Below are 144,179 nucleotides of genomic sequence, written 5' to 3'. Positions count from 1 at the left end.
ATACTCCCAAATCAAAACTTTAAATGTTATTTAAGCAATTTATATATTGATTATAAATTGGCGATTTTTCTTCAAATCTGGCAAGAATCAGATAAACGTTTCCCTTTGCCCGAAATAGCTGGTCTTTTTTCGGACGTGATAGTTGTTAGTGTTTTGTATGTTTAAATGTGTTTTTAAAAATTCCACAGATTGATAACAGAGATATATTTTATACTTATTTATTGTACAGACATAATTGAACAAAATCTACAAGGGACATATTTTGAGTTGTATTGTATTCGTGTCCTGAATTGTATGTAAGAATAATAATACTATAACATTTAAAACAATCCTACTAAACACTGCTATGGCATAATATCATCCTAGTTACCGCGCTGTTTTGTTTTAACCCTACACTAAATGGATGTGATGTATTATACATGACTTGGGCTTGTAAAGTAATTCAATCTCATGACTTAAAATCTTTGAATGACTTTTGTACATAAATAAATGAATAAGTGAATTTATAAGCCTGTGTGTGTGAACCCCAATAAAGACTTTCTGCACAGAAACACCAGTTAACATTGCAGTAATACATTTCTCATGCTCTACTACCTGTTATCCAATTATTGTTTGAACCAAGAAACACATCAGTTCCACATTTCAACCATTAGCCTACACATTCAAACAGACACTTTGGTTTGGGGTTGTCCCAAATGGCACCCTATTCCCAATGAGCCCTGGTCAAAAGTAGCGCACTAGGTAACAGGGTGCTATTTGGGATGCTATCCTAGCAGCATTATTGGAGAAGTTAATGGGGTCTGCAGGTTGAAATTACTATCAGCAAGGGGCAATGCTTGGCTCCAGCCCCGTTGGTTCTCATGTGCTGGTTCCTTTGTGTGTGTGTGAGCACAGCGTAAAGGGTGTGGCTCCCAGGCCCATTATAAATCATTGTGGAATGCTGAGCTATGCTCACATGCTGAGAGAGAGAGAGAGAGAGCGCTAGAGAGGACTAGTTAAGTGGAGGCCTCCAGCTCTGGACCTCAGTAACCCTCTAAAACTGTAAAACACAAGGCTGGTGCTCTGTTGGCTTACATAAAGGAAACAACCAGACGCTCTATTCAATCCGTTGCGCTGAAGATCTGCTTTATAGTGCGATTGACAATTATAAGGCCATTTTCCCGCGGTGGCGGAGACTGCATTAAAGGTAAATGCTGCTTATGTCCACTCAATGGGAACCAACCTTTACATTTTAACGTGGATCTTCTTTAACGAGCTATATTCCATGATAGGGACTGAATCCAGCCCAAGTATTATATCAGAACAAAACAAACAAAGTTTTGGTTATAGCAGGTTAATGCTGAACTGATTGAATCCAGCCTAAGTATTATATCAGAACAATACAAACAGAACATTTCTTGGTTATAGCAGGTTAATGCTGAACTGATTGAATCTAGGCTTAACACCATTATTTCCAGTCCACCTGCGTTTAGACATGCCAGACGGGATATACAGAACATGACAATACAAATCCCAACACAGTTGAAGTCTGTAGGGACAGGCAGATAGTCATGTAGAGTCCACCACGTTATGGGGCTGAGTCTGTAGGGACAGGCAGATAGTCATGTAGAGTCCACCACGTTATGGGGCTATGAGTCTGTAGGGACAGGCAGAATCATGTTGAGTCCACCACGTTATGGGGCTATGAGTCTGTAGGGACAGGCAGTCATGTAGTCCACCACGTTATGGCGCTATCTGCCTGTCCCTACAGACTGATAGCCCAATAACACAGTGGACTCAACTTGAGTCTGTAGGGACAGGCAGATAGCCCCATAACGCAGTGGACTCAACATTTGTTGCTCCTTCCAAGACTAATTTGTTCACCCCCCCCTTCAGGGATTTGTCAGACAGCCACGCCAGAATAAGAAGTGTGAGAAATGGAAAGATGGGGAGGAAAATAGGTAAATAGTAAAAGAGAATGAGCAGAGGGAATGTCTCCGTTCACACATATTACTCCCCCAAAAAGCAACCCATTAACTTAACAGGACAAAGAAAATCATTTGATTCTGTCATTTATTGAAAATCCATGTACAACGTGACCACTGCAATTGTATGCTACAAGTCAATACTGAACTCAACTGTATTATTGAAGGTGAATACAAGAAATCAACAATCAAAAATAATCACGTGTGTGCGTCCCAAATAGAACTCATTACCTGTGTAGTGCAGTACTAAATCAGTGGTTTTGGCACAGGTAGGAAGGTAGGAGTTTGTGCTCAAATCATTTCCTGTATTACTTATGTTTTATTGGAATAACGAAATACAATGCCTCTAAATGTACTGGAAAACAATGACAAAAAGTAATATTGAAGCACTGGTTGGATTCATAAATTGTTTCAAAATAAAAAATGTCACATTGTAAAAGAGACAAGTCATCGACAAGCCATATAAACATGTTGACCTTCACTCAGTGACAGGTGTGTAAAATAAACCAGAAACCTCAAAGCTACACTTTAACATCTGCTCTGAGGTCAGTCATTGACCCTGACTTTAATAGGTTTGAAAGAGTACACAGTGCCACAAAACTGTCTTGTGCTGAGTCACCGTTGAACCTCTCTCCAAGTCCCTTCCCCTAGCCTCTTACCACTTCAGTGTCTGCAGATCTGTAGCAGCTCCATAAAGCCTGATTGAAAGGCTAGGTAGTAGTCAGACACATTTTTCTTCTGCCCATTGGCCTCAGATCTGCAAATACTAAAGTAAAAGAAGCTAGGTGGTGCTGCTGGTCTAGGTGATTGTTCTGCCAATCCCATCTCTCTCTCCATCATCAGCCAATCACAGTTCAACCTTGTCTTTACTCGCTCTGTTGCCGTCCAGGTCGGGTTTCTTGCCCTCCGACTTCTTCTTGCCCTTCTTTTTGGTGTTCACTTCATTCTGCTGCTTGGCGCTGTCATCTTTCTTGGCGGCCTTCCCGGGGAACACCTGGCCTTCCACGGTGACCTCGGCGCAGCGCTCCTGGGCCACCAGGAAGTCCTTGACCTCCCACGCGAAGCTGCCATCTCGCAGCATGAAGATGACCCGGTTGGAGCCCACCACGAACCTACAGTACAAGGGGAGAGGAGGGACAACATGGGACATTAGTCAAAGTCTAAAGTCTGGGAATAAAGAAACCTGCAAAAACAACATTTATTTTTTACAATAATGAACTAATCTACTGTCAACATTTTGTTTGGTTACATAGAGTATTAGTGTACTATGTTCAGGGTTGCAAAGGGTTGGAAACTTTACTGGGAATATCCATGGGAAGTTTGCTTAAATTCATCACAAAAGTTAGCTTATAACAGTGAACCTTTTTTGTGGGATACATAAGGCAATTCTAGGTTTTGTAGCATATTTTGGTTAAACTATCCTCAATTCAATGGAATTACAACCCTCTGCATACACAGTGCATTCTCCCATCACATGTACAGCTGATTCTCAAGATCTTGCAAACTAATGACATGCTATTATGCCCACACTACTAGACTGTCTGACCCAAGGACTACAGTTGAAATCTGATGTTTACATTCACCTTAGTTTAATGTACACTGCTCAAAAAAATAATGGGAGCACTAAAATAACACATCCTAGATCTGAATGAATGAAATATTCTTAATAAATACTTTTTTTTTTACATAGTTGAATGTGCTGACAACAAAATCACACAAAAATGATCAATGGAAATCAAATTTATCAACCCATGGAGGTCTGGATTTGGAATCACACTCAAAATTAAAGTGGAAAACCACACTACAGGCTGATCCAACATTGATGTAATGTCCTTAAAACAAGTCAAAATGAGGCTCAGTAGTGTGTGTGGCCTCCCACGTGCCTGTATGAACTCCCTACAATGCCTGGGCATGCTCCTGATGAGGTGGCGGATGGTCTCCTTAGGGATCTCCTCCCAGACCTGGACTAAAGCATCCGCCAACTCCTGGACAGTCTGTGGTGCAACGTGGCGTTGGTGGATGGAGCGAGACATGATGTCTCAGATGTGCTCAATTGGATTCAGGTCTGGGGACCGGGCGGGCCAGTCCATAGCATCAATGCCTTCCTCTTGCAGGAACTGCTGACACACTCCAGCCACATGAGGTCTAGCATTGTCTTGCATTAGGAGGAACCCAGGGCCAACCGCACCAGCATATGGTCTCACAAGGGGTCTGAGGATCTCATCTCGGTACCTAATGGCAGTCAGGCTACCTCTGGTGAGCAAAGTGAGCAAAGAAATGCCACCCCACACCATGACTGACCCACCGCCAAACCGGTCATGCTGGAGGATGTTGCAGGCAGCAGAACGTTCTCCACGGCGTCTCCAGACTGTCACGTGCTCAGTGTGAACCTGCTTTCATCTGTGAAGAGCACAGGGCGCCAGTGGCGAATTTGCCAATCTTGGTGTTCTCTGGCAAATGAAAAACGTCCTGCACGGTGTTGGGCTGTAAGCACAACCCCCACCTGTAGACGTCGGGCCCTCATTACCACCTTCATGGAGTCTGTTTCTGACCGTTTGAGCAGACACATGCACATTTGTGGCCTGCTGGAGGTCATTTTGAAGGGCTCTGGATGTGCTCCTCCTGCTCCTCCTTGCACAAAGGTGGAGGTAGCAGTCCTGCTGCTGGGTTGTTGCCCTCCTACGGCCTCCTCCACGTCTCCTGATGTACTGGCCTGTCTCCTGGTAGCGCCTCCATGCTCTGGACACTACGCTGACAGACACAGCAAACCTTCTTGCCACAGCTCGCAGTGACGTGCCATCCTGGATGAGCTGCACTACCTGAGCCACTTGTGTGGGTTGTAGACTCCGTCTCATGCTACCACTAGAGTGAAAGCACCACCAGCATTCAAAAAAGTGACCAAAACATCAGCCAGGAAGCATAGGAACTGAGAAGTGGTCTGTGGTCCCCACCTGCAGAACCACTCCTTTATTGGGGGTGTCTTGCTAATTGCCTATAATTTCCACCTGTTGTCTATTCCATTTGCACAACAGCATGTGACATTTATTGTCAATCAGTGTTGCTTCCTAAGTGGACAGTTTGATTTCACAGAAGTGTGATTGACTTGGAGTTACATTGTGCTGTTTAAGTGTTCCCTTTATTTTGAGCAGTGTATTTGGCTCAGTTTTTCACAATTCCTGACATTTAATCCAAGTAAGAATTCCCTGTCTTAAGTCAGTTAGGATCACCACTTTATTTTAAGAATATGAAATGTCTGAATAATAGTAGCGAATTATTTAGTTCAGCTTTTATTTCTTTCATCACATTCCCAGTGGGTCAGAAGTTTACATACACTCAATTAGTATTTGGTAGCATTGCCTTTAAATAGTTTAACTTGGGTCAAACGTTTTGGGTAGCCTTCCACAATAATTTGGGTGAATTTTGGCCCATTCCTCCTGATAGAGCTGGTGTAACTGAGTCAGGTTTGTAGGCCTCCTTGCTCGCACACGCTTTTTCTATAGGATTGAGGTCAGGGCTTTGTGATGGCCACTCCAATACCTTGACTTTGATGTCCTTAAGCCATTTTGTAACAACTTTGGAAGTATGCTTGGGGTCATAGTCCATTTGGAAGACCCATTTGCGACCAAGCTTTAACTTCCTGACTGACGTCTTGAGATGTTGCTTCAATATATCCACATTATATTCCGTGATGCCATCTATTTTGTGAAGTGCAATAGTCACTCCTGCAGCAAAGCACCCCCACAACATGATGCTGCCACCCCTGTGCTTCACGTTTGGGATGGTGTTCTTTGGCTTGCAAGCCTCCCCTCTTTTTCTCCAAACATAAATGGCCAAACAGTTCTATTTTTGTTTCATCAGACAAGAGGACATTTCTCCAAAAAGTACGATCTTTGTCCCCATGTGAAGTTGCAAACCGTAGTCTGGCTTTTTTAAGATGGTTTTGGAGCAGTGGCTTCTTCCTCGCTGTGTGGCCTTTCAGGTTATGCCGATATAGGACTCATTTTTACTGTGGATATAGATACGTTTGTACCTGTTTCGTCCAACATCTTCACAAGGTCCTTTGCGGTTGTTCTGGGATTGATTTGCACTTTTCGCACCAAAGTACGTTCATCTCTAGAAGACAGACATCTCTGAGCGGTATGATGGCTGCGTAGTCCCATGGTGTTTATACTTGTTTATCTGTACAAACAATAGTACGCGTGGTACCTTCAGGCATTTGGAAATTGCTCCCAAGGATGAACCAGACTTGTGGAGGTCTACAATTTTTTTCTGAGGTCTTGGCTGATTTCTATTGATTTCCCCATGATGTCAAGCAAAGAGGCACCGAGTTTGAAGGTAGGCCTTGAAACACATCCACAGGTACACCTCCAGTCAAATTATGTCAATTAGCCTATCAGAAACTTCTAAAGCCATGACATTATGGAATTTTCCAAGCTGTTTTAAGGCACAGTCAACTTAGTGTATGTAAACTTCTGACCCACTGGAATTGTGATACAGTGAATTATAAATTATCTGTCTGTAAACAATTGTTGGAAAAATTACTTGTGTCATGCACAAAGCAGATTGCCAAAACTATAGTTTGTTAACAAGAAATGTGTGGAGTGGTTCATAAATTAGTTTTAATGACTCCAACCTAAGTGTATGGAAACTTCTGACTTCAACTGTACATGCTTTCTGGTAAGTTGATTACATTGCTGGGTGTGGTGAATATATTTTATATGACATACATTAGTTTTTGTTAACTTGTAAATAGTAGCCTACAGAAAAGTGTTTAAATCATTTCCAACTTGTTAACAATTTCTGCTAGTTCATTTTTGCCACCATGTGGGTTTTAGCTTGCTTGAGCCTGCTAACTGAGGAGTGTTAATTCACCAGTTTCCATACATTTCATTTTAAAACATTTATCTTACAAAAGGAGTTGTTTAATCTAACTGCTTAACTATTTATCTGTACATGGAATTGTATTTGTTTATTTTTTTCCTCTTTTTTTCCTAATATTTACAGGAAAATGCCACGGGCACTATCTGATGTGTGGAGACATTTCACTGCAGCTCCTGATTAAACTAATCAATTGATTGATTAGTTTAAATCAGGTGTGATGGCACTAAAATGGGACGAAACTAGCAGTCAATGATGGCAGTCTCTCCAGGAGCAGAACTAAGGCTCACTGCTTTTTAACATTAGAGCCTACCTCTGGATGTCAAAGTGGACTATTTGGTTGTAAACTAGCACACCTGATTTAATTAGTCGTCACTGGCTTGGTGATTAGTTGACCAAATTAGTTTTAATGACTCCAACCTAAGTGTATGGAAACTTCTGACTTCAACTGTACATGCTTTCTGGTAAGTTGATTACATTGCTGGGTGTGGTGAATATATTTTATATGACATACATTAGTTTTTGTTAACTTGTAAATAGTAGCCTACAGAAAAGTGTTTAAATCATTTCCAACTTGTTAACAATTTCTGCTAGTTCATTTTTGCCACCATGTGGGTTTTAGCTTGCTTGAGCCTGCTAACTGAGGAGTGTTAATTCACCAGTTTCCATACATTTCATTTTAAAACATTTATCTTACAAAAGGAGTTGTTTAATCTAACTGCTTAACTATTTATCTGTACATGGAATTGTATTTGTTTATTTTTTTCCTCTTTTTTTCCTAATATTTACAGGAAAATGCCACGGGCACTATCTGATGTGTGGAGACATTTCACTGCAGCTCCTGATTAAACTAATCAATCAATTGATTAGTTTAAATCAGGTGTGATGGCACTAAAATGGGACGAAACTAGCAGTCAATGATGGCAGTCTCTCCAGGAGCAGAACTAAGGCTCACTGCTTTTTAACATTAGAGCCTACCTCTGGATGTCAAAGTGGACTATTTGGTTGTAAACTAGCACACCTGATTTAATTAGTCGTCACTGGCTTGGTGATTAGTTGACCATTAGAATCAGGTGTGCTAGCTCTAGAATATACCAAATACATGCCAGGGGCCTAGAGGTGGAAAGGAGGGCACCAGGCATATCAGTATGGCCTCTCCCACTGTGGAAGGGAGAAGAAGAAGCAGCAGCTTCATGAACTGCTATGAAGCACAGCCAGGTGAGAGGATTAGCCTTCCACACATGGTGACTTGATGGAACCAACCGGAGCGACGCGCAGTGATGGCAGCGAGTGTTGAGGATGCAGCGATGAAGGAAATGGAGAGAAGGTTGGAGAAGCTACAGATGCACTAGAATGTGATCAATATGGGTGATCATTCTGATGATATGGAGCGGGAGGATGAGGTTCAAGGACCTGAATGGTCTGTAGTGGAAAGTAATAGGAAAAAGAGACCATGCTACTGCAGTGCAGAGAGCATGAAGAGGGTGAAGGTAGGGAACAAGAGTAATGATGTGTCGAAGTGGAAAGTTGTGGTGGTGTTTGATGTGACACCCTATCCCATTAACCAATGCCGTAAAGAAAGAGGTGAAGTCAAACTAGTCCGATTCATTGGAAATGATAGACTGCTAACATTCTATGCAAGCCATGCTTAGCAGGGGAACACTCTGATAATGGAAACTCTACATTGGAAGTTTCCATGGCTGAGCAGCCACACACAATTCCAAGCGTTAGCTGGAGTGGTGTAAAGCTTGTTGTCATTGGACTCTGGAGCAGTGGACACGTGTTCTCTGGAGTGATGAATCACGCTTCACCATCTGGCAGTCCGACAGACGAATCTGGGTTTGGCGGATGCCAGGAGAACGCTACCTGACCGAATGCATAGTGCCAACTGTAAAGTTTGGTGGATAAAGAATGGTCTGGGGCTGTTTTTCATGGTTCAGACTAGGCCCCTTAGTTCCAGGGAACTCTTAACGCTATAGCATACAATGACATTCTAGACAATTCTGTGCTTCCAACTTTGTGGCAACAGTTTGGGGAAGGCCCTTTGCTGTTTCAGCATGACAATACCCCCATGCATAAAGCGAGGTCCATATAGAAATGGTTTGTCGAAATCAGTGTGGATCATATATATATATATATATATATATTGTAAAAATAAATAGAGATAGGGCTGGACAATATGGCCTAAAAATCCTACTGTGCTGTGTCAAAGGACACTGATAGTAAATCAAGCTGACTTCATAGCATTCATTGGAAAAGTTGTCAACCCCAACTCAGATTGTGGAAAGCAGAAATGCCAGGTTGAAGATTATTGTGGATATGACAACAGAGCTAACGTGGGTAACAGACGTTAGTCAACATGATTTTTGAAATGCTAAATAATCTTAAAGATGGATTATCTCAGCATGACAGAGAAAGTTTGAAGAGCTTGGGAGGGTTTGTTATAAGTTAGTAGGGATTTATTTGTTTATATATAAAAATGTTCTTAGTAGTACAGACTTAGGCCAACTGTGAAATAGCGCCCACTCCAGCACAGCAGGTTTGCAGGCCATTATACAATAGGAAAGGTTTGAGAAATGCTGCATTAGACTAAAGTATAGGCCTACCTCTGAATGTCAAAATTGGCATTGAAGAGGCTGCTCTGCCACAGACTGGTCACCTCCTCAGTTTCCTTCTCCGTAGGCTCTCCCTCCACCGTGGCAAACACCATCAGAGTTTTTCCCTTCTTCGACATCTTCAGCAGCTCCTCAGGCTTGGAAGCATCCACCTTGGAAAAGTCGATAGGCGGGGGGGACCGTCTGTGCTCAGGGAGGTCGCCCTCCTCGATGTCATCGTCTTTCTGAAAGAAGTGGGGAGAAAGAGATATGACTGAGTTCTAGCTATTACACAATGAATGATATCATTGACTACAAGTACTTCAGTAATGCAACAGCAAAGCTATTCATTCAAATAGGAACAGAATAGTAAATTGGCTATCCTAATTAGCTAGTTAGCTAGATAGACAAAGAAAGTTTGGTGTGGAGAGCATTGCTTGCTGTTTGGGGTTTTAGGCTGGGTTTCTGTATAGCACTGTGACATCTGCTGATACATTTGATGGATAAATACCCAGCTGCAAATAATATATCACGTGAAACAGGATGAGTTCCTGGTTAGCTAGCTAGTTCACTCATTAGCTAACTTAGCAGGTCAAGGTTAGCTAGTTACGTTATATAATACAATGGACTATAGCTATGATGCTGCATGACAGCTATACCTTATCAGGAAGGAGCAATAGTTTGGGGCTAGTAGCTATCTAGCAAGCTACGAAGATCATTGTGATCATACGGGGATTATGTTGGGCACGTTAGTTAGCTAGCTTTCTGATTAGCCATTTAGTTAGCCGAGTTGCTAGCCAGCTGTCTGAGTAACTGAAAAGCAGCTATTAACCGAATTAAAAACGTGTTGTTTACCTCCCATTCTTCCAAAAGCCGTGCCATATCAGCATCATTGTAATCCCGGATATCTTTCTTCTTCTTGGGCTTGTTATTTTGACCGTCCGTTGCTAAAATACATATCAAATACGTACAGAGCAAAAGCACAGCACATCCCCACCTGAAGTCCGCCGCCATGCTTACAGATGGTGAACGGTGATTGGCTGAGAGTCTTTCTTCGGAGGACGTGACGAAGGAAAGGGGAATTGGTTACAATAAAATCACGTAAATAAACCCTGGATTGCTACTGCTATAGAGGGGTTGGTTGTTTAGCAACAAAACCGACGTGTGCTCAGCTATGGGGCAAAATAGACGGGATTGGCTTAGATTGTTGAAACATGTAATCTATATTTAGTCAATGTTTATTGAAAACATAAATGCATTTGCACAATGATCACTTGTTGTCTCAGTAGCTATGCGTGGGTAAAATCACTGGGAAAGCCAAGCCAGATATAAAAAAAAAAAACGTATTACAACCTATGTTGTGATAATTGTGTTGTTTACTCTATAAATCCTGTTAGTTCATATGCCTTGCCGCTGTGATATATAAGCCTAAGGCCGAGACAATAACAACGGACAACGGCAGAATAAATTCAACTACACCTTTGTTTCGTCACACAACCGGAGAGCAACCTCTGTCCTGTGAAGTCCACAAACATATTGCATCTAACAAACTAACATGATTTACAGCATGGTCAAGCAAGTTACAGTTTCCAACATTTTCGGACTACTAAACAACTACTGATTTAGAACCACAGAGAGTTATTGCAAGTCGCAAAGAAAAAAGGAGCTGCCTCCACTATTCCAGCAACATTTCAACTTCAACATTTCAACATCATCAAATCACCTCTGTAATCTAATACAGTGACAACTAAAAGATACCAAAAACAATGTAGTCCAATCAACGTAATCTGAATATGATGTGGCTGTCCATGGTTCTGGTGTTTGTGTGTGTGTGTGTGTGTGTGTGTTCGTGCAAGTAGAAAAAACATGTTGATTTACCCTACTTGTAGAGAAACGGCAATACCATCCTCCTCTCTTTTATGTTGATGAAACGGTCTATGACTGTCATATACACACTTGTAGTTTTTGTTGTCCTAGGCTTCCTGGCTGAAATGCTTTCTCACCTAACTTGCTTCAATGGACAATGATGAGCCAGCTAGTTAACATTAGCCTACTACATCTAGCTACATATTGAACTTCCATCCTCTCAGGCCAGGGGCACAATGTATGCATTTATGGTTGGATCAGAATCGGCATTATAATCATTGGCCAGTATGGAGAATTAAGTAAAACCACAAGTCCAAATCGATATCTCCATCCATTGCTAATTTAGGAAAGGGACAATTTTAGCTAGATAGCTAGCCACCAGAGGACAACAACACAATGAGATTCAACAATTCAAATGATTTCAGTCAAGGATGTTTTGCTCTTGATGTGTTGTGATTGGTGTGAAGCCAAATCCAAACTGTCTTCCCTTTTTTTGGTGCGCCAGGACCATTCACAGTTGAGCTCACTCAGTTTATCTCAATGCTGATTGGCTATTATTTAATAATTTTTTTATCAAGGGAGGCCAAATGCTCGCTGGCTTCTCTTGCATTCAATTCTACGGGCAGCAACAATGTCATACTCTTTTTGACTAGACAGCCTCAGATAGATGGGCTACACATACAGAGACGGAGAGGCGCTGTTTCGCTCACTCAGATGCTTTCTCTGGTGAGATAAATTGTGCCTCTTGCAAATTGAAGGAGAATTATATATTTTTTATTGGTAATTTTTGGGGGGAAGCCTGGCTTCCCTTGTAATCCATTAATATATGCCACTGTTGTCTATCAAATACATCGGTTCAGTTGTTGATTAGCTAGCCTGCACATTTTTGCCATATTAGCATTGGCATGAAATTAGTCAATGCTAATATGGCAACACCTCACAAGACATGATATAAAGAACAAGATCAAACTAGCTTAAACAAGTCACTTCCGATTCCCAACATGGCAGTTTCTTGTCATTGTTGGTAGCTATCTGGACATGCAGAATCACAACAAATCATGGACTTCTGCCCAATTGAAGCATGAGCATGGTTTTTGTGACGTTGTCAGCTAATCCATCTATACATTGGCCATTGAGAGGCTTCGAAGCCGCTGGTCGGCCATATTGGCACTCCTCAGTAAAAGCAGTCCTCCATAGGAATGAATGGAATGCCACAGTATTTCAATGAAATGTTTCAAGAACAAAATTACATGTATTTATGTATTTTTTTGGGGGGGGGGGGGCTTAATTTACTTATTTAAATTAAATATTTACATTTAAAAAGTATATATTTACAGTGACAACAGTGCCCTGTGCTGTTTTCTCAGTCCAACTTGCACACAAAATATCAAGACACAGCCATAAGTATTGAAAATATCAACAAAAGTCAAACCAAATATAATTCAATTTCTATGGGTCCAACCCACTATTGTTAATGCTTGGGCACCCCATGATTGTGTCATTGTATGATTCGAACCCTTCAGCTTACAACTTCACTCTTCACTGGATGGATGCCTGTTCTTTTAAATGTTCCTGTAGTGTGCAGGCTATAAAGGAAAGGAAAGGGGGAGACCTAGTCAGTTGTACAACTGAATGCATTCAACTGAAATGTCTTCCGCATTTAACCACACCCCTCTATAGCACAGTACATGGGGTCAGTAGTGCTTCAGCAGAGATCTGGCCAGTCCACATAAACTGAAACATTTCCTCTCCGGCCTACTCCACCCAATGGCACCGTGCCCTGTGCAGCTGTGTGTGAGAGAGACTGACAATGCACAACCTGTGGCCTTAGCAGCAGAAGCTAGGTTGTCTGCTTCCAAGACACACAATACACACACACAGTCACACACACGTACACAGACACAGTGTCACACACGTGCATAAACACACGCACACAGGCACACACACACACGTACATGGACAGTCTCACACGCACGCACAAACACACACACACACAGCTCTGCTCAGATGGGCTGGGGGTTGAGTGGGATACCGTTAGTGACTTGAATACTGTATTTCCTTATTTAGCCTCCCTGTAGTAAAGTAAACTACCTCCTCAGTCAAAAAGGGCCACACTTATTGTCTGATAGTGAGACCATAGTGTAGCATAGAATTAAATATTGATATATGCGTTTAAAGATTTCATGTTGAATTATGATTAGTATACACAGAAAACTATAGGACTCTGGGGAAGAGTGAATCACACACATGTATTGTATTCCTTGTTTGTTATCTGACTCTAGGACTCTGGAAAGTATGCTGTGAATAGAATAGAATACGACTTGCTGAGTCATACCGTACTCCATGGTTTTGGTTCTTTTGAATCATTCACAATCATACTAGAGCTAATATATCCAACACTATGTTTACAAACAGTACAGATATTCTACTTCTCTGTGACTCACAGCTCTTGTAACTGCAGTGAACAGACAGTACACAACCATTCAAGTCTACTGGTTAGAGTTCGTTAGGTATTAGTCCCTCTCTCCATTCTCCTATTGGTTCCCTCACATCCCAGCTTTCCCCTCTATGTCTTCTGTGAGTGGACAATGTCAGTGATGTCACTACCATTAACAGAGAGAAGAGTCAGATTTCACTGACCATAGTAAATACTGTGGCTCTTGGACTATTCAGAGCACAGCATAAGGCAGCAGTAGGGTTTATATATTTTTTAAATCCATTAGCACAATGTGCATAGTAAATAACATTAAACCTATATATGTACTATCATGTATTTCTACAATGCACGAAACCAGCGTGATGAGATATCAGCTATATCAAGAATGACAACAACAAGAAAACATTCAATTCATATTGTTTTTACATCAAAAAAATATAGAATAGTCATAGCCTTCAGCGTGATAAACATATTATATTAATTCCCAAATGTAGGTCTGTAAATAATAAGATTGACGTGACAAAAATATCTAACTTTCCTTCAGTTAATTTCAGTTAATTGTCTCATTGAAGTATATAGAAATATATTTCTCAGGAGATGCTGCGATGCCAACCCTGCTCAAACTGTACTGGATACTATTTCATAGTTTTCAAGGAATAAAGAACTTTGTCAAGTATTCAAAGGCCCAAAATGTTCTGGAGATATGATGACGAGATTTGTAAGAGTGGTGCCATTTGGGTTGTATCACAAATGGTACCTTATTCTGGATATAGTGCGCTATAGGCCCTGGTCAAAAGTAGATCAATATATAGGGAATAGTGTGTCATTTGGGACACCTGGGCCATTTGGCCCTAAGAAAGGTGGTCGGTAAAACAATTTTTTAAACTCAAATTAAATAGGCCAACAAACTCTTCAAAAAGTGCAATAATCCATGGCTATGATATGCTTCTGTTATGGTACAGAACATGAGTTCTGCATTCTCTTTCTCTTATTTCCAGATAGTCTCAATACAATTTAATACATTTTTATAGTACATTCTCTCAGAATTGTCAAAGACTCCAGCCACCCTAGTCATAGACTGTTCTCCCTACTACCGCACGGCAAGCGGTACCGGAGCGCCAAGTCTAGAACCAAAAGGCTCCTCAACAGCTTCTACCCCCAAGCCATAAGGGGCGGCAGGTAGCCTAGTGGTTAGAGCATTGGGCCAATAACCGAAAGGTTGCTAGATTGCTAGATTGAATCCCTGAGGTGACAAGGTAAAAATCAGTCGTTCTTCCCCTGAACAAGTCAGTTAACCCACTGTTCTTAGGCATTCATTGTAAATAAGAATGTGTTCTTAACTGACTTGCCTAGTTAAATAAAGGTTAAATAAAAAAATAAAAATAAGACTCCTGAACAGCTAATCAAAGGGCTACCCAGACCTCTCTTTTATGCTGCTGCTACTCTGTTTATAATCAATGCATAGTCACTTTAGTCACTCTACCTACATGTACATATTACCTCAATTACCTCAACCAACCGGTGCCCACACACATTGACTCTGTACCGATACCCCCTGTATATAGCCTCCACATTGACTCTGTACCGGTACCCCCTGCATATAGCCTCCACATTGACTCTGTACTGATACCCCCTGTATATAGCATCCACATTGACTCTGTACCGATACCCCCTGTATATAGCCTCCACATTGACTCTGTACCGATACCCCCTGTATATAGCCTCCACATTGACTCTGTACCGATACCCCCTGTATATAGCCTCCACATTGACTCTGTACCGATACCCCCTGTATATAGCCTCCACATTGACTCTGTACCGATACCCCCTGTATATAGCCTCCACATTGACTCTGTACCGATACCCCCTGTATATAGCCTCCACATTGACTCTGTACCGATACCCCCTGTATATAGCCTCCACATTGACTCTGTACCGATACCCCCTGTATATAGCCTCCCTTGTTATTTTACTGCTGCTGTTTAATTATTTGTTACTTTCCTTTTCTATTTTTGACTTAACACTTATTTTTATTTAGTTTTCTTAACTTCTTAAAGCATTGTTAGAAGTAAGCATTTCACTCTAAGTTCTACACCTGTTGTATTCGGCACATGTGACAAATAAAAATTGATTTGATACATTGTTGCCCTTAGCCTAATGTCATTGGTTGTGAGTTAAATAAGACTGGCTGATTCTTTGTAATAAATTGGCTATTGCCAATTGTTTATAGATGCACTACATGAGCTGTGTTGAAGCCACCATGCTTCAAAATCTTGGCACACCCCTACCATTGTAAAAAATACATAGAAAGTTATAGAAGGCATTTATTAATGTCTGCATTCATTTTTTTGCCACATTTCTTAAATTACACACACCTTAATGCATACTTTTCAATTATATTATGTGAGCTAAACATACATAGATGTATTTTTATTTTTTTAATCCTTCAAGTGTAATTTTTTGAGATTGCTAATGTTACGGTCCCCACTACAACATCAACAATACTTAAATACACGTAATTTCTACTTGAAATACTGTAGAATTCCATTCTTTCCTATGGAGGACCGTACTGGGAAGTGCCAATATGGCCGAACAGAGCCTTCAAAGCCTCTCAATGGCCAATACATAGCATCAGCAATCCAGGGTTTATATACATCATGGTTATTATTAATAGCTCAATCTCACCATGTGGAAACGTATCCTATGCTTCGTGAAGAGCGGAAACACGAAACAAATAATTAAAGTCCAAATGAGCGCACTGTAAAGACGCGACTCATTCTAATAGAATCCAACAGCTGTGTTATAGCAGTCAATATGAGCAGTGTAAAATAAGTTTGGATTTGTATAAGTAAGAACGGCGCGGTCTCGGAGTATCACACGTTTTGATTGATTTTGAGAAGGGAAATTAAGGTAACCAAATAAATGAAATACGGGGCGGACTGTCGGTCATTTTGGAGAACTGCGTTTTGGGTGTAACTTTGCCCTTATACCGGTAGTCGAATGCACCCACGTCGGGGCCTTGGGAAGGGCTGGCTCATGGCAGAGGGAGCAGTCTGCCCTAAAATCCGGACCATAAAACTCACGAGGAAAGCCAACAACTATCCTGGACAACTGTGGAATCGTATTGGACCATTTGATGAACGCGCGCCGGGATTTTTTGCTCTATATTGACGAGCCAGATAGACCGTAAACACAGTTTTAAAGTTACATATTATTTCAGCGGAAGGCTATCATTTTTGCCTCGCTGCCTGCGTTGCTACTTCGCTACAATCAAGCCGTTTTAGTGCGACCACACCCTCTCTGCTTCCTGATACTAGGCAATACAGAATATGTAGCGGGAGAGAGCACAACTGACTTTCAGTTTGGAATCCCCAACACTCATTTTTCAGTGATGTCTTGTTGTCGACCGACATGTTAGTTGTGAAAGATTGTTTCAGATGTGTTCAGGAGGTTAGGTCATCATTTCAACAGGGACACGACTGCTATGGATATCAAAACCGAAACCCGACACAGGATACTCCGGACAAGACATTCACGCCCTGCGTTTTGCTAAGAAGTGCTTATGGACAATAGATATGCCTATGGAATCGAACCTGCCGGACGAACAAGTGTCTATCACGGGACTGTGTATGAAAAAGAAGAGGTTGAAAGTCGCGGGAGGGCCAGTGCAATTGGCCTGTTGCGTTTTTGGAGCCTTCTGTTTGGAAAGACTCATGTAATGATGATGCAGGAAAGGCAGAGGGAGCGAGGAGTGGTCGAACGGAACTGTCTGGGTGGTACTCTCCTTGTAACTGTAATGAGCCAGCCTCCCGGTCAAACTAGGGTGGTCAAATTTAGTGGGAACTCTTCAACGGACAATACGGTTCACATACACCCTGCCTTCAAGCAAGCAGGTATTTTAAAATCCTATCGTGTTCTCGAGTAAATTTAATCAGAAAAAAGGACACGTCTTAAAATTGTAGTTAAAATATTATCAGATCGATAATATTTTTGGATTTTATTAAATTCATAACTTTTAATATTATCTTTGTACAGTCAGCACTTAGCCTGAAGTATAGGCACCTTGGTGGCACTGCAGTTTTGTGTGTGATTTTATTACAATAACCTGTGAATTTTTCGTTTAGCGAAAACCTGGGACGACAATTGATATTAGCAGGTGGTTGAAGTTTTTTTCCAGGGCATTTTATTTAATATGTAAACATGACAACGAATAAGTTATAAACACTGAGTAAATGAAAAGTTATAATTTGAAGGGATTCTCGTCACAAAAAAATGTAAAGGAAGGAACTCTCATTGAAGAGTAAGTGTTTAGAATAGTTCATTTTATAGATCATAGCTCAAAACCAAGTTACTAATTTAACCCCAACAGAATTCCTATCCGTACTTTGTATGAGAATAATGAGCTGGAGTACCATGACTTAGAACTTCTATTTTGATCTCAGCAAATGTTTACTTTGAGAATACAATGCCCTGTGCTTTTTTGCAATCTCACATTGCCACATACAGTGGACTACATGTACTCTGAAGGACTATAAGGAATATTCTCTGGCCAGTTCAAACTCACAGTTTTACACTTATAGGGGTGTGGGTCATCGTTAATAACAATGTCTTAAACTACGCTTTCTGACCATGGAGTGTGTGACGACGTAAAACACGTTTCTCATTGAAATCCCCCCACAAATCGAGCAGCTTGACCCCCCTACTATGGCTAGTAGTGGCTCAGGGAGGTCAGCTAGCGAGGGTTCCAGCAGCACACAGAGCAGCAGCTTGCAGCAGAGGAAGAAGCTCTCGTCCATCTGTGACACGTGTAAGGGCAAGATGCAGCTGGTTGCCGACCTCCTCCTGCTCTGCAGCGAGACACGGCCCGTGGTCACCGCGGATGGCGTGGCGGTGGCCGAGACCTTCGAGCAGTGCCGCGACACGGTCATCGCCCGCACGAAGGAACTCTCCATCCTCACCCACGACATCCAGTCGCAGCTCAACATGGGCCGCTTCGTCGAGGTGGGAGACCGCTTACTAGAGATGGGGGACCTGGTGGTGTCGTTGACCGAGTGTTCGGCGCACGCTGCATACCTAGCAGTGGTGGAGACCTCGGGTTCTCAGCCGTGTCTGCCAGGGCTGGTGGACCGCTACAAAGTGACACGGTGCCGCCACGAGGTGGAGCAGAGCTGTGGCATCCTCCGGGTCACGCCGCTGCCAGACCTCACGCCCCAGCTTCTACTGGAGCTATCTCAGAACATCTCCTGCAACCTCAAGACCCTGACAGATGCCTCGGGCCTGGCCAGCGAGAGGTCCAAGGACCGCTTCGCCAAAGAACAGTTCAAGCTCAGCGTCAAGAGCATTAGCACGAGCGGCACGGCCCTCTTGGCCTGTGTCCGGGAAGTCAAGACGCAGCCCAGCGAGCTGACACGCAACCGCTGCGTCCTGTTCAGCGCGGCGCTGGTCCAAGCGGTAAATGCATTGGTCGGGTTTGCTACGGAACCACAGTTTTTAGGCCGGGCGGCGAGCGTGTCACCCGAGGGGAAGGGTGTGCAGACGGCAGTTCTGGGCGGCGCCATGAGCGTGGTGTCAGCGTGCGTCCTTCTCACTCAGGGCCTCCGGGACGTCTCCCAGCATCCAGAGAGCAGCACCAAGATGGCGGACTACAGGGAGCGCTTGCGCAACTCGGCCTGCGCGGTGTCGGACGGCTGCACGCTGCTCTCACAGGCGCTAAGGGAGAGGTCTTCACCCAGGACTCTACCGCCAGTCAATTCCCATTCTGTGAATTAGTTTAATAAAGAAATGTAAATAAACCCATTCTAAAAGTGATCGTGGATGAGAAAATCCCATCTCTATCTCCTTGTTTTGGCATACCAAAGAGACGCTCGGATTGGCCCTGTTCGTTTAGGGTCGGGAGGTTGAGTGAGTGCAGAGAGAGAACACAAAGGAAGGAGTCTGGATCTGGTTCTACGATTGAGATAGGTGTGCTGTGTTTGGACTTTTACTGAGCTTAAAGTAACAACATCGGAAAACAAGGTTTTGGTTGCGCTGGATGTGACCAGAACTTCACCATAAGAAACTGACAACTTAAACTCAGTCTCCAATCTACATACACCTGTTGACCTTCTCTTTGCCAAAAACAAACATACAATGATCTTAAAACCTGATCAAGTTTACCTCAGTTTTCAGCTATTGGTGAAAACGCCAGATATGAAATGATGGATGTAGCCTGCCGTGTGTGTGTGTGACCTATCACCTATGACCTATGGACCCCCAGGTGACCTCTAGTAGAAGTACATGTGCTCTAGTGAGAGTAGGAAGTAAGAAGAAGACTGTTCTTCATCGCTTGTGTTTTTCAATGTGTGAAATTCTTAAAATGGGTAAAAGCTGCTGTGAGTGTGTACCATAGGTTTTACACTATCTACCAGACTTACCATAGTATTGTTAATGTGGTTGTTTTTTTTGGATCATGCATGTATAAATTAGTATTTATTTCAACTATTAAAAAAGGTTGTTTCTCATAAGCGCTGCTCTCAGATCAGTCTTTGTGTCAGCATACCGTTAATATAAATGATTCTGTGTTATAACAACCAATACTTCACTATGTGATGTAGACAGTCACATTTAACCCTAAATGCTCCACAAATCACTTATAATCTATGTTTATATTGTATAAAGGCTGTCTTAAGGGTTTGCCACATTTGGCAGAGCACTAGATGTGAGGCCCTGTAGTATCACCCTGGTATTGTATGACATTTGCTTGTACATTATTTATGAGCTCTCCATGTAGACCTCTTAATGGTTTATGAGGGCTTCATTTACCCTCACAAGATGGACCTTGTTTAAAACGTGACCATAAAGACAGTGTGTAGCTACCATGATTTAACAAGGTGAAACACAGTAGTAGGAAGACTGACTCTCTCTCTCTCTCTCTCTCTCTCTCTGTGTCGATCTCTCTCATGTGTTTGAAATATTGTGATGATTGATTGATTGATAGCTAGATTTTATCATCATTATTTGTTCTGAAATCTGATTTGATATGATGAAAGAATATGGGCCCATTAACATGATGTATATGTTGTCTGTAGTAACATGAAGGAACAGGTGCTAGTGGGGACTATTACAGATGATGATTAATAACAGCCTTTATTGCCTGAAAGAAAACACACGCTCTACTCTGACGGAAATTAGCCATGTAAATTAATTCAGGTTGCCATGTCAGCCAGATATTGTAATTATATCACATAGCCTTTAACACAGGGTTTCAAAGTACAATACAGCAGTTTGTTGTGGTTTGTTTAATTCACTATAAGGTGGTGTAACCCCGGGCCTGTATTCACAAAGCCTCTCAGGGTATGAGTGCTGATCTAGAATCAGTTTAGTTTCATTCACTATGAGGTGGTGTAACCCCGGGCCTGTATTCATAAAGCCTTTCAGGGTAGGAGTGCTGATCTAGAATCAGTTTAGTTTCATTCACTATGATGTGGTGCAGGCCCGGGCCTGTATTCATAAAGCCTCTCAGGGTAGGCGTGCTGATCTAGAATCAGTTTAGTTTAATTCACTATGAGGTGGTGCAGGCCCAGGCCTGTATTCATAAAGCCTCTCAGGGTAGGCGTGCTGATCTAGAATCAGTTTAGTTTCATTCACTATGAGGTGGTGCAGGCCCAGGCCTGTATCCATAAAGCCTCTCAGGGTAGGAGTGCTGATCTAGAATCAGTTTAGTTTCATTTACTATGAGGTGGTGCAGGCCCAGGCCTGTATTCCTAAAGCCTCTCAGGGTAGGAGTGCTGATCTAGAATCAGTTTAGTTTCATTCACTATGAGGTGGTGCAGGCCCAGGCCTGTATTCATAAAGCCTCTCAGGGTAGGAGTGCTGATCTAGAATCAGTTTATTTTCATTCACTATGAGGTGGTTCAGGCCCGGGCCTGTATTCATAAAGCCTTTTAGGGTAGGAGTGCTGATCTAGAATCAGTTTAGTCAGTTTAAACCTCTCTCATCATCACCCAGTGCCTGGGCTTACCTCCGCTGTACCCGCACCCCACCATACCCCTGTCTGCGCATTATGCCCTGAATATATTCTACCATGCCCAGAAATCTGCTCCTTTTATTCTCTGTCCCCAACGCTCTAGGCGACCAGTTTTGATAGCCTTTAGCCGCACCCTCATACTACTCCTCCTCTGTTCCGCGGGTGATGTGGAGGTAAACCCAGGCCCTGCATGTCCCCAGGCACCCTCATTTGTTGACTTCTGTGATCGAAAAAGCCTTGGTTTCATGCATGTCAACATCAGAAGCCTCCTCCCTAAGTTTGTTTTACTCACTGCTTTAGCACACTCTGCTAACCCTGATGTCCTTGCCGTGTCTGAATCCTGGCTCAGGAAGGCCACCAAAAATTCTGAGATTTCCATACCCAACTATAACATTTTCCGTCAAGATAGAACTGCCAAAGGGGGAGGAGTTGCAGTCTACTGCAGAGATAGCCTGCAAAGTAATGTCATACTTTCCAGGTCCATACCCAAACAGTTGGAACTACTAATTTTAAAAGTTACTCTCTCCAGAAATAAGTCTCTCACTGTTGCCGCCTGCTACCGACCCCCCTCAGCTCCCAGCTGTGCCCTGGACACCATTTGTGAATTGATCGCCCCCCATCTAGCTTCAGAGTTTGTTCTGTTAGGTGACCTAAACTGGGATATGCTTAACACCCCGGCAGTCCTACAATCTAAGCTAGATGCCCTCAATCTCACACAAATCATCAAGGAACCCACCAGGTACAACCCTAAATCTGTAAACATAGACGTCATCCTGACCAACTGGCCCTCCAAATACACCTCCGCTGTCTTCAACCAGGATCTCAGCGATCACTGCCTCATTGCCTGTATCCGCTACGGAGCCGCAGTCAAACGACCACTCTCATCACTGTCAAACGCTCCCTAAAACACTTCTGTGAGCAGGCCTTTCTAATCGACCTGGCCCGGGTATCCTGGAAGGACATTGACCTCATCCCGTCAGTTGAGGATGCCTGGTCATTCTTTAAAAGTAACTTCCTCACCATTTTAGATAAGCATGCTCCGTTAAAAAAATGCAGAACTAAGAACAGATATAGCCCTTGGTTCACTCCAGACCTGACTGCCCTCGACCAGCACAAAAACATCCTGTGGCGGACTGCAATAGCATCGAATAGTCCCCGCGATATGCAACTGTTCAGGGAAGTCAGGAACCAATACATGCAGTCAGTCAGGAAAGCTAAGGCCAGCTTCTTCAGGCAGAAATTTGCATCCTGTAGCTCCAACTCCAAAAAATTCTGGGACACTGTGAAGTCCATGGAGAACAAGAGCACCTCCTCCCAGCTGCCCACTGCACTGAGGCTAGGTAACACGGTCACCACCGATAAATCCATGATTATCGAAAACTTCAACAAGCATTTCTCAACGGCTGGCCATGCCTTCCGCCTGGCTACTCCAACCTCGGCCAACAGCTCCGCCCCCCCCGCAGCTACTCGCCCAAGCCTCTCCAGGTTCTCCTTTACCCAAATCCAGATAGCAGATGTTCTGAAAGAGCTGCAAAACCTGGACCCGTACAAATCAGCTGGGCTTGACAATCTGGACCCTCTATTTCTGAAACTATCCGCCGCCATTGTCGCAACCCCTATTACCAGCCTGTTCAACCTCTCTTTCATATCGTCTGAGATCCCCAAGGATTGGAAAACTGCCGCAGTCATCCCCCTCTTCAAAGGGGGAGACACCCTGGACCCAAACTGTTACAGACCTATATCCATCCTGCCCTGCCTATCTAAGGTCTTCGAAAGCCAAGTCAACAAACAGGTCACTGACCATCTCGAATCCCACCGTACCTTCTCCGCTGTGCAATCTGGTTTCCGAGCTGATCACGGGTGCACCTCAGCCACGCTCAAGGTACTAAACGATATCATAACCGCCATCGATAAAAGACAGTACTGTGCAGCCGTCTTCATCGACCTTGCCAAGGCTTTCGACTCTGTCAATCACCATATTCTTATCGGCAGACTCAGTAGCCTCGGTTTTTCTGATGACTGCCTTGCCTGGTTCACCAACTACTTTGCAGACAGAGTTCAGTGTGAAAATCGGAGGGCATGCTGTCCGGTCCTCTGGCAGTCTCTATGGGGGTGCCACAGGGTTCAATTCTCGGGCCGACTCTTTTCTCTGTATATATCAATGATGTTGCTCTTGCTGCGGGCGATTCCCTGATCCACCTCTACGCAGACGACACCATTCTATATACTTCCGGGCCGTCCTTGGACACTGTGCTATCTAACCTCCAAACGAGCTTCAATGCCATACAACACTCCTTCCGTGGCCTCCAACTGCTCTTAAACGCTAGTAAAACCAAATGCATGCTTTTCAACCGTTCGCTGCCTACACCAGCACGCCTGACTAGCATCACCACCCTGGATGGTTCCGACCTTGAATATGTGGACATCTATAAGTACCTAGGTGTCTGGCTAGACTGTAAACTCTCCTTCCAGACTCATATCAAACATCTCCAATCGAAAATCAAATCTAGAGTCGGCTTTCTATTCCGCAACAAAGCCTCCTTCACTCACGCCGCCAAACTTACCCTAGTAAAACTGACTATCCTACTGATCCTCGACTTCGGCGATGTCATCTACAAAATTGCTTCCAACACTCTACTCAGCAAACTGGATGCAGTTTATCACAGTGCCATCCGTTTTGTCACTAAAGCACCTTATACCACCCACCACTGCGACCTGTATGCTCTAGTCGGCTGGCCCTCGCTACATATTCGTCGCCAGACCCACTGGCTCCAGGTCATCTACAAGTCCATGCTAGGTAAAGCTCCGCCTTATCTCAGTTCACTGGTCACGATGGCAACACCCACCCGTAACACGCGCTCCAGCAGGTGTATCTCACTGATCATCCCTAAAGCCAACACCTCATTTGGCCGCCTTTCGTTACAGTTCTCTGCTGCCTGTGACTAGAACGAATTGCAAAAATCGCTGAAGTTGGAGACTTTTATCTCCCTCACCAACTTCAAACATCTGCTATCTGAGCAGCTAACCAATCACTGCAGCTGTACATAGTCTATCGGTAAATAGCCCACCCATTTTTACCTACCTCATCCCCATACTGTTTTTATTTATTTACTTTTCTGCTCTTTTGCACACCAGTATCTCTACCTGTACATGACCATCTGATCATTTATCACTCCAGTGTTAATCTGCAAAATTGTAATTATTCGCCTACCTCCTCATGCCTTTTGCACACAATGTATATAGACTCTCCTTTTTTTCTACTGTGTTATTGACTTGTTAATTGTTTACTCCATGTGTAACTCTGTGTTGTCTGTTCACACTGCTATGCTTTATCTTGGCCAGGTCGCAGTTGCAAATGAGAACTTGTTCTCAACTAGCCTACCTGGTTAAATAAAAGTGAAATATTTTTTTTATTTTTTAGTTTCATTCACTATGAGGTGGTGCAGGCTCAGGCCTGTATTCATAAAGCCTCTCAGGGTTGGAGTGCTGATCTAGAATCAGTTTAGTTTCATTCACTATGAGGTGGTGCAGGCTCAGGCCTGTATTCATAAAGCCTCTCAGGGTAGGAGTGCTGATCTAGAATCAGTTTAGTTTCATTCACTATGAGGTGGTGCAGGCCCAGGCCTGTATTCATAAAGCCATTCAGGGTCGGAGTGCTGATCTAGAATCAGTTTTACATCATAATGAGTAAGATTTAATGGAAAGAGGGGACCTGATCCTAGATCAACACTCTACCCTGCTGCTTTATGAATACAGGTCCTGATACTGAACATTAATAACTGACCAGTCATAGACTGAACAACTTTGCAAGACAGAGTGACGGCCCTGCTAGTATCACTTGGATGAAAGACAACAGGTATAATATAGGATTTATTCTTATTCTTAGTGTGTTTTAGCATTAACACATAATATGATAACATTTATAATACACTTTTTATGTGGCAATTGGTCTACTGAGATAAACCAATGCATAATCGGGTTATAACATGCTAATGTCTCACAACACATCAACGTGTTAGTACGTCATACTGTTGGCGTCACACTGTTGGCTTCGAGTGTTAACTACCGTTCAGTGTGTTTTAGTTTTCATCTAACTCAAGGTTGTGTCAGCTTCCTTTGAAAATGTCCTCAAGAGGCCCCGTCCAGTCTTCCTACGCACGCAAGTACGAATACACACACTGAGCAGGCTAGACCCTGATCTGTTCCGTTTGTTATCGTAGCGCTTCACCATAAGCACATCCCTCTCGCTAGAGGGACTCCCAATCATGGCCAGTTGTGATACAGCCTGGAATCGAACCAGGGTCTGTAGTGACGGCTCTAGCACTGAGATGCAGTGCCTTAGAGCGCTGCGCCACTCGGGAGCCCATGTCCATGTGTGTGTTTGATGTCTGTGTGTCCCTATCTCACCTTCGCCACCACACATATGGAAAAAGCATCCTCTTTGACCCAGCCTAAACTTTGTCCCCTCACACGCATGCACACACGCACGCACGCACGCACACACACACACACACACACACACATACACACACACACACACACACACACACACACACACACACACACACACACACACAATCCACAGGCCCACCACACTCACTCCTCTCTCTGAGACAAAGCCCCCATAAACTGGTGCTATTGACCGACGTTTAGCTCTCAAATCCCGCTTTAATGAAAAGGTTATGATGTAGGGACGAGCAGCGTTCGGCATCTGAGGATGGGTCTTAACTGAATCCCCGTCCTAACTCACACCAGCCCGACTGACTGCAGGTCAATCTGTCATTCAGTGGTTTTATCCAGTGGTATTGATCATAGTGTTCAGTGGTATTCTGTGTTGTTTCTAATCTGAGAGATGTTTTGACTACTATTTCTCACACAGTTGTATGAGAGTAGGATTGCTGATTTAGGATCGGTTTTGCCATTTAGATAACAGATGGACATTAGGTGCCTGATCCTAGATCAGCACTCCTAATCTGAGTCATTCCTAATTTGTATATGGCCCATGATCTCTATATTTTGAAAGAACAGAAGTAGATCACGTTTGTGTTGAGGTTGACACAATGGTCGTTGTCAAATTCCTGTACATTTCTGACTTCTGTTTCAAATCTGGGTGTAACGAAGTATTTTCGACCAGTTAACAACAGGTTATAATCTGGGTGTAACAACGTAATCTTGACCAGTTTACAACAGGTTATAATCTGGGTGTAACAACGTAATCTTGACCAGTTTACAACAGGTTATAATCTGGGTGTAACAACGTAATCTTGACCAGTTTACAACAGGTTATAATCTGGGTGTAACAAAGTATTTTCGACCAGTTTACAACAGGTTATAATCTGGGTGTAACAACGTAATTTCGACCAGTTTACAACAGGTTATAATCTGGGTGTAACGACGTAATCTTGACCAGTTAACAACAGGTTATAATCTGGGTGTAACAACGTAATATTGACCAGTTTACAACAGGTTAATCTGGGTGTAACAACGTAATCTTGACCAGTTTACAACAGGTTATAATCTGGGTGTAACAACGTAATCTTGACCAGTTTACAACAGGTTAATCTGGGTGTAACAACGTAATCTTGACCAGTTTACAACAGGTTATAATCTGGGTGTAACAAAGTCTTTTCGACCATTTTACAACAGGTTATAATCTGGGTGTAACAACGTAATTTGACCAGTTTACAACAGGTTATAATCTGGGTGTAACGAAGTAATTTTGACCAGTTTACAACAGGTTATAATCTGGGTGTAACAAAGTAATCTTGACCAGTTTACAACAGGTTAATCTGGGTGTAACAAAATCATCTTGACCAATTTACAACAGGTTATAATCTGGGTGTAACGATGTAATCTTGACCAGTTTACAACAGGTTAATCTGGGTGTAACAAAGTAATTTCGACCAGTTTTTCCAGTTGGGAGTGTACATGGCTGAAATGACTAACTGTCATTCACACTACCAGCTCTCACAGTCTCACATCAGATTTAGACGTTCATCCATGTTTCTCAAATGTCAAATTTCAAAGTAGTTCCAAACGTCAAATATCTAAAACTTTTAGGTTACATTTCGGCATTAACTCCAAATTCTTAAATTTAGGCATTAACTCCAAATGGTTAAGATCGGGGTTAAGGTTTGGGATTGGCTTAAAAATAAAAAAAATGGAAAAAAAACAACACATTGCTGGATTGCAACCATTGTAATCAGTGGCAGTTGTTTACACCAATTCCCCATCCCTGTCCATAATGCCCTAGCAAAACCCAAATCTACTTTAAGGTAAAAGCCCTCACTGTTGCCCCTAGTGGCCGTTTTCCTCGTCATCTCCCGACGTCCTCAGACATGGATGGACATCAAATAATGACTTTTGTCACAGGTGACCTGGCTACATTCACAACAGTGCCCAATTATTTCAAACACTGCAGCACTGTATCACTGTCACGGCGTGAGCACTGTTCATTTCCTAAGTGACCTAGTATTCTACAGCCTTCCTGTCTGTGTCCTGGCAGGAAGGGGGAGAAAGGTATTTGTGTGTGTGTGCGTGTGTGTGTGTGTGTGTGCGTGCGTGTCTGTGTGTGCGTGCGTGTGTGTGTGTGCGTGCGTGCGTGCGTGTGTGCGTGCGTGTGTGCGTGCGTGTGTGTGTGTGTGCGTGTGTGTCTGTGTGTGTGTGCGTGCGTGCGTGTCTGTGTGTGCGTGCGTGTGTACGTGCGTGCGCGCGCGCGCGTGTGTGTGTGTTTGTGTGTGTGTGTGTGTGTGTTTGTGTGTGTGTGCGTGTGTGTGTGTGTATGTGGAGATTCCCTAGAAACACACTACTTCAATACAGGTACGACCGGAAGTGACTTTTTCGTAGCAGGTTAGGAGAACTTGAAATCATATCAAATGTTATTAGTCACATGCGCCGAATACAACAACCTAACAGTGAAATGCTTACTTACGAGCCACTAACCACAAATGCAGTTTAAAAAAAAATACGGATAAGAATAAGAAATAAAAGTAACAAGTAATTTAAGAGCAGCAGTAAAATAACAATAGCGAGACTTTATACAGTGGTGTACCGTTACAGAGTCAATGTGCAGGGAAACCGGTTAAGTTGAGTTGGGCATGTAAAACGTCTGCCATCTTAAACTTACACAGCAGGTTAGGAGAATTAGGTTATGGTTAGGAAAAGGGTTGGGGTTAGCATCTAGCGAAAAAATGCTCCCCTTACCTGCTACGAAAAGTCAGTTCTGGTCTAGGGTTAAAATTAGGATAAGAGGTTAGATTTAGGGTTAGGGAAAATAGGATTTTGAATTGGAATCAATTGTTGGTCCCAAAAATGTTATGGTTATGTTTAGGGTTAGGGGTTAAGGTTAAGGTTAGGTTCAGGGGTTAGAGAAAATAGGATTTTGAATGGGAATCAATTGTTGGTCCTCACAAGTATAGCAAGACATAGCTGTGTGTGTGTTGGTGAAGCCCCCAAAACTGTTAGTCCACAACAGGAAATCAATAGCCCCGGCTATCAGGAGACGCTTCCTTTCCTTCACAGCACTAAATGTCAGAGGCATAATTTTCGAGCAAGGGTTTCGCCCCATTTCCTGCCTGGGGAGGGTAGGCTTTGCCTATCCCAGTCCCCAGCCAGTCCCCAAGAGCCGACAGCAAGCAGCTCCCATCCCGGCCTTACCCAGTGCTGACATCATCAGAGTTTGTCTGTAAATGACTGGGAGATAGACCGCTGCTTTCCCTGAGAGAAGGCAAGGCTGTTGCTGTTGTGTTGTGGCTGTTCAGAGTTCAACCACAGAGCAGACTCACTCACACATAGACATTCACTTGCACTGTTAGGAGAGACACAATCAGATGTAAAGGTTATTAGTATTTTATGTCATGGTTTTGACCTTGGATGGATGAATGAATGAATAAATTAATGAATGAATGAATGAACAATCACATTAATGAATGAGCAAATGAATAAATGGATGTATAGATGAATGAATGACTGAGAGAACCAACAACTGAATGAATGAATTGTGGTGAGCCGTGAAGACTTCTTCCCACTACGTAGCTGCAGGACATTGTGCCATTCAGGCCTGGCACACCTGCAGCTGTTGAAACGTTTGTGCCAGTTTGCCAGTGCAAAAATAATCTGAGGAGCAGAGAAGACGCATTGCTGTGTTGCTGAGCCTCCCCAGAAATGATTTATTCAAGCCTTTGTTGAATTAGAGTCGAGAGTTTGATAACCTTTATTTTGATAATCTTTATGTTACATAGTTTACCTCTTGAAGAGGAATCTTTGTTGTGGTGAGTTGTCACCTTTTGAAGATTATCATCATGGTACAAGATGAATAAAGTGAGCGTCTGTTGGACCCTAAACCCTTTCTACGGTCCAGTGAGCACCACCAACACCACCGACTTACCTGATCAGGTGGCAGTATTACCATGGGGCTAACACCACTTGTCTAACTGTTCACAACAGATCCCATTACATGTGGAGGTGACAGAGAGCTAGCGGATTCATTTACAGTATTAGCCATGTTGTATCCAAGATGGCCGAAAAATACAATGTAAACTGCCAACAGTTTTGTTCTGTGTTCTCAAAGACTCAGATCTAGGATCAGCTTCCCCTCCCCAATCCTAGCCTTAACCATTGGTGGAGAAGTGTCTTAGAACTAAGAGGGGTGAATGTGTTATGAAGCTGAGTGGTGAGGATTTCATTGTGCTAACCTGTTAACCTCTTTCAGTACAGGGACTACTGAATATATGTAGGGGGTTATATTGAGGGAAGTATGGGTGGTGATCAGAAGAGAGGAAATTTATTTTTAAAGAGTGAAACCTGGAGGTACTACCAGAACATGTCAAATAAGAACATATATCTTTGTTTTCTGTTGCAAAAAGTGTTGCTACCATGTGCACTACTGAACATGACCCTGGTGACCTGTCACATCTCCATTCCATTATTATGGTCAGGCATGATGAAACATCTCCTTCAAGCCTTATTTAGACAGGAGGGGGATTCTGCCTCTGTAGATTCTGTCCCTGTGGTTGCTCATTACCTAGAGAGTGTATGATCAGCGGGCCAAAGCAGCAGCTGGTTCTTGGGTGCACACACACACACACACACACACACACACACACACACACACACACACACACACACACACACACACACACACACACACACACACACACACACACACACACACACACACACACACACACACACACACACACACACACACACACACAGCTAGGGTGAGTGAAAGCCTACCCCCTGGGACACATGATACCCCACCCAAAATGTCTAAATACTTCCCCCATTCAGCCCACATACCCACTCAACTCAACCTTCAAGTCATATGCTTTTGTTCTGTGGACCCCTCCTCTCTATCTCTCTTTTCTGGTGTCTCTCTATCTCTATTTTCTGTTTCTCTCTGGTCTCCCTCTTTCACTGACTTCTATCTTTCTTTCTAGTCTCTCTCTCCCCCCCATCTCTCCTTATTTGTGATGATGTCTTCATCCTCCTACACGGCTAGTTACACATCAAAGGCCTGGGAGTGTTTAAGGCAGAAGTCTAAGTGATGCCAACTGTGATCATGTGAAACAGTTGTCTGATCGTTAAAGGTTGTCAGTATACAGAGAACCGTCATTTTATGGTCAGGAGGATCAAGCCTGTAGAAACCAACTACAATCCATAATCAAATGGTTCTAATCTACAGTGCCTTGCGAAAGTATTCGGCCCCCTTGAACTTTGCGACCTTTTGCCACATTTCAGGCTTCAAACATAAAGATATAAAACTGTATTTTTTGTGAAGAATCAACAACAAGTGGGACACAATCATGAAGTGGAATGACATTTATTGGATATTTCAAACTTTTTTAACAAATCAAAAACTGAAAAATTGGGCGTGCAAAATTATTCAGCCCCTTTACTTTCAGTGAGGCAAACTCTCTCCAGAAGTTCAATTAGGATCTCTGAATGATCCAATGTTGACCTAAATGACTAATGATGATAAATACAATCCACCTGTGTGTAATCAAGTCTCCGTATAAATGCACCTGCGCTGTGATTGTCTCAGAGGTCCGTCAAAAGCGCAGAGAGCATCATGAAGAACAAGGAACACACCAGGCAGGTCCGAGATACTGTTGTGAAGAAGTTTAAAGCCGGATTTGGATACAAAAATATTTCCCAAGCTTTAAACATCCCAAGGAGCACTGTGCAAGCGATAATATTGAAATGGAAGGAGTATCAGACCACTGCAAATCTACCAAGACCTGGCCGTCCCTCTAAACTTTCAGCTCATACAAGGAGAAGACTGATCAGAGATGCAGCCAAGAGGCCCATGATCACTCTGGATGAACTGCAGAGATCTACAGCTGAGGTGGGAGACTCTGTCCATAGGACAACAATCAGTCGAATATTGCACAAATCTGGCCTTTATGGAAGAGTGGCAAGAAGAAAGCCATTTCTTAAAGATATCCATAAAAAGTGTTGTTTAAAGTTTGCCACAAGCCACCTGGGAGACACACCAAACATGTGGAAGAAGGTGCTCTGCTCAGGTGAAACCAAAATTGAACTTTTTGGCAACAATGCAAGACGTTATGTTTGTCGTAAAAGCAACACAGCTGAACACACCATCCCCACTGTCAAACATGGTGGTGGCAGCATCATGGTTTGGGCCTGCTTTTTTTCAGCAGGGACAGGGAAGATGGTTAAAATTGATGGGAAGATGGATGGAGCCAAATACAGGACCATTCTGGAAGAAAACCTGATGGAGTCTGCAAAAGACCTGAGACTGGGACGGAGATTTGTCTTCCAACAAGACAATGATCCAAAACATAAAGCAAAATCTACAATGGAATGGTTCAAAAATAAACATATCCAGGTGTTAGAATGGCCAAGTCAAAGTCCAGACCTGAATCCAATCAAGAATCTGTGGAAAGAACTGAAAACTGCTGTTCACAAATGCTCTCCATCCAACCTCACTGAGCTCGAGCTGTTTTGCAAGGAGGAATGGGAAAGAATTTCAGTCTCTCGATGTGCAAAACTGATAGAGACATACCCCAAGCGACTTACAGCTGTAATCGCAGCAAAAGGTGGCGCTACAAAGTATTAACTTAAGGGGGCTGAATAATTTTGCACGCCCAATTTTTCAGTTTTTGATTTGTTAAAAAAGTTTGAAATATCCAATAAATGTCGTTCCACTTCATGATTGTGTCCCACTTGTTGTTGATTCTTCACAAAAAAATACAGTTTTATATCTTTATGTTTGAAGCCTGAAATGTGGCAAAAGGTCGCAAAGTTCAAGGGGGCCGAATACTTTCGCAAGGCACTGTATATTGAACTAAATACTTTCACTGAAAAGCTAACATTACATATATGTATACTGTACATGTATTTGTATACATACTATATAAATAACTTGATAAAAGATACATTAGCCATATTGATTTCCCTACACATAGAGATGTTAGGCATGATACAATAACAAATGCCTCCGTTTTGATTATGCACTGAAACAATAATACCTACAATGCAGCCAGAGGCTTTTATCCAAAGCATCTTACAGTACTACTTGCATACAGTTTGGTATGGGTGGCCACAGCAGGATACACATCCACAACCCTAGTGATGCAGGTGCTCTACCATGCCCTACCAGCTGAGCCATTCAGGACCACAGATAATAACTGAACTGAGTAGATTTCATGTGAAGACATTAATCGACCCCTAATGTTCTTCTCCTGCCCTGACCTCTGACTTTGAGGTGTTATTACAGGTGATGTTAAGTGACCATCCCATCGTTGTTCTCTGAACTCTGACCCTGACAGCTGCTCTCTGCACTTTAAGGGAGAACACCCTTGGAAACTTGGCTGTCTCTCAAGTCCATTTTTAATTCCTGTCCTGCCCCTCCCTTCCTCTGCCGTTGTCTCGTTATGAGGGGGAGAGTTTGACCTCTGAACTCTTCTGAACAAGGTCTAGCCCTACCGAGGTATGGTTGTGTTGCTGTTGAGAAATGGGACAGTGGTGTCTTTGTGTGGCTCTGAATACATCATTAACTCACACACCCCTGTTAGGTGACTGGACACTGGATGGCTCTGTTTGAGCCACAATGGTTGATGTTTCAACAGTGTACTCAGAGGGGTTGCACATACACACACACACACACACACACACACACACACACACACACACACACACACACACACACACACACACACACACACACACACACACACACACACACACACACACACACACACATGGCCGTTTCCCACCCTTCCCGTGTCCTGTCCCCAGCCGGGGCGACCCCACCCTGCTCACTATTGTCTGACTGAGGACCCACAGGACACACACACACACACACACACACACACACACACACACACACACACACACACACACACACACACACACACACACACACACACACACACACACACACACACACACACACACAAACACACACAGCAGGATAGCTTGATGCTTGACCTCCCTGATTCCATTGTTTTAAGTAAACTTATTAAAAGCCACCTGTGAGTCTGTCTGTATGGAGTTTCCCACAGATCATGTCCCCTACCACCTGTCAAATCCCCTGCTACCAAGCCAGGGCTCACCAGTAGTTTGTCTGGTAAATTCCTCTTGTGTAGAGATCAGTCCTATAGCCAGGGCCCACCAGTAGTTTGTCTGGTAAATTCCTCTTGTGTAGAGATCAGTCCTCTAGCCAGGGCCCACCAGTAGTTTGTCTGGTAAATTCCTCTTGTGTAGAGACCAGTCCTCTAGCCAGGGCTCACCAGTAGTTTGTCTGGTAAATTCCTCTTGTCTAGAGACCAGTCCTCTAGCCAGGGCCCACCAGTAGTTTGTCTGGTAAATTCTTCTTGTCTAGAGACCAGTCCTCTAACTCAAGGGTGGGTGATCCCCAGTCATCAGAGGGTGAGATTATAGGCTATAGGCTAGCTCATCAAAGGTTCAGTAAAAACATTGGTTGAGTAAAAGGTTGTCAGTTTCAAAGAAACTAAGGTTAGGGGAAAGTTGACCTGAAGGCAGAATATTAAAGACATTTCAGTGGTGAGTTTCAGAAAGCCTCTTAGCTAACATGTTACTTTATTTTATTGACGAAACAGACTAAGAAACGGACTAGCAATAGGGCAGTTCAGGCAAATGCCCAGTTGCGGCGGGCCAGTGTGTAAAAATACAGGATTTCTGGTTCCAGTCCACCCCTGCCCAGACCCACACAAATGTGGATCCTTAGATGTACAATGTACTGTTATTAATTCTGTTCCTATCTGAAACATGAAGGGTGGGTGATGATATAGTCATCAGAGCATGACTTAGAGAATGGCTTGTGTACCAAATAGTATCCTATTCTCTAAATAGTGCACTTGTTTTGACCAGAGCTCTGTGGGCTAAGTAGTGCACTATGAAGGGAATAGGGAGCCATTTGGAACACAGTGGAGTGTAGCTCAGGAAATGTATGGTAAATTGTATTTCTTAACCGTGAACAGTCTTACTGTATTATTCAATGGAGTTTCACTTGAACCAGTGACTTTGCTTGTAGGGAAGCAGAGTTCTGCCTGTTCCATAAAGTTTCACACCTCTCAGCAGAGAGAATTCAGAGATCATTATTTTGACATATCCAAGTAACGCCCTGTCAAAGACATTCAATTCCTGTCTGGCTATGGGCATGTTTTGCAAACTGTACGACATTGAAAGTTTGTAATAAATGTCCACAAAGATATGACTTTGAGACGAGTGTGCTAAATATGAGCTGTGTGTGTGTGTGTGTGTGTGTGTGTGTGTGTGTGTGTGTGTGTGTGTGTGTGTGTGTGTGTGTGTGTGTGTGTGTGTGTGTGTGTGTGTGTGTGTGTGTGTGTGTGAAGGAGGCTAATGTGAACCAGCAGTAACCCTCTCCTCTGGGAACATTCTCAGAGTGTGATGTAATCTCTTCCCATGCCGAGTCTCAACCCTCCTCTCTGTCTCAGACACAAACTAAATATTGTCACCTATAACTCAGTAATATGACTCGGTAATCTAACTCAGTAATCTAACTCAGTAATATAACTCAGTAATATAACTCAGTAATATGACTCAGTAGTATGACTCAGTAATATGACTCAGTAATATGACTCAGTAATATGACTCAGTAATATAACTCAGTAATATAACTCAGTAATATGACTCAGTAGTATGACTCAGTAATATAACTCAGTAATATAACTCAGTAATATAACTCAGTCATATAACTCAGTAATATAAATCAGTAGCTCAGTAATATAACTCTGTAATATAACTCAGTAATATAACTCAGTAATATAACTCAGTAATATAACCTCTATGTTGACAGTATCTGAATAACTTTACCTATGTTCACATAACTGAACATTATTATCATTATCATACCATTGATATGAGAACGGAGTAACGATATCTATACAATCCCATAATAACTGAATTTCATTACTTGTGTGTTTGTGTATTTGGGTTTATATTTCAGGCCTGCAATGTCAACAGATTCTCAGCAGTTGTTTTGGAGGAAGGGAGACCCTACACCTGCATGTTCAGTAGACAGCTTTAGACATTTACAGAAGATATACTAGACAACCAAAATAAATCAGACTCACAGCAAATCAACAGTCAACAAGCATCTCTTCACAGGCAATTATCACTTCAGGGATACACCCACCAAGTACAGAGCTACATAAGCTGAGAGGACAAAACATTAGGAACACCGTCCTAATATTGAGTTCAAATCAAATCAAACTTTATTAGTCACATGATCCGAATACAACAAGTGTAGACCTTACCGTGAAATGCTTACTGACAAGAACTTAACCAACAATGCAGTCCAAAAGAGTTAAGAAAATATTTACCAAATAAACTAAAGTAAAAAATAATAAAAAGTAACACAATAAAATAACAACAACGAGGCTATATACAGGGGTACCGGCACCGAGTCAATGTGCGGGGGTACAGGTTAGTAGAGGTAATATGTACATACATGTAGGTAGGGGTAAAGGGACTATGCATAGATAATAAACAGCGAGTAGCAGCAGTGTAACAATGAATAGGGGGGGTCAATGTAAATAGTCCTGGTGGCCATTTGATTAATTGTTCAGCAGTCTTATGGCTTGGGGGTAGAAGCTGTTGAGGAGCCTTTTGGTCCTAGACTTGGTGCTCTGGTACCACTTGCCGTGCGGTAGCAGAGAGAACAGTCTATGACTTGGGTGACTGGAGTCTTTGACAATTTTGGGGGTTTTCCTCTGACACCACCTAGTATATAGGTCCTGGATGGCAGGAAGCTTGGCCCCAGTGATGTACTGGGAATGTACGCACTACCCTCTGTAGCGCCTTACGGTCAGATGCCAAGCAGTTGCCATACCAGACGGTGATGCGATTGGTCAGGATGATCTCTATGGCACAGCTGTAGAACTTTTTAAGGATCTGGGGACCCATGCCGAATCTTTTCAGTCTCCTGAGAGGGAATAGGCTTTGCCGTGCCCTTTTCAGGACTGCATTGGTGTGTTTAGACCATGATAGTTCATTGGTGATGTGGACACTAAGGAACTTGAAACTCTCAACCCGCTCCACTACAGCCCCATCAATGTTAATGGGGGCCTGTTCGGCCCGTCTTTTCCTGTAGTCCACAATCAGCTCCTTTGTTGTCCTGGCACCACACTGCCAGGTCTCTGACCTCCCCCCTACAGGCTGTCTCATCATTGTCGGTAATCAGGCCTACCACCGTTGTGTCGTCAGCAAACTTAATGATGGTGTTGGAGTCGTGTTTGGCCACGAAGCTGTGGGTGAACAGGGAGTACAGGAGGGGACTAAGAACGCACCCCTGAGGGGCCCCTGTGTTGAGGATCAGTGTAGCAGACGTGCTGTTGCCTAACCTTACCACCTTGGGGCGGCACATCACTAAGTCCAGGATACAGTTGCAGAGGGAGGTGTTTAGTCCCAGGGTCCTTAACTTAGTGATGAGCTTTGTGGAAACTTTGATGTTGAACGCTGAGCTGTAGTTGTTCCTTTTGTCCAGGTGGGAAAGAGCATTGTGGAGTGCGATTGAGATTGCGTCATCTGTTGGGGCGGTATGCGAATTGGATTAGGTCTAGGGTATCCGGGATGATGCTGTTGATGTGAGCCATGACCATCCTTTCAAAGAACTTCTTGGTTACCGACTTGAGTGCTACATGTCGGTAATAATTTAGGCAGACTACCTGCTCTTCCTTGGGCACAGGGACTATGGTGGTCTGCTTGAAAAATGTAGGTATTACAGACTCGGTCAGGGAGAGGTTGAAAATGTCAGTGAAAACACTTGCCAGTTGGCATGCTTTGAGTACACATCCTGGTTATCCGTCTGGCCCCGCCGACTTTGTGAATGTTGCCCTGTTTCAAGGTCTTGCTCACATCAACTACCGAGAGTGTTATCACACAGTCGTCCGGAACAGCTGGTACTCTCATGAATGCTTCAGTGTTGCTTGCCTCGAAGCGAGCATAAAATACATTTTGCTCGTCTGGTAGGCTCGCGTCACTGGGCAGCTCGCGGCTGGGTTTCTCTTTGTAGTCCATAATAATTTTCAAGCCCTGCCACATCCAACGTGCCTCAGAGCCGGTGTAGTAGGATTCAATCATATTCCTGTATTGACGCATTGCATGTTTGATGGTTCGTCTGAGGGCATAGCGGGATTTCTTATAAGCGTCCGGATTAGTGTCTTGCTCCTTGAAAGCGGCAGCTCTTTAGCTCGATGCGAATGTTGCCTGTAATCCATGGCTTCTGGTTGGGATATGTACGTACGGTCACTGTGGGGACGACGTCGTCGATGCACTTATCAATGAAGACGATGACTGAGGTTGTATACTCCTCAATGCCATTGGATGAATCCTGGAACATATTCCAGTCTGTTCTAGCAAAACAGTCCTGTAGCGTAGCATCTGCATCATCTGACCACTTTCGTATTGCAAATAACTGGTAATTCCTGATTTAGTTTTTGCTTGTAAGCAGGAATCAGGAGGATAGAATTATGGTCAGATTAGTCAAATGGAGGGCGAGGAGAGCTTTGTATGCACATCTGTGGAGAATGTGGAGAAAGGTGGTCTAGAGAATCTTCTCCTCTGGTTGCACATGTGACATTCTGGTAGAAATGAGGTAAAACAGATTTAAGTTTGCCTGTATTAAAGTCACCGGGCCACTAGGAACGCCGCTTCTGGATGAGCATTTTCTTGTTTGCTTATGGCCTTAAACAGTTGGTTGAGAGTGGTCTTAGTGCCAACATCGGTTCGTGGTGGTAAATAGACGGCTAAGAATAATATAGATGAGAACTCTCTTGGTAGATAGTGTGGTCTATAGCTTATCATAAGGTACTCTACCTCAGGAAATACCTCGAAACTTCTTTAATATTAGACATCGCGCACCAGTTGTTATTGACAAATAGATACACACCCCCGCCCCTCATCTTACCAGATGTAGCTTCTCTGTCCTGCCGATGCATGGAAAATCCTACCAGCTCTACATTATCCGTGTCGTCGTTCAGCCACAACTCGGTGAAACATAAGACATTACAGTTTTTAATGACCCATTGGTAGGATAGTCTGGATCAGATATCATCCATTTTGTTTTTCAATGATTGCACATTGGCCAATAGAACAGATGGTAGTGGACGTTTACTCACTCGCCTACGAACACTCAGAAGGCATCCCGACCTCCATTCCCCTTTGTATCTGTCTTTTCTTCACGCAAATTACGGGTATTTGGTCCTGTTCCCTAGAAAGCAGTATACCCTTCACGTCGGACTCGTTAAAGAAAAAATCTTTGTCCAGTTCGCGGTGAGTAATTGCTGTTCTGGTGTCCAGAAGTGATTTTCGGTCATAAGAGACGGTAGCAGCAACATTATGTACAAAATAAGTAAAAAAATAACTTATAAACAACGCAAAAAAAGTAACAAAATAGCACAGTGGTTCGGAGCCTGTAAAACGGCAGCCACCCCCTCCGGCGCCATTCTCTTCACACAGGTCAACAATCATTATTAAGCCTTGACACAATTGAGACATGGATTGTGTGCCATGGGCAAGACAAAAGATCTTCACCCCCTTTTGCCCTCAAAACAGCCTCAACTCTACAAGGTGCCGGAAACATTCCACAGGGATGCTGGCCCATGTTGGCCCTAGTGCTGACTGTGTGTCAAGTTGGCTGGATGTTCTTGATACACACGGGAAACTGTTGAGTGTGAAAAACCCAGCAGTGTTGCTGTTCTTGACACACTCAAATCAGTGCACCTAGCACCTACTACCATACCCTGTTCAAAGGCACTTAGATATTTTGTCTTGCCCATGGCACACATACACAATCCATGTCTCAATTGTCTCAAGGCTTAAAAACCCTTCTTTGACCTGTCTCCTCCCCTTCAACTACACTGATTGAAGTGGATTTATCAAGTGACATAAATAAGGATCATAGCTTTCACCTGGATTCACCCAGTCAGTCTACGTCACGGAAGGAGCAATTCCTAATGTTTTGTACACTCAGTATCTAATGTGACTGAGAGTTGAAAGACCAGAGAGAAAATGTCATTATTGTAATCTAATTGACTGTGGTATTAGCTGCGTTGGCAACACTGTACCTTTAACAAGCATGTTGAGAGAGAGAGAGAGAGAGAGAGAGAGAGAGAGAGAGAGAGAGAGAGAGAGAGAGGCTGATCGTGTTATTGTTTAAAAATGTGTTTAAATGCTAGTTAAACTAAATGCATGCTCTTCAACCGATCGCTGTCCGTCCGGCTTTCATCACTACTCTGGACGGTTCTGATTTAGAATATGTGGACAACTACAAATACCTAGGTGTCTGGACAGACTGTAAACTCTCCTTCCAGGCTCACATTAAGCATCTCCAATCCAAAATTACATCTAGAATCAGCTTCCTATTTCACAACAAAGCCTCCTTCACTCATGCTGCCAAACATACCATCGTAAAACTGACTATCCTACCAATCCTCGACTTCGGGTGATTTACCAAATAGCCTCCAACACTCTACTCAGCAAACTGGATGCAGTCTATCACAGTGCCATCTGTTTTGTCACCAAAGCCCCATATACCACCCACCACTGCGACCTGTATGCTCTCGTCGGCTGGCCCTCACTACATGTTCGATGCCAGGCCCACTAGCTCCAGGTCATCTATAAGTCTTTGCTAGGTAAAGCTTCACCTTATCTCAACTCACTGGTTACCATAACAACACCCACCCGTAGCGCGGTCAAGCAGTTTTATCTCACTGGTCATCCCCAAAGCCAACACCTCTTTGGCCGCCTTTCCTTCCAGTTCTCTGCTGCCAATGACCGGAATGAATTGCAAAAACCGCTGAAGTTAGAGACATTTCTCCCCCACTAACTTTAAGCATCAGCTATCTGAGCAGCTTACCGATCACTGCTGTACACAGCCCATCTGTAAATAGCCCATCCAACTACCTACAGTGCCTTGCGAAAGTATTCAGCCCCCTTGAACTTTGCGACCTTTTGCCACATTTCAGGCTTCAAACATAAAGATATAAAACTGTATTTGTTTGTGAAGAATCAACAACAAGTGGGACACAATCATGAAGTGGAACGACATTTATTGGATATTTCAAACTTTTTTAACAAATCAAAAACTGAAAAATTGGGCGTGCAAAATTATTCAGCCCCCTTAAGTTAATACTTTGTAGCGCCACCTTTTGCTGTGATTACAGCTGTAAGTCGCTTGGGGTATGTCTCTATCAGTTTTGCACATCGAGAGACTGAATTTTTTTCCCATTCCTCCTTGCAAAACAGCTCGAGCTCAGTGAGGTTGGATGGAGAGCATTTGTGAACAGCAGTTTTCAGTTCTTTCCGCAGATTCTCGATTGGATTCAGGTCTGGACTTTGACTTGGCCATTCTAACACCTGGATATGTTTATTTTTGAACCATTCCATTGTAGATTTTGCGTTATGTTTTGGATCATTGTCTTGTTGGAAGACAAATCTCCGTCCCAGTCTCAGGTCTTTTGCAGACTCCATCAGGTTTTCTTCCAGAATGGTCCTGTATTTGGCTCCATCCATCTTCCCATCAATTTCAACCATCTTCCCTGTCCCTGCTGAAGAAAAGCAGGCCCAAACCATGATGCTGCCACCACCATGTTTGACAGTGGGGATGGTGTGTTCAGCTGTGTTGCTTTTACGCCAAACATAACGTTTTGCATTGTTGCCAAAAAGTTCAATTTTGGTTTCATCTGACCAGAGCACCTTCTTCCACATGTTTGGTGTGTCTCCCAGGTGGCTTGTGGCAAACTTTAAACAACACTTTTTATGGATATCTTTAAGAAATGGCTTTCTTCTTGCCACTCTTCCATAAAGGCCAGATTTGTGCAATATACGACTGATTGTTGTCCTATGGAGTCTCCCACCTCAGCTGTAGATCTCTGCAGTTCACCCAGAGTGATCATGGGCCTCTTGGCTGCATCTCTGATCAGTCTTCTCCTTGTATGAGCTGAAAGTTTAGAGGGACAGCCAGGTCTTGGTAGATTTGCAGTGGTCTGATACTCCTTCCATTTCAATATTATCGCTTGCACAGTGCTCCTTGGGATGTTTAAAGCTTGGGAAATCGTTTTGTATCCAAATCCGGCTTTAAACTTCTTCACAACAGTATCTCGGACCTGCCTGGTGTGTTCCTTGTTCTTCATGATGCTCTCTGCGCTTTTAACGGACCTCTGAGACTATCACAGTGCAGCTGCATTTATACGGAGACTTGATTACACACAGGTGGATTGTATTTATCATCATTAGTCATTTAGGTCAACATTGGATCATTCAGAGATCCTCACTGAACTTCTTGAGAGAGTTTGCTGCACTGAAAGTAAAGGGGCTGAATAATTTTGCACGCCCAATTTTTCAGTTTTTGATTTGTTAAAAAAGTTTGAAATATCCAATAAATGTCGTTCCACTTCATGATTTTGTCCCACTTGTTGTTGATTCTTCACAAAAAAATACAGTTTTATATATTTATGTTTGAAGCCTGAAATGTGGCAAAAGGTCGCAAAGTTCAAGGGGGCCGAATACTTTCGCAAGGCACTGTACCTCATCCCCATATTGTTTTTATTTACTTTTTTCTTCTTCTCTTTTTCACACCAGTATTTCTACTTCCACATCATCTACCAGTGTTAATTTGCTCAATTGTAATTATTTCGCTACTATGGCCTATTTATTGCCTTATCTCCCTTTTCCTACCTCATTTGTACACACTGTATATAGACTTTTTCTATTGTGTTATTGACTGTATGTTTGTTTATTTCATGTGTAACTCTGTGTTGTTGTTTGTGTCGCACTGCTTTACTTTATCTTGGCCAGGTCGCAGTTGTAAATGAGAACTTGTTCTTATCTGGCATACCTGGTTAAAGGTGAAATAAAATAAAATAAAAAAAATCTTTGATAATTTGAATCAGCTGTGTAGTGTTACGGCAAAACTCAGGACCGAGTTTGGGAAATGCTGCTATAGTGTGTGTGTTCTGTTAGTGGTGGTTTGGAGCAACCTCAGATCAGGCCGGATACAGCAGGAACTGTGGCTTTGTGTGTGTGTGTGTGTGTGTGTGTGTGTGTGTGTGTGTGTTTGTAGGAAACGGCCACACCTCAGAGGGAGAAAGACAAAACATCCTCTGTAAACAGCCTGCATGGTAGCAGGAAGGCTAGTATATTCAATGTACAGCAACTCAACGGAAGGATTTTGAAAGCTTTCTATTCATAAAACGAACTCAAGATCAATAAAACATCAATGATTCAGCCACCGGAAAAGTTACTGTCTTCTCGAATTGTCACATTAAAATCAGGTGAAACGTGTGTGTGTGTTTGTGTGCGTGTCTCTCTGTGTGAAACTGTACCTACAAATACAACTGTTTGCAGATGATTTCACAGAGTGGAATGACTAGAGTAGACTATACGCAGTGTTTCCCAACTCCAGTCCTCCAGTACCCCCAACAGTACATTTCTTTGATTCATCAAGCCCTTGACAAGTTGAATCTGGTGTTTTTGTCCTGGGCAAAACCAAAAATGGGTGCTGTTGGGGATACTCCAGGACCAGAGTTGGGAAACACTGGACTATACTAATAATAATACATTACATTTGTATAGCACTTTTCATTACAGTGTTATCGCAAAGCTCAATTATATATACAATTAAAATAACATACATTTAGAATTAAGGCAGGTCAAATAGCAATAGTGGGCTTGGTGCCAAATCCATTTTAGATTGGGACTAGGACTATGAAAAAAAACAGTCTGTAGAAGTTGGTTTTAAGGCCTGTTTTAAAGGTTCTTAGGTATGGAGGGGCTCTCAGATGCTCAGGGAGAAGAACCACAGAACAGAAGGCTCGGTCTCCCATAGTTCGGAGACATGTCTTGGGGACTTGAAGCAGTAAGGGAGTGGTTTGAGTGGAGAGTGCGAGGTGGCTTGCTGATTGAGATGAGGTCGCTGATGTAGGTGGGGCTCAATCCATTCAAGGCTTTAAATACAAGAAAGATAATTTTGAAGTCAATGCTGTAGTTAGACAGTAGCCAGTGGAGTTGGGCCAGGATCGAGGTGATGTGGTCTGACTTCTTCTGACCCTGGCAGCACTGTTCTGGATTAGTTGGAGCCTCTGTAGAGATTTGCCTGTCAGACCCACAAACAGCTCATTACTGTAGTCGATCCGAGAGAAGATGAAGGCATGGATGGGTTTCTCTGCATCTGGCTGCAGGAATGATGGTATGACTCGGGCAATGTTTTTAAGATGAAAAAAATATGACGTTTTATGTGGGCATCGAAGGACAGAGAAGGATCAAACTTGATTCCTAGGTTGGAGATGACAGAGGACAGGTTGATGACCTGGTCATTGATAGTAGGGCAGATGTTTCCAGCACTGGTGACCTGCTTAGGTGTCTCAATGAGCATAGCTCCCGTCTTGCTACTGTTCAACTGGAAGAAGTTCTCTATCATTCATGCCCTGATGTGCTCTAGGTAGCTGATGATTTGTCCTGGGGCAGAGATGGTGTCTGGTTTTGTGTTAATATACACTGCATGGCCAAACATATGTGGACACCTGCTTGTCGAACATCTCATTCCAAAATAATGAGAATTAATATGGAGTTGGTCCCCACTTTGCTGCTGGTCCCCACTTTGCAGCCTCCACTCTTCTGGGAAGGCTTTCCACTAGATGTTGGAACATTGCTGTGGGGACTTGGTTGCATTCAACCACAAGAGCATTAGTGAGGTCAGGCATTGATGTTGGGCGATTAGGCCTGGCTCGCAGTCAGCGTTCCAATTCATCCCAAAAGTGTTCGATGGGGTTGAGGTCAGGGCTCTGTGCAAGCCAGTCAAGTTCTTCCACACCAATCTCGACAACCCATTTCTTTATGGACCTCGCATTGTGCAAGTGGGCATTGTAATGCTGAAATAGACAAGGGCCTTCCCCAAACTGTTGCCACAAAGTTGGAAGCACAGAATCATCTAGAATGTCATTGTATGCTGTAGCGTTAAGATTTCCCTTCACTTGAACTAAGGGGCCTAGCCTGAACCATGAAAAATCCAGACCATTATTCATGATCCACCAAACTTTACAGTTGGCATTATGCATTGGGGCAGAAGCATTCTCCTGGCATATGTAAAACTCAGATTAGTCCGTTGGACTGTCAGATGGTGAAACCTGATTCATCACTCCAGAGAACGCATTTCACTGCTCCAGAGTCCAATGGCGGCGAGCTTTACACCAGTCCAGCTTGGCATTGCGCATGTTGATCTGTTTTGTGTGCCGCTGCTAGGCCATGGAAATCCATTTCATGAAGCTCCCGACAAACAGTTGTTGTGCTGACATTGCTTCCAGAGGCAGTTTGGAACTCGATAGTGAGTGTTTCAACTGAGGACAGACGATTTTTACGCGCTATGCACTTCCGCACTCGGCAGGCCCGTTCTGTGAGCTTGTCATGAGCTTATCGGAACTAGAAACACAAGCATTTCGCTACCCTCGCATTAACATCTGCTAACCATGTGTATGTGACAAATATAATTTGATTTGATTTGTGTGGCCTACCACTTCGCGGCTGAGCCGTTGTTGCTTCTAGATGTTCACAATAACAGCACTTACAGTTGACTGGGGCAGCTCTAGCAGGGCAGAAATTTGACGAACTGACTTGTTGGAAAGATGACATCCTATGACGGTGCCATGTTGAAAGTCACTGAGCTCATCGGTATGGGCCATTCTACTGACAATGTTTGACTATGGAGATTGCATGGTGGTGTGCTCGATTTTATACACCTGTCAGCAACAGGTGTGACTGAAATAGCCACATCCACACATTTTAGGGTATCGTCAATGTAGCAGTAGAAGTTGATGTTATAATCACTGAGGATTTGGCCGAGAGGGAGCACATAAATTAAAAACAGGATAGGCCCCAGCACTGACCCCTGTGGGATGCCACATGTGACTGCAGATTCCTCTGACCTGGACTCTCCAACAGTGATATATTGCTTCCTATTGGAGAGGTAGGAGCTGTTTCAGAGCTGTTCAAGCGACAGCAGTGTGTTCTCTGAGACGTTGCTGGAGGATGATGTGTTCTATGGAGTCTAAAGCAGAACTGAGATCTAAGAGGAGGAGGATGAAGGGAGATCCAGAACCAGCAGCTATCAGTATGTCGGTGGTAACATTAACCAGAGTTGTTTCGGTGCTGTGCAAGGACCAGAAGCCAGACTGGAAAACCTTATTAGATGACAGATGCGAATTAAACTGGTTTGAAAATACTTTCTCCAGTACTTTAACAGGAAGGGGATGTTGAACTACAACCTCACCCTTGTAGGGTGGTGTACTACAGACACAACAGCACCATCTGCTGGAGAGGATAGAAAAGGTAATGTTCCTTATAGGGCAGATAACCTTTCTAGTACCCTTTTCGCATTAAAGGACCGACCAGACCAGAATCGTACTGTGCTGACGCTGATATTTTCTTTTCACATTGTTCTTTCCAGCACAGTTCCTGCATCTGTAGTGGATGCTTAACCAGGAGAGTGCAGTTCAGCTTGGTTCGGCTCTGCTCAGCTCAATAGAGTGGAAAAGGTATAGAACACCAGGCAACACGAGAGCATTGGCCAACTAGAAAAGGGAAATAGATTTGTCTCAAGCAACTCCAGTCAATATTTGACATCCATTCATGTGCTTACATCTATTACATTCTTTGTTCCCCTGTTTTGTTCACCTGCCTGAGGACATTTTAAATAACTCTAGCACAATGTATCACGTTTCTTATGAGATGTATGTTGTCCCTGTCAAATAAACCTTACGAAGAAATAAATCATGAACGAAGTGGTAGTAGGGGGTTGATTTTACAGTGAAATGGTCTTAGAGAGGAAGTCAGGGATTAGATTTGAACTAGGCTCATATGTACAGTACCAGTCAAAAGTTTGGACACACCTACTCATTTAAGGGTTTTCTTTATTTGCACTATTTTCTATATTGTAGAATAATAGTAAAGACTTCAAAACTATGAAATAACAAATATGGAATCATGTATTTACCGAAAAAGTGTTAAACAAATCAAAATATATTCTATACTTGAGATTTTTCAAAGTAACCACCTTTTTCCTTGATGACAGCTTTGCACACACTTGGCATTCTCTCAACCAGCTTCATGAGGTAGTTACCTGAAATGAAATTTCAATTAACACGTGTGCCTTGTTAAAAGTTAATTTGTGGAATTTCTTTCCTTCTTAATGCGTTTGAGCCAATCAGTTGTGTTGTGACAAGGTAGGGTTGGTACACAAAAGATATTTGGTAAAATACCAATTCCATATTATTTCAAGAACAGCTCAAATAAACAAAGAGAAACGACTTTAAGACATGAAGGTCGGTCAACCCTTGAATGAGTAGGTATGATGAAACTGGCTCTCATGAGGACGGCCACAGAAAAGGAAGACCCAGAGTTCCCTCTGCTGCAGAGGATAAGTTCAAGTTACCAGCTTCAGCAATTGCAGCCCAAATAAATGCTTCACGGAGTTCAAGTAACAGACACATCTCAAAGCCTTGCTTTGGCCAAGAAACATGAGCAATGGACATTAGACCGGTGGAAATACGTCCTTTGTTCTGATGAGTCCAAATTTGAGATTTTTGGTTCCAACCGCCGTGTCTTTGTGAGACTCATATGTGAACGGATGATCTCCGCATCTGTGGTTTCCACTGTGAAGCATGGAGGAGGAGGTGTGATGGTGCGGGGGTGCTTTGCTGGTGACACTGTCAGTGATTTATTTAGAATTCAAGGCACACGTAACCAGCATGGCTACCACAGCATTCCGCAGCGATACTCCATCCCATCTGGTTTGCGGGTAGTGGGACTATAATTTGTTTTTAAACAGGACAATGACCCAACACACCTCCAGGCTGTGTAAGGGCTATTTGACTAAGATGGAGAGTGATGAAGTGTTGCATCAGATGACCTGGCCTCCACAATCACCCGACCTCAATCCAAATGAGATGGATTGGGATGAGTTGGACCGCAGAGTGAAGGAATAGCAGCCAACAAGTGCTCAGCTAATGTTGGAACTCATTCAAGACTGTTGGAGAAAATAGTAAAAATAACAAAAAACCCTTGAATGAGTGGGTGTGTCCAAACTTTTCACTTGTACTGAAATTGTATTGGGCTGCCCAATTGTATAGGCAACCCAATTCTAACATATTTTCCATTATATGGTATTTTGACCAATAACATCAGATCTTTTCACCGCAGATATTTTTCAGAGCTGATCTGATTGGTCAAAAGACCAACTAGTGGATTTTTTGTTGTTGTCTAAACGTAGCCTTTGCTCCCGAGTGGCGCAGCGGTCTAAGGCACTGCATCTCAGTGCTATAGGCGTCACTACAGACCTTGGTTTGACACCGGGCTGTTTCACACCCGGCTGTGATCGGGAGTCCCATAGGACGGCTAACAATTGGCCCAGCGTCATCCGAGTTAAGGGAGGGTTTGGCCGGGGTAGGCCGTCATTGTAAAATAAGAATTTGTTCTTAACTGACTTGACTAGTTAAATAAAGGTAAAAAAAATCAAATATAAAATCTAATACGCCTTGGTGTGGAAAAGCAAGTTGGATGTAGTGAGGGGTCACTTCTAACACTAGAGGGCAATAAAAGCTTACATTTCATTTCGGCAATCTGTTATCAATATCAAGCCCACTGACATATAGAATAAGAACAAAATGATATGTTTGTTTAGAAACTACAAATAGTTGTGCCAAAGAACTCCTATTGAAGTAACTGAAATGTTAATGTGGTGCGTTGTTTTTGTGATTCCTACCTCCTTATTGCATGTTATTTCATTTCTGTAAGGACCACAGCATCCCTGAATGTTGGAATAGTGAGACAACTGAAATGAATGTTCATTTTACATCTGCTCAGTGTATCTATAAACATGTGACTGAAATACTTCCTTAACTAACTCAGTCAATAACCTTGGCTCAGGCTCCCTACTTTTCTGAATGCTCTCCACCTCTCTCTCTCTCTCTCTCTCTCTCTCTCTCTCTCAATTCAATTTAATTCAATTCAAGGGCTTTATTGGCATGGGAAACATGTGTTAACATTGCCAAAGCAAGTGAGGTAGATAATATATGAAGTGAATATATAAAGTGAAATAAACAATAAAAATTAACAGTAAAAATCACACATACAGAAGTTTCAAAACTCTCTCTCTCTCTCTCTCTCTCTCTCTCTCTCTCTCTCTCTGGAACCATTAGCCATCACCAAGGGAGGAGGGTTAGGTTTAACCGTCCTTTAGGGTTAGGGTTAACAGTCCTTTAGTGTTAACAGTCCTTTAGGGTTAACAGTCCTTTAGGGTTATGTTTAACAGTCCTTTAGGGTTAGGGTTAACAGTCGTTTAGGGTTAGGTTTAACAGTCCTTTAGGGTTAGGGTTAACAGTCCTTTAGGGTTAGGGTTAACAGTCCTTTAGGGCTAGGGTTAACAGTCCTTTAGGGTTAACAGTCATTTAGGGTTAGGGTTAACAGTCCTTTAGGGTTAGGTTTAACAGTCCTTTAGGGTTATGTTTAACAGTCCTTTAGGGTTAGGTTTAACCGTCCTTTAGGGTTAGGGTTAACAGTCCTTTAGGGTTAACAGTCCTTTAGGGTTAACAGTCCTTTAGGGTTATGTTTAACAGTCCTTTAGGGTTAGGGTTAACAGTCATTTAGGGTTAGGTTTAACAGTCCTTTAGGGTTAGGGTTAACAGTCCTTTAGGGTTAACAGTCCTTTAGGGTTAACAGTCCTTTAGGGTTATGTTTAACAGTCCTTTAGGGTTAGGGTTAACAGTCCTTTAGGGTTAGGGTTAACCGTCCTTTAGGGCTAGGGTTAACAGTCCTTTAGGGTTAACAGCCATTTAGGGTTAGGGTTAACAGTCCATTAGGGTTAGGTTTAAGAGTCCTTTAGGGTTATGTTTAACAGTCCTTTAGGTTTAACAGTCCTTTAGGGTTAGGGTTAACAGTCCTTTAGGGTTAGGTTTAACAGTCCTTTAGGGTTAGGGGTAACAGTCCTTTAGGGTTAGGTTTAACAGTCCTTTAGGGTTAGGGTTAACAGTCCTTTAGGGTTAGGTTTAACAGTCCTTTAGGGTTAGGGTTAACAGTCCTTTAGGGTTATGTTTAACAGTCCTTTAGGGTTAGGTTTAACAGTCCTTTAGGGCTAGGGTTAACAGTCCTTTAGGGTTAGGTTTAACAGTCCTTTAGGGTTAGGGTTAACAGTCCTTTAGGGTTAACAGTCCTTTATGGTTAGGTTTAACAGTCCTTTAGGGTTAACAGTCCTTTAGGGTTAGGTTTAACAGTCCTTTAGGGTTAGGGTTAACAGTCATTTAGGGTTAGGTTTAACAGTCCTTTAGGGTTATGTTTAACAGTCCTTTAGGGTTAGGGTTAACAGTCCTTTAGGGTTAACAGTCGTTTAGGGTTAGGTTTAACAGTCCTTTAGGGTTAACAGTCCTTTAGGGTTAGGTTTAACAGTCCTTTATGGTTAGGGTTAACAGTCCTTTAAGGTTAGGTTTAACAGTCCTTTAGGGTTAGGTTTAACAGTCCTTTAGGGTTAGGGTTAACAGTCCTTTAGGGTTAGGTTTAACAGTCCTTTAGGGTTAGGTTTAACAGTCCTTTAGGGTTAGGTTTAACAGTCCTTTAGGGTTAGGTTTAACAGTCCTTTAGGGTTAGGGTTAACAGTCCATTAGGGTTAGGTTTAACAGTCCTTTAGGGCTAGGGTTAACAGTCCTTTAGGGTTAACAGTCATTTAGGGTTAGGGTTAACAGTCCTTTAGGGTTAGGGTTAGCAGTCATTTAGGGCTAGGGTTAACAGTCCTTTAGGGTTAGGGTTAACAGTCCTTTAGGGTTAGGGTTAACAGTCCTTTAGGGTTAGGGTTAACAGTCCTTTAGGGTTAGGTTTAACAGTCCTTTAGGGTTAAGGTTAACAGTCCTTTAGGGTTAGGGTTAACAGTCCTTTAGGGTTAGTGTTAACAGTCCTTTAGGGTTAGGTTTAACAGTCCTTTAGGGTTAGGGTTAACAGTCCTTTAGGGTTAGTGTTAACAGTCCTTTAGGGTTAGGTTTAACAGTCCTTTAGGGTTAGGGTTAACAGTCCTTTAGGGTTAACAGTCCTTTAGGGTTAGGTTTAACAGTCCTTTAGGGTTAGGGTTAGCAGTCATTTAGGGCTAGGGTTAACAGTCCTTTAGGGTTAGGGTTAACAGTCCTTTAGGGTTAACAGTCGTTTAGGGTTAGGTTTAACAGTCCTTTAGGGTTAACAGTCCTTTAGGGTTAGGTTTAACAGTCCTTTATGGTTAGGGTTAACAGTCCTTTAAGGTTAGGTTTAACAGTCCTTTAGGGTTAGGTTTAACAGTCCTTTAGGGTTAGGGTTAACAGTCCTTTAGGGTTAGGTTTAACAGTCCTTTAGGGTTAGGTTTAACAGTCCTTTAGGGTTAGGTTTAACAGTCCTTTAGGGTTAGGTTTAACAGTCCTTTAGGGTTAGGGTTAACAGTCCATTAGGGTTAGGTTTAACAGTCCTTTAGGGCTAGGGTTAACAGTCCTTTAGGGTTAACAGTCATTTAGGGTTAGGGTTAACAGTCCTTTAGGGTTAGGGTTAGCAGTCATTTAGGGCTAGGGTTAACAGTCCTTTAGGGTTAGGGTTAACAGTCCTTTAGGGTTAGGGTTAACAGTCCTTTAGGGTTAGGGTTAACAGTCCTTTAGGGTTAGGGTTAACAGTCCTTTAGGGTTAGTGTTAACAGTCCTTTAGGGTTAGGTTTAACAGTCCTTTAGGGTTAGGGTTAACAGTCCTTTAGGGTTAGTGTTAACAGTCCTTTAGGGTTAGGTTTAACAGTCCTTTAGGGTTAGGGTTAACAGTCCTTTAGGGTTAACAGTCCTTTAGGGTTAGGTTTAACAGTCCTTTAGGGTTAGGGTTAGCAGTCATTTAGGGCTAGGGTTAACAGTCCTTTAGGGTTAGGGTTAACAGTCCTTTAGGGTTAACAGTCCTTTAGGGTTAGGTTTAACAGTCCTTTAGGGTTAGGGTTAACAGTCCTTTAGGGTTAACAGTCCATTAGGATTAGGTTTAACAGTCCTTTAGGGTTAGGGTTTACAGTCCTTTAGGGTTAGGGTTAACAGTCCTTTAGGGTTAGGGTTAACAGTCCTTTAGGGTTAACAGTCCTTTAGGGTTAGGGTTAACAGTCCTTTAGGGTGAGGGTTAACAGTCCTTTAGGGTTAGGGTTAACAGTATTTTAGGGTTAGGGTTAACAGTCCTTTAGGATTAAGGTTAACAGTATTTTAGGGTTAGGGTTAACAGTCCTTTAGGGTTAGGGTTAACAGTCCTTTAGGGTTAGGGTTAACAGTTCTTCAGGTTTAGGGTTAACTGTATTTTAGGGTTAGGATTAACAGTATTTTAGAGTCAACAGTCCTTTAGGATTAAGGTTAACAGTATTGTAGGGTTAGGGTCAACAGTCCTTTAGGGTTAACAGTCCTTTAGGGTTAACAGTCCTATAGGGTTAGGATTAACAGTCTTTTAGGGTTAGGTTTAACAGTCCTTTAGGGTTAACAGTCCTTTAGGGTCAGGGTTAACAGTACTTTAGGGTTAGGGTTAGCAGTCCTTTAGGATTAGGGTTAACAGTCCTTTAGGGTTAACAGTCCTTAGGATTAGGGTTAACAGTCCTTTAGGGTTAGGTTTAACAGTATTTTAGGGTTAACAGACCTTTAGTGACCCTTCACTTCTACTTGATACAACCAGTAGCAGGGAGAGAGGCTTCACAACCTGACCTGTGTGTTGGTTTTGGGATCCTTGTGCCCAATGATTCATACACACCGTTCCCTCAATTGGTTGCTTTTAGAACCTGCATATTCCTCGTCACAGAGAAACCCTCTGTGTCTGTGTGTGTGCATGTGTGTGTATGAGTGTGTGTGCACGTGTGAGAGTGTGTGAGACTGCGGACTGCGAGTTAGACTTTATTCATTCATTCTAGCAGACTGCCTGTCTGTTCATGAGCTCATTGGGGTCAGGTTTATTCATGCAGAGATGCTTGTGAAGGTCTGGTCTACACTGACCCTGAGTAAAATATACAGTAGCCTACAGTATTTAGCAATCTGTGGGTCCCCTGCCCTAAAACATATGAAACAACAGTCCATTCATAGGTCACAAATATATTTGTGTACAATTATAAAAATATATTTACCTGTTAGTTAGAGAAACTACTTCTTATATCATCATTACTGACTGTTTTAGAACAGCATATCTTTAACTGTTTTGATCAGTACTATTAGAACTGTATGTCTTTAACTGTTTTGATCAGTACTATTAGAACTGCATGTCTTTAACTGTTTTGATCAGTACTATTAGAACTGTATGTCTTTAACTGTTTTGATCAGTACTATTAGAACTGTATGTCTTTAACGGTTTTGATCAGTACTATTAGAACTGTATGTCTTTAACGGTTTTGATCAGTACTATTAGAACTGCATGTCTTTAACTGTTTTGATCAGTACTATTAGAACTGCATGTCTTTAACGGTTTTGATCAGTACTATTAGAACTGTATGTCTTTAACTGTTTTGATCAGTACTATTAGAACTGCATGTCTTTAACTGTTTTGATCAGTACTATTAGAACTGCATGTCTTTAACGGTTTTGATCAGTACTATTAGAACTGTATGTCTTTAACGGTTTTGATCAGTACTATTAGAACTGTATGTCTTTAACGGTTTTGATCAGTACTATTAGAACTGCATGTCTTTAACTGTTTTGATCAGTACTATTAGAACTGCATGTCTTTAACTGTTTTGATCAGTACTATTAGAACTGTATGTCTTTAACTGTTTTGATCAGTACTGTTAGAACTGCATGTCTTTAACTGTTTTGATCAGTACTATTAGAACTGCATGTCTTTAACTGTTTTGATCAGTACTATTAGAACTGCATGTCTTTAACTGTTTTGATCAGTACTATTAGAACTGTATGTCTTTAACTGTTTTGATCAGTACTATTAGAACTACATGTCTTTAACTGTTTTGATCAGTACTATTAGAACTGCATGTCTTTAACTGTTTTGATCAGTACTATTAGAACTGTATGTCTTTAACTGTTTTGATCAGTACTATTAGAACTGCATGTCTTTAACTGTTTGGATCAGTACTATTAGAACTGTATGTCTTTAACTGTTTTGATCAGTACTATTAGAACTGCATGTCTTTAACTGTTTTGATCAGTATTGAAATCCTGACTAGAACCCAAAAAATTGATCATATTACTCCTGTGCTTGCCTCCCTACACTGGCTTCCTGTTAAGGCAAGGGCTGATTTCAAGATTTTACTGCTAACCTACAAAGCATTACATGGGCTTGCTCCTACCTATCTTTCTGATTTGGTCCTGCCGTACATACCTACACGTACGCTTCGCTCACAAGACGCAGTTTTAGAACTGTATGTCTTTAACTGTTTTGATCAGTACTGTTAGAACTGTATGTCTTTAACTGTTTTGATCAGTACTATTAGAACTGTATGTCTTTAACTGTTTTGATGTCTTGAAACTGTTTTGATTTCTGCCTGTGATTATTATTATTTGACCATGCCGGTCATTTATGAACATTTGAACATCTTGGCTATGTTATGTTATAATCTCCAACCGGCACAGCCAGAAGAGGACTGGCCACCCCCCATAGCCTGGTTCCTCTCTAGGTTTCTTCCTAGGTTTTGGCCTTTCTAGGGAGTTTTTCCTAGCCACCGTGCTTCTACATCTGCATTGCTTGCTGTTTGGGGTTTTAGGCTGGGTTTCTGTACAGCACTTTGAGATATCAGCTGATGTACGAAGGGCTATATAAATAAATTTGATTTGATTTGATCAGTACTATTAGAACTGTATGTCTTTAACTGTTTTGATCAGTACTATTAGAACTGCATGTCTTTAACTGTTTTGATCAGTACTGTTAGAACTGTATGTCTTTAACTGTTTTGATCAGTACTATTAGAACTGCATGTCTTTAACTGTTTTGATCAGTACTGTTAGAACTGTATGTCTTTAACTGTTTTGATCAGTACTATTAGAACTGTATGTCTTTAACTGTTTTGATCAGTACTATTAGAACTACATGTCTTTAACTGTTTTGATCAGTACTATTAGAACTGTATGTCTTTAACTGTTTTGATCAGTACTATTAGAACTGCATGTCTTTAACTGTTTTGATCAGTATTGAAATCCTGACTAGAACCCAAAAAATTGATCATATTACTCCTGTGCTTGCCTCCCTACACTGGCTTCCTGTTAAGGCAAGGGCTGATTTCAAGATTTTACTGCTAACCTACAAAGCATTACATGGGCTTGCTCCTACCTATCTTTCTGATTTGGTCCTGCCGTACATACCTACACGTACGCTTCGCTCACAAGACGCAGTTTTAGAACTGTATGTCTTTAACTGTTTTGATCAGTACTGTTAGAACTGTATGTCTTTAACTGTTTTGATCAGTACTATTAGAACTGTATGTCTTTAACTGTTTTGATGTCTTGAAACTGTTTTGATTTCTGCCTGTGATTATTATTATTTGACCATGCCGGTCATTTATGAACATTTGAACATCTTGGCTATGTTATGTTATAATCTCCAACCGGCACAGCCAGAAGAGGACTGGCCACCCCCCATAGCCTGGTTCCTCTCTAGGTTTCTTCCTAGGTTTTGGCCTTTCTAGGGAGTTTTTCCTAGCCACCGTGCTTCTACATCTGCATTGCTTGCTGTTTGGGGTTTTAGGCTGGGTTTCTGTACAGCACTTTGAGATATCAGCTGATGTACGAAGGGCTATATAAATAAATTTGATTTGATTTGATCAGTACTATTAGAACTGTATGTCTTTAACTGTTTTGATCAGTACTATTAGAACTGCATGTCTTTAACTGTTTTGATCAGTACTGTTAGAACTGTATGTCTATAACTGTTTTGATCAGTACTATTAGAACTGCATGTCTTTAACTGTTTTGATCAGTACTATTAGAACTGTATGTCTTTAACTGTTTTGATCAGTACTATTAGAACTGCATGTCTTTAACTGTTTGGATCAGTACTATTAGAACTGTATGTCTTTAACTGTTTTGATCAGTACTATTAGAACTGCATGTCTTTAACTGTTTTGATCAGTACTATTAGAACTGCATGTCTTTAACTGTTTGGATCAGTACTATTAGAACTGTATGTCTTTAACTGTTTTGATCAGTACTATTAGAACTGCATGTCTTTAACTGTTTTGATCAGTACTATTAGAACTGTATGTCTTTAACTGTTTTGATCAGTACTATTAGAACTGTATGTCTTTAACTGTTTTGATCAGTACTATTAGAACTACATGTCTTTAACTGTTTTGATCAGTACTATTAGAACTGTATGTCTTTAACTGTTTTGATCAGTACTATTAGAACTGTATGTCTTTAACTGTTTTGATCAGTACTATTAGAACTGTATGTCTTTAACTGTTTTGATCAGTACTATTAGAACTACATGTCTTTAACTGTTTTGATCAGTACTATTAGAACTGCATGTCTTTAACTGTTTTGATCAGTACTATTAGAACTGTATGTCTTTAACTGTTTTGATCAGTACTATTAGAACTGCATGTCTTTAACTGTTTGGATCAGTACTATTAGAACTGCATGTCTTTAACTGTTTTGATCAGTACTATTAGAACTGCATGTCTTTAACTGTTTTGATCAGTATTAGAATCCTGACTAGAACCCCAAAAATGTATCATATTACTCCTGTGCTTGCCTCCCTACACTGGCTTCCTGTTAAGGCAAGGGCTGATTTCAAGGTTTTACTGCTAACCTACAAAGCATTACATGGGCTTGCTCCTACCTATCTTTCTGATTTGGTCCTGCCGTACATACCTACACGTACGCTTCGCTCACAAGACGCAGTTTTAGAACTGCATGTCTTTAACTGTTTTGATCAGTACTGTTAGAACTGTATGTCTTTAACTGTTTTGATCAGTACTGTTAGAACTGTATGTCTTTAACTGTTTTGATGTCTTGAAACTGTTTTGATTTCTGCCTGTGATTATTATTATTTGACCATGCCGGTCATTTATGAACATTTGAACATCTTGGCTATGTTATGTTATAATCTCCAACCGGCACAGCCAGAAGAGGACTGGCCACCCCCCATAGCCTGGTTCCTCTCTAGGTTTCTTCCTAGGTTTTGGCCTTTCTAGGGAGTTTTTCCTAGCCACCGTGCTTCTACATCTGCATTGCTTGCTGTTTGGGGTTTTAGGCTGGGTTTCTGTACAGCACTTTGAGATATCAGCTGATGTACGAAGGGCTATATAAATAAATTTGATTTGATTTGATCAGTACTATTAGAACTGTATGTCTTTAACTGTTTTGATCAGTACTATTAGAACTGCATGTCTTTAACTGTTTTGATCAGTACTGTTAGAACTGTATGTCTTTAACTGTTTTGATCAGTACTATTAGAACTGCATGTCTTTAACTGTTTTGATCAGTACTATTAGAACTGTATGTCTTTAACTGTTTTGATCAGTACTATTAGAACTGCATGTCTTTAACTGTTTGGATCAGTACTATTAGAACTGTATGTCTTTAACTGTTTTGATCAGTACTATTAGAACTGCATGTCTTTAACTGTTTTGATCAGTACTATTAGAACTGCATGTCTTTAACTGTTTGGATCAGTACTATTAGAACTGTATGTCTTTAACTGTTTTGATCAGTACTATTAGAACTGCATGTCTTTAACTGTTTTGATCAGTACTATTAGAACTGTATGTCTTTAACTGTTTTGATCAGTACTATTAGAACTACATGTCTTTAACTGTTTTGATCAGTACTATTAGAACTGTATGTCTTTAACTGTTTTGATCAGTACTATTAGAACTGTATGTCTTTAACTGTTTTGATCAGTACTATTAGAACTGTATGTCTTTAACTGTTTTGATCAGTACTATTAGAACTACATGTCTTTAACTGTTTTGATCAGTACTATTAGAACTGCATGTCTTTAACTGTTTTGATCAGTACTATTAGAACTGTATGTCTTTAACTGTTTTGATCAGTACTATTAGAACTGCATGTCTTTAACTGTTTGGATCAGTACTATTAGAACTGCATGTCTTTAACTGTTTTGATCAGTACTATTAGAACTGCATGTCTTTAACTGTTTTGATCAGTATTAGAATCCTGACTAGAACCCCAAAAATGTATCATATTACTCCTGTGCTTGCCTCCCTACACTGGCTTCCTGTTAAGGCAAGGGCTGATTTCAAGGTTTTACTGCTAACCTACAAAGCATTACATGGGCTTGCTCCTACCTATCTTTCTGATTTGGTCCTGCCGTACATACCTACACGTACGCTTCGCTCACAAGACGCAGTTTTAGAACTGCATGTCTTTAACTGTTTTGATTTCTGCCTGTGATTATTATTATTTGACCATGCTGGTCATTTATGAACATTTGAACATCTTGGCTATGTTCTGTTATAATCTCCAACCGGCACAGCCAGAAGAGCCTGGTTTCTCCAACCGGCCACCCCCCATAGCTTGGTTCCTCTCTAGGTTTCTTCTTAAGTTTTGGCCTTTCTAGGGAGTTTTTCCTAGCCACCGTGCTTCTACACCTGCATTGCTTTGCTGTTTGGGGTTTTAGGCTGGGTTTCTGTACAGCACTTTGAGATATCAGCTGATGTACGAAGGGCTATATAAATACATTTGATTTGATTTGATTTGATCAGTACTGTTAGAACTGTATGTCTTTAACTGTTTTGATCAGTATTATTAGAACAGTGTACATCTTTCCCTCACCAGGATGACTCTATAACTTTCCCTCTGTAGGACTTTTCTGAGCATACGTTTCTCTAACCAGATCTACTCTATGCATATCTTTCCCTAACTAGAACTATACTTTATAAAGTGGTTCCTGAAAGGAACATGTTGGCTATAGAGCGTCTATTCATCCTTAGAGACATATAAAGTATACCCAAACAGACACTGGCTGACCCAACTACACACACACACAACCACACACACAATCCCCTCCCCAAACACACCCACACACAGTCGGTGAAGACTGCAGCATTGTGCGACACAGAGTAGGTGTGAGGTCAGACAGTACTAAGTGCTCCCTCTCTGGATTTGGCTCACAGGAAAAGACCAATGATTTGGAGGACTGGAGCTCTGAGACAAGCTCTTGTGTCCTCTAGTCAGCTGGGAAAAGGAGGGAGGGCAGACGAGGAGGGAGAGAAGGGAGGGAGGCTAGGAGGGAGGGCGGTAGTTACAAATGCCCAATCTAACTCACTAAACCTCTGACCATGCTTTTAGAGAAATGTCAGATCTGCTCTGTGGAGGAGAGAAGTATTAAACAGAGGTAAACAGCAGCTTAAGGTAAAACTCCTTAGGCACAGATCTAGGATCAACTCTGATATCTAACAAAAACTGACCTCAGATCAGTGTCTAGAAGCAATGTCTTCCTACTTTGAGATCTCATCTGTCTCAGCATCTTTCTCTGGATTACTGGACAACTATAACTAACCCTGGGTTTGCCGGTGTTAACCCTTAGACAACTATTACTAACCTTGGGTTCGTTGGTGTTAACCCCTGGACAACTCTAACTAACCCTGGGTTCGCTGGTGTTAACCCCTGGACAGCATGGCTGCTGTGGGAAAGAGATGATGATTGACTATGGTGAGTTTTTACCTCTCACGTTGTATACAAGGGTTGAATTGGAATATATTGATACTCTTCCCAAAATGTGTCTTTTTCCATAATGATTTTTATGAATCAATTTCTATGAAATTCTTTGTTATTTACCGTACTAAGGTGGTGTAAACGTTTTCCCATTACCCAAAAGACAGATGTTGTCTGTTTTACAAAGAATATTAACAGAGAATACTGTCCATATCATATCGTAATTCACACAGCAATATCATATTGGTAATGTGTGATTCTTTAAGTTATGACTTAAGTCTATGTAATGAAGATACACAGGAAGAGCCTTGAATCTATTCCCCCGGGAGAGTTTGAATCTATTCCTCAGGAAGAGTTTGGAATATATTACTCAGGAAGAGTTTGAATCTATTCCTCAGGAAGAGTTTGGAATATATTACTCAGGAAGAGTTTGGAATCTATTACTCAGGAAGAGTTTGGAATCTTTTCCTGGGATCCATAAAATACTTTGGATGATATTTTGCAACTATCAAAATTGGTTGCAGAGCAGTTCAATGGTGCACTTGTTGGCCTTGAGAGATGGATGTGTGTATACAATCATGCACACGCACACACGCACACACACAGAAGCACGCACACAGGCACACACACAGTCTTGTACCGCTAACCTTGTTGGGACACATAATTCAGTCCCATTCAAAATCCTATTTTCCCTAACGCCTAACCCTAAACCTAACCCTTACCCGTACTCTTAACCCAACCCCAACCCCAAAACTTAACCTTAACCCTAACCCTAAACCTAGCTCCTAACCCAGTTCGTCAGATTTATGTTTGTTTACTATTCTTGTGGACACACACACACACACACACACACACACACACACACACACACACACACACACACACACACACACACACACACACACACACACACACACACACACACTGAGTAGACCAATTATGTAACACTGTGTGTACAGCAGCTCGAAGACATATTTAAAAACACAAATAGCCAAGTGAATACAGGGGTGGATGGGCAAGGTTTCCTCTTGGCTAACACACAGGGACACATGACATTTTTGGCCGAAGAATGCTAGCCCATGCTAGCCACAGACTGGACACTGGTTATACACTGCATACTTAGCATTCCACATAAACACACAACACAACTTAAATTGACAGTTATCCAGACTGCATTTTAAGGAAAACTCCACCCAAAACTATATTTTGGTATTTGTTTCATTAGTCCATTGTTGATATTGTCCCAAAATGTCAGCAATAATGTTTTCAAGATATATAACTTTCAAAATCTTATCTTGAAAACTGTATTTCTGACATGCAAAACACTTTGGGACTATATTAACAATGGACTAATGAAAGAAATACCAAAATATAGTTTTTGGGTGGAATTGTGCTTTAAGTAAACATCCAGAAATGATGACATTAAAGGGCTATCTAGGATTCCTACAACATCACAGTTTTAATAGTTGATCTGAGCTCATGGCATGTACTGGTTATATTCTTCAACAATCAATGGCTATTTATCATTCATTTAAAAGTCAAAAAATGGATGTGACAATCCTAGATTGGCCCTTTAAATGTGGAGTTCATTCTAATCCAACCAAATCCAGCGACAGGATCGGAATACATTCATTATCCATGATTGAGTGACTTGACAGAAGACACTGTAAAGTTATGAAAATGAAACAATGTTATGTCCTTTAACCAAAGCTGCCCTCAGAAGGAAAAAAGACCTCATGTAAATACGGAACAACACACACTTTGTTTGCCTCCCTCGTCTGCAGAGGTCCCCCCCTCCCCCCCTTCTCTCTGAATCAGGTCCTATTGCACTCAGTAATGACAGCTCACCGCTGCAGCTTATGGACAGAATATGTGTTTTCTGTGAGAGCACTGGCATTCACGCATTCACGACTAGTGAGCGCGCACGCACACACACACACACACACACACACACACACACACACACACACACACACACACACACACACACACACACACACACACACACACACACACACACAGCTTCATATACAGCCCTCTCTTTCTCGCTCTCTCTCTTCCCCATCCAAAGTTCTGAAAACAGTGTTACTGCTGTGTCCCATTACATCAATAGACTTTATTTGTGTCAGAGGAAATTCCGAGTCACTCTGTAGTGCTGCTGTTCCATTGCTGGAAGAAGTGAACGTTTCTCCCTTAAGTCCTTTAAACAAGTGACCTTATACCAGAGGATTATACAAAACAGACCTATAAATACACATAGTCACCAACTCTGTGCCTGGCAAGGGCCTAGAAATATAATGACTGGCATGGGTTCACTCAATATGGCCACCGGTCCACCCATCATGGTACATTGACTTTAATGAGAAAGGCTCTTCTAGTTATTCTATTTCTATGGGCCTAATAGCACCAAGTACTGGAGTATAGAACCGACTGAAAACCTGGCCAGTAGATGCTGAGTACCTAGATACTATGATTAGATGTGTATATAGCTTTTTCCTAAATGCATTTCTGTCAATGTGCTTAACAATAACCTGGGCCTGACCCCTAAAAATATGATAGCAGTAGCAGCAGCAGTACAGGGGCTGCTATGGACAACCTCCCTTAGACTAACTACCTTGAGAGGAAACCAAGATCTAAAGAAGGAGCCCATCCTCCTCTTGTTTGGCAGGTAAACGTTAAGATAAAATTCTTACCAATTATGCTCATTATTATTATTTTTTTTTGTGTTTACACTTCACATACTAGTTTGTTATTAAGGCACATGAAAGATCACAATAAATAATTTCTGTAAAACATTTTTTTTTTATGAAAACCCTTTTTTTTTTTTACTTTCAAATGACTGTCCTGTAAAGTAGTAATGTCAGGCATGCCAACCTAGACCAGAGTCAATGTCGGCCCAGGCATGTCACTGCTGACACATCTACCCTGTAGACCTATTCTTTCACTTTGGTAAAGCCAATTGTCTGAAATCAAATAATGGAAAAGCCATTCATATCTACCTAGTGCACTAACTAATACCCTACCCTGAGTAGAAGTAAAGTCAACAGTCTAGAAGAGGAAAGTTGACCTTGAGCTTAAGCTGTGTCAGCATCAGTGTGTGTGTGTGTGTGTGTGTGTGTGTGTGTGTGTGTGTTAGTTTGTTGCGTGTGCGCGTGCGTGTACATGTGGGGTTTACTGTGCTCACAAACCAACATGGGGAGAGAGAGAGAGAGAGAGACAGAGAGACAGAGATAGAGAGGGGGGAAGAGAGAGACAGAGATAGAGAAGGGGGGAAGAGAGAGACAGAGATAGAGAAGGGGAGGTGAGACAGAGGAGGGAGAGAGACAGAGAGAGACAGAGACAGAGAAGGGGGGAAGAGAGAGAGAAGGGGGAGGAGAGAGAGAGAGACAGAGAGACAGAGATAGAGAAGGGGGGAAGAGAGAGACAGAGATAGAGAGAGACAGAGAGACAGAGATAAAGAAGGGGGGAAGAGAGAGACAGAGATAGAGAGAGACAGAGAAACAGAGATAGAGAAGGGGGGAAGAGAGAGACAGAGATAGAGAAGGGGGGAAGAGAGAGAGAAGGGGGAGGAGAAAGAGAGAGAGACAGCGAGACAGAGATAGAGAAGGGGGAAGAGAGAGACAGAGAGACAGAGATAGAGAAGGGGGAAGAGAGAGACAGAGATAGAGAAGGGGGGAAGAGAGAGACAGAGATAGAGAAGGGGAGAGAGAGAGAAGGGGGAGGAGAGAGAGAGAGAGAGACAGAGATAGAGAAGGGGAGGTGAGACAGAGGAGGGAGAGATATAAAAGGGGAGGAGAGACAGAGGAGGGAGAGAGACAGAGAGAGACAGAGGAGGGGAGGGGAGAGAGAGAGAGAAGGGGGAGGAGAGAGAGAGAGAAAGGGAGGAGAGACAGAGGAGGGAGAAGAGAGAGAGAGTGTGAGATATAGAGAAAGGGAGGAGAGACAGAGAAGAGAGAGAGAAAGATACGTGGGGATGAGAGGTAGAGGGGTCTCGGGCAGCAGTGAACAGTAAACAGAGAAAGATAGAGAGGGAGACCTTCAACAAACCTTCAACATGATGCAGATCTGTGTCTCCAGTCTATCTACTGTATCTGATCTGAGGGATTATTAGCCAGCCTGAAGCATTTACAGCAAACACACTAAATGGGACTGTGTACATGCAAGTGTGTGTGTGTGTGTGTGTGTGTGTGTGTGTGTGTGTGTGTGTGTGTGTGTGTGTGTGTGTGTGTGTGTGTGTGTGTGTGTGTGTGTGTGTGTGTGTGTGTGTGTGTGTGTGCTGCTTGCCTCATTATTACAATAATGACAAACATCCTTCCATTATCAGAGCTCCCAATTCTCTTTAAAAAAACAACAACTTGTGTGGCACATGGGGTTTCCACTTAACCTCCCGTCTGTTATTGGAAGACCTTTCTGTTACATCACAACATAGTGTTGTATCAACCACCATACAGAGAGGTGTTTGTCAGCATGTGGAGTCACAGCTCCTGTGGAAGTCAGCTCTTGTGGACCTTGGCCAGGGATCACAGAGAGCAGGGAAGCAACCTAAGACATGTGGCTGGGACATGGTTGTGTGTGTGTGTGTGTGTGTGTGTGTGTGTGTGTGTGTGTGTGTGTGTGTGTGTGTGTGTGTGTGTGTGTGTGTGTGTGTGTGTGTGTGTGTGTGTGTGTGTGTGTGTGTGTGTGTGTGTGGAGGGGGAAACGAAGACCCAGACTCAGCATGAGAGAGACCTGTCAGTCAGTCAGGATTTCTTATAACATGTTATGTCATTGATATGACAGTCTTAAGTAACCCTTATGACACAGGGTTCATAAAGTCTTACCTTTCCATCTGTTTGTTAATACATTTTTTTACTTGTCATATTTTATTTATATTCTTGGGCATTATTTACAGGCATTATTGACAGACATTATTGACAGACATTATTTACAGGCATTATTGACAGACATTATTTACAGGCATTATTGACAGGCATTATTGACAGGCATTATTGACATACATTATTTACAGGCATTATTGACAGACATTATTTACAGGCATTATTTACAGGCATTATTGACAGACATTATTTACAGGCATTATTGACAGACATTATTTACAGGCATTATTGACAGGCATTATTGACAGGCATTATTGACAGACATTATTTACAGGCGTTATTTACAGGCATTATTGACAGGCATTATTTACAGGCATTATTGACAGACATTATTTACAGGCATTATTGACAGGCATTATTGACAGACATTATTTACAGGCATTATGTACAGGCATTATTGACAGACATTATTTACAGGCATTATTGACAGACATTATTTACAGGCATTATTTACAGGCATTATTGACAGACATTATTTACAGGCGTTATTTACAGGCATTATTGACCGGCATTGTTAACAGACATTATTTACAGGCATTATTGCAGAGAATTGCTCTCTCTCCAGATGACTCCATGGAATGATTTTACATTCCAAGCTGTCTGGTTTCTTTCATTATTGCAGTTGGTCCATGAATGAAGTGTTTTGTAAATGATCTAGTTGACTGGGCTGGGAACATCGAGTACCCAATGTTATTTTGAGGCGGCACTGATAGCCGTTTACTGGGCTGGGAACATCGAGTACCCAATGTTATTTTGAAGTGACACTGATAGCCGTTTACTGGGCTGGGAACATCGAGTACCCAATGTTATTTTGAAGTGACACTGATAGCCGTTTACTGGGCTGGGAACATCGAGTACCCAATGTTATTTTGAGGCGGCACTGATAGCCGTTTACTGGGCTGGGAACATTGAGTACCCAATGTTATTTTGAAGTGACACTGATAGCCGTTTACTGGGCTGGGAACATCGAGTACCCAATGTTATTTTGAAGTGACACTGATAGCCGTTTACTGGGCTGGGAACATCGAGTACCCAATGTTATTTTGAAGTGACACTGATAGCCGTTTACTGGGCTGGGAACATCGAGTACCCAATGCTATTTTGAAGTGACACTGATAGCTGTTTACTGGGCTGGGAACATCGAGTACCCAATGTTATTTTGAAGTGACACTGATAGCCGTTTACTGGGCTGGGAACATCGAGTACCCAATGTTATTTTGAGGCGGCACTGATAGCCATTTTTATTGGTTGTGTGACACCATCAGAACAACAACCAACCAATCATGCGTACTTTCATGTCTCCCGACGAATGAGGGGATTCTACTTATGCCCTGGGCCTGCCCTGGGGTGAACCGGGTTAGCGTTGATTACATTCGTTCTGGAACCAGGATCACTCCTGGACATGAGCCAGGTGCCCCGTTTTGGCCGACCGCAAAGTTGTCTCGAAACAAAAGTGGCGAAGGTTAAGCAGGTGGAGTGATGAGTAGAGTTTTTACATGCAGACAGACGGGTTTGCTTTTGATAAAAAGGCTTTATCTGCTTCCCAATGAAAACTAGTTACAAAAAATCTAACATAGATTTGATGGAAAAAATATGTTTCTGAACGATGCATCATGCTGCCTTGTTGACAACATGACCGAGCAGCGCAGATTACGGTTGGATTTAAGAAGGGAGCTCCTTCCTCATCGCTTTTCCCCATTCACGTCACAGGCCATAGCCCGGCGGACTTAATCGAACTCCCTCAAAGAATGCTGAATAATGTTGATTGATTTTTGAAGAGGCAATGCTTTCAAAAGAGTCACACATGCTCAACAACCTTTCTCACCCCCCTCAAACATATACAACTACAATCATTTGTCATGGGATGCCCTTCTCTGGCTGTAAACCGGTGGTAGAGACGTGAGATTACAGTTTATGTCAGGATTTCACATGACAGTCAACAGCAAACAACACAATGAAGAGAAAGGGTCTGTTTATGACAGTCAACAGCAAACAACACAATGAAGAGAAAGGGTCTGTTTATGACAGTCAACAGCAAACAACACAATGAAGAGAAAGGGTCTGTTTATGACAGTCAACAGCAAACAACACAATGAAGAGAAAGGGTCTGTTTATGACAGTCAAAAGCAAACAACATAATATAGAGAAAGTGTCTGTACATGACAGTCAACAGCAGAGAAAGAGTCTGTACATAACAGTCAACAGCAAACAACACAATACAGAGAAAGGGTCTGTTTATGGCAGTCAACAGCAAACAACACAATACAGAGCAAAGCATGACAGTGGGGTTGTATTACTGTTGGTAAAGTAAATAAGTAAGTAAGCAGCCCATAGGGCAGGAGCATAGATATCCCTTAACCTAAAATATATGTTCATAAATACAGTTGATACAGGTTTTACATTTTCTGTAGAAATAGCCTCTAAAATATATAAAAACAGACCACAACTGTCTCAGAGGGGTTGGGTTAAATGAGGAAGTCAGATTTCAGTTGAATACATTCTGACTAGGTATCCACCAATCCCTTTCAATGTTTGTTTTCTTGGAAAGCTGTTGTAATACACTTTGTTATAATATGATAAAGTGTCAGTACTTGTTGCATTTACAACTTCAACTATCATCAACTGATTTCAGCCAGGGTATGGCTGAGGACTGACAGCATTTACAACTTGTCTCAGTACTACCGTCAACTGATTTCAGCCAGGGTATGGCTGAGGACTGACAGCATTTACAACTTGTCTCAGTACTATCATCAACTGATTTCAGCCAGGGTGTGGCTGAGGACTGACAGCATTTACAACTTGTCTCAGTACTACCATCACCTGATTTCAGCCAGGGTATGGCTGAGGACTGACAGCATTTACAACTTGTCTCAGTACTACCATCAACTGATTTCAGCCAGGGTATGGCTGAGGACTGACAGCATTTACAACTTGTCTCAGTACTATCATCAACTGATTTCAGCCAGGGTGTGGCTGAGGACTGACAGCATTTACAACTTGTCTCAGTACTATCATCAACTGATTTCAGCCAGGGTGTGGCTGAGGACTGACAGCATTTACAACTTGTCTCAGTACTACCATCAACTGATTTCAGTCAGGGTATGGCTGAGGACTGACAGCATTTACAACTTGTCTCAGTACTATCATCAACTGATTTCAGCCAGGGTATGGCTGAGGACTGACAGCATTTACAACTTGTCTCAGTACTACCATCAACTGATTTCAGCCAGGGTATGGCTGAGGACTGACAGCATTTACAACTTGTCTCAGTACTATCATCAACTGATTTCAGCCAGGGTGTGGCTGAGGACTGACAGCATTTACAACTTGTCTCAGTACTACCATCACCTGATTTCAGCCAGGGTATGGCTGAGGACTGACAGCATTTACAACTTGTCTCAGTACTATCATCAACTGATTTCAGCCAGGGTATGGCTGAGGACTGACAGCATTTACAACTTGTCTCAGTACTACCATCAACTGATTTCAGCCAGGGTATGGCTGAGGACTGACAGCATTTACAACTTGTCTCAGTACTATCATCAACTGATTTCAGCCAGGGTTTGGCTGAGGACTGACAGCATTTACAACTTGTCTCAGTACTACCATCAACTGATTTCAGCCAGGGTATTGCTGAGGACTGACAGCATTTACAACTTGTCTCAGTACAACCATCAACTGATTTCAGCCAGGGTGTGGCTGAGGACTGACAGCATTTACAACTTGTCTCAGTACTACCATCAACTGATTTCAGCCAGGGTGTGGCTGAGGACTGACAGCATTTACAACTTGTCTCAGTACTATCATCAACTGATTTCAGCCAGGGTGTGGCTGAGGACTGACAGCATTTACAACTTGTCTCAGTACTACCATCAACTGATTTCAGCCAGGGTATGGCTGAGGACTGACAGCATTGTCTGTATGGAATGTTGGCATATTGGTAGTTACATTGAACAATTATTGGAATCATTCCACTTAAACTGACTGGCTAGCTAATAAACATACTGTGCAGAAAATCTTAAAATATTTGTTTTACACAATGTCATATCTCAGTACACAATGTATGTAGTCTGCTGTATGTAGCCTGCTGTATGTAGCCTGCTGTATGTAGCCTTCTGTATGTAGCCTGCTGTATGTAGCCTGCTGTATGTAGCCTTCTGTATGTTGCCTGCTCTATGTAGCCTGCTGTATGTAACCTGCTGTATGTAGCCTGCTGTATGTAGCCTTCTGTATGTTGCCTGCTGTATGTAGCCTGCTGTATGAGGCCTTCTGTATGTAGCCTGCTGTATGTAGCCTGCTGTATGTAGCCTGCTGTATGTAGCCTTCTGTATGTTGTCTGCTGTATGTAGCCTGCTGTATGCAGTCTTCTGTATGTAGCCTTCTGTATGTTGCCTGCTGTATGTAGCCTGCTGTATGTAGCCTTCTGTATGTTGCCTGCTGTATGTAGCCTGCTGTATGTAGCCTGCTGTATGTAACCTGCTGTATGTAGCCTGCTGTAAGTAGCCTTCTGTATGTTGCCTGCTGTATGTAGCCTGCTGTATGTAACCTGCTGTATGTAGCCTGCTGTATGTAGCCTTCTGTATGTTGCCTGCTGAATGTAGCCTGCTGTATGAGGCCTTCTGTATGTTGCCTGCTGTATGTAGCCTGCTGTATGTAGCCTGCTGTATTTAGCCCGCTGTATGTAGACTGCTGTATACTTAGATAAGTGTTTCTGACTTGAGTGAAACAAAGATCCATTTAAAGCAACATCTATAATGCATATGCAGGGTCATCATATAGCTCTGTTATAGTGAGAGAGAAGCAGTTAGTCAGGAGACCTTCACTTCTACTATTAGTGTGACAGACACACCAACTTCCAACTACTACTACTGGACTATACTTCTAATACTAATAATATGCTCTACTATTATACTACTGGACTATAATTCTAAAACTAATAATACTCTCTACTATTATACTATGGGACTATACTTCTAATACTAATAATACGCTCTACTATTATTACTACTGGACTATAATTCTAACACTAAAAGTACTCTCTACTATTATACTATGGGACTATACTTCTAATACTAATAATACTCTCCACTAGTATTACTACCGGACTATAATTCTATAAAAACATAAAACAGCCCTATTTGGTAAAAGACCAAGTCCATATTATGGCAAGAACAGCTCGAATAAACAAAGAGAAACGACAGGTCATCATTACGACGGTTCATTAGAAAATAGAAAAAATTAAGAAAAACCCTTGATGAGTAGCTGTGTCCAAACTTTTGACTGATACTGTACATGTAACTACACTCTTAGAAAGAGGTGCTATCTAGAACCTTAAAGGGTTCTTCGACTGTCCCCAGAGGACAACCCTTTGAAGAACTATTTTTGGTTCCAGAGGGTTCTACCTGAAACCCAAAAGGGTTCTACCTGGAACAAAAAAGGGTACTCCTATGGGGACAGCCGAAGAACCCTTTTGGAACAATTTTTTTCTAAGAGTGTGTAAGGGCGTTCGTCTGTAGGAGGAAGAGAAGCGGACCAAAGCGCAGCGTGGTGGTTATTCATGTTTTAATAAATCACTACACATGAACAAACTAACAAAAACAAGAAATGTGAAAACGCAAAACAGTCCTATCCTGTGACAACAAACACAGTGACAGGAACAAATCACCCACAAACACACAGTGAAACCCAGGCTACCTAAGTATGATTCTCAATCAGAGACAACTAATGACACCTGCCTCTGATTGAGAACCATACTAGGCCGAAAACATAGAAATGCCCCAAAACATAGAAAAACAAACATAGACTGCCCACCCAACTCACGCCCTGACCATACTAAATAAATACAAAACAACAGAAATAGAGGTCAGAACGTGACAGTACCCCCCCCCAAAGGTGCGGACTCCGGCCGCAAAACCTTGACCTATAGGGGAGGGTCTGGGTGGGCGTCTGTCCGCGGTGGCGGCTCTGGCGCGGGACGCGGACCCCACTTCACCATTGTCTTAGTCCGCCTTATTGTCCGCCTCCCTGGCTTACTCACCATGGCCACCCCTCTCAATGACCCCACTGGACAGAGGGGCTGCTCGGGGCAGAGGGGCAGCTCGGGACAGAGGTGAAGCAGCTGCTCGGGACAGAGGGACAACTGCTCGGGACAGAGGGGCAGTAGCAGCTCGGGACAGAGGGGCGATAGCAGCTCGGGACAGAGGGGCGGCAGCTGCTCGGGACAGAGGGGCAGCTGCTCGGGACAGAGGGGCAGCTGCTCGGGACAGAGGGACAGCTGCTCGGGACAGAGGGACAGCTGCTCGGGACAGAGGGGCGGCAGCAGCTTGGGACAGAGGGGCGACAGCTGCTCTGGACAGAGGGGCGACAGCTGCTCTGGACAGAGGGGCAGCTGCTCGGGCGGCCCCTGGCTGACTGACGGCACTGGCGGCCCCTGGCTTACTGGCGGCCCCTGGCTGACTGGCGGCACTGGCGGCCCCTGGCTGACTGGCGGCACTGGCGGCCCCTGGCTGACTGGCGGCACTGGCGGCCCCTGGCTGACTGGCGGCACTGGCGGCCCCTGGCTGACTGGCGGCACTGGCGGCCCCTGGTTGACTGGCGGCGCTGGGCTGACTGGCGGCCCCTGGTTGACTGGCGGCACTGGCGGCCCCTGGCTGACTGGCGGCACTGGCGGCCCCTGGCTGACGGGCGGCACTGGCGGCCCCTGGCTGACGGGCGGCACTGGCGGCTCCTGGCTGACGGGCGGCACTGGCGGCTCCTGGCAGACGGGCGGCACTGGCGGCGCTGGGCAGACGGGCGGCACTGGCGGCGCTGGGCAGACGGGCGGCACTGGCGGCGCTGGGCACTGGCGGCGCTGGGCAGACGGGCGGCACTGGCGGCGCTGGGCAGACGGGCGGCACTGGCGGCGCTGGGCAGACGGGCGGCACTGGCGGCGCTGGGCAGACGGGCGGCACTGGCGGCGCTGGGCAGACGGGCGGCGCTGGCGGCGCTGGGCAGACGGGCGGCGCTGGCGGCGCTGGGCAGACGGGCGGCGCTGGCGGCGTTGGGCAGACGGGCGGCGCTGGGCAGACGGGCGGCGCTGGCGGCGCTGGGCAGACGGGCGGCGCTGGCGGCGCTGGGCAGACGGGCGGCGCTGGCGGCGTTGGGCAGACGGGCGGCGCTGGCGGCGCTGGGCTGAGTAGCTCTCCTAGCGCCGAACAAGCGGGAGACTCCGGCAGCGCTGGAGAGGAGGAAGGCTCTGGTAGCGCCGGAGAGGCGGGAGACTCCGGCAGCGCTGGAGAGGAGAGAGCCCCTGCAAGGATGGGCCGGAGAGACAGCCTGGTACGGGGAGCTGCCACCGGAGGGCTGGTGCGTGGAGGTGGTGACGGATAGACCGGGCCGTGCAGGCGCACTGGAGCTCTTGAGCACCGAGCCTGCCCAACCTTACCCGGTTGAATGGTCCCGGTCGCCCTGCCAGTGCGGCGAGGTGGAATAGCCCGCACTGGGCTATGCAGGCGAACCGGGGACACCGTGCGCAAGGCTGGTGCCATGTAAGCCGGCCCAAGGAGACGCACTGGAGACCAGATGCGTAGAGCCGGCTTCATGGCACTTGGCTCGATACGCGGAGCTGGAATGTACCGCACCGGGCTGTGCACCCGCACTGGGGACACCGTGCGCTCCACAGCATAACACGGTGCCTGCCCGGTCTCTCTAGCCCCCCGGTAACCACAGGAAGTTGGCTCAGGTCTCCTACCTGGCGTAGCCATACTCCCTGTTAGCCCCCCCCCCCCCCCCCCCAAGAAATTTTTGGGGCTGACTCCCGGGCTTCCTTGCCAACCGTGTTCCCTCATATTGCCGGCTCCTCTCTCCGGCTGCCTCTGCTCTCCTCGCTGCCTCCACCTGTTCCCATGGAAGGCGATCCTTTCCCGCCAGGATCTCCTCCCATGTGTAGCAACCCTTGCCGTCCAACACATCATCCCAAGTCCATTCCTCCTTGTGCCGCTGTTGCCCGTTACCACGCCGCTTGGTCCTGTTGCGGTGGGTGATTCTGTAAGGGCGTTCGTCTGTAGGAGGAAGAGAAGCGGACCAAAGCGCAGCGTGGTGGTTATTCATGTTTTAATAAATCACTACACATGAACAAACTAACAAAAACAAGAAATGTGAAAACGCAAAACAGTCCTATCCTGTGACAACAAACACAGTGACAGGAACAAATCACCCACAAACACACAGTGAAACCCAGGCTACCTAAGTATGATTCTCAATCAGAGACAACTAATGACACCTGCCTCTGATTGAGAACCATACTAGGCCGAAAACATAGAAATGCCCCAAAACATAGAAAAACAAACATAGACTGCCCACCCAACTCACGCCCTGACCATACTAAATAAATACAAAACAACAGAAATAGAGGTCAGAAGGTGACAGAGTGTAGGAATAAGGTGACTAGACAACAGGGTAGACAATAAACAGTAGCAGCTGCATCAGTTGAAATGTGTATTGGTTTGTTTACTTTATTATGTAGGGGTTTTCCCATTCTAAGGTATGCACTCCAAATGGCACCCTATTCCCTATTTATAAGGCTAATTGGGAGGCACTTTGTGAGCCCAGATCAATCTCAGTGCAGATCTCCGTTAGTGTAGTTACTGTAAGTTCATGGTATCCGTGACCTCAAATCCCGTGGGAAGGATCTTTGGTGTGTGTGTCCATGTGTGCATGTGTGTGCACGTGTGTATATTAATGCGTGTCTGTGTTTGCACGTGCATGTGTGTGCAGTGTGAGGAGTCATATTCAGGAGGCTCTAGCTGCAACATGCTGCTGTTTTCAGGGAAGAAAAGATCTCTTATCTCTAACACCACTATTGCTTCAGCAGATTCTCAGAACACTTATGACACACACAAGCACACAGACGCACGGACACACACATACACACGTACACATACACACACACAGACAGGCTTCCTAATTGAATTTTCGAATTTCCCTGCAGAGTGTCCCTCTCCATTAGCCTGTGTGCCGGCTGGGAGGAGTGTGTGTGAGAGTGTGTTAGCACCACACACACACACGCAGCACACACACACACTCTAACGGCCATGCCCCAGAGATACTCCTACCAGAAGAGGAAAGCCAGCACGGCAGCAGCTCGGAGGATGGAGAGGCGAGGCAGGGACACTGGGAAGACCAACAACACCAACACTAGCCACAGCCACCGCTCCAAGAAGCTAGCCATGCTCTCCAGGTATGGAATCTGTTTGTAGCACACAGCTCGTCAGGCTGCTTGATTTGGTTAAAGCCAACGTGAATTACAGGACAGCCTCGCTGGGTGCCTAATGCCTTTTTGGTTGGAATACTAGGTACAGTAGCAACGGTTTACCTTCTCCTTTCCCCTTTACTTCTTCTTCTTCTTCTTCCCTCCAGGTCCCTGATCCTCTGTCACTCCAGAGCCAGTGATGACTGCCCCAGCCCCGAAGAGAGACTGCCAGGGGAGGCCTGGAAGGGAGACGGGGGCTTGGGGAGAGATGGGAAGGGGAACAGGGAGGTGGAGAGGTCCCAGAAGAAGATCCAGGAAGGACCCCAGGAGAGTGGAGGAACTATGCAGGCATCTACACAGCCACCCGTAGGGGCCACCAACACACTCAGGGCTACAGGAGAACACAAGAGGAATATGAGGAGGTCCTTCAGTATCAAGGTATGAATGGGGGTAATTTATCACATTACGGCGTTTTGTTTGGACATTTCAATTATATATTACATCATAATGTTGCGCTAAGCCAACAGGGTTGCTGTTTGCAAAGTGGCATTAACAATGTATGTCTCCTGGTCCTGAATTATGACTGTTATGCACTAAGTGCTATCTTTGCATTGGCTGTTTTTATCAATGCATTTGTAGAAATAATATGAAAATATTTTTTATGCACATAATAATTGTTAATGCACATCAAACACAGTATTACTTAACTAGGAGAACTATGATAAGAAGTCTTAATGAATCTGGAAAAACAATACATGTATGTCAGTCCCCCAGGCAGTGTAGTGGTCAGACATGTAGATCCTTTCTCATCTGACAGCTAGGCATCAAGATGGATTAGCATACCGTGTTCATACCGTACATGTTGAGAGTTCAGGCTGTTACTGCTACTCCAAGAGGAAACAAGCTAAACACTCCGGCCTTCAAAAGCATATGACTTCCTTCTTGTTATGTGTGGTGGGTAGAGAGTGTTAGTTGCTCAAAAGGGGTCTGATACTCACTTGAAACACGGACATTCTCAAAAATCATGCATTGAAGGCAATGGGAGATTTGTGAGGGGGAAATTAATAATGCATGTTGATCTCAAGTTAGGTTTCGTCTCAATATGAAAAGCATTTAGGAGAAAAAATATACAACACAGTATTGTATCTGAAGATTGAGTCCAGAGTATGAAGAACTCTGGTCCTGCCCATAATGTAGTCTGGAATGTGTTCCTCTAGTCATCTCTGTCTGGACTGTGTTTCTTGTGCAAATGCATAACAACAATCACATGGCCTGTGTGTCAGAGGGCTGAGTGCTGCTGTTGGGCCTGTTTAACTCACACACAAAGACAGTGGTTGTTGTGGACCAGGGGAGGGAGAGAGGCATTAGGCCATAGTGGAAGTAGAGACATGTTAACTTGCTAACACAAGGCTATGAGGACATTGCACTGATGTCATAGAGCCTCGGGACAATGTGGCCATGTTCAAATAATGAATAAATGCACCCTTCGTTCCTTCATCCCTCCCCTATTTGAGGTTATGACTGGTCTGTTAGTCTTCCTCCTAGCTATGTGTTATAAGATAAAAGCCTCACGTCTGTCAGTAGCTGTGAACTCACCTGGCTGATTCTATTCAGGCCAATCTTCAGCCAGATTGATGTCAGGAAGTACTGTTCTGTAGCAGACTGATTCTGTTCAGGCCAACCTTCAGTCAGATTGATGTCTGGAAGTAGTGTTCTGTCGCAGACTGATTCTGTTCAGGCCAACCTTCAGCCAGATTGATGTCAGGAAGTAGTGTTCTGTAGCAGACTGATTCTGTTCAGGCCAACCTTCAGTCAGATTGATGTCTGGAAGTAGTGTTCTGTAGCAGACTGATTCTGTTCAGGCTAACCTTCAGCCAGATTTATGTCAGGAAGTAGTGTTCCATAGCAGACTGATTCTGTTTAGGCCAACCTTCAGCCAGATTGATGTCAGGAAGTACTGTTCTGTAGCACACTGATTCTGTTCAGGCCAACCTTCAGCCAGATTGATGTCAGGAAATAGTGTTCCATAGCAGACTGATTCTGTTCAGGCCAACCTTCAGTCAGATTGATGTCAGGAAGTACTGTTCTGTAGCAGACTAATTCTGTTCAGGCCAACCTTCAGCCAGATTGATGTCAGGAAATAGTGTTCCATAGCAGACTGATTCTGTTCAGGCCAACCTTCAGTCAGATTGATGTCAGGAAGTACTGTTCTGTAGCAGACTAATTCTGTTCAGGCCAACCTTCAGCCAGATTGATGTCAGGAAGTAGTGTTCCATAGCAGACTGATTCTATTCAGGCCAACCTTCAGCCAGATTGATGTCAGGAAGTAGTGTTCTGTAGCAGACTGATTCTATTCAGGCCAACCTTCAGCCAGATTGATGTCAGGAAGTACTGTTCTGTATCAGACTGATTCTGTTCAGGCCAACCTTCAGCCAGATTGATGTCAGGAAGTAGTGTTCCATAGCAGACTGATTCTATTCAGGCCAACCTTCAGCCAGATTGATGTCTGGAAGTAGTGTTCTGTAGCAGACTGATTCTGTTCAGGCCAACCTTCAGTCAGATTGATGTCAGGAAGTAGTGTTCTGTAGCAGACTGATTCTATTCAGGCCAACCTTCAGTCAGATTGATGTCAGGAAGTAGTGTTCTGTAGCAGACTGATTCTGTTCAGGCCAACCTTCAGCCAGATTGATGTCAGGAAGTAGTGTTCTGTAGCAGACTGATTCTATTCTGGCCAACCTTCAGCCAGATTGATGTCAGGAAGTAGTGTTCTGTAGCAGACTGATTCTATTCAGGCCAACCTTCAGCCAGATTGATGTCAGGAAGTAGTGTTCTGTAGCAGACTGATTCTGTTCAGGCCAACCTTCAGTCAGATTGATGTCAGGAAGTAGTGTTCTGTAGCAGACTGATTCTGTTCAGGCCAACCTTCAGCCAGATTGATGTCAGGAAGTAGTGTTCTGTAGCAGACTGATTCTATTCTGGCCAACCTTCAGGCAGATTGATGTCAGGAATTACTGTTCCATAGCAGACTGATTCTATTCAGGCCAACCTTCAGCCAGATTGATGTCTGGAAGTAGTGTTCTGTAGCAGACTGATTCTGTTCAGGCCAACCTTCAGTCAGATTGATGTCTGGAAGTAGTGTTCCATAGCAGACTGATTCTATTCAGGCCAACCTTCAGCCAGATTGATGTCTGGAAGTAGTGTTCTGTAGCAGACTGATTCTGTTCAGGCCAACCTTCAGTCAGATTGATGTCTGGAAGTAGTGTTCCATAGCAGACTGATTCTATTCAGGCCAACCTTCAGCCAGATTGATGTCAGGAAGTAGTGTTCTGTAGCAGACTGATTCTGTTCAGGCCAACCTTCAGTCAGATTGATGTCAGGAAGTACTGTTCTGTAGCAGACTGATTCTATTCAGGCCAACCTTCAGCCAGATTGATGTCTGGAAGTAGTGTTCTGTAGCAGACTGATTCTGTTCAGGCCAACCTTCAGTCAGATTGATGTCTGGAAGTAGTGTTCTGTAGCAGACTGATTCTGTTCAGGCCAACCTTCAGTCAGATTGATGTCTGGAAGTAGTGTTCTGTAGCAGACTGATTCTATTCAGGCCAACCTTCAGCCAGATTGATGTCTGGAAGTAGTGTTCTGTAGCAGACTGATTCTGTTCAGGCCAACCTTCAGTCAGATTGATGTCTGGAAGTAGTGTTCCATAGCAGACTGATTCTATTCAGGCCAACCTTCAGCCAGATTGATGTCTGGAAGTAGTGTTCTGTAGCAGACTGATTCTGTTCAGGCCAACCTTCAGTCAGATTGATGTCTGGAAGTAGTGTTCTGTAGCAGACTGATTCTGTTCAGGCCAACCTTCAGTCAGATTGATGTCTGGAAGTAGTGTTCCGTAGCAGACTGATTCTATTCAGGCCAACCTTCAGTCAGATTGATGTCTGGAAGTAGTGTTCTGTAGCAGACTGATTCTGTTCAGGCCAACCTTCAGTCAGATTGATGTCTGGAAGTAGTGTTCTGTAGCAGACTGATTCTGTTCAGGCCAACCTTCAGTCAGATTGATGTCTGGAAGTAGTGTTCTGTAGCAGACTGATTCTATTCAGGCCAACCTTCAGTCAGATTGATGTCTGGAAGTACTGTTCAGTAGCAGACTGATTCTGTTCAGGCCAACCTTCAGTCAGATTGATGTCAGGAAGTAGTGTTCTGTAGCAGACTGATTCTGTTCAGGCCAACCTTCAGCCAGATTGATGTCTGGAAGTAGTGTTCTGTAGCAGACTGATTCTGTTCAGGCCAACCTTCAGTCAGATTGATGTCTGGAAGTACTGTTCAGTAGCAGACTGATTCTATTCAGGCTAACCTTCAGTCAGATTGATGTCTGGAAGTACTGTTCAGTAGCAGAACATAAATCAGACTTCATGAATGAATGAACGCTACTTACTTCGTCATTAGGATAACATGAGGACTATGTCACAAGACAATGTGATCCTATGTACATTCAGAGAGAACCCCAAGGTTACTCTAAAGTTCATGAATGAACTCTACTCATCAAGGTGGATTCGGTGGATTCCATGTTAGGTGGATTCCATGTCAACTCATTAATAATTCATTTGTTGATACTGAAGTGGAAGGCTGTCATATAAAAACTGTCATACAAAAATCCTACTGTTGATTATGACAAGACACACCTGGTGGGTGAGACAGAGGAGAGAGCTTGTTAGTGTCCAACCGGTCACAAATTAATTGAGAAGTTCACATAGAAAAAAAGTATTGATTCCTTTTCAAATCAACCCCTGAACTGGCCTAGGAGAAATGGAATTGAGCCCAATCCTGCTACTCTGAGCTGAGAGAAGGCTATGTCACAGGACAGTTGATAACAGACATTCAGATATATGGAAAAAGATCACAATTGAAACAAACATTGAGCAGACATTCACTGTGTTTTTACATTGTTTTTTATTTATATCCTGTGCCACATTAGAATGTGTGTTTAATACCTCTGGGTTGTTCTTTATATTCAGATAGAGATATATAATGGAAGAAGGAGAAACATTGAAGGAGATATAAAGAGGGGGTCCTTGTGCTGCAGGTTACTGTTTCACCCACCAGACCAGACTCAGCCACTGCACCCCACAGTCAGACTACAGCATTTTACCTCAAACAATGTGAAGCCATAGTGGGTGTGGGGCAATACCTTTACTATGGTTCCAAACATGGCTCCTGCATTTCATAAGGACAATGTCTTGTTAGATTTAAGTTAATCATATGGTTCTCTTTAAAAAGGAGCCTAAACACACTAGTGGTTGTCTCATAAAGTTAACTTACACACACTGTGGTACAGTTCATAGACCTATAAACGCTCTACCACTCTGCTATTTGTTCTGAAGCTGTCAACCCGTTAACTCAAGGTCTTGATTTGGTCATAAAGCTGGCTTTTATAACCCTGCATAGAGGTGCCCTTGTGTTGGCTCTGCTGGACTGGACTGTGTTGGTGTAAGAAAAGGCCAGGGGTGCCATATGTATCTAACGTCTCAGAGTAGGAGAGCTGATTTAGGATCAGCTTTGCCTTTTAGATCACGATGAATAAGATAATACAGATAGGGGTGACCTGATCCTAGATCAGCACTCCTACTCTTAGCTGCTCGATACACACGCAGTATGTACAGTGGCCCTAAAGTTATACGGTGGCCCTAATGGTCAAATTAGCTTTGTTCCAGGCAATGTGTTGCCTTAACCCCTCTGAAGATCCATCCCCAACTTCCCTGATTTTACTCTCTGAACAAACATATTTTATGCTATCGTGATATGTTGAAACCATCCATATGAACCATTCAAATCAGCATAATGCAGCTTCATCAACTGAGTGCTAGCCTTTTCACATACTTGTATCGCTCCTTGACTTATAACACCCTTGTCTAATGAATGGCGCCAGAGAAGTAGGCTGACGTTTTACGTGTTCCTATCCAATTGTGTTTCTTTGTGTTGTTTGTAACTTATTTTGTACCTTAATTTGTACATAATGTTGCTGCTATCGTCTCTTATGACCAAAAATAACTTCTGGACATCAGAACAGCGATTACTCACAACGATCTGGCAGAATCCAATTTTTCGTTTAACGAGTCTGACAAGCCCAACGCGAATGATATACAGCTTTCCCGGGAACAGGCCCAGATCCCCGTCATTTGCGCCAGAGGGCGGGCTGCCTTCTGAGAATTTGTAGGCGATCGGAAAAACCCCACTGCCATCCATTCTGCTAGCAAACGTGCAATCTTTGGAAAATAAAATAGATGACCTACGTGGAAGATTAAACTAGCAATGGGACATTCAAAACTGTAATATCTTATGCTTCACGGAGTTGTGGCTGAACGACAACATTATCAACATACAGCTGGCTTGTTATATGCTGTATCGGCAGGATAGAACAGCGACGTCTGGTAAGACAAGGGGCGGCGGACTATGTATTCTTGTAAATAACAGCTGGTGCAGGATATCTAAGGAAATCTCGAGGTTTTTCTCATCTGAGGTAGAGTATCTCATGATAAGCTGTAGACCACACCATCTTCCTAGAGAGTTTTTATCTGTGTTTTTCGTAGCTGTCTACATACCACCACAGACTGAGGCTGACACTATGACCGCACTCAATTAGTTGTATTCCGTCACAAGCAAACAGGAAAACGCTCACCCAGAGGCGGTGCTCATAGTGGCCGGGAACTTTAATGCAGGGAAACTTAAATTGGTCTTACCAAATTCCTATCAGCATGTTAAATGTGCAATCAGAGGGGAAACAACTCTGGACCACCTTTACTCCACACACAGAGACACATAGACAACTCTCCCTCACCCTCCATTTGGCAAATCTGACCATAATTATATCCTCCTGATTACAGGCAAAAATTTAAGCAGGAAGCACCAGTGACTCGATCAATAAAAAGTGGTCAGATGAAGCAGATGCTAAACTACAGGACTGTTTTGCCAGCACAGACTGGAATATGTTCCGGGATTGCTCCGATGGCATTGAGCAGTACACCATATCAGTCATTGGCTTCATCAATAAGTGCATCGATGACGTCGTCCCCACAGTCACCATATGTACATACCCCAACCAGAAGCCATGGATGACAGGCAACATCAGCAGTGAGCTAAAGGCTAGAGCTGCCGCTTTCAAGGAGCTAGACCCGGAAGCTTATAAGAAATCCTGCTATGCCCTCCGACGAACTGTTAAACAGGCAAAAGCATCAATTCAGGACTAATATCGAATTGTACTACACCGGCTCTGATGCTCATCGGATGTGGCAGGACTTGCAAACCATACAGACTACAAAGGAAAGCACAGCCGAGAGCTGCCCAGTGACACGAGCCTATCAGACGAGCTAAACGTCTTCTATGCTCGCTTCGAGGCAAATAACACTGAAACATGCATGAGAGCACCAGCTGTTCCAGAAGACTGTGTGCTGATGCTCTCCACAGCCGATGTGAGTAAGACCTTTAAACAGGTCAACATTCACAAGGCCGCAGGGCCAGACGGATTACCAGGACATGTACTGCGAGCATGCGCTGACCACCTGGCAAGTGTCTTCACTGACATTTTCAACCTCTCCCTGTCCGAGTCTGTAATACCAGCATGTTTTAAGCAGACCACCATAGTCCCTGTGCCCAAGAAAACTAAGGTAGCCTGCCTAAATGACTACCAGCCCGTAGCACTCACGTCTGTAGCCATGAAATGCTTTGAAAGGTTGGTCATGGCTCACATCAACACCATTATCCCAGAAGCCCTAGACCCACTCCAATTTGAATACCACCCCAGCAGATCCACAGATGATGCAATGTCTATTGCACTCCACACTGCTCTTTCCCACCTGGACAAAAGGAGCACCTATGTGAGAATGCTATTAATTGACTACAGCTCAGCGTTCAACACCATAGTGCCCTCAAAGCTCATCAATAAGCTAAGGACCCTGGTACTAAACACCTCCCTCTGCAACTGAATCCTGGACTTCCTGACGGTCCGCCCCCAGGTGGTAAGGGTAGGTAACAACACATCCGCCACAGTGATCCTCAACACGGGCCCATCAGGGGTGTGTATTTAGTCCCCTCCTGTACTCCCTGTTCACTCATGACAGCATGACCAGGCACAACTCCAACACCATCATTAAGTTTGCCGATGACACAACAGTGGTAGGCCTGATCAACAACAACGACGAGACAGCCTATAAGGAGGAGGTCAGAGACCTGGCTGTGTGGTGCCAGGACAACAACCTCTCCCTCAACGTGATCAAGACAAAGGAGATGATATTGGACTACAGGAAAAAGAGGGCCGAGCACGCCCCCATTCTCATCGATGGGGCTGTAGTGGAGCAGGTTGAGAGCTTCAAGTTCCTTGGTATCCACATCACCAACAAACTAACATGGTCCAAGCACACCAAGACAGTCGTGAAAAGGGCACGACAAAACCTATTCCCCCTCAGGAGACTGAAAAGATTTGGCATGGGTCCTCAGATCCTCAGAAAATTCTACATCTGCACCATCGAGAGTATCCTGGTTGCATCACTGCCTGGTATGGTAACTGTTCGGCCTCCGACCGCACGGCACTACAGAGGGTAGTGCATACGGCCAAGTACATCACTTGGGCCAAGCTTCCTGCCTCCAGGAACCTCTATACCAGGCGGTGTCAGAGGAAGGCCCTAGTTATAGACGGTTCTTTCTGCTACCGCACTGCAAGCAGTACCGGAATGCCAAGTCTAGGTCCAAGAGGTTTCTAAACAGCTTCTACCAACAAGCCATAAGACTCCTGAACATCTAATCAAATGGCTACCCAGACTATTTGCATTGCCCCCACCCACCCTTTTACACACCTGCTACTCTCTGTTGTTATAATCTATGTATAGTCACTTTAATAACTCTACCTACATGTACCTAAATTATCTCGACTAACCGGTGCCCCCGCACATTGACTCTGTACCGGTACCCCCCTGTATATAGTCTCCACATTGACTCTGTACCGGTACCCCCCTGTATATAGTCTCCAAATTGACTCTGTACCGGTACCCCCCTGTATATAGTCTCCACATTGACTCTGTACCGGTACCCCCCTGTATATAGTCTCCACATTGACTCTGTACCGGTACCCCCCTGTATATAGTCTCCACATTGACTCTGTACCGGTACCCCCCTGTATATAGTCTCCACATTGACTCTGTACCGGTACCCCCCTGTATATAGTCTCCACATTGACTCTGTACCGGTACCCCCCTGTATATAGTCTCCACATTGACTCTGTACCGGTACCCCCCTGTATATAGCCTCCACATTGACTCTGTACCGGTACCCCCCTGTATATAGTCTCCACATTGACTCTGTACCGGTACCCCCCTGTATATAGCCTCCACATTGACTCTGTACCGGTACCCCCCTGTATATAGTCTCCACATTGACTCTGTACCGGTACCCCCCTGTATATATTCTCCACATTGACTCTGTACCGGTACCCCCCTGTATATAGCCTCCACATTGACTCTGTACCGGTACCCCCCTGTATATAGTCTCCACATTGACTCTGTACCGGTACCCCCCTGTATATAGCCTCCACATTGACTCTGTACCGGTACCCCCCTGTATATAGTCTCCACATTGACTCTGTACCGGTACCCCCTGTATATAGTCTCGCTATTGTTATTTTACTGCCGCTCTCTAATTGCTTATTACTTTTCTTTCTTATTCTTATTTGTACTGTATTGTTGGTTAGTGGCTCGTAAGTAAGCATTTCAATGTAATGTTGTTTTCGGCGCATGTGACTAATGACATCTGATTTGATTTGAAGAAAACAAAGTTGAGCATGTTGGAACCTCATCTCTCTTGCGACTGTATTGGAGCAGGAGAGTACTGTCCCTGCATAGATAGCCCCCTTGTCCTAACGCTCTGTCCTATTGGCACAGGAGAATTCTACCCCTGCCTAGATATCCCCTTGTGCTAATTATCTGTCCTATTGGTGCAGGAGAGCAGTATCTGGAGGATGTGTGTAACGACGGGGGCGGGTGAGGAGGGTCTGGGCCGACAGACTGGCGATAGCAGCCCCCAGACGGAGGACAAAGAACCCAGTGTGGAGCGAGGGAGGAAGGGAGGAGGGGATGGACACAGGTAACAAGCCATACAGATATAAGCAGACTGCTATAATGCTTTATAACTTGTTGTAAGCAGGTCTGTGCCTTTATAATGTTTTCTTAAAGGGACACGTCGGGATTATATCAATGAGGTTCTTTATATACACTATATGTACAAAAGTATGTGGACACCCCTTCAAATGAGTGGATTTGGCTATTTCAGCCACACCCGTTGCTGACAGGTGAGTAAAATCGAGCACACAGCCATGCAATCTCCATAGACACTGGCAGTAGAATGGCCTTACTGAAGAGCTCAGAGACTTTCAACTTGGCACCATCATAGGATGCCATCTTTCCAACAAGTCAGTTCGTCAAATTTCTGCCCTGCTAGAGCTGCCCGGTCAACTGTAAGTGCTGTTATTGTGAAGTGGAAACGTTTAGGAGCAACAACGGCTCAGCCGCAAAGCGGTAGGCCACACAAGCTCACATAACGGGACCGCCATGTGCTCAAGCACGTAAAAATCACCTGTCCTCGGTTGCAACACTCACTACCGGGTTCCAAACTGCCTCGGGAAGCAACGTCAGCACAATAACTGTTCGTCAGGAGCTTCATGGAATGAGTTTCCATAGCCAAGCAGCCACACACAAGCCTAAGATCACTGTGCGCAATGCCAAGCATCGGCTGGAATGGTGTAAAGCTTGCTGACATTTGACTCTGGAGCAGTGGAAACGCATTCTCTGGAGTGATGAATCACGCTTCACCATCTGGTAGTCCAACTAATCTGGATTTGGTGGATGCCAAAAGAATGCTTCCTGCCCCAATGCATAGTGCCAACTGTAAAGTTTGGTGTAGGATGAATAATGGTCTGGGGCTGTTTTTCATGGTTTGGACTAGGCTCCTTAGTTCCAGTGAAGGGAAATCGTATTGCTTCAGCATACAATGACATTCTAGGCCAGTGGTTCCCAACTGTTTTGCTTACTGTACCACCAACTGAATTTTGCTCTGCCCGGAGGGCCCCTGAAATACCCCCTCATGTGCATTTTATCAGTAGACCTATGGTCTCATGAGTCTTCTCATGTAACCCCTGAGGATAGGCCAAACCTAGTACCCCTGGTTGGGAACCACTGTTCTAGATGATTCTGTGCTTCCAAGGTTGTGGCAACAATTTAGGGAAGGACCTTTCCTGTTTCAGCATGACAATGCCCCCTTGCACAAAGCTTGGTCCATTCAGAAATTGTTTGTCCGTGTGGAAGAACTTGACTGGTCTGCACAGAGCCCTTACCTCAACCCCATCGAACACCTTTGGGATGAATTGGAACGCCGACTGCGAGCCTGGCCTTATCGCCCAACATCAGTGTTCGGACTCACTGATACTGTTGTGGCTGAATGGAAGCAAGTCCCAACAATGCAATGTTCCAACATCTAATAGAAAACCTTCCCAGAGTCAGATAAACTCATGGATAATATTTGTATGTCTCTGTGTCCAGCATGAAGGATCTTAGAGGTACTTTTGCGAGCCAATGCTAACTAGCATTAGTGCAGTTACTGGAAGTCTATGGGTATCTACTAGCATGCTTCATACTGGACACAGAGACATACAGATGGTATCCATGAGTTCATCTGATTCTGGGGAGGTGGATAAGGGGCCTCATGGCCAAAATCCAGAAGTATCCCTTTCAGGTTTATTATTATTATGTTATGGCTTTCTATGTAGTACATTTTGAACTGATTCAACACGGCTGATAGCATAGTGCATTATACCTGTCAATTCATGGTTTTTCTAAGATGGCCGTACCAAGTCTTGTGTACATCAGTTTGGGGGAATGCAGATTGCCAAAGTGTACTGGCTAATGCACCAACACTGCCAAACAACAGTGGTTATTTTGTTATGTTTAGTTCTCAGAGAAAAGCTTCTGTCTAACTGTGTCTTTCTTCCTGCCTCTCCTGGAGCAGTTACCTTCAGAGTACAGACAAGCCTGCACCTTTTAACGGACAGTGTCTGAACGGCCATGGCAGGACAGAGGGGGAGAGGCAGGCTAAGAACGGCCATACTGCAAGGACAGAGGGGGAGGGAGGGAGGCAGGCCGCCTCCAGGAACAGCCACATAACAGCCTACAGTGAGGTAGTACCACTCACATCCCACTTGTTCTGTTGCTGAAATGAAGAAAAAATAAAAATGTTGGCACTTCATACCAGACCTGGGTTCAAATAGTATTTGTTTTACTTCAAATACTTTGAGCCTGCTTGGAGTTCCATGCAGTGGGAGAGGTTTGCACTTGTGGACTATTCAATTTTTTCCATAGACAACTGCTATGCTGGCCATTCTAAATGAATACATCCCACAATATGTTCCTGTGAGTCCCAAATGGCACCCTATTCCCTGTATAGTTCACAATTTTTGACCAAAGTATTGACAATATAGAGAATAGGGTACCATTTTGGACCCTCACTATAATACAGATTTGACACTCCACCTGTGTTACAGTAGTTTATTCTCCGCCATCCCTCTAGCCACTAAGTCTGTGTGGGTCTGGCATTTCTTCACATAGTGTAGCCACATTCCCATCCTACACCCACCAGACACTGGTCCCAGACAACACTTGGCCCAGATGGAATCTGTGGGGCAGAATATCTGCATTGCTTCAGAAATGGAATGAGTTGAAATGAAACCAAACAGTGCAGTAAAGCCTTCCTAGCCACAGTCACTGCACCGACCCTATGCAGTGTAGTTGTACGGGATAAAGAGCTGCGTAGTAACATTGGCAGAGACAGTTCCAAAGGATCAATCAATCAAATTGATGAGGGCCCATCCTCATTTGGCTGAACCGTGTAGAAAAGAGTCTCAAAACAGAAATTGAATAGGAAGAGATGACTTACTCTGCAGTTGGCTATTTGGTGAAAAGGGAGAGAGAGATTAAATTTCCCAGTAGGGTCATATCTCATGAATGGATATAGAGTGTGAGTTCTGGCTTAAGAGTTCATTCTACTTCCCCCACTGCTGTTGAAGCAGCTTTCACACTACGTGGAAGGAAGGCCCTCTCACATCTTCCTCCCTCATCCAATGTGTAATCATTTTACAGAGATCGGACTGAGGACATGTTGAAGCTCTCTCATGCTAGGTCACACTACATCTGACCAAGCCAAGTCCCCATCTGTTTGAGATGATACAGAAGTCTATACTGCAGAGACTCAGAGGGAGAGAGAGACAAAGGATGTGACAGAGAGAGAGAGAGACAGAGAGAGAGAGAAAAACAGAACGAGACAATAATTTGTGCCAGGTGTGATATCCCTCCTAAATAGCTCGGGATAATGTTCCTATCGACCCAGTAAGGCCAGCAGGCTAGTCTCTTTTTATTAGTATGTAACTGTTATGAAAGTTGTATTTTTTAAACGCCACTTTAAACGTGTACATGACACTGCAACAAAATTTCCCCATGGGATACAATAAAGTCAGTAAAGTAAAGAGAGAGAGAGAGAGGGAGAGAGGGAGAGAGAGAGAGAGAGAGAGAGAGAGAGAGAGAGCAAGTGAGAGAGCAAGTGAGAAAGAGAGATACAGACAGAGAAGAAGAGAAGGAAGGGACAGACAGCAGGACAGAATGTCTAGAACATGTGACAACTTTGGACTCTGCTGATTGTGTTTTGAACCCTGTTTCAGTCTCTCCTTCAAATGTTTCCTATAAGACTCCGTCCTGCCTCTAGCAGAGAAATAGCAGTGGTGGAAAAACTACCCAATTTCCAATCTTGAGTAAAAGTAAAGATACCTTAACAGAAAATGACTCAAGTAAGTGTAAGTAATCTAGTAAATATACTTAAGTATCAAAAGTAAAAAATAAATGAATAAATTGTTTTAAGCAAACCAGACGGCATCATTTCCCCCCCACAGATAGCCAGGGACACACTCCAACACTCAGACATAATTTACAAATGAAGCATGTATGTTCAGTGGGTCCGCTAGATCAGAGGCAGTATGGATGACCAGGTATGTTCTCTTGATAAGTGTGTGAATTTGACCATTTTCCTGTCCTGCTAAGCATTCAAAATGTAACGAGTACTTTTTGGTGTCAGTGAAAATGTCTGGAGTAAAAATTACATTATTTTCTTTAGGAATGTAGTGAAGTAAAAGTAAAAGTAGTCAAAAATATGAATAGTAAAGTACAGATACACAAAAAACGACTTAAGTAGTACTTTCAAGTATTTTTACTTAAGTACTTTACACCACTGAGAAATAGTATGTGTTGTTATGGAGAACAAATTGAAAACAGGAAATTCAATAATCAAATCAGACTTCTCTAACTGAAGTGAGAAGGTGTTTAAATATATTAACTAATATATTCCAGAAATTATCCAAAAAGGCAGTCAATGGCCAAATGCAGTTTTAGATATTTTAGTAGCTTATTAGTTCATTTTAATTCCACCAATTTCTTCCAAACATTTAAATATTATATTCACACGTTTTATTTGGAATAATTCTGTGTCTTACCCAATCAGTATAAGTCCAAATAATTCTCTCCAATCATAGAAAGATTGGCACTTGTACAACATTAAATTCTATAACGATTCAACTTTGAGTCCTTTCTGTGTGTTTTTGTAGGAAAGCTCAACATGTGAGCAGCAGCCCCAGTCCCCTGGAGGTCTAACCCTGGCCCCCCTGCACTCGGCCCCCCTGTGCCTGGCAGACCCCCTGGCAGTGACCAACTACACAGAGACAGAACAAACTGGGAACAACAACCACCTCAAGGTATCAATTAGGACTCTTCTGAGTCCTCTTGATAAACATTCACAGCCTGTTTGGTTCTGTGTATCGTCATTATCTTTAGGCTTTAACTTTTTAAATTGTTGTTTGAACGTCCATTTCCCTCCAAGAGTGGATGAATACCTTGGTTGAGTTCAGTAGGGCACATCATTGTAAAACATTTTGAAACAGAAAACAAAACGTCCAGGTAGTCCTTCCTTATTCTGGGTACCAGTCTGTTAAGCTAACATTCTACTCCTCCAGGGTAGCACAGGATATGGAGTACAAGGAGTGGAATGTAAGCGAAACAGACTGGCAACCAGCCTGGTCTGCCTCTGTTTCAGTGTGTTTTCCTCCGTTTGGTGCCTAATGAACATCACCCTGGTGTGCTGTGTGCTGTAGTTGGCAATCCCAGAGGTGAATGAGGACAGAGGTTGGGACACAGAGAGGAGAGGACATGGTCTTCAGGGACAGACAGTCTGCAAGAGGACCCGCTCCAACTCTACCAGTAACACACACACACACACACGCGCACGCACGCACGCACACACACACACGCACGCACACACACACACGCACGCACACACGCACGCACACACACACACACACACACACACACACACACACACACACACACACACACACACACACACACACACACACACACACACCAATATGGGGCCTGTAAGGCAGTTGTCATGAGTTTCCTGTGGTACATCATTAGATACTATTAAGTGATTTCCTTCCTTTCCTACAAGAACATGAGGACATCATCATCTCTAACTGGATGTTGAGTTTGTCACATCCTGCACAGATGTTTTATAAACTCTGGAAATGACTGAATATAATGATGCTTTAAATTGACCTGGGTATGTTTTGTAAGTCACTTGTTTTAACAAATGTCATTCCTTGCTGTGTGAGCAACTAGCCTTTCCCTGTTTTGACCTGCTTTTGTGATGAGTAACCAAGCCTCTTGTTAGCTCCCAGAGAAAATGTCGTAGGCTTTAGCTCACTGGGCTAATGTGGTATTGAGGGAAGCAGATAACCCAGGTTCCATACAGTTGGTGTCGGGGGTTTTTGCTTGGTCTCTGGATGGTATTGAATCACATGGCATTGTATTGCATTGTGCTCAGGTGTCCATCCATACTGGATTGGAGACCTGGACACCATTATCCTGAAGACGCCTGAGCTTTGCGGGAGCAACACCCACGGAACCGTCGGTTTCTTTGGCAGCAGGAAGTCCCAGTCCCAGCAGCTGGAGTTTCCTCACAACCCCAACCAGGTGTGTGTGTGCGCCTGTCTGCCTACCTGCCTTGAGAGTTTCTGTACCTGCAAATGCTCTGATTACAATGAATCCAGATTGGTACTGACTCATTACATTCCTGAGGTTTCTACGGTAGCTGTTGCTCCCATTGCCCTGTTTGTTCAATTTGAGTTCTCATGCAGACAGCAGGTTTTTCAAAAAATAATAAACGTTTTGATTCAATTAAGTTCTTGGAAGGGGACTAAACTATTTCCTCTTTTTTCATTATAATCACGACATAATTCAATTATTCGCTCATACAGTGAGAGACCGTCAGAGTGAGACAGAGAGAGGAGAAAAATATGTATCTGTTCAGAACGTCAGAACAATACGAAAAGAAGAGAGATTAAAAACAGGTGTAGAAATCACTTCCAAAAAGCATCTGGAACTAGTCAACTCAATTTGTCAGCCTTCTTCCTGCTTTGCAGAACTTGGCTAGTGAGCGAGGAAAAGTGTGTGTGTGTGAAACCAGTGTGTGTGTGTGTGTGTGAAACCAATGTATGTGTGTGTGTGCGTGAGGCCTCGCCTCACGTGTGTGTGGAACCTGACTAAGGGTGTTGTCTCCCATCTGTCCCCCTCCTCCCCCTTCTCCTCCCCCCTCCCCAGCCCGTTCCCCGTCCCTCTCGCTCTCTTAGCTCCGCCCATCTGGTCCACTCCTGCAGTAACGTCCAAGCCTTCATCATCTGTAACATTGTGCTGATGAAGGGCCATGGCAAGGTAATTATGCAGCCATGGCAAGGTAATTATGCAGCACGTTTGAACATCTGCTCCAGGAGCTTGAACGCAGCCCGTGGCCCTGAGGCTAATCCATAATAAAGCATCATTGTTTGCTCTACCATGGAGTACTATGGAGTAGCATCCAATCTTTAAACATACTAATGATGAGTTGTTGCTTTGGCCCTGGCTTCTCCCTGACCATATAACCTAATGGGAAAACTCCTAGTTACATTTAAGCCCACCCCCTCAGTGCTATTGGCCGGGTTAATCTTTTTTGTTACCAGAAATGAAACTACAAATGACCTCTTTAAAGGGGGTGAATACTCCTCCTTAAAGGTGCAATCTGTAGTTTCAAGTCTCTCCTAACTGTTGTATTGTCCCATGCAGGGTCTGGGGTTCAGCATTGTGGGGGGCAGGGACAGCATGTACGGACCCATGGGTATCTACGTCAAGACCATCTTCGCTGGAGGGGCCGCGGCTGCCGATGGCAGACTACAGGAGGGTAAGAGGAGAAGGAGAGACTCATTGCTTTTGTTAAAATGGTACTACAACAACAGAGTTGATCTCAGTCCAACACTAACATACACAAAAGTCTACACACATCCAGTAGCCTTCCTGGACTGCTGGACCAGTGTTGGTGACCACTGTCTTACACTATGGCATATGGCTAGAATAGCCGCCCCGTAGCACTCACTTCCGTCATCATGAAGTGCTTTGAGAGACTAGTCAAGGACCATATCACCTCCACCCTACCTGACACCCTAGACCCACTCCAATTTGCTTACCGCCCAAATAGGTCCACAGACGACACAATCGCAATCACACTGCACACTGCCCTAACCCATCTGGACAAGAGGAATAACTATGTAAGAATGCTGTTCATCGACTACAGCTCAGCATTTAACACCATAGTACCCTTCAAACCCATCATTAAGCTCGAGACCCTGGGTCTCGAATCCGCCCTGTGAAACTGGGTCCTGGACTTCCTGATGGGCCGCCCCCAGGTGGTAAGGGTAGGTAACAACATCTCCACCCCGCTGATCCTCAACACTGGGGCCCCACAAGGGTGCGTTCTCAGCCGTCTCCTGTACTCCTTGTTCACCCACGACTGCGTGGCCATGCACGCCTCCAACTCAATCATCAAGTTTACAGACAACACTACAGTGGTAGGCTTGATTACCAACAACGATGAGACGGCCTACAGGGAGGAGGTGAGGGACCTTGGAGTGTGGTGTCAGGAAAATAACCTCTCACTCAACGTCAACAAAACAAATGTCTCTCTCTCTCTCTCTCTATCTGTGTCTCTCTGTCTCTCTGTCTCTCTGTCTCTCTGTCTCTCTCTCTCTGTCTCTTAGGGGATGAGATCCTGGAGTTGAATGGAGAGTCTTTACATGGACTAACTCATGAGGATGCACTACAGAGATTCAAAGTAAGACTGCAACACCACAACAAATCATCATATTACAACGTTATTACAGCCATATTACAACATTATTACAGCCATAATACAACATTATTACAGCCATAATACAACATTATTACAGCCATATTACATTATTACAGCCATAATACAACATTATTACAACCATATTACAACATTATTACAGCCATAATACAACATTATTACAGCCATAATACAACATTATTACAGCCATAATACAACATTATTACAGCCATATTACATTATTACAGCCATAATACAACATTATTACAGCCATATTACAACATTATTACAGCCATATTACAACATTATTACAGCCATAATATAACATTATTACAGCCATATTACAACATTATTACAGCCATATTACAACATTATTACAGCCATAATACAACATTATTACAGCCATAATATAACATTATTACAGCCATATTACAACATTGTTGCAGCCATATTACAACATTGTTACAGACATAATACAACATTATTACAGCCATAATATAACATTATTACAGCCATATTACAACATTATTAAAGCCATTTTACAACATTGTTACAGCCAAAATACAACATTATTACAGCCATATTACAGCCATATTACAACATTATAATTGGGGCGGCAGGGTAGCCTAGTGGTTAGAGTTGGACTAGTAACCGGAAGGTTGCAAGTTCAAACCCCCGAGCTGACAAGGTACAAATCTGTCGTTCTGCCCCTGAACAGGCAATTAACCCACTGTTCCTAGGCCGTCATTGAAAATAAGAATTTGTTCTTAACTGACTTGCCTAGTTAAATAAGGTAAAATAAAATAAAATAAATCATTACAGCCATATTACAACATTATTACAGCCATAAAACAACATTATTACAGCCATAATACAACATTATTACAGCCATTATACAACATTATTACAGCCATAAAACAACATTATTACAGCCATAATACAACATTATTCCAGCCATAATACAACATTATTACAGCCATTATACAACATTATTACAGCCACAATACATGATTACAGCCATATTACATTATTACAGCCATAATACAGCAATATTACAGCCATATTACAATATTATTACAGCCATATTACATTATTACAGCCATAATACAGCAATATTACAGCCATATTACAATATTATTACAGCCATATTACATTATTACAGCCATAATACAACATTATTACAGCCATATTACAATATTATTACAGCCATATTACAACATTATTACAGCCATTATACAACATTATTACAGCCATATTACAACATTATTACAGCCATATTACAACATTATTACAGCCATTATACAACATTATTACAGCCATAATACAACATTATTACAGCCGTATTACAACATGATGGAGTTAAAAGGATCCCTTTTGATTAGTGAAGACATTTTAGAACAGGGGTAGACAACCCTGTTCCTGGAGTGCCGCAGGTACTGCAGGATTTTGTACCAACTAGGCAACACACTTGATTGACTAAATTCAGAATGATCCTCTCTCTCCCTCTCACTCTACTTCTCCCTCTCTCCTTCTCCTCGCCTTCTCCTCCCTCTCTCCCTCTCCTTCCCGCTCTACTCCCTTTCCCTCGCCTTCTCCTCCCTCTCTCCCTCTCCTTCCCGCTCTATTCCCTTTCCCTCGCCTTCTCCTCCCTCTCTCCCTCTCCTTCCCGCTTTACTCCCTTCTTCTCGCCTTCTCCTCCCTCTCTCCAACTCCTTCCCGCTCTACTTCTCCCTTTCCCTCGCCTTCTCCTTCTACCTCTCTCCCTCTCCTTCCCGCTCTACTTCTCCCTTTCCCTCGCCATCTCCTTCTACCTCGCCTTCTCCCTCTCTCCCTCTCCTTCTCACTCTACTCCCTTTCCCTCGCCTTCTCCTTCTACCTCTCTCCCTCTCCTTCCCGCTCTACTTCTCCCTTTCCCTCGCCTTCTCCTCCCTCTCTCCCTCTCCTTCCCGCTCTACTCCCTTCTTCTCGCCTTCTCCTCCCTCTCTCCCTCTCCTTCCCGCTCTACTTCTCCCTTTCCCTCGCCTTCTCCTTCTACCTCTCTCCCTCTCCATCCTGCTCTACTTCTCATTCTCTCCTTCTCCTCTCTCTCTCCCTCTCCTTCCCACTCTACTTCTCCCTTTCCCTTGCCTTCTCCTTCTCCTTCTCTCTCTCTCCCTCTCCTTCCCACTCTACTTCTCCCTCTCCCCTCCACAGCAGATAAAGAAGGGTCTGTTGACTCTGGTGGTGAGGACCAGCCTTCGTGTCGGCGCCCTCTGTGGCCAGGCAGCGGTAGCACAGCTGTGTCGGTCTCGCTCTCTCAGCTCCAGTACTGGCATGTCCAGGGTCAGCACTGAAATGGGGGACTACAATTACCTCAGTGGTGTCACCACAGCCAACACACACACCAACACCGTACCTCAGCCACCTTTGGCCAAACCCCGAGATCGTGTCATGATGGAGATCACCTTGCATAAAGGTCAGGGGTCAAAGATAAGAAGTTCTACATTGCCTTATGATTTGGACCTAGAGAATCTAACATACACAATGTCCTATCTGTCTTCCTGTGTGTGTGTGTGTGTGTGTGTGTGTGTGTGTGTGTGTGTGTGTGCCTGCGTGCGTGCGTGCATGTGTGTTTGTGTAGAGGCTGGTGTGGGGCTGGGCATTGGGCTGTGTTGTGTGCCGTCTGGAGATGGTTGCCGTGGCGTCTATATCCACACCCTGTCCCCTGGGTCGGTGGCACACATGGACAGTAGACTCAGGTAAGGATTAAACAAACATTCTGTAAATGCTGAATACACATAGCCTGGGTACCAGTCTGTTTCTTACCTCAGTACACTTCCCAACTTCCTTACTCCCTGGCTGTGGTCCCATTCTTTACCTTCCCACCAAGTGTGCACTTGTACCCTCACTATCATGGATTTTGAAAGGAATCGATGTCGTGGAAACTCCCTCCAGCCATGCTTGCACTAATCCAATGCATTTCAATGCATGAGAGAGGGAGTGAACGAGGAGACTCTGGAGAGGACATTACATAACCGCTCTTCATTAGTCATTTAGCAGACTGACTCATCCAGAGCAGTTTATTGTTGACACATAGTCTGTGCATATGCTCAACTTGAATCAGTTAATGTACTTTAATCACCACACTCACTCTCCATCTCCCCCTCCCCTCTCCCCCTCCCCTCTCTCCCCCTATTTCCTCTCCTAGATGTGGAGATGAGATTATGGAGATCAACAACACAGTGGTGTACAACATGGTACTGAATGATGTGTACACGGTTCTGAGTCAGTGCTCCCCCGGGCCAGTCCAGATCATCATCAGTCGACACCCTGACCCCAAAGTAAATACCCCATTTAACCTGATATACACACCCTGTCTGACCTTATATACACACCCTGTCTGACCTTACATACACACCCTGCCTGACCTTATATACACACTGACCTTATATACACACCCTGTCTGACCTTCTATGCACACCCTGTCTGGCCTTAATTATTGGTCTCCCGAGTGGTGCAGTGGTCTAACACACTGCATCTCAGTGCTAGAGGCGACACTACCGACCATGGTTCAATCCCAGTCTGTATCACAGCTGGCCATTATCGGGAGTCTCATAACGCGGTGCACAATTGGCCTAGTATCGACCGGGCTGGGGGAGGGTTTGGCTGGGGGAGGCTGTCAAGAATAAGAATTGGTTCTTAACTGACTTGCCTAGTTCAAAAAAGGTTCAATAAAAAAATGTCAAATATACTGTACACACACTGTCTGGCCTTAAAAATACTAGTTTACTGTGGTACAGAAGCATATGTGTGTAGTGTTGATTTTTGTAGTGTGTGTGTGTTAAATGCAATGTGCCTGTGTGTATCTTTAGGTGTCAGAGCAGCAGCTGAACGATGCCATAGCCCAGGCTGTAGAGACCAGCCAACTAAAGCAGGACGCCAGTGAGTGGAGTATAGACGGTAACAACCTTTATCAACACAGTGGAGTATAGTCAGTAACAACCTTTATCAACTCAGTGGAGTATAGTCAGTAACAACCTTTACCAACTCAGTGGAGTATAGACAGTAACAACCTTCATCAACTCAGTGGAGTATAGTCAGTAACAACCTTTATCAACTCAGTGGAGTATAGACGGTAACAACCTTTATCAACACAGTGGAGTATAGTCAGTAACAACCTTTACCAACTCAGTGGAGTATAGACAGTAACAACCTTTATCAACTCAGTGGAGTATAGACAGTAACAACCTTTATCAACTCAGTGGAGTATAGTCAGTAACAACCTTTACCAACTCAGTGGAGTATAGACAGTAACAACCTTCATCAACTCAGTGGAGTATAGACAGTAACAACCTTTATCAACTCAGTGGAGTATAGTCAGTAACAACCTTTACCAACTCAGTGGAGTATAGACAGTAACAACCTTCATCAACTCAGTGGAGTATAGTCAGTAACAACCTTTATCAACTCAGTGGAGTATAGACGGTAACAACCTTTATCAACACAGTGGAGTATAGTCAGTAACAACCTTTACCAACTCAGTGGAGTATAGACAGTAACAACCTTTATCAACTCAGTGGAGTATAGACAGTAACAACCTTTATCAACTAAGTGGAGTATAGACAGTAACAACCTTTATCAACACAGTGGAGTATAGACAGTAACAACCTTTACCAACTCAGTGGAGTATAGACAGTAACAACCTTTATCAACTCAGTGGAGTATAGACAGTAACAACCTTTATCAACTCAGTGGAGTATAGTCAGTAACAACCTTTATCAACTCAGTGGAGTATAGACAGTAACAACCTTTATCAACTCAGTGGAGTATAGTCAGTAACAACCTTTACCAACTCAGTGGAGTATAGTCAGTAACAACCTTTATCAACTCAGTGGAGTATAGACAGTAACAACCTTTATCAACTCAGTGGAGTATAGACAGTAACAACCTTTATCAACACAGTGGAGTATAGACAGTAACAACCTTTATCAACTCAGTGGAGTATAGACAGTAACAACCTTTACCAACTCAGTGGAGTATAGACAGTAACAACCTTTATCAACTCAGTGGAGTATAGTCAGTAACAACCTTTATCAACTCAGTGGAGTATAGACAGTAACAACCTTTACCAACTCAGTGGAGTATAGACAGTAACAACCTTTATCAACTCAGTGGAGTATAGACAGTAACAACCTTTATCAACACAGTGGAGTATAGTCAGTAACAACCTTTACCAACTCAGTGGAGTATAGACGGTAACAACCTTTATCAACTCAGTGGAGTATAGACAGTAACAACCTTTATCAACACAGTGGAGTATAGTCAGTAACAACCTTTACCAACTCAGTGGAGTATAGACAGTAACAACCTTTATCAACTCAGTGGAGTATAGACAGTAACAACCTTTACCAACTCAGTGGAGTATAGACAGTAACAACCTTTACCAACTCAGTGGAGTATAGACAGTAACAACCTTTATTAACTCAGTGGAGTATAGACAGTAACAACCTTTATCAACTCAGTGGAGTATAGACAGTAACAACCTTTACCAACTCAGTGGAATATAGACAGTAACAACCTTTATCAACTCAGTGGAGTATAGACAGTAACAACCTTTACCAACTCAGTGGAATATAGACAGTAACAACCTTTATCAACTCAGTGGAGTATAGACAGTAACAACCTTTATCAACACAGTGGAGTATAGACAGTAACAACCTTTATCAACTCAGTGGAGTATAGTCAGTAACAACCTTTATCAACACAGTGGAGTATAGTCGGTAACAACCTTTATCAACTCAGTGGAGTATAGACAGTAACAACCTTTACCAACTCAGTGGAGTATAGTCAGTAACAACCTTTATCAACTCAGTGGAGTATAGACGGTAACAACCTTTATTAACTCAGTGGAGTATAGACAGTAACAACCTTTATCAACTCAGTGGAGTATAGACAGTAACAACCTTTATCAACTCAGTGGAGTATAGACGGTAACAACCTTTATCAACTCAGTGGAGTATAGTCAGTAACAACCTTTATCAACTCAGTGGAGTATAGACGGTAACAACCTTTATTAACTCAGTGGAGTATAGACAGTAACAACCTTTATCAACTCAGTGGAGTATAGACAGTAACAACCTTTACCAACTCAGTGGAGTATAGACAGTAACAACCTTTATCAACTCAGTGGAGTATAGACGGTAACAACCTTTATCAACTCAGTGGAGTATAGTCAGTAACAACCTTTATCAACTCAGTGGAGTATAGTTGGTAACAACCTTTATCAACTCAGTGGAGTATAGTCGGTAACAACCTTTATCAACTCAGTGGAGTATAGACGGTAACAACCTTTATCAACTCAGTGGAGTATAGACAGTAACAACCTTTATCAACTCAGTGGAGTATAGACAGTAACAACCTTTATCAACTCAGTGGAGTATAGACGGTAACAACCTTTATCAACTCAGTGGAGTATAGACGGTAACAACCTTTATCAACTCAGTGGAGTATAGACGGTAACAACCTTTACCAACTCAGTGGAGTATAGACAGTAACAACCTTTATCAACTCAGTGGAGTATAGACAGTAACAACCTTTATCAACTCAGTGGAGTATAGACGGTAACAACCTTTACCAACTCAGTGGAGTATAGACAGTAACAACCTTTACCAACTCAGTGGAGTATAGACAGTAACAACCTTTATCAACTCAGTGGAGTATAGACAGTAACAACCTTTATCAACTCAGTGGAGTATAGACGGTAACAACCTTTATCAACTCAGTGGAGTATAGACAGTAACAACCTTTATCAACTCAGTGGAGTATAGACGGTAACAACCTTTATCAACTCAGTGGAGTATAGACAGTAACAACCTTTATCAACTCAGTGGAGTATAGTCAGTAACAACCTTTATCAACTCAGTGGAGTATAGACAGTAACAACCTTTATCAACTCAGTGGAGTATAGACAGTAACAACCTTTATCAACTCACTGGAGTATAGTCAGTAACAACCTTTATCAAATCAGTGGAGTATAGACAGTAACAACCTTTATCAACTCAGTGGAGTATAGACAGTAACAACCTTTATCAACTCAGTGGAGTATAGACAGTAACAACCTTTATCAACTCAGTGGAGTATAGACAGTAACAACCTTTATCAACTCAGTGGAGTATAGTCGGTAACAACCTTTATCAACTCAGTGGAGTATAGACAGTAACAACCTTTATCAACTCAGTGGAGTATAGACAGTAACAACCTTTATCAACTCAGTGGAGTATAGACAGTAACAACCTTTATCAACTCAGTGGAGTATAGACAGTAACAACCTTTACCAACTCAGTGGAGTATAGACAGTAACAACCTTTATCAACTCAGTGGAGTATAGACGGTAACAACCTTTATCAACTCAGTGGAGTATAGACAGTAACAACCTTTATCAACACAGTGGAGTATAGACAGTAACAACCTTTATCAACTCAGTGGAGTATAGACAGTAACAACCTTTATCAACTCAGTGGAGTATAGACAGTAACAACCTTTATCAACTCAGTGGAGTATAGTCGGTAACAACCTTTATCAACTCAGTGGAGTATAGACAGTAACAACCTTCATCAACTCAGTGTAGTATAGTCAGTAACAACTTTTACCAACTCAGTGGAGTATAGACAGTAACAACCTTTACCAACTCAGTGGAGTATAGTCAGTAACAACCTTTATCAACTCAGTGGAGTATAGACAGTAACAACCTTTACCTACCTACCTACCTACCTACCTACCTACCTACCTACCTACCTACCTACCTACCTACCTACCTACCTACCTACCTACCTACCTACCTACCTACCTACCTACCTACCTACCTACCTACCTACCTGCCTACCTTTCTTTCTTTCTTTCTTTCTTTCTTTCTTTCTTTCTTTCTTTCTTTCTTTCTTTCTATCTGGTCTCTCTCTGTGACCTCTTAACCCCAGGCCTGCGTAGGTCTGACCCCTGCTCCCACTCCAGAGGGAAGTGTGAGCGCTGTGTGGCGAGGAGCTTCAGCCAACTGACTGCCCGGCGAGCCCAGAAGAACATGACCCGCTCCTGTAGTGACAGCAACACATACAACCAGAACCACCATCATAACCATCAGCACAACCGCTGCCCCGGATCAGGAACCAACCTGGTTAATGGTCAAACCCTGACTATACCCAACCACAACCACAATATGCACCATAATCTGATGGAAAGGGTCCACAGCCTCGACATCCCCATGGTAACTCAACACAACCAAGCATCCCAGAATAATCTGTCATGGTTCTAGAGGTTCAAATACCTCTTTGTCTCATTGGTGTTGGAGACCTAGGGGTCATGGTTCTAGGGTCCTTATCCGTCTTGATCTCATGGTTCTAGGGGTCCACGCCTGAGCCCTGGTGTGATAACAGACTGTCTGCATTGGTCTACCCTATCCCTGATGACGACTATAACGTCCCCTACAACTCCCCAGCAGCAAACCTCTCCTGCCAGCGCACGTTAGACCTGGCCACAAGGGGAAATAAGGTAGCTTAACTCCAGACGTTTCCATACAAGCTTTTGGAAGGCCACACTTTAGGCACTAAATGGAAGAATAATACACTGAAACAGGATGGGACTACCTGGACTTGTCCAATAAGAAACGTTTATATGACACATATTTTCCTAATCTGACCCTAGAACAGGCCCAAAGCCCTGGCACCTCCAAGGAGGTACTGCCGACACCAGGACGTCACTAGTGAGGAGGGGGCCCCTGGGGGCCTGCCAGACTCCAATGTTTCCAGTAGAGGCTCCCCTGTTAGAGAGGACGGATGGAGTCCCACACATACCAACTGTCAGGTAGGGAGACAACATTATTTACACCTATTTACAATGATAGTCTGGTTTCTCACATTTGGTGCCTAATGAACACAACCCACTAGTGCAGAAAAGGACAGCATCTGACATAATTTCACTGTTTTTCTATTTTTTTGTTCCCAAGTAATATGCTTAAAGATGCTGAATTTACTGAGTATACACTTATCTAACCAGGCATATTGACTTAAACATGTATTACTGTGGATGGATGGATGAATAGGTATATTGTAAGCAGGTTTGAGCTTTTTTTAAATAATGAATTTGAATCGATGGATCAAAATAATGTAAATATCGATGTATCTCAACAGGACTTTAGCAGCATGATATGACTGGCTGTCATTCATACTGCCGTACATCTGAGGAAGAGCTAGACTGCATGCTTCTATTGCCCATAAATGGTAGCTACTGTAGGGAAGAAGGGGGTGTGATCAAAATCTCTGTAAAACAGAGTTGCGTAGTCTCCATGCATCAGGCATCAGCTGTGGTTGAGACACGTCACTCTGTTTTGCATTGGTTCTTCAGCTTGCATATTCTCTGAAACCACAATTGTCTGTGAAGCTGATCTGCAGAGCTGAGTCGACTTCATTAAGGCATGCAACGGAAACGTCTTAATACGAAAATGAACGTTTCTTATTGGACAAGTCCAGGTAGTCCCTCCCTGTTTCTTCCATTTGGTGCCTAATGAACACAACAGGACAATGTGATGGACATTTTTATGTTTGTGCTTTTCTATAAACCAATTTCTATGTTCTCTGTTTGTGCTTTTCTATAAACCAATTTCTGTGTTCAATCAAATTACTGATTGAATGAATCCTCACTATCAATATCTGCAATTTGGCAGTACACCCAGAACCTTGTTTAGAGAAATTATATCTCAGTTTCAAGGTCTCAGCTTAGAGAAGAAGCCTCGTGAGGTATTGGTCTGTCAGATGCATGAAACAAACAATAAGCTAAACCATGCAAATATAACTTGTCAGTACATAAGGGAACTAATCAAATCAAATCAAATCAAATGTATTTATATAGCCCTTCGTACATCAGCTGATATCTCAAAGTGCTGTACAGAAACCCAGCCTAAAACCCCAAACAGCAAGCAATGCAGGTGTAGAAGCACGGTGGCTAGGAAAAACTCCCTAGAAAGGCCAAAACCTAGGAAGAAACCTAGAGAGGAACCAGGCTATGTGGGACTGCCCTGTTAGAGCTCACTTCAGATTGCTACTATATGTATCTAAGTCTGACTGGGACCTGTCCAACCTGCTGACAATAAAGAGTGATTCACTTCAGATTGACTTCGAGTGTCCCTGTGTAAGAATTTCCACAATTACAACATTAGACATTAGTGCAGAGAAGGATAACATTAGACATGAGCGCAGAGAAGGATAACATTAGACATTAGTGCAGAGAAGGATAACATTAGACATTAGTGTAGAGAAGGATAACATTAGACATTAGTGCAGAGAAGGATAACATTAGACATTAGTGCAGAGAAGGATAACATTAGACATGAGCGCAGAGAAGGATAACATTAGACATTAGTGTAGAGAAGGATAACATTAGACATTAGTGCAGAGAAGGATAACATTAGACATTAGTGCAGAGAAGGATAACATTAGACATTAGTGCAGGGAAGGATAACATTAGACATTAGTGTAAAGAAGGATAACATTAGACATTAGTGCAGAGAAGGATAACATTAGACATTAGTGTAGAGAAGGATAACATTAGACATTAGTGCAGAGAAGGATAACATTAGACATGAGTGCAGAGAAGGATAACATTAGACATTAGTGCAGAAAAGGATAACATTAGACATTAGTGTAGAGAAGGATAACATTAGACATTAGTGCAGAGAAGGATAACATTAGACATTAGTGCAGAGAAGGATAACATTAGACATTAGTGCAGAGAAGGATAACATTAGACATTAGTGTAGAGAAGGATAACATTAGACATTAGTGCAGAGAAGGATAACATTAGACATTAGTGCAGAGAAGGATAACATTAGACATTAGTGCAGAGAAGGATAACATTAGACATTAGTGTAGAGAAGGATAACATTAGACATTAGTGTAGAGAAGGATAACATTAGACATGAGTGCAGAGAAGGATAACATTAGACATTAGTGCAGAGAAGGATAACATTAGACATTAGTGTAGAGAAGGATAACATTAGACATGAGTGCAGAGAAGGATAACATTAGACATAGACACTGTTTTTCTTTTTCTCTGTCTGTAAGCAATATGCTAAAACATGCTGAATTGACTAAATACAGTATACTAATATAATTTGCCTCTAACTAATGTGTATTGTCCCATGTGTTGTTTCTGCATCCACACCTACATGCTTCCAGCTTGTTAGCAGTGTGCACAAGGCTTTGAGAAAGATCATAAGGCTACTGTGTAGAAATGTACGTGGAACCGTTTCATACTCCTGAATGTGTGTTGGTGAATGTTTTGCATGGAGATGACTTTGGACTGAGAATGGTGCTTTTTCAAATAGAAAACATGAACATACCAGTCATACCTTTACATTTCTGTTTACAGAATGTCGTACATTCATGCCTTTGAACGGGCATGGATGGACAAATATGACACCTCTTTCCTATGTATCCTGTCCCTGAAACATCCAACCTTAAACCTGTCTCACAATGCAAGCTTTTATAGTAAGGATGGCTTCTCTCCGTTCTGGAAGTATTTGCTTGTGTGTTTGTAAGTGACTCACCTGTAATTCTGGAAGATGCTTGTGTTATACCCACATCAGGCATGAAGCTATTGGATATCATAGAATGGCCTTGCCTTGGCACTGTGTGTGATTCAATTAGGTTCTGCATCTGGTCGTTGTGAGTGTGATGGATGGATGCATGTCCATGTGAAGTGGTGGAGGGTAACGGGCGCTAGTAAATGCAGGGTGAATTACTACACCTTTCTGCGGTCAGAGGCTGAGTGGTGCGCTCAACGTTTTAACTTCCTGTTTATCTGTGTTCCAGGAAGTAGAGAGTGAGAGAGAAAGAGAGAGAGAAAGAGAGCGAGAACACTCACGGGGAAGTGGAGAGACTCTCACCCACTCAGAGGCTCGCTCTGCTGCCATCACCGACTGCCCTCGATACTCATCCTGCACAGAAGACAGACTACACACAGGTATTGTATGGGAACCTCAATACTTTCTTTTGTCGTTCTCATTTAATTTCCAAAAATGTATGAGTACACCATTTGTAAATACAGAGCTAACAGTCAAATATACAGTTATTTGAGACACCTATAGGGGCCATTGGCAGTTAATTTTCAGTTTGCTTTCTGAAAGACAACATGTTATATAGTTGTGAACGCCATCTTTAGGATCATTTGTTACATTGTGACGTTTAATGGCACCACAACTTACTATATAACATTACTAGTAAAGCAGAAAGCTGTGCAGGTATGAATTATTTATTTTAATGAGGGCAGTGTGAGTTTAGCTCCTTATGAAGTACTTGTATCTCTCCTCCTCTTAGACTGTGTTTCCTGTGTTGTCTGTGTTCAGGTGCTGAATCTGCCTTCCACCTCTGCTCCCAGAGTAAGAGGCCGGGCCTGAGGAGGCAGGGCCGCGTGGAGCAGCTCCCCCCAGAAAAGCTTCACGACCCCTGGGTTAGGATCTCCGACAGCGCCCCTGATCTTGGAGGTCCTGAAGACCCCCATCAGAACCAGAGTCTGACTCATCCGAGCACACACCGTCACAACACACACTCCCACAGTAGCACACACCAACAACAAGCACACCATCTCAGCTCACACCACGACGCCACACACACTCCATCCCAAACCGACAGACACCCCAACGACACACACTCCCCAGTCGCCATGAGCCAACCGAGTGAGTTTCCCGAGCTTCCTGAATTCAACTGTACTTCCACCCACCACACCGCCCCAGACCCCACCACCCCCTCCACCCCTGCCTCCCTAATCTCCACCCCCAGCCCAAGGACTGAGGACCCCCCAGGGGTGAGGAAGGGCCCCCCAGTTGCCCCCAAGCCTGTGTGGAACCGTCAGAGCCTCAGGAGTATTAGGAATGGGAGGCCCCAGGCTGAGCTGGCCAAACCCCTGGACATCAGAGGCGGTGGAACGTACGTAGTGTTTCTCCACAACATTTCTCCTTTATCTTGTGTTTTATGCAAATGTAGCGGAGGCGGTTCAGTCTTGCCTGAGATCTGAAGACTTGTGTTAGCGCCTAAAGTGTAGGCTTTTATTTCAGGCGGTTGAGGTGGTGTTGAAGGGTATAGGTAACCTGGGTTTGATTCCCAGTCTGTCCATCAAGTATTGTGTGTTCATGAGTTATAAGCCAACAAGAATTTCTCATTTAAAAGATCCAGGTGGAGGGACAATAACATTTAAAAATGTGTATTTCAACAGCACCTTCGGGGTACGTCTGCGGCCCACCTCCTCTACAGCCCAGCTGTCAATCAAGCAGAAGATCCATTCATTTGAGACCTTCTCTAGTCCTGAGGGTAAAGGTCAGGAGATGGAGGGCAACAACAGGAGGCCCCTAGCCCCCTCCACTTCCCTCCCTCTGAAGGACAAGGCACTCGCCAGGAGTGACCCCCCTCTCTTAGAGGAGAATGGCACAATCCAACATGACATGGGCAAAGGAGCCAAAGTGACCTCTCCAATCCCTGACGAGGACAAGGACAGGAGGATGTCCTCTTTTCCCCCTGGAGCCTCTCCTCACTCCATCCTTCCGCCCTCTCCTGCCTCCCACCCTTCTCCTCCTACCTGTTTTTCTCTTCTTCCGACCCCCCACCCTACCTCGGAGCTCCAGACCCCAGTGGAAGAGACAACAGACCCCAATGCAGAGATCTCTGACTCGCCATCCCCCGATGACACCACCACCTCCCCATCCACCCTAGAGGCACCTCTCCCCGAGGCCGAACCAGAAACAGAGCCCCTGGATGGGGCTGTAGAGGCCTCCATCTCCCCCTCGGGCCCGGTGCCCAGGAGGTCCAGCAGCTCCAAGGGAGAGAGCTTTGGTCCACTACAACCACCAGAGGAGGAGGAGGGAGACCAGAACCATGCCCAGGCTCAGGGCAAGCAGGCCAGCCTGCGGACGCGTAGCCTGCCCCTGCCTACCTCTCCCTCCCCGGATGGGTCAACAACTCTACAAGGACTGGAGGGAGAGAGCCTGGGGAAGATACTTTCCTTCAGTAACCAGGTGCGTCTTTGGTCCACACTTTACATTACATCACATCGTCCAAGTGTAAAATGTAAAATGTCCAATTTAACTGAAGAAATGTATGAAATGTCACATAAACGTCATACCAGTTGAATAACCCATGTAATTACTCTGTGACAGGTGCATGCAACACGTCTGTAACTGTCATTTAGTGTGTGGATTGTGTGCACCTGCGACACTTGGCAATAGTTTGCTTGGGAAACAATATAATTTCTATAATATTCTCTTATATTTCATTATATTCTTACTATAAAATATATGTGTTTTGACTGTGGTAAGAGCACAGGAATATAAGTATCTTGTCTGCTAAATTAACAAATTAACTACAGGCCATCCCACTGGCACAGACGTCAATTTAACGTCAATTCACCATCTGTAACGTGGGAATGACATTGATTAAAACAGTGTGTGCCCAGTGGGATGCCAGTCTAAGCACCGTAACATAGTCAACTCAGCTGTTCTGTTCTTTTTCATTTGTTTTTCCCTCCATTTTCTTAGATAAAAGGCCTATTATTATCATATAATGTTGTGAACAGATAATGATTTAAGTGGTTCATTATGTTGATTAATGTCCTTGAGACAATAATAATGAATAATTACTACAGTGTAGGCTGCTGATGGGAATGAGTGTCAGCAGACATTTCATTTGAAGTCAATTGACAGTTGTTTCACCCATGGTGTAAGAAGGTGCTATAATGGCCTCTTGAGGTGGGATGAAGGGTAGAAAATAACAGCAGAGCCCTAACCATAACATGTGTTATACTCTGCTCTGCTCTGCTCTACTCTTATCTGCTCTACTCTACTCTACTCTACTCTACTCTACTCTACTCTACTCTACTCTACTCGTATCTGCTCTGCTCTACTCTACTCTACTCTACTCTACTCTACTCTACTCTACTCTACTCTTATCTGCTCTACTCTACTCTACTCTACTCTACTCTACTCTACTCTACTCTACTCTACTCTGCTCTACTCTACTCTACTCTACTCTACTCTACTCTACTCTACTCTTATCGGCTCTGCTCTACTCTGCTCTGCTCTGCTCTACTTTTTTCTGCTCTACTCTACTCTTATCTGCTCTGCTCCACTTTTATCTGCTCTGCTCTCTTCTCCTCTGCTCTCCTCTACTCTTATCTGCTCTACTCTGCTCTGTTCTACTCTTATCTGCTCTACTCTGCTCTGTTCTACTCTTATCTGCTCTGTTCTACTCTTATCTTCCCTGTTCTACTCTTATCTGCTCTACTCTGCTCTGTTCTACTCTTATCTGCTCTACTCTGCTCTGTTCTACTCTTATCTGCTCTGTTCTACTCTTATCTTCTCTGCTCTACTCTGCTCTGCTCTACTATTAACTGCTCTGCTCTGCTCTCTACTCTATTCCAGGTTTCCCATGCCCTGATGCGTTCCATGCACTCCCTGCTCCCCTCCCTCTATCCTACTAGGCCGGGTAACCCCGGGTCAGACCCACCCCCTGTATCCCCTCTAGTCTGCAGCCCGGAGGAGCCTGACCCGGTCCAGAACACTCCCCTCTCCCCTGGCCCCGACAGCAATGAGAATAGCTTCTCTGTCAGGTAAAAACTCTCTCAAAACATCAACATACAGCATAGACCAGGGTTGGGGTCAATTCCATTACAATTCAATCAATTCAGGAATTAAAAGGAAGTTCATATTCCAGTTTTTCTCAATGCTTCTTTATGAGAATAATTTCAAATTGGAATTTCAGTTTACTTCCTGAATTGATGTAATTGAAATGTAATTGACCCTTACCCTGGTATATACAGCATATTCTCTGTTTCAATGACTGATACCAGACAGGCATACACATACTACCTCTCAGGTGATTGGATGAAAAGGTATAAATATACACTGATTTCACAAGAGCTGATAGAAGTCTAGCTATGAAAAACGTAAGATAGCACTGCTCCCTGGAAGTCAGATTCTGTAAAGTAGAGATGGCATTATATATTATCAGATGGAACAGGCATATTTTAGATCAAATCTTTTCTGTATTTTGTCCCTGCTTCACAGGGCTTAATGCAATCATGGCAGTATCATCTTTAGTAAGAGGAAGTATGAACACAGGAAGTGAACAAACAGGAAGTCACACGTGTTAGAGATGTGTCATTATGACGAAAGTGTTAATCTGACTGAAATCCTCTCAAAGTTTAGTCTGTAACAGATTGACCAGACTAAAACACAACTCTCTATTTAGTTTTCATACAGTGAAATGCATGATTATGAGAGTAGCTACGATGAACCTGTAATACAGAAGGCGTGTCTGTGTGTGTGTTCTGTATGTGACCAGTGTCAGTGAGTGAGTTGAACTCTGTTTGCTTCCTTATTCCTCTCAGCCTATCTGATCTGAGGCAGTGTACCATTGAGCGGGGGGAGGAGGGAGGGGACCTGGTCTCACGCCCATCTCCGTCAGCATGTGCCCACTCTGTTATCTCAGCCATCCCTCCACAGGAAATACAGACCATGATCCAGGAAGTGAAAGCTCTGGATGAGGAAACACTGAAGGTGAAACTTTGTCGGTCTTTCTGTCCGTGTGTCCGGCCTGTCTGTTTCATTGTTTTAATTTATTTGGAGGTCCGTCCACCTCTTCCTCACAAGAAGGGCCTCGCTGACTGTATTAGGATGTCAAATAATGATGTTCCCCACATCAACACCACATCGGCACCACATCAACACCACGGTAACACCACATCAACACCACATCAACACCACGGTAACACCACATCAACACCACATCAGCACCACATCAGGACCACATCAACACCACATCAACACCACGGTAACACCACATCAACACCACGGTAACACCACATCAACACCACATTAACACCACATCAACACCACATCAACACCACGGTAACACCACATCAACACCACATCAACACCACGGTAACACCACATCAACACCACGGTAACACCACATCAACACCACGGTAACACCACATCAACACCACGGTAACCCCACATCAACACCACGGTAACACCACATGAACACCACATCAACACCACATGAACACCACGATAACACCACATCAACACCACGATAACACCACATCAACACCACATCAGCACCACATCAGGACCACATCAACACCACATCAGCACCCCATCAGGACCACAACAACACCACATCAACACCACATGAACACCACGATAACACCACATCAGGACCACATCAACACCACATCAACACCACATGAACACCACGATAACACCACATCAACACCACGTCAGCACCACATCAGGACCACACCAACACCACATCAGCACCCCATCAGGACCACATCAACACCACATCAACACCACATGAACACCACGATAACACCACATCAGGACCACATCAAAACCACATCAACACCACATGAACACCACGATAACACCACATCAGGACCACATCAACACCACATCAGCACCACATCAGGACCACATCAGCACCACATCAGGACCACATCAACACCACATGAACATCCAGTCATGACAGACTGTCAACTCTTACTGTTGAGAATCTCTCATCTCTGGTCTACTCTCTACGTGGTTGAGGTAATCTATACCCCTGAGTCCAAGGCATGCCAAATGACATGCTATTCCCTCTAAAGTGCACTACTTTTGACCAGGGCCCATAAGGCTCTGGATAATAGGGTGCTGTGTGGGAAGCCTGGTAAGAGCTGCTCTCTCATGCAATACTCACCACTGGCTTCTGCAAAACAACATACCTGTAGGAATGAGCTCCACTACAGAACTGGAGGGACCATTAAGGACTACGTTAGAGTGCTCAGCTGCAGGTGTGTGTGTGTGTGTGTGTGTGTGTGTGTGTGTGTGTGTGTGTGTGTGTGTGTGTGTGTGTGTGTGTGTGTGTGTGTGTGTGTGTGTGTGTGTGTATGAGAGAGTCTGTCTGTGTGTGTGTGTGTATTAAGAGGCTTTCAGGGAGGACAGAGTATCACAGTGTGTATTGTGTTTCTGTTTACCATTTCCATTCTGAGGCAATCAAAGCTTTTGTATATGCATACGCACGCACACACACACACACACACACACACACACACACACACACACACACACACACACACACACACACCTCTCTCGAAAGACCACTTGGCTCTGTGCTCAGGAGAACATCTGTATGCATTTCCTTTCTCGATATGTCATTACCGCACTCTTACTGCAATGTGTGTGTGTGCCTGTGTGTCTGTGTGTGTGTCTGGTGTCTGTTTGTGCGTGTGTATGTGTCTGGTGTCTGTTTGTGTGTGTGTGTGTCTGGTGTATGTTTGTGTGTGTCTGGTGTGCGTTTGTGTGTGTCTGGTGTGTGTTTGTGGGTGTCTGGTTGTGTGTGTGTGTGTGTCTGGTGTGCGTTTGTGTGTGTCTGGTGTCTGTTTGTGTGTGTGTGTGTCTGGTGTGTGTCTGGTGTGTGTTTGTGTGTGTCTGGTGTGTGTGTGTCTGGTGTATGTTTGTGTGTGTCTGGTGTGTGTTTGTGGGTGTCTGGTGTGCGTTTGTGTGTGTCTGGTGTGCGTTTGTGTGTGTCTGGTGTGTGTGTGTGTGTCTGGTGTATGTTTGTGTGTGTCTGGTGTGCGTTTGTGTGTGTGTGTGTGTGTGTGTGTGTGTGTGTGTGTGTGTGTGTGTGTGTGTGTGTGTGCCTGTGTGTCTGTTTGTGTGTGTGTCTGGTGTAGGTTTGTGTGTGTGTGTGTGTGTGTGTGTGTCTGTGTCTGTTTGTGTGTGTGTGTGTGTCTGGTGTCTGTGTGTATGTGTGTGTGTGTGTCTAGTGTGTGTTTGTGTGTGTCTGGTGTGCGTTTGTGTGTGTCTGGTGTGTTTTTGTGGGTGTCTGGTGTGTGTGTGTGTGTGTGTGTGTATGTGTGTGTGTCTGGGACACTTGGTCCCCTCTCTCACAGACATACACTCATCTGGACACTGTCAACAACAGCTGGGGTTTATTAGTCAAACTGAGATATGTGAATGGCCATGAATCGTCTGACTCACCTCATAAAAGTATTCATCGTCTCAGAGTAACAGGGCTACTGATCTAGGATCAAGTTTGTCTTTTAGATCACATTGTTTAAGATTACATGGACGGGTGACCTGATCCTAGATCAGCAAACCTACTTAATAGATAAGAACAAGAACCAGCAGTAACATTGCAAAGTGAACGAAAAACATGAAAATATTATTTTGAATGTTAGAATGAAACAGATGACATCTTTCCTTCCCTCTTTCTAGCAATTTGAGCACATCCAAGTGGTGATTCTGCACAAGGAGGAAGGAGCAGGTCTGGGTTTCAGCATTGCAGGTGGGATAGACCTGGAGAGCAAGGCTACCACAGTGAGTATACTGAAAGGTCATGCTAGAGCAGATGAAAAGTGATGATCCTCAGAATTTATGTTAAAGATTGTATTTCTGTGTGATGTGTGCTATCTGAGGGAGTTGAGAATTCTGCAGAAGACACATTTCTGTTGTTCACTGTAACATTGTATGGACAATAAAGTTGCATTGTACAAAATACAGTGTCTGTATTAGTTAGGAGCGTAATTTTGGACTTAAATATTAAAGATAGGATCCCATGGCTATAAAGCCCTGGTACTGTCCTTTCTAGCATGGCCATATAGTGGCAACTCTACAAAATGTCTGCCAGCTGCTCCACCAATCAAGGCAAATTGCTTAGAATGGGAACGTCAGTTGTAAATGTTCTGACATTTCTCCCTCCCTCCCCCCAGGTGCATCGTGTTTTCCCCCACGGCCTGGCGGCTCAAGAGGGGACCGTGGAGAAGGGTGACGAGGTGCTGTCCATCAACGGCCAGACACTAAGGGGTGCGACACACGCGGACGCCACCGCCACGCTGCGCCAGGCCCGCACCATGAGACTGGCCGTGGTGGTGGTAAGCAAGGGGAGAGAGGGAGGAGGAGGGAACAAGACTGATGATTCCTCTGTCAGCAGTAGCAGTACAGACCTCAACCCCACAGGTGAGTAGAAGGTGGTCAGACAAGTTCACCTAGTAAGACAGCACACACAACACTGTGCAGGTGTGTGTGTGTGTGTGTGTGTGTGTGTGTGTGTGTGAGCGTACATCAAATCAAATCAAATGTTGTTGCAGGTGTAGCGAAATGCTTGCATTTGTGGAGTATACATACAGTACAGCCTGTGTGTACTGTATGTATACGTTGGTTGTTCATCTCTCTCTCTCTCTCTCTCTCTCTCTCTCTCTCTCTCTCTCTCTCTCTCTCTCTCTCTCTCTCTCTCTCGATCTGTCTCTCTGTCTCTCGCTCTCTCGATCTGTCTCTCTCTCTCTCTCTCTCTCTCTCTCTCTCTCTCTCGGTCTGTCTGTCTGTCTGTAGTGGAGGATGGGGGAGACATGCTGACTGTGGAGCTGGAGACAGGAGGAGGGGGCGTGGGCTTCAGTTTGGATGGAGGGAAAGGCTCTATCCATGGAGACAGGCCTCTGGTCATCAACAGGATATTTAAAGGTAGTGTACTATCCATGGAGACAGGCCTCTGGTCATCAACAGGATCTTTAAAGGTACAGTACTATCCATGGAGACAGGCCTCTGGTCATCAACAGGATATTTAAAGGTACAGTACTATCCATGGAGACAGGCCTCTGGTCATCAACAGGATCTTTAAAGGTACAGTACTATCCATGGAGACAGGCCTCTGGTCATCAACAGGATATTTAAAGGTACAGTACTATCCATGGAGACAGGCCTCTGGTCATCAACAGGATCTTTAAAGGTACAGTACTATCCATGAAGACAGGCCTCTGGTCATCAACAGGATATTTAAAGGTACAGTACTATCCATGGAGACAGGCCTCTGGTCATCAACAGGATATTTAAAGGTACAGTACTATCCATGGAGACAGGCCTCTGGTCATCAACAGGATCTTTAAAGGTACAGTACTATCCATGGAGACAGGCCTCTGGTCATCAACAGGATGTTTAAAGGTACAGTACTATCCATGGAGACAGGCCTCTGGTCATCAACAGGATATTTAAAGGTACAGTACTATCCATGGAGAAAAAGAAAACCAAAGCACGGATTGCTGCCTTACTATGTCCCTAAACTCTAACAAGGTAAGGAAATCAATATATCATTTTGTAATTTGGGTGAACTTTAGGTGCCATTTAGCAGACACTGTTATCCAAGTGACTTACAGTAGTGTGTGCATACATTTCTAGTAAGGGTGACCCCAGCAGAAATCAAACCAACGATCTTGACGTTACAAGTGCCATACTCTACCAGCTGAGCCACACAGGACCTTTTCTTAACACTTTTAACAATGTATTTTATTGTTAGAAGAGGTGTGATGTCACGGAAAGTAGGAAACCATGCAAACAACGCAGAGAAGCACAGTTTTATAGGCTTGAACTTTTATACGTTGGGGGAGGCGAAAGCTGATACCAGATCTGCACCTAGGGGAAACATCACGACAGACCAATGTGTGACCGTGTGTTCTCCTGCTCCCCAAATAGGTGGTGCTGCGGAGCAGAGCGGGTTGCAGTCTGGTGATGAGCTGCTGCAGGTCCAGAGCACCTCCCTACAGGAGCTGAGCCGCTTCGAGGCCTGGAACATCGTCAAGGCTCTGCCTGAGGGTCACATCACTCTAGTCATCCGGAGGAGGAAGGAGGATGAGGCAGAGGGGTCTGCCTGAGGGACATCTCACTGTAGTTAACAGGAGGAGGAAGGAGGAGGATACTGAGGAGTTACCCCTAGACACTGATTTCAGGTCAGTTTACACTGTTTATACTTAACTGATGTCCAGATACAATAGGTCCCTGACTACCTACAGAGGTAGTCAGAAAGATCTGATCACAATTACACTTCTTTAAAAATGTGGGCACAATCAGAATGTGGACAAGATCAAGACAAAGGACTCATGTTAGCACCAGCTATAAACGGAGATATTGATTCTCAAGATTCGGCCACATATTGATTGTGGCCACATTTATTGACAGGTGTCCGCAATTAAAATATCTATTGTGATTGGATTGTGATCAGATCTTCCTGATCACCACTGGAGGTAGTCAGGCACACATGTTGTCTGGATATCTTCCAAGTGTAGACGGATGTGGACAGGGAAACCATTTAAATCATCATTATCCCTCTAAAATCATTGACAGGTGGCGCCATCGTCTTATGGCATCAATATGTGTCTTTAAATAAAGAAAATACATATTATTTTGAAAGAATATCTGTCGAATAATTTGCATACAGGGAGGAACCAGTAAATCTTGGTCACAATGCGGAAACAGTGGATGGATAAGAGACACATTTTAATACAATATGTAGATGCAACGGCAAAAATGTGGCCGCTATCAGAATGTAGACAACGGCCTCGATTCAATCCGTATCGCTGAAGTTTAGCGTTATAGGGTGATTGAAAATGAAAGGTAATTTCCGATTGAGCCTACACATGGATTTACCGTGAATGCAGTCTCCGCGAACACAGGAACATTGCTTTTATATTTCAATTACGCTGAAGTGCAGGTCTTCAGTGCTACGGATTGAATAGAGCCCGAGATCAGAGTTAGCACCAGGTATAAACAGGGCCAACTAGAACACAAATCAACCACAAGCCACCATACCATTTCATATGAGCACTGTTAACATACTGTAGTTATGAATATAACATCTATATTCTATATCAAATCATATTGCAATGACAATCAGGGACTGTTACTGTAGAAAGAGGTGAATTTACAGGTGCTTTGCTCTGACTGCCTTCCTACACCCAGAACTTCTAGACCAGGGACCACAGTGAGTTTGAGATTTGCACAGACATACAGTATTTACATGAAGGAAGGGAGAGACATTCCATTGTTTTTGACTGTTAGAAATAGTGTACAATACTGTAATGTAGTCCAAAAGAGTATTATACTGATACAAAATATTTAAAATGGGATTTGAATTTTTCATGGAATTGTAGTATTGTAGTATTGTAGTATTGTGCTTGATGTTGGAATCATTGTTTAGACCAAAGACTGTGAGTTGGATTCAATCCATATCGCGGAAGATCAACATCAAAAAGTCAAGTTAATTTCCGTTTACCATGAATGCAGTCTCCGCGACCGCGGGAACATTGCCTTTAATTGTCTATCGCACAATAAAGTGGATCTTCAGAGCTACGGATTTAATAGTCCTTAGTTTGTTTATTAGATGACAATGGGAGAATCTCAATTGCATAGTGCTCGCGTCCTCTTTCCTTCTCCACACCCATTGGATGAGAAAGCCAGAGGTCCCGCGCCGCTGACCTTCTCCAATTGGTTTTGAGGAGGCCAGGTGAGAGGACGTGAGGAATATCTAATTGAGATTCTCCCTATGGGTGAAACCAAAGATATAACTAAACCGGAGCAAATTTTCACCTTGTTTTCTCTCCTAGTTTGATATTAAGGAAAACACAGGGTGTGAACATTTTGTACCAAAATCTATTAGAATATCGATATTTAAAACTCTGTGTATCGGTACTAAAGATTTATCACAATATACATTATACTAATAAAATAATTTAACCCAATCTGTATGTTTCAAAAGTTTATTCACAAGACTGTTGTGCCAATAACCATTAATGTTTTAAAACCTACGTAGTTATTTGACTTCATATGGAACAAACAGATGCATTTACCACTCAGTTAATGAGACTATGCAAGTTGTAGGCAAAACTCCTTTTATTTTCCCAAAATTCCCAGAAATCCTGGTTGGAGGATTCTGCATTCCCTGCTTATTCCCTTCTGGTTTTGGGAACTTCTGGGATAGTTGAGTAACCATTATTCATCCATCATTGTAATCCTTCATTTCTCTTCTCCGGTGTTTGAAAAACAGCCGGTGAATTTGTGTAGTGGGTTTAGCCATTCCCACCTGTGGTGATGGTAATATAATACAACAAGAAAGGAGGACAACATTGGAACGTTCAGTAGTTTTTAATGCAGATGCTGGTGAAACACAAAACCTGCTGGGTGGAACATACAGTACAGTCCTACGGTACAGTAGAGTGCAGGTCAGGATTAGGGTCGCAAAATTGTGGTAGCTCTCCCCAATTTCCCAGAAATCCTATTTGGAGGATTTCCAGATTCCCTGCATATTCCCTACTGATTCCAGGAATCCTGTTTGGAGGATTTCCAGATTCCCTGCATATTCCCTACTGATTCCAGGAATCCTGTTTGGAGGGTTTCCAGATTCCCTGCGTATTCCCTACTGATTCCAGGAATCCTGTTTGGAGGGTTTCCTACTGATTCCAGGAATCTGCCAACTGGGATTTCAGGAAAATTTGGAACATTTTTGAAAAATTACCAGAATTCATAACCCTAATCCTGACCTAAAAAAACATGTTATTTTCCTGTGTTGCTTTTATTGACAACTGAACTCATAGTATATTTCAATAGCAGCTATTTTCCATAGCAGCTGTGCTTTCCAATCAGGAGCTGAGGACAACAAACGGCATTCAAAACATACACATCTGTCCCAAAACGCATGATGGAGTACATTTTAAAAACAAGCCACCAGTAGACAATGTGTTCTCTGACATTAAAACAGCAATACACTGTAGGTAGGTATGATCTTCAGGCTCCACTTACAGTACAATAACACACATCAAACAATGCCTTCATAGTATTACACCAACAAAAGGCAAACAATGATTTTAAAAAAGCAAGCATATAGGACTTGGTTGTGGATGAGGTGGAATGCAATGCACTTGTAAAGGTTCGTCAGTTAAGGTTATTATCCACTCGGGATAAGAAAAGGACGTTAAGTAGTGTGTTTTCATTTCAAAAGGAAACTTAACCACAAAGCTTCTAAAAAGATTGATCTAAAACATCATTAGTATGATGGCTTATCATCATACATGTAGAGGACTCAGCAGGCATGCAGATGGTTGACTGTACATCACTGTAAAGACACCTTCTAGGGCTATACTCTGAGAAGGCTTCCACTCCCCCTAATAGGGCTGTATCTCAAAACTCTGAAGAGGCTTCCTCAACCAACTAGGGATATATCTCACTACTATTCATGCTTGCTCTCATTGTTTCCCTTCACTGATGATTTTTTTAAAAGCTACGGAGACGCACCCTGGCCTAGACAGATGACCATGCCCTCTTGTGCCATAACAAAGACAGTGGTTTTCTCAATTCTATGCTGGTAATACATTTCTTTACAGTGTAAAATGACACACTAGTCACAACTGATGCCATATGGCAGTCCTATGCTGCTGCGCTTCAAAATATGTTGGAATCTATAGCTGTCCCATATGGCATCCTACTTCCTATATAGTGCACTAATTTGGACCAGTGACTTATGGGACACGTACCCCACTGAATAAAACCCTAAATCCTTCAGAAGCTCTCCTATTTGAGGGGATGTCCCTTTGTCCATTCTTCATTAGATGAAGCTGTTCATATTGCCATTTGCCCATACATACTGCAGATAACTTTGCTTAAGAATAATGCAGTGTTCTTAGTATTCACATCTACATAGAGAAAAGTAACTGAGGCAGGAATCCTTTCTTGGAGGTTAGGTGTCTATAAAGCGGGCAGATGTTAAGGTAAGGAACAGGATAGAGTTTAGAGGGGGGGGGGGGGGGGGGAACAACTGCCGGCTGTATATACACCCTCTAAAGGTTACTGGTTAAAGCTGGAATCCTCAACGGTAAAACAACCATGTTCATAATGCTTTCCAGTTACTGCAAACAACAAACACGTTGACATCATCGCACTGCACGATAGAAGAACACAATATGTACTGCATTTCATAACCATGCTGCACGACACTCCTCAGCTCAGCAACAACAATAACAATGCTGGTGGGGCAGCCAGTGGCACCATTTCCCCCTACTGCGGATTCCATCTTTAGGTATTGGTTAAAGGGCTGTGGAGACAGGTTAAACCAGAACATTTCAAGTACAGTACTACCGTATACAAAGGACAACCAAAAATGAGGTATGACTCATCCCAATGGAATCCGATTCCATTCTGGGGTTCCTGTAAGGTCCATGCAACATGCATGGTACTGTAGGTAGGATGCAGCCAGTGTAACAGAATGGACTGTATTCAACAGCAACAGTACAAAAGGGAAGGAGGACATATCCTCCGTGTGTTTAGGACACTAAATACAAAATATAGATTTCAAATCTATTCTCATTCTTTTGTGGTGGGAAAAAGGGGGGAAATGCATCACTAAATAGGAAATGTACAGGGAATATTTGTTTTGGAAGTAGAGTTTGGCAAAATTGACCTCTCTAGATCTAGTCTTAAAGGTGCGGCCCAGAGTGCTTAAAGGTGTGGTCTGTAAGTTGGATTTCCGGTTCGAGGACTAAGAGGCAGGGTGTTTGTTAGTGTACCCACATGAAGAAAAAAAACAAACCAAGAAGAACAGGAACTACATTATGTCCAATAATGTAACGTGTTTTTTGGGGGTGGGTTCATGATTATTGTTTTTGGTACTCTTTCTTCTTGTTCTTGTTCTTGAGGGAAAAATAACTTACAAATTGCAACTTTAACATCAGGGCTAAGGTCAATTCCATTTCAATCGCTTCAACTCAAGAAAATTGCACATCAACCTCTATGAGAAATTCATATTCAATCTTTTTCCAGGGTTGAATGAATGAAATTAGAACAGACACTCAACCTTTTTGTAAGACTACACTAGTGGCCACCATACCTGGTCCAAGAGAGCAACAGTACCAGGGATGCAGGCTTTTTGCTCCAGCACTAACACACCATTATTACACAAATGAACCAAGACCTCAACGACCTGAAATCAGCTGTGTTAGTGCTGGGACAAACAAGCTGCACACTTCCTTCCCTCATATCATCCAATATCATCTCCCTTTAAGCTCAGATACAGTTTGCTCCAAGCCAAGGCCAGGTGACCACTCTTTTAAAGAGGCTGTACAGAAATTGAGTTGCTAATTGTTTATCTACATTTTTGGCTTGAGTGTTGCCTGTATGGTTGATATAAAATATTTATTTACTCATGAAACAACACAATCCTTATTTTTAGTCTAGAAAGATATGGTCTGGGGAGGTGTGCCCCATGCTCTCAAATAAGGATTTTTCAAATCAATCTGTCCCTTTCAGTTAAAAAGCCCCCTGAGGTGAAAAGTTCCATATAGCCTCTTTAAAACTAAACCATTCACATAGCTAATCATTGTGTTTTTTGGTCCCGCTGAATGCTGGTCCCAGATCTGAGTATCACCTGGTGCCAGGAGTTGGTTATGCAGCACAAACAGATCTGGGACCAGGGCTAAGGGAAGGTATAGTATGAGTGTATCAGTGGTCCTTGAGGGACTTGATGGCCTTGGCCAGGTTGCTGTAGAACTCCACCATGCTGGATGGGAAGAAAGAGTCGACCACGGAGCGAGGCAGGAAGCCCCCCAGGTCCGTCTGGAAGAAACTGAACAGCTGGGTTTTGTTTGGCTCCCTGGGGGGAAAGGGAAAAAAGAAAGAAAGGTTGAATTTACACTATACTGTATGAACAATATTAGACAGTGCTTCTTCAGCTACATAGCTATCAAGACACGTGGTCATGTTAGATAATGTTATTGAGAGAACCAAACCGGTTGCTGTGCACATTATAGATACCTCAATTAGTCTACCTGAGTGCACTGAAGTTTAGCTCTCTACTGCCCTCCTGTGACGGACCATTGTCTCTACAAAAATGTCCTTGGTTCTGACAGACCTCAACACAATGTTCAGAATGTTGCAGATGGGTTTGTAAACTAAAGCATGTGTACTGTATGTAAAGTCGCTGTCTGATGAAAACCGGAACTCAATTTTTGCTCATTTATATTTTTGAATGAAATGTACTCTGAACATTGTACGGTTCTACGACCAATAAAATGTATTCAGAATAGCTTTAGAAGTTTAATAACTGTTTATTAACGGGAAAATATGGACATTCTTTCAATCTCCTGAAAAGTTTGTTTTGGAGATGAGGTTATCAGACAACGACAATATTATGAAACAGAAGTGTGTCTTAGCGTGTGACTCACCCAGAGATGGGGACACAGATGCAGCCACAGGGGTGGTTGAAGCCCCTCACATACCCTGACTGGGGAGGGCAGCTGGGGTGGTTCACGTGGGTGGCTAACGGACAGAACACAGGGAGAGAACATATGAGGATACAAATATGTGTAGATATAATTAAGTCTATTTTCATTCAATCAATCACATAAAGTTACTTAGTATACTGATAGTGAAGGTAAAATGCAAATCTCATCTTGGGCACACCATAGCAAAGCGTTTTGCAACGGTATACATAACCAAGCCTTTCTTATTGGACAAGAACATATAGGCTAGGCCTAATACATCACAGTTTGAGCGTTTTCTTCCTTTTCGTGCCTACTGAACACAACCCACATTTTGCCATGGATGATTAGGCCTCAGTCTGGGGCAGTGGATAAGACAGTTGTCTGTTCCAGAGATCCCCACCCAGCCAGCCTCTCTGAGGGGTAGGGCTGATGATTAGGCCTCAGTCTGGGGCAGTGGATAAGACAGTTGTCTGTTCCAGAGATCCCCACCCAGCCAGCCTCTCTGAGGGTTAGGGCTGATGATTAGGCCTCAGTCTGGGGCAGTGGATAAGACAGTTGTCTGTTCCAGAGATCCCCACCCAGCCAGCCTCTCTGAGGGTTAGGGCTGATGATTAGGCCTCAGTCTGGGGCAGTGGATAAGACAGTTGTCTGTTCCAGAGATCCCCACCCAGCCAGCCTCTCTGAGGGGTAGGGCTGATGATTAGGCTACATCATCCACACACTAGCACTGCATTAGTGACAAGTGACGATAGTTCCTCTTGTACTCCACTGATTTCAGCCTACTGCCGATGGCGTGGTATGTCTGTGCATCCCAGTGCTTGATTTGTATATCATTGATTATGTTTTTTGTTGTTGTTAGAATACCTATTTATTCCTTTATATTTCTTAATGTCTGTGCTCTTATGTCCTCTGTAAATGCCTCAACGTTGAATAAAAATAGCCTAACATTTACTAAAATAAATAATAATAAACAGGTCTGCGCGGTCTTCCAAGGAGAGTCCTAGGACAGATAAAGAACAAAAAGAGCTACACACCAATAGAAACGTGAATTGAGTCAGTAGAGGAATTTAGTTAAACAATATATTGATAGAGAAATGTTCCAAAATGTTATTTTATCATAAAGCTCTAGAACTACCGTCCGCTCTGGATCTACCGTCCGCTCTGGATCTACCGTCCGCTCTGGATCTACCGTTCTACAGCTACCGTCCGCTCTAGATCTACCGTTCTACAGCTACCGTCGGCTTTAGATCTACCGTTCTCTCTAGATCTACCGTCCGCCCTAGATCTACCGTCCGCCCTGGATCTACCGTCCGCCCTGGATCTACCGTCTGCTCTGGATCTACCGTCCGCTCTGGATCTACCGTCCGCTCTGGATCTACCGTTCTACAGCTACCATCCGCTCTAGATCTACCGTTCTACAGCTACCATCGGCTCTAGATCTACCGTTCTCTCTAGATCTACCGTCCGCCCTAGATCTACCGTCCGCCCTAGATCTACCGTCCTCTCTAGATCTACCGTCCTACCGTCCGCCCTAGATCTACCGTCCGCCCTAGATCTACCGTCCGCTCTAGATCTACCGTCCGCTCTAGATCTACCGTCCGCTCTAGATCTACCGTTCTACAGCTACCGTTCGCTCTATAACTACCGTTCGCTCTAGAACTACTGTTCTACTGCTACCGTTCGCTTTAAAACTACCGTTCGCTATAGAACTACTATTCTACTGATAGCGTTCGCTCTAGAACTACCATTCTACTGCTACCGTTCGCTCTAGAACTACCGTTCGCTCTAGATCTACTATTCTACTGCTACCCTTCGCTCTAGAACTACTGTTTGTTCTAGATCTACTGTTCTAGATCTATTGTTCACTAAAGATCTACTGTTTCTTGTTGTTAGAAGTCCTATTTATCATAAAGCGAAGAGAGAGAGAAAAGATGAAAGAAGGAAGAGAGATATATTGAGGCGTTACGCACCATTGGATGTAATGGTGCCATCTTCATATTGCTTCACTAGAATAACGTCGACAAAGTCTCTGGGAGCTATGATGCCCATGGCTGCTGATGGAGTGACTGTTCTGCAGACAGTGACGTTCTGTGTGAGGGGGGAGAGACTAGGCAGGTAAACACTGGGCCTCGCTCAGCAGGCGTTATGGAATGTTCATATAGAAATATACAAAGTAGAATGAAACAAACACCTTTGATAAGCAGAATAAGGCATCACGTCAGTTCTATCCCTGACATTTCTATCTGCAACGTTCCACAAGATAAACGCTGGGCCTCGTTCAACAGGACACAACAAAAGTACCCCTCTGATCTGCAGAATAAGGTATGGCATCAGTTCTATCCATAGCATTTATCTATGTTTTCCTACTGAGCATGTCCCTGTACTTGTGTTTGTCCCAAAGCAAATAAATATTTACATGACTAATGGAATAGAGAACAAAGGGTAGGAGTGCTGCATTGGTGTTGTGGGTGTGGCGATCGCTGGCAGGTGCCCTTTAGGAAACCTGTATCAAAACCATGAACAAACTGGATGACACACTTTGGTTGCTTGGATAACTTATTTAACCGTCACGTAACCAGGAAGTCCCATAGAGATCAGGTAAAACTCACTTCCATAAAATCCTAAGGCTTATCAACAAAGTTGGGGGAGTAGACAGAACTATACAGCAAGAATGGAGGACAGAGTATTTATTCAGCTGTGATTTGTTTGTGGGTGAGTGAGGAATGATAAAGAATCAATGGAATCAAATGATCAGTGACAACTCTCTAAAGAAAACTCAGAACATAGATGATGACGATGGGGACAAAACAACAGAATTGTGACTGACTGTGACTACAGTCTGGTCCATTGGTTTGAAACTCAGCCTACCTCAGTGACTTGCTCTACCAGCTCAAACTTCTTGACATTGTTGTCCCATTTCACCCGCAGTCCATTTGGCACAGGCTTCAGACACTCCCATACCTTCTCTGGGCTTCCCTTCACCACCGACTCCCCCTTATATCTGTCAGACACAACACATGTAGAGAGACAGAGCACCACTAACCCAGTATTCAGACCTAAAATTGATTAAATAAAAAAATGGTGTCACCAATCTACACACAATACCCCATAATGACAAAGCAAAAACAGGTTTAGAATTTTTTGCAAGTGTATAAAATAAATGAAAATACCTTATTTACATAACTATTCAGACCCTTTGCTATGAGACTCGAAATTGAGCTCAGGTGCATCCTGTTTCCACTGATCATCCTTGAGATGTTTCTACAACTTGATTGGAGTCCACCTGTGGTAAATTCAATTTTATTTATTTATTTAATTTTATTTCACCTTTTATTTAACCAGGTAGACAAGTTGAGAACAAGTTCTCATTTACAATTGCGACCTGGCCAAGATAAAGCAAAGCAGTTCGACTCATACAACAACACAGAGTTACACATGGAGTAAAACAAACATACAGTCAATAATACAGTAGAAAAATGATTGATTGGACATGACTTGGAAAGGCACACACCTGTACATATAATTTGACAGTTCATGTTTGAGCAAAAACCAAGCCATGAGGTGGAAGGAATTGTCCGTAGAGCTCTGAGACAGGATTGTGTAGAGGCACAGATCTGGGGAAGGTTAACAAAACATTTCTGCAGCATTGAAGGTCCCCAAGAACACAGTGACCCCCCCCCCCCATTCTTAAATGGATGAAGTTTGGAACCACCAAGACTCTTCCTAGAGCTGGCCACCCGGCCAAACTGAGCAATCGAGGGAGAAGGGCCTTGGTCAGGGAGGTGACCAAAAACCCGATGGTCACAAGATGGGATAACTTTCCAGAAGGACAACCATCTCTGCAGCACCACAAATCAGGCCTTCATGATAGAGTGGTCAGAATGAAGCCAGTCCTCAGAAAAAGGCACATGACAGCCCGCTTGGAGTTTGCCAAAAGGTACCTAAAGGACTCTCAGACCATGAGAAACAAGATTTTCTGGTCTGATGAAACCAAGATTGAACTCTTTGGACTGAATGCCAAGCGTTACATCTGGTGGAAACCAGGCAGAGCTCATCACCTGGCCAATACCATCCCTACGGTGAAGCAAGGTGGTGGCAGCATCATGCAGTGGTGATGTTTTTCAGCAGCAGGGACTGGGAGACTAGTCAGGATTGAGAGTAAAATTAACGGAATAAAGTACAGAGAACCCCAAAGTACAGAGATCATTGCTCTGGGCAGTTCTGACTTTTGGACAACTACAAATACCTAGGTGTCTGGTTAGACTGTAAACTCTCCTTCCAGACTCACATTAAGCATCTCCAATCCAAAATTAGATCGAGAATCGGCTTCCTATTTCACAACAAAGCATCCTTCACTCATGCTGCCAAACATACCCTCGTAAAACTGACCATCCTACCGATCCTCGACTTCGGTGATGTAATTTTCAAAATAGCCTCCAACACTCTACTCAGCAAATTGGATGCAGTCTATCACAGTGCCATCCGTTTTGTCACCAAAGCCCTATATACCACCCACCACTGCGACCTGTACGCTCTCGTTGGCTGGCCCTCGCTTCACACTCGTCGACCAAACCCACTGGCTCCAGGTCATCTACAAGTCTTTGCTAGGTAAAGCCCCGCCTTCTCTTAGCTCACTGGTCACCATAGCAGCACCCACCCGTAGCAAGCGCTCCAGCAGGTATATTTCACTGGTCAACCCCAAAGCCAATTCTTCCTTTGGCCGCCGTTCCTTCCAATTCTCTGCTGCCAATGACTGGAAGGAACTGCAAAAATCACTGAAGCTGGAGACTCATATCTCCCTCACTAGCTTTAAGCACCAGCTGTCAGAGCAGCTCACAGATCACTGCACCTGTACATAGCCCATCTGTAAATAGCCCATTCAACTAACTCATTCCCATACGGAATTTATTTATCTTGCTCCTTTGCACCCCAGTATCTCTACTTGCACATTCATCTACCATTCCAGTGTTACTTAATTACTTCATCACCATGGCCTATTTATTTGCTTACCTTCCTTATCCTACCTCATTTGCACATGCTGTATATAGACTTTTTCTACTGTATTATTGACTGTATGTTTGTTTATTCCATGTGTAACTCTGTGTTGTTGTATGTGTCGAACTGCTTTGCTTTATCTTGGCCAGGTCGCAGTTGCAAATGAGAACTTGTTCTCAACTTGCCTACCTGGTTAAATAAAGGTGAAATATTATATATATATATATATTTTAAATCCTTGATGAAAACCTGCCCCAGAGCACTCAGGACCTCAGACTGGGGCAAAGGTTCAGGTTCCAACAGGACATTGACCCTAAACACACAGCCAAGACAATGTAAGAGTGTATTCGAGACAAGTCTCTGAATGACCTTGAGTAGCTAAGCCAGAGCCCAGACTTGAACCCGATCTAAACATCTCTGGAGAGACCTGAAAATAGCTGTTCAGCAACGCTACCCATCCAACCCGACAGAGCTTGAGAGGATCTGTAGAGAAGAATGGGAGAAACTCCCCAAATACAGGTGTGCTAAGCTGGTAGCGTCATACCCAAGAAGACTCAAGACTGTAATCGCTGCCAAAGGTGCTTCAAAGTACTGAGTAAAGGGTCTGAATACTTATGTAAATGTGATATCATTTTTTTTATATTTTGAATACATTTGCAAGAATTTAAAATCCTGTTTTTGCTTTGTCATTATGGGGGATTGTGTGTTGACTGATGAGGAAAAAACTAAATGAAATCCATTTTTGAATAAGGCTAACGTAACAAAGTAGAACAAGTGAAGGGGTCTGAATACTTTCTGAATGCACTGTACCTGTCAGACACAACACATGTAGAGATATACAGAACACTAACCCTAATACACATCAAACATAACATGTAGCCCATGTGAAATGGCTAGCTAGTTAGCGGTGGTGCGCGCTAGTGGCGTTTCAATCGGTGACGTCACTTGCTCTGAGACCTTGAAGTAGTGGTTACCCTTGCTCTGCAAGTGCGGCGGCTTTTGTGGAGCGATGGGTAACGATGCTTCGAGGGTGACTGTTGACGTGTGCAGAGCGTCCCAGGTTCGCGCCCAGGTCGGGGCGAGGGGACGGACGTAAAGTCTATACTGTTACATAGAGATCGACAGAACACTAACCCTAATACACATCAAACATAACATGTAGAGATAGGTCTTCCTGGGGGACGGTTTCTGAGAGACCGATTAGCCCTAATCTAAAAAGTGTTGTCAATGGAGATTTTCCATTAAGAATGCTTTTTAATCCAGGACTATGCTTAATCTGGGTCTGGGAAGCCAGCCTGTTATTGGTGCTTTCTTAATTAATAGTCTAACGTGGCTTCATCTCCATGTTCTCTCCCTCCCTTCATCTGCACTGAACTGAAAACAGCAACAGTGAAAGCAAGATGGTGGATATTTCTTTCTCAGTTTTTTCATATCAATGCAGCTGAAGGAAACTGGTCGAGGAGGGGAAAGTAGCCCTCTTTAGACCGTTATGATAAACAGCTGAAGATGACCTCAGTAAAAACTTAAATCCAACAGTTTCAGTAACTGATGCTGTCAGTTCAGTTGGAGATAGCTAGTTCCTGTCAAGGTTACCGCTGTTAAAACAGTAACGTTAAATACTCTCCGGAGATAAGATAGTGAAAAGGACATTTAGCTTGTCTAACTTGCTTCTGTACAACATTTAGAAATGAATGTTTTGGCCTAGATAAGGAGAACAGCTCATACTTACACATTCCCAGGGAACTCAGTCGATGGCCGCCAGGACACGATGACGTCATTCTACAAATGGACCGACATCCATTTATCAGAAACAAAACATTGGTTGCTGTTGTCAACCCACTGACTGCATTTACCTAGCTACTGTCTACGTTATATACAATGACACAGCAAAATGGAGCTGTTAACACGGTGCACGGAAAGGCACGTCACCTGTAATTATAAAATATGAATATTGCTACCTAGAACATTACGCACCGATTTCTTGCAGACTTTCCACCCAGACTCGTCCTTGGTGTAGCTCAAAAGACAGTCCCCAACTGCATTTGCTGTGTTCTGGTAATCCATGCTGGTTGAGTCCGCCTGGCAGATGTGATGATGGAGGACTTGCAACCTGTTCAATAGCTAGCCAGCTGTCAGGCTAACTGACTAGTTAGATAGTTAACATTAGCCGTGATTCCAAATGGATGGATTTAGACTGACACACAAGATAACTAGCTGAAGTTATCGTAGAGTATGAAGCGTAAAATATGAACTATGAATATGAGTCCGTAAACCAATATGAGACAATTTACAACAGCTACCTAACGTTAGTTAGCTAGTGCAAATATTGAATGAAAGACTTGCATTTTCGTTAGCCGCGAGGTTCCTGAAGTCAGTAAGACTCAGACTTGCTTAAAATAAAATATTGATTGTCATAAACATCTAACACGAACTTGTAGTAAAAAGTAAGCTTATTTAGCCAGCAGGCTAGCTAGCCGTGTTCCCATCAACTGATGAAAAAAAAATAATGTGATAAAAGTACGCTTTCTGATTCGTTGGAAAAGCTTGGAACAGTGTTCAAGTGAATGCTGGGAAATGTAGTTTGAAAGGGATAGTTACGTGTCCACCAGATCATGCCCCAGATAGACATACGTTAATATGTCACGTTTTTTTTCTCCACCCACAGAGCAGACTCAGACCACTTTTAGTCTAGAAGTTATGACATGGCATTCCTTTTGTAAATTATAAACCCAGGGTCATTACAGTACTTTATACATATCCCAAGGTGTTATAAACTCAGCAAAAAAAAGAAACGTCCTCTCACTGTCAACTGTGTTTATTTTCAGAAAACTTAACAAGTGTAAATATTTGTACAGACATAACAAGATTCAACAACTGAGACATAAACTGAACAAGTTCCACAGACATGTGACGAACAGAAATTGAATAATGTGTCCCTGAACAAAGGAGGGGTCAAAATCAAAAGTAACTGGTGTGGCCACCACCTGCATTAAGTACTGCAGTACATCTCCTCCTCATGGACTGCACCAGATTTGCCCGTTCTTGCAATGGCCCTAGTCCTCACCCTCCGATCCAACAGGTCCCAGACGTGCTCAATGGGATTGAGATCCGGGCTCTTTGCACTGGCCATGGCAGAACACTGACATTCCTGTCTTGCAGGAAATCATGCACAGAACGAGCAGTATGGCTGGTGTCATTGTCATGCTGGAGGGTCATGTCAAGATAAACCTGCAGGAAGGGTACCACATGAGGGAGGAGGAAGTCTTCCCTGTACCGCACAGCTTTGAGATTGCTTGCAATGACAACAAGCTCAGTCTGATGATGCTGTGACACATCGCCCCAGACCATGATGGACCCTCCACCTCCAAATCGATCCCGCTCCAGAGTACAGGCCTTGGTGTAACGCTCATTCCTTTGACGATAAACGCAAATCTGAACATCACCCCTTGTGAGACAAAACCGTGACTCGTCAGTGAAGAGCACTTTTTGCCAGTCCTGTCTGGTCCAGCGACGGTGGGTTTGTGCCCAGAGGCGACATTGTTGCCGGTGATGTTTCGTGAGGACATGCCTTACAACAGGCCTACAAGCCCTCAGTCCAGCCTCTCTCAGCCTATTGTGGACAGTCTGAGCACTGATTGAGGGATTGTGCGTTCCTAGTGTAACTCGGGCAGTTGTTGTTGCCATCCTGTTCCTGTCCCGCAGTTGTGATGTTCGGATGTACCGATCCTGTGCAGGTGTTGTTACATGTGGTCTGCCACTGCGAGGATGATCAGCTGTCCATCCTGCCTCCCTGTAGCGCTGTCTTAGATGTCTCACAGTACGGACATTGCAATTTATTGCTCTGGCCACATCTTCAGTCCTCATGCCTGCTTGCAGCATGCCTAAGGCACGTTCACACAGATGAGCAGGGACCCTGGGCATCCTTCTTTTGGTGTTTTTCAGAGTCAGCAGAAAGGCCTCTTTAGTGTCCTACGTTTTCATAACTGTGACCTTAATTGCCTACCTACCGTCTGTAAGCTGTTAGTGTCTTAAGACCTTCCACAGGTGCATGTTCATTAATTGTTTATGGTTCATTGAGCAAGCATGGTAAACAGTGTTTAAACCCTTTACATTGAAGATCTGTGAAGTTATTTTCGATTTTTACGATTTATCTTTGAAAGACAGGGTCCTGAAAAAGGGACGTATATTATATATGTTACACATCATACTTTACTACGGTATCATCATTTTACTGAATTGAAGGCCATGTTTGAATGGTACAATGTAATGTACACACACATAATAGCCAATATAACACCTGTTTGTGATAACCCTAAAACAAACATTAAGGGCTGTACACATAACCTTGAGTAGAACAAAACAATCTGATGCTTAGGTACACTACTTTGGACCACTGACCGTGATATTTATTTGATTGAGAACAAGCACAGTATCCATGATAATGTGAGCATATAATATGTTATGCATATTATGCACATAGAGCTGTTTGTTAACACACACAAAGTATAGCATTGGCCATGAATGGGCTATTCACATTTTCTGTGGTTTACAATACGACTTTATGTAACCCATTACAAAACAATTAACTCAACAGGTCATTATTGTAAAATATAATTTGCTGTCAATAACCAGTGGTGGAAAAAGTACCTAATAGTCGTACTTGAGTAAAAGTAAATATACCTCAAAAGAAAATGACTCAAGTAAAAGTGAAAGTCACCCAGTAAAATTCTACTTGAGTAAAAGTCTAAAAGTGTTTGGTTTTAAATATACTTAAGTATCAAAAGTAAATGTGAATCGCTAAAATATACTTAAGTATAAAAAGTTCATTTCAAATTCCTTATATTAATTTAGGAAAGGGAAAGGGGGATACCTAGTCAGTCGTACAACTGAATGCATTCGACTACAATGTGTCTTCTACATTTAACTCAACCCCTCTGAATCAGAGAGGTGCGGGTGGCTGCCATAATCGACATCCACGTCTTCGGCACCTGGGGAACAATGGGTTAACTGGCTTGCACAGGGGCAGAAGAAACCCAGACGGCACAATTTTCTTGTTTTTTAAATTTACGGATAGCTAGGGGCACAATTCAACATACAGACATAATTTACAAATTAAGTATTTGTGTTTAGTGAGTCTGCCAGATCAGAGGCAGTAGGGATGACCAGGGATGTTCTCTTGATGTGTGTGAAATAGACAGTTTTCCTGTCCTGCTAAGCATTCAAAATGTAACAAGTACTTTTGGGTGTCAGGGAGTAAAAAGCACATTATTTTCTTTAGGAATGTAATGTAGTACCTATCTTTCTGATTTGGTCCTGCCGTACATACCTACACGTAATCTACGGTCACAAGACGCAGGCCTCCTAATTGTCCCTAGAATTTCTAAGCAAACAGCTAGAGGCAGGGCTTTCTCCTATGGAGCTACATTTTTATGGAATGGTCTGCCTACCCATGTAAGAGACGCAGACTCGGTCTCAACCTTTAAGTCTTTACTGAAGAGTCTCTTCAGTGGGTCATATGATTGAGTGTAGTCTGGCCCAGGAGTGGGAAGGTGAACGGAAAGGCCCTGGAGCAACGAACCGCTCTTGCTGTCTCTGCCTGGCTTGTTCCCCTCTCTCCACTGGGATTCTCTGCCTCTAACCGTATTACGGGGGCTGAGTCACTGGCTTACTGGTGCTCTTTCATGCCGTCCCTAGGAGGGGTGAATTACTTGAGTGGGTTGAGTCACTGATGTGATCTTCCTGTCTGGGTTGGCGCTATCCCCTTGGGTTGTGCGTGGCGGATATCTTTGTGGGCTATACTCTGCCTTGTCTCAGGATGGTAAGTTGGTGGTTGAAGATGTCCCTCTAGTGGTGTGGGGGCTGTGCTTTGGCAAAGTGGGTGGGGTTATATCCTTCCTGTTTGGCCCTGTCCGGGGGTATCATCGGATGAGGCCACAGTGTCTCCTGATCCCTCCTGTCTCAGCCTCCAGTATTTATGCTGCAGTAGTTTATGTGTCGGGGGGCTAGGGTCAGTTTGTTATATCTGGAGTACTTCTCCTGTCTTATCCGGTGTCCTGTGTGAATTTAAGTATGCGCTCTCTAATAGTCTCTTTCTCTCAGAGGACCTGAGCCCTAGCACCGTGCCTCAGGACTACCTGGCATGATGACTCCTTACTGTCCCCAGTCCACCTGGCCGTGCTGCTGCTCCAGTTTCAACTGTTCTGCCTGCGGCTATGGAATCCTGACCTGTTCACCGGACATGCTACCTGTCCCAGACCTGCTGTTTTCAACTCTCTAGAGACAGCAGGAGTGGTAGAGATACTCTTAATGATTGGCTATGAAAAGCCAACTGACATTTACTCCTGAGGTGCTGACTTGCTGCACCCTCGACAACTACTGTGATTATTATTATTTGACCATGCTGGTCATTTATGAACATTTGAACATCTTGGCCATGTTCTGTTATAATGTCCACCCGACACAGCCAGAAGAGGACTGGCCACCCCTCATAGCCTGGTTCCTCTCTAGGTTTCTTCCTAGTTTTTGGTCTTTCTAGGGAGTTTTTCCTAGCCACTGTGCTTCTACACCTGCATTGCTTGCTGTTTGGGGTTTTAGGCTGGGTTTCTGTACAGCACTTTGAAATATCAGCTGATGTACGAAGGGCTATATAAATACATTTGATTTGATTTGATTTGAGTAAAAGTAAAGTACATATACCCCAAAAAACTGCTTAAGTAGTACATTAAAGTAGTTTTTTACTTAAGTACTTTACACTACTGTCAATAACTTACATGGATTAATAAAGGTTAAATAAACCTAGATATATTCACAATACTAATTCACCAACTACACGTTGGAGCAGACCAGGTCTTTGGACCCAGACACGTTGAGATCTATACTGGCTTTGGACTTCTTCTTAGCCAGTTTGCCTTGCCTTGCCTCAGACTTGAGATACTTCTCCTTGTTGTGAATGACCTGGATGTACTGGTCTGTGCTGCTGTTCTGCTGGTCGCTACTGGAGGCCAGAGAGGCCGAGTCTGACTCAGTCAGGGAAGGCTCCAGCTTGGACCTGGATGTCTTGGGCTTGACCTGGGGCTCCAGGCGTCTTCCAGGGCCCTGGGGGGGTGAGTGTACAAGTCTGCTGGGGGAGTGGGGGTGTCTGGCTGGGGACTGTGTGTGCCTGACTGGTGGTGGAAGCTCCGCTCCTCTGATGCTGGTCTGGGAGAGGGAGTGCAAGCGCGTCTCCATATCCTCCCAGTCCCCTTTTTGGGCTTCACCGCCGTAGCGCCCCCTAGCAATGTGGCTGTCTTTTGACGCCATAGACAGCTTGGTCTCCAGGCGCTCTCCGATGTAGAAGCGAGCTGGCTGTTGGAGGTCGGAGAGTGAGCGGGGCCGGTGATTCTGCCCGAACGACCCCCTCCTAGACTCCCTCTTCCCCCCTGTCTCTTCCTCCTCCTCTTCATCACTCAGGTGTGACTGCGGCGGATTCGACCTGTGTGGGTGCCCATGCAGATGCGGAGCCCTTGGAGTATACCGCTTGGTATTCCGCGGGATCAGCTCTACGATTTCACCCCCAGGGTCCTCCGCTCGGAAGTGGCGAGGGACGCGTGTGGCTGATCGAAGCAACTTTTTCCTAGCTTCGTGCTCGTTGACGATGACGTAGCGCGTGGTGTAGGGGCGACGGCCCACGTAGCTCTGGGCGGTCACTATCCCAGCTGCCTCTGCGGAGTGCATGGGCCTGATGGTCTTCCTGTAGAGTGGGTCGGAGTGGATGTTCTCTGAGGAGTAGCGTGTCGGGGGGTTGTACGCCACATGATGGTAGGACTTGGACCTGCAGGTACCGCTAGGGCCCCCCAGGTAGGAAGGGTGTCTGGTGACAGAGGGAAATACGGATGATAAATGTTATTACTGTATGTGGTCGTAATGAGAGACCACTTCGACTTGAATCATTACAGTAACAAATACTATTGATACTGTGTGTCGTTGATTCCTTTGGTAGTGACAGTAGTCCAGGCCATAGTATGCCCAAACCGGCTTTAGAAGAACTTAAATACCCCACTGCTTATTAGCTACTGTTGAAGAAAACTACACTTTTCCTTTCCTTTGACCCCTGACTTGAGTGAAAGCAATGAGATGGAATCCCATTCAATTTCTTAGGGGTGAATCCTGACTTCCACCTAAGTGTAATTTTCACTTCGTCATGCATTGATGTTAATGGGAGACTAAGTTCAAACTTTGGGCTAGGTGCTGGAGTCCCCCTTCAGAGGTTTATTTAGGACTAACAACATGGACACTAACCCTTAATCCTGCTGTAGACACACCTGTATAGGACTGTATAAAAGCCTGTGACTGACCAGACAGAATAACACATAATATGTGTGTGTGTGTGTGTGTGTGACACACACCTGTTAGGGATTATCTCCGGCCTTTGCTTGTGAAGTATGGACACTGTTGGACTTCTAGGCGCCCCAGCAGCAAATGTCGCCCTAGCGGTCTCGACTCTCGATGCCGACTGGGTGATGGTGCGGATGCCGTTGCCACGACGATCGGGCGACTGGAAGTTTGTGACACTGCCGTTGGGTCGTGGCGACGGCGTGCGAATGGATGACTCGCGGCTGGTGATGTCACCATCCTGCTGGTCAGGCTTCCTGTCCCCCCCGGGGACCTCTGGGGCCTGTAGCCTCGCTATGGGTGGGGGTCAGAGGTCAGGGGTTACAGGTCAGAGATTATAGCTTAGGTGGTCAAAAGTTCAACATTTTAATTGGTAAAGGTTAATAGTCAAGTGAGGTGAAGGGTTAAAGGTCAGATGTAAGATGTTAGGGGATATGTAGACATAGACTACATAGAACCAACCAACCAGAAAGTAGAATGATGAGGTTTACCTGAAGCCAGCTGTAATGCCTTCTTCTTGTCTTCTGTTCTCTCCTGACAAATACATTTCTGTTCAGCATACAGTCATGAGACTAAGTGGGCATCCCAAATGGCCTACATAGTCCACTACTTTTAACCAGAGCCAATAGTAGTACACTGTCTAGGGAATATTTGGGATGCACTCTAAGTTCATATGTATTTTTGTTTAATGTATAATAGTGACTGACTTCGAGAACTATAACTATAGCGTCTATAACTCACAGTCTGAAGCTGCATCCTCAGCTGGTTGTTGGTGAATTTAAGGGATCTGGCAATGGCCTGAAGGTAGTAGATCAACATGCTGAAGGACACAGAGAGAGTTACCCCAAGAGGACTGACACAATGACTGATCAACATGCTGAAAGACACAGAGAGAGTTACCCCAAGAGGACTGACACAATGACTGATCAACATGCTGAAAGACACAGAGAGAGTTACCCCAAGAGCACTGACACATTAACAATGCATAGAGCAAGTCAGGCTACATTGTGTGTGTGTGTGTGTGTGTGTGTGTGTGTGTGTGTGTGTGTGTGTGTGTGTGTGTGTGTGTGTGAGAGTCTGTGTGTTAGAGAGTCTGCATTCCTGTGTGTTTGTGTGTGTGAGTCTGTGTGTGAGAGAGTCTGCATTCCTGTGTGTTTGTGTGTGTGAGTCTGTGTGTGAGTGTGTGTGTGAGTCTGTGTGTGAGTGTGTGTGTGAGTCTGTGTGTGAGTGTGTGTGTGTGTGTGAGTCTGTGTGTGAGTGTGTGTGTGAGTCTGTGTGAGTCTGTCTGTGTGTGTGAGTGCACTCACAACAGCAGCAGCAGAGCGGGCAACGCTACGACAGGGCTGGTGACGTAACTCATCACTTTACTGAACCACAGCGGGAAGTCATTGGCTATCGTCTCTGAGATGATGTCATAAATCTTCTCCTGACCGCTGCAGGGGAACGAACGCGCACGCACACACACACACACACACACACACACAGCAGAATTAAAGCTATACAGGCTTTTCTTCTTGGCCTTACTGTGCTTTCAGCAGATTATGATGTGTGATGAAAATAAAAATAATCATGGATTGATGTTTTATAGAGATTTTCAAGGTTCTCAATAGGAGTTAGATCATTCACAAACACACACACACTTGGGTTACAAACATGCACACACACACACACACACACACACACACACACACACACACACACACACACAGTATACTGCAACACTATTGAAAGTGTGGCTTACCTTAAATGACCTTAAATTACAAGGGCTAACTTTAAAATGGGCACCACATTTAAAGAGCTTCACGGGAATAATCGCTTACCTAAATGGCCCGCAGTGTTGGGAAGGTCTGTATCTCACTATGGCGAAGATGGTGGGCAGCATACACAGAAAAAGCATGAACAACAGCATAGCCAGGTAGAAATTATTTGATCTGGAAACAAATGAGAGAAATAAAATTGTACTTTTATTTCTATATTGTTTATTTATCTGTGTTATTTCAAGTTTTTCTGCCTTTGTAATCCTGATCAACTATGTTACTAACAAAGACAGATAATCAAAAACCATAATCCATGTTTGTAACGGTTGTCGTCTGGAGAAAGAGAGGACCAATGCGCAGCGTGGTAAGTGTCCATTATTTTAATAAAACAACTGAACAAAACAACAAAAACGACAAACGAAAAGTCCTGTAAGGTGACGAAAAACACTAAACAGAAAAGAATCACACACAACCAAAATGGGGAAAACAGGCTACCTAAGTATGATTCTCAATCAGAGACACCGATCGACAGCTGCCTCTGATTGAGAACCATACCAGGCCAAACACAGAAATCCAACAAAGAAAAAAGAACATAGACTACCCACCCCAACTTACACCCTGACCAAACTAACACAACGACATACTAAAGGAACTAAGGTCAGAACGTGACAACGTTTGGTTAGAGACAATAGGAATGTTGGAATATATTTTTAATATACTATCATATTATTGTTTGGTTATACATTTTGACATTTACATTTTAGTAATTTAGCAGACGCTCTTATCCAGAGCGACTTACAGTTAGTGCATTCATTTTAAGATAGCTAGGTGGGACAACCACATATCACAGTCATCAAAATTATTTTTTGCCTCAATAACGTAGCTATCAGTAGAATCAGAGCTAGAAGGGGGGGGTCAAACATACTGTTTGAAGAGGACGGGTTTCAGATGTTTTTGGAAGATGGGCAGGGACTGTCCTAGCTTCAGGTAGAAGTTTCTACCATTCGGGTGAGAGGACAGAGAAGAGCTTGGACTGGGCTGTGCGGGAGCTGTCCTCCTGTAGAGGTGGAGGGGCCAAGAGACCTGAGGTGGCAGAACGTAGTGCTCAGGTTGGGGTGTAGGGTTTGAGCATAGCCTGAAGGTATGGGGGGGTAGCTCCTCTTGCTGCTCTGTAGGTAAGCACCATGGTCTTGTAGTGGATGTGAGCTTCAACTGGAAGCTAGTGGAGTGTGCAGAGGAGCGTGGTGACATGAGAGAACTTGGTAAGGTTGAAAACCAGGCAGGCTGCTGCGTTCTGAATACGTTACAGGGGTTTGATGGCCCAAGCGGGGAGCCCAGTCAACAGAGAGTTGCAGTAGTCCAGATGGGAGAGAACAAGTGACTGGATTAGGACCTGCGCCGCTTCTTGTGTGAGGTATGGTCTTACTCTACTGATGTTGTAGTGCATGAACCTGCAGGAGCGACAGAGAACGACAGGGTGTTGTCCAGGTTCACGCCAAGGTTTTTTGCACTCTGGGAGGGCGACACTGTGGAGTTGTCAACTGTGATGGAGAGGTCTTGTTGGAAGTTATTGATCATATGTGACCCGTTTCAGGAAACTAGGCTCATGTCGCAAGTCACGCCTTCACAGGAGAGCCATTTTTTTTAAAGAAGATTTTTGGCAGAAATGCCTTCTGTAAACTTTCATGTGCCTTAATAACAAACTCTGTAAATGCAAATAAAATTGTTAAATTACGAGACTTGTTGGTTAAGCCACAGAAAAAGCCAGCAACCGTCCCACCAGCCATGATTGGCTGAGATAATGAGTAGGCTGGACATGCAAAGAGAGGAGTTTGGATTGGTCTGTCATATAGACGGCTTCTGTCTATTTGAGCTCTGTTTACCTAGCTAGCTAGATGTCTTAAGCTAAAGTGTACAACACCCGTTGAATATGGGCGGTGTCAGTAAACGTCTGCAAAAAAGTGTAATGAAATTGTTGCCAGCAGAGCTGGTTAGGCTGTTTTCATGTTATCCAGAGGTAAACAAATCATCGTTCAGAGTGTCAAGTTTGAGCTCTGAATGCTCCGAGAATGAAACGAGATGGGTGGGGCTAAAGCTTAAGAGGGTGTGAACGATGCTGAATGGGTGTAGACATAGGAGAGCTCTTCACTAGATATCAAAACATTCAAATGCCATTTTCTCAAAAGTAAGTTTCAAAGCTTATCAACTTTCAAATAATTACATTCCTATTGTTCTTCAAAAATGCAGTGTATGATATACCATTATGGAAGCACTGAGTCTCTACTTTTATCCAATGTAAAATACAGAATTTCAAATATTGCTACTTAATGAAGACCAAATCCAGGTGGTGAGTCACATATACTATTTATTCATATCATTCTATTTATTGAATAAACTTATATGCTATTTCTTTAAAACTATCATGCTATTTTACATAACCAAGTGAAGAGTATGGTGTGTGTGCGCGCTTGCATAAGTGTGTATTTTCCTATACATCTGAGAGTGACTGATAAGGCCTGAAAGAGGCAGCAACAGACTCGTTACATAAATCAGAGTGGGCTGAGTGCCTGCAGGCACTGTGTGTGTGTTTGTGTGTGTGTGTGTTTGTGTGTGTGTGTGTGTGTGTGTGTGTGTGTGTGTGTGTGTGTGTGTGTGTGTGTGTGTGTGTGTGTGTGTGTGCGTGCAAGCGTGTGTGTGTGTGTTTGAGGGAGCAGTGTAGTAGCTCATCACAGAGATGTGCTCATTTTGTTCTCTCTCTCCACAGAGCTGGAAAATAAGATCCGATGGGAGTGGAGGAGAGGAGTAATGAGACCAGAACCACAGAACCAGGACCACTGAGCCAGAGAACCAGAACCACAGAACCAGGATTATAGGCCCAGAGTGAATCAGACTCACTCACTGTCCAGAAGAGGCAGTGTCGCACAATGCTATTATGTAATGTTAGTCTTTTGTGGTACTGTTTATTATGTATTCATCAGTACTAGAGAGAGAGAGAGAAGTGAATGGTAGAGTGGCTGTGTCTTCTGAACATGCTCGTCCAGTATGAGTGTGTGTATATGTACAGTGCTTTGGGAAATTATTCAGACCCCTTGACTTTTTCCACATTTTGCTACAGCCGTATTCTAAAATGGATGAAATCTGTTTTTTTTTTGTGCTTAGGGTTGTTGTCCTGTTGGAAGGTGAACCTTCGCCCCAGTCTGTGGTCCTGAGCGCACTGGAGCAGCTTTTCTTCAAGGATCTCTCTGTATTTTCCTCCGTTAATCTTTACCTGAGGAGTGGCTCTACCATAAAGACCTGATTGGTGGAGTACTCCAGAGATGGTTGTCCTTCTGGAAGGTTCTCCCATCTCCACAAAGGAACTCTGGAGTTCTGTCAGAGTGACCATCGGGTTCTTGGTCACCTCCCTGACCAAGGCCCATCTACCTCGATTGCTCAGTTTGGCCAGGCTGCACCTGAGCTCAATTTTGAGTCTCAAAGCAAAGGGTCTGAATACTTATGTAAATAAGGTTTATTATTTACTTTATTGTATTATTTACATCTATTTATTAGTTTTTATACATTTGCAAAAATGTCTATAAACCCTTTTTTGCTTTGTCATTATGGGGTATTGTGTGTAGATTGATGAGAATTATTCTTTTTTAAATCCATTTTGGAATAAGGCTCTAACGTAACAGAATGTGGAAAAACTCAAGAGGTCTAAATACTTTTCCAGTGCACTATATGTGTGTGTATGTACCTGTGTGTGTGTGTGTGTGTGTGTATGTACCTGTGTGTGTGTGTGTGTGTGTGTGTGTGTGTATGTACCTGTGTGTGTGTGTGTGTGCATGACTGTGTGTGTGCGTGCCTGTGTGTGTGCATGACTGTGTGTGACTGTGTGTGTGTGTGTGTGTGTGTGTGTGTGTGTGTGTGTGTGTGTGTGTGTGACTGTGTCTCTGTCCCTGACCTGGATGCTCTGAACACCTGTTGGTGAGGGACGTTACAGGTGAGCACAGCCCAACTCCTCAGGTACATCAAGCCTATCAGCTTCAACACGTTAAAGGCAGGCAGACAGGGAGAGAAGAACGAACCCATCCTAGAGAGAGAGAGAGAGAGAGAGAAAGGGAGAGAGAGAGAGAGAAGGGGGGGAGAAGTGGAGCTGAATTATCATAATGTATACATGAGCCAACAAGGTTACCTACACAGCAGTTTGTGTAGTGACGGTGTAAAGTCAGTTACCATTAGATGACATCAGCTGTAATGTATTAATGTGTTTATGACAACTTTATGACAACTACTATTATGACAATGATGTGAGCGAGAAAGACAGAGAGAAAGAGAGAGAGAAAGACTGAGAGAGAGGGAAAGCCAGAGAGAGGGGGGTGGGGTGGGGGTGGTGGGGGTGGGTGGGGGGGTGGGGGGGGTTGGAGAAGAATGTCCCCACTCTGTGAAAGAGATAGAGGACACAGAGAAGGGACTGCAGAGGTGTGGAATGAACAGAGGTACTACTATCCATATAACTGTAGAGGTAATACTGTCCATCTAACTGTCGAGGTGTGGAATGAACAGAGATAATACTATCCATCTAACTGTAGAGGTGTGGAATGAACAGAGGTAATACTATCCATCTAACTGTAGAGGTGTGGAATGAACAGAGATAATACTATCCATCTAACTGTAGAGGTGTGGAATGAACAGAGATAATACTGTCCATCTAACTGTAGAGGTGTGGAATGAACAGAGGTAATACTATCCATCTAACTGTAGAGGTGTGGAATGAACAGAGGTAATACTATCCATCTAACTGTAGAGGTGTGGAATGAACAGAGGTAATACTATCCATCTAACTGTAGAGGTGTGAAATGAACAGAGGTAATACTGTCCATCTAACTGTAGAGGTGTGGAATGAACAGAGGTAATACTATCCATCTAACTGTAGAGGTGTGGAATGAACAGAGGTAATACTATCCATCTAACTGTAGAGGTGTGAAATGAACAGAGGTAATACTGTCCATCTAACTGTAGAGGTGTGAAATGAACAGAGGTAATACTGTCCATCTAACTGCAGAGGTAATACTGTCCATCTAACTGTAGAGGTGTGAAATGAACAGAGGTAATACTATCCATCTAACTGTAGAGGTGTGGAATGAACAGAGGTAATACTATCCATCTAACTGCAGAGGTGTGAAATGAACAGAGGTAATACTATCCATATAACTGTAGAGGTGTGAAATGAACAGAGGTAATACTGTCCATCTAACTGTAGAGGTGTGAAATGAACAGAGGTAATACTATCCATCTAACTGTAGAGGTGTGGAATGAACAGAGGTAATACTATCCATCTAACTGTAGAGGTGTGGAATGAACAGAGGTAATACTATCCATCTAACTGCAGAGGTGTGGAATGAACAGAGATAATACTATCCATCTAACTGTAGAGGTGTGGAATGAACAGAGATAATACTGTCCATCTAACTGTAGAGGTAATACTATCCATCTAACTGTAGAGGTGTGAAATGAACAGAGGTAATACTATCCATCTAACTGCAGATGTGTGGAATGAACAGAGGTAATACTATCCATCTAACTGTAGAGGTGTGGAATGAACAGAGGTAATACTGTCCATCTAACTGCAGAGGTGTGGAATGAACAGAGGTAATACTGTCCATCTAACTGTAGAGGTGTGGAATGAACAGAGGTAATACTATCCATCTAACTGTAGAGGTAATACTATCCATCTAACTGTAGAGGTGTGGAATGAACAGAGGTAATACTATCCATCTAACTGCAGAGGTAATACTGTCCATCTAACTGCAGAGGTAATACTGTCCATCTAACTGCAGAGGTAATACTGTCCATCTAACTGTAGAGGTGTGGAATGAACAGAGGTACTACTATCCATATAACTGTAGAGGTGTGGAATGAACAGAGGTAATACTATCCATATAACTGTAGAGGTGTGGAATGAACAGAGGTAATACTATCCATATAACTGTAGAGGTGTGGAATGAACAGAGGTAATACTATCCATATAACTGTAGAGGTGTGGAATGAACAGAGGTAATACTATCCATCTAACTGTAGAGGTAATACTATCCATCTAACTGTAGAGGTGTGAAATGAACAGAGGTAATACTATCCATCTAACTGCAGAGGTGTGGAATGAACAGAGGTAATACTATCCATCTAACTGTAGAGGTAATACTATCCATCTAACTGTAGATGTGTGGAATGAACAGAGGTAATACTGCCCATCTAACTGTAGAGGTGTGGAATGAACAGAGGTAATACTATCCATCTAACTGTAGAGGTAATACTGTCCATCTAACTGTAGAGGTGTGGAATGAACAGAGGTAATACTATCCATCTAACTGTAGAGGTAATACTATCCATCTAACTGTAGAGGTGTGAAATGAACAGAGGTAATACTATCCATCTAACTGCAGAGGTGTGGAATGAACAGAGGTACTACTATCCATCTAACTGTAGAGGTGTGGAATGAACAGAGGTAATACTATCCATATAACTGTAGAGGTGTGAAATGAACAGAGGTAATACTATCCATCTAACTGCAGAGGTGTGGAATGAACAGAGGTAATACTGTCCATCTAACTGTAGAGGTGTGGAATGAACAGAGGTAATACTATCCATCTAACTGTAGAGGTAATACTATCCATCTAACTGTAGAGGTGTGGAATGAACAGAGGTAATACTATCCATCTAACTGTAGAGGTGTGGAATGAACAGAGGTAATACTGTCCATCTAACTGCAGATGTGTGGAATGAACAGAGGTAATACTATCCATCTAACTGTAGAGGTGTGGAATGAACAGAGGTAATACTATCCATCTAACTGCAGATGTGTGGAATGAACAGAGGTAATACTATCCATTTAACTGTAGAGGTGTGAAATGAACAGAGGTAATACTATCCATCTAACTGCAGAGGTGTGGAATGAACAGAGGTAATACTGTCCATCTAACTGTAGAGGTGTGGAATGAACAGAGGTAATACTGTCCATCTAACTGCAGAGGTAATACTGTCCATCTAACTGTAGAGGTGTGAAATGAACAGAGGTAATACTATCCATCTAACTGTAGAGGTGTGGAATGAACAGAGGTAATACTATCCATCTAACTGTAGAGGTAATACTATCCATCTAACTGTAGAGGTGTGGAATGAACAGAGGTAATACTATCCATCTAACTGTAGAGGTGTGGAATGAACAGAGGTAATACTGTCCATCTAACTGTAGAGGTAATACTATCCATCTAACTGTAGAGGTGTGGAATGAACAGAGGTAATACTATCCATCTAACTGTAGAGGTGTGGAATGAACAGAGGTAATACTGTCCATCTAACTGTAGAGGTGTGGAATGAACAGAGGTAATACTATCCATCTAACTGCAGAGGTAATACTGTCCATCTAACTGCAGAGGTAATACTGTCCATCTAACTGCAGAGGTAATACTGTCCATCTAACTGTAGAGGTGTGGAATGAACAGAGGTACTACTATCCATATAACTGTAGAGGTGTGGAATGAACAGAGGTAATACTATCCATATAACTGTAGAGGTGTGGAATGAACAGAGGTAATACTATCCATATAACTGTAGAGGTGTGGAATGAACAGAGGTAATACTATCCATATAACTGTAGAGGTGTGGAATGAACAGAGGTAATACTATCCATCTAACTGTAGAGGTAATACTATCCATCTAACTGTAGAGGTGTGAAATGAACAGAGGTAATACTATCCATCTAACTGCAGAGGTGTGGAATGAACAGAGGTAATACTATCCATCTAACTGTAGAGGTAATACTATCCATCTAACTGTAGAGGTGTGGAATGAACAGAGGTAATACTGCCCATCTAACTGTAGAGGTGTGGAATGAACAGAGGTAATACTATCCATCTAACTGTAGAGGTAATACTGTCCATCTAACTGTAGAGGTGTGGAATGAACAGAGGTAATACTATCCATCTAACTGTAGAGGTAATACTATCCATCTAACTGTAGAGGTGTGAAATGAACAGAGGTAATACTATCCATCTAACTGCAGAGGTGTGGAATGAACAGAGGTACTACTATCCATCTAACTGTAGAGGTGTGGAATGAACAGAGGTAATACTATCCATATAACTGTAGAGGTGTGAAATGAACAGAGGTAATACTATCCATCTAACTGCAGAGGTGTGGAATGAACAGAGGTAATACTATCCATCTAACTGTAGAGGTAATACTATCCATCTAACTGTAGAGGTGTGGAATGAACAGAGGTAATACTATCCATCTAACTGTAGAGGTGTGGAATGAACAGAGGTAATACTGTCCATCTAACTGCAGATGTGTGGAATGAACAGAGGTAATACTATCCATCTAACTGTAGAGGTGTGGAATGAACAGAGGTAATACTATCCATCTAACTGCAGATGTGTGGAATGAACAGAGGTAATACTATCCATCTAACTGTAGAGGTGTGGAATGAACAGAGGTACTACTATCCATCTAACTGTAGAGGTGTGGAATGAACAGAGGTAATACTATCCATTTAACTGTAGAGGTGTGAAATGAACAGAGGTAATACTATCCATCTAACTGCAGATGTGTGGAATGAACAGAGGTAATACTGTCCATCTAACTGTAGAGGTGTGGAATGAACAGAGGTAATACTGTCCATCTAACTGCAGAGGTAATACTGTCCATCTAACTGTAGAGGTGTGAAATGAACAGAGGTAATACTATC

General features: G+C 43.5%; 6 protein-coding genes across 18 annotated transcripts in view; 3 read left to right on the top strand and 3 right to left on the bottom strand.

Moving 5' to 3' along the window:
* The window catches only part of LOC118964944 (cell migration-inducing and hyaluronan-binding protein), a 165,993-nt gene extending 165,442 nt beyond the window's left edge, over positions 1-551 (top strand). For all 7 annotated transcript variants that reach the window (XM_090239145.1, XM_090239151.1, XM_090239146.1 and 4 more), the window contains one exon: positions 1-551. This exon is cut by the window's left edge and continues 1,433 nt beyond it. The gene's annotated coding sequence lies outside the window, so the exon portion shown is untranslated.
* A 1,484-nt stretch (positions 552-2,035) lies between these two features.
* Positions 2,036-10,612, bottom strand: LOC110526714 (LRP chaperone MESD). The gene is made up of 3 exons (XM_021607871.3): positions 10,292-10,612; positions 9,449-9,681; positions 2,036-3,076 (listed from the first exon to the last, which is right to left on the bottom strand). Exons 1-3 carry the CDS (start codon positions 10,448-10,450, stop codon positions 2,812-2,814), a joined length of 657 nt encoding a protein of 218 aa, XP_021463546.3. The 5' UTR covers positions 10,451-10,612; the 3' UTR covers positions 2,036-2,811.
* Positions 10,613-16,432: 5,820 nt separating this feature from the next.
* LOC110526710 (talin rod domain-containing protein 1) lies at positions 16,433-20,242 on the top strand. The gene has a single exon (XM_036981230.2). The coding sequence runs from the start codon at positions 18,444-18,446 to the stop codon at positions 19,506-19,508; it is 1,065 nt and encodes a 354-aa protein (XP_036837125.1). The 5' UTR covers positions 16,433-18,443; the 3' UTR covers positions 19,509-20,242.
* Positions 20,243-59,280: 39,038 nt separating this feature from the next.
* On the top strand, positions 59,281-115,823 carry LOC100136088 (pro-interleukin-16). 5 transcript variants are annotated; one of them, XM_090239139.1, is made up of 27 exons: positions 59,281-59,870; positions 73,719-73,967; positions 74,147-74,417; positions 83,959-84,101; positions 86,019-86,187; positions 88,657-88,803; positions 89,200-89,305; positions 89,931-90,079; positions 90,707-90,817; positions 91,205-91,319; positions 92,173-92,246; positions 94,458-94,716; positions 94,882-94,999; positions 95,449-95,581; positions 96,113-96,200; positions 100,214-100,497; positions 100,635-100,781; positions 100,935-101,093; positions 104,099-104,249; positions 104,632-105,211; positions 105,498-106,293; positions 107,695-107,882; positions 108,663-108,831; positions 111,535-111,636; positions 112,029-112,275; positions 112,648-112,776; positions 113,782-115,823. In XM_090239139.1, exons 2-27 carry the CDS (start codon positions 73,822-73,824, stop codon positions 113,958-113,960), a joined length of 5,160 nt encoding a protein of 1,719 aa, XP_090095265.1. In that variant the 5' UTR covers positions 59,281-59,870; positions 73,719-73,821; the 3' UTR covers positions 113,961-115,823. The 5 variants fall into 5 exon arrangements, with proteins under 5 accessions (XP_090095265.1, XP_090095262.1, XP_090095267.1 ...); XM_090239136.1 differs by having other exon boundaries at positions 94,455-94,716; XM_090239138.1 differs by having other exon boundaries at positions 59,334-59,553; positions 94,455-94,716.
* Positions 115,824-116,210: 387 nt separating this feature from the next.
* LOC110526987 (stAR-related lipid transfer protein 5) lies at positions 116,211-127,910 on the bottom strand. Of its 3 annotated transcripts, none has more exons than XM_090239144.1 (7): positions 127,302-127,848; positions 127,057-127,106; positions 123,503-123,615; positions 123,201-123,333; positions 122,303-122,420; positions 120,294-120,387; positions 116,211-119,722 (listed from the first exon to the last, which is right to left on the bottom strand). In XM_090239144.1, exons 5-7 carry the CDS (start codon positions 122,379-122,381, stop codon positions 119,572-119,574), a joined length of 324 nt encoding a protein of 107 aa, XP_090095270.1. In that variant the 5' UTR covers positions 122,382-122,420; positions 123,201-123,333; positions 123,503-123,615; positions 127,057-127,106; positions 127,302-127,848; the 3' UTR covers positions 116,211-119,571. The 3 variants fall into 3 exon arrangements, with proteins under 3 accessions (XP_090095270.1, XP_090095269.1, XP_090095268.1); XM_090239143.1 differs by lacking the exon at positions 123,503-123,615 and having other exon boundaries at positions 127,302-127,468; positions 127,667-127,837; XM_090239142.1 differs by lacking the exon at positions 123,503-123,615 and having other exon boundaries at positions 127,302-127,910.
* Positions 127,911-128,129: 219 nt separating this feature from the next.
* LOC149983132 (transmembrane channel-like protein 3) lies at positions 128,130-134,004 on the bottom strand (the record flags this gene model as incomplete). Its single annotated transcript, XM_090239464.1, has 2 exons — positions 128,130-133,176; positions 133,712-134,004. Coding segments are annotated over 2 exons (1,317 nt in total), but the record flags the coding sequence as incomplete, so codon positions are not given.
* Positions 134,005-144,179: the final 10,175 nt, after the last annotated feature.

The sequence above is a fragment of the Oncorhynchus mykiss genome, chromosome 6 (genome assembly GCF_057628025.1).
Source record: "Oncorhynchus mykiss isolate SJ-2025 chromosome 6, ASM5762802v1, whole genome shotgun sequence".
Taxonomy (NCBI): Eukaryota; Metazoa; Chordata; class Actinopteri; order Salmoniformes; family Salmonidae; genus Oncorhynchus; species Oncorhynchus mykiss.
Note: the sequence above shows the minus strand (reverse complement) of the source record. Positions and strands in the feature narration are given on the sequence as shown.

Excerpts from the sequence above, each read along its gene's own strand:
- LOC110526714 (XM_021607871.3), bottom strand. The coding sequence starts at position 10,450 with ATGGCGGCGGACTTCAGGTGGGGATGTGCTGTGCTTTTGCTCTGTACG. Across the intron at positions 9,682-10,291 it reads GGCTTTTGGAAGAATGGGAG|AAAGACGATGACATCGAGGA; the intron begins GTAAACAACACG and ends CACTTCTTTCAG. Across the intron at positions 3,077-9,448 it reads GCCAATTTTGACATTCAGAG|GTTCGTGGTGGGCTCCAACC; the intron begins GTAGGCCTATAC and ends CTTGTACTGTAG.
- LOC110526710 (XM_036981230.2), top strand. The coding sequence starts at position 18,444 with ATGGCTAGTAGTGGCTCAGGGAGGTCAGCTAGCGAGGGTTCCAGCAGC.
- LOC100136088 (XM_090239136.1), top strand. The coding sequence starts at position 73,822 with ATGCCCCAGAGATACTCCTACCAGAAGAGGAAAGCCAGCACGGCAGCA. Across the intron at positions 94,717-94,881 it reads GGAGATCACCTTGCATAAAG|AGGCTGGTGTGGGGCTGGGC; the intron begins GTCAGGGGTCAA and ends GTGTTTGTGTAG. Across the intron at positions 104,250-104,631 it reads AGAAGACAGACTACACACAG|GTGCTGAATCTGCCTTCCAC; the intron begins GTATTGTATGGG and ends GTCTGTGTTCAG.
- LOC110526987 (XM_090239142.1), bottom strand. The coding sequence starts at position 127,391 with ATGGATTACCAGAACACAGCAAATGCAGTTGGGGACTGTCTTTTGAGC. Across the intron at positions 123,334-127,056 it reads ACTGAGTTCCCTGGGAATGT|ATATAAGGGGGAGTCGGTGG; the intron begins GTAAGTATGAGC and ends TGTGTCTGACAG. Across the intron at positions 120,388-122,302 it reads TGGCACCATTACATCCAATG|CCACCCACGTGAACCACCCC; the intron begins GTGCGTAACGCC and ends TCTGTCCGTTAG.